Source organism: Lathyrus oleraceus, chromosome 5, assembly GCF_024323335.1.
Source record: "Lathyrus oleraceus cultivar Zhongwan6 chromosome 5, CAAS_Psat_ZW6_1.0, whole genome shotgun sequence".
NCBI lineage: Eukaryota > Viridiplantae > Streptophyta > Magnoliopsida > Fabales > Fabaceae > Lathyrus > Lathyrus oleraceus.
This window is the reverse complement of record NC_066583.1, coordinates 445,825,502-445,969,680: the sequence shown is the minus strand read 5'-3', so window position 1 is coordinate 445,969,680 and position 144,179 is coordinate 445,825,502. Positions and strand designations below refer to the sequence as shown.

General features: G+C 39.1%; 1 protein-coding gene across 1 annotated transcript; it reads left to right on the top strand.

Annotated features, from left to right (window-relative positions):
- Positions 1–57,376: 57,376 nt before the first annotated feature.
- Positions 57,377–59,416, top strand: LOC127081258 (uncharacterized). Its single transcript, XM_051021528.1, has 4 exons — positions 57,377–57,560; positions 57,672–58,011; positions 58,267–58,914; positions 59,374–59,416. Exons 1-4 carry the CDS (start codon positions 57,377–57,379, stop codon positions 59,414–59,416), a joined length of 1,215 nt encoding a protein of 404 aa, XP_050877485.1.
- Positions 59,417–144,179: the final 84,763 nt, after the last annotated feature.

The following is a 144,179-nucleotide window of genomic DNA, read 5'->3' as shown; positions in this document are numbered from 1 at the left end:
TTCCATATCCCAAAATGAATGGATGATATTAATTTGGTAAAAGTTCTCCTTTGACCAATTTGAGTTTTGGTACATTCCCCTCCCTCCTCATCTCATTCCCCTTCTTTATGCATTCATCTCATTTGGCCTATGATATCTCAATGTCCTAAGGCTAGTTGGTTGAAAAATCAACATAAGTATGAATGAGATTAGGTCACTTCTTTTGCATATTCTTTTTGTGTGTGGTATGTGTAGGTGTTTAATTGGCTGCATTATATGGTAAAACACTAATGTCTTGACTGATGTCATAACATGTATATGTGACTACATTGTAGTTACTGCAGGACTAGCTAACACAGGATTTACTGAATGTCAAACTGGATGTTGTGACACTCATACCTGTTAACAGATACTAAGGAATAAAACAGCAGGAGTTCTGTTAGAACTTAGTATTTAAGTGCAGTCTGGTTATCAAGGAAGAACCAGACCTGGCATAAGGCCTACTGACTGAATGTCAAACTGGATGTTATGACATTCATCATTGAAAGCAGCTGCTGAAGATTAGGCAGAGTGGTGTTCTGCTATACCTCAGCATGTAACTTAGTTTGTTCTTCAAAAGAATAACAGAACTAACTTAAGGCCAATTGTGTAAATGTTAAGTTGGACACTTTGACATTTATTAATGTAAGCTGTTACTGTAGTATGATCATTTTGATCACGTACAGGTCAGGAAAATTGTACAGTCTGCTTTCTGGAAAAACAGACTCAGCATATGGACCTTGATGTCAAGCTGAATGTCGTGACATTCATTCCTGACAGCATATGCTATATTGTAGGTTGTTCAGTTTTCTGTTACAGCTTTTTCTCAGGCTATTCTTCAGGGATTCAACAGCTGAGAGAAAATCCAGGAAATCAACAACCAAGCTACATTCAATGAACCTAACAAATAGCCTATTTGTTAGTAACCTAAATGTTGAATTTGAGGGAACTTGTGTGACCTAAAATTCAGGAGAATACAGGTGCAAAAGCCCAGGTGCTGCAATATAAAAAGGAAGGCGTTCCTTCATTCAGTTTCGGGGATTTTGAGGCGTGAAGAGTTTGTGTGTCCATCATACTTCACTGCTGTATTTTTGTGAGTCTAGTATTAGACGTATCTTGTAAGCCAAGCCATTATCAAGTAGATGATAGCTTTGGCATAGGGTGTTCATTGAGTTGTAAGTGTTGTGTCACTCAAAGCTTTTAAGCGTGAGTGCTGTGTATCTTGATTTAAGCTGTGAAGCATAATCAAGAGTTGTCTTTGAAGTGTGACTTCAAAGTGTCTTTAATTTTGATTAAAGGTATTTATCACTGAGGTGATTGAGGGGGAGTGAGTAGGAACTCTGATCTTAGTGTAAGATTGAAATTGCATTGGGTAGTGATTAAGTGAGAAGTTGTAAACGGGTGAGTTTAGCTTTGAATTGATACTGCTAATAGTGGATTTCCTCCCTGGCTTGGTAGCCCCCAGATGTAGGTCATGTTGGACTGAACTGGGTGAACAATTACTTGTGTTATTTACTGCACTTACTTTTAAGTTCTGCATAACTCTTGTCTGTGCAGAATTGGATGTCATAACAACCCGAGTGACATCTAAAGTCTGATAACTAGAATTTCAATTGGCATCAGAGCAGGCACCCTGCCTGTGAATTTCTGGGTGAGACCTAGGGAAGTTACTTTCTAGTACCATGGACAAGGATATAGGACACTCAAATAGACCACCCATGTTGGATGGCTCTAATTATGATGACTGGAAACCTCGTATGATAGCCTTCTTAAGATCTCTAGATAGCAAAGTCTGGAGAGCTGTCAACAAGGGATGGGAACATCTAACGAAGACAGATGAAGATGGAGTCAGTGTGCAGATTCCTGAAGAAGATTGGGACAAGGAACAAGAGGCATTAGCTCTTGGAAATTCCAAAGCCTTGAATGCATTGTTCAATGGAATCACTAAGAACATCTTCAGGCTGGTGCACCATTGTGAACTAGCTAAGGAAGTTTGGGATACCCTCAAGGTAACTCATGAAGGTACTTCCAAGGTGAAGATGTCCAAACTTCAGATGCTAACCACCAAGTTTGAAAATCTGAGGATGAAAGAGGATGAGACTATTCATGACTTTCACATGAATATTCTTGAAATTGCTAACACCTCTAGTGGACTAGGTGAGAAAATGGCTGAAGAGAAACTTGTAAGAAAGATTCTCAGGTCCTTGCCTAAGAGATTTGCTATGAAGGTCACAGCCATAGAGGAGGCGCAGGACATCTGCAACATGAAGGTGGATGAACTCATTGGTTCTCTCCAAACCTTTGAAATGGGCCTAGGTGAGTATGCTGAGAAGAAGAACAAAAGCATAACTTTTGTATCTAATGCTGAAGAGGAGTCAGAAGCAGGATATACTGGTGGTGATGAAAGTATATCAGAAGCCTTAGCCATGCTTGGGAGGCAGTTCAACAAGTTTGTGAAGAAAATTGATCAAAGAGGTAGACCTAATGTCAAGAACATCCCGTCTGACATTAAGAAAAGATCAACTTCTGATGAGAAGTTCAACCATGGCAAAGGAATCCAGTGTCATGGTTGTGAAGGGTATGGACACGTCAGAGCTGAATGCCCTACTTACCTCAAATTGCAAAATAAGGGGCTAGGTATCACTTGGTCTGAAGGAGATTCTGAAAGTGAATCTGAAGGAGAATCTGCCAAACATGTCACTGCACTAACCAGTGTTTGTGCCTCTGATGATGACTCAAGTGGAGATGAACTGTCCTTTGAAGAACTTGTTGCAGCCTATAAGAAGCTGTGTTCCACCAGTGCTGAAGTGCGTGCACAAGGAGAAAAGCAGAAGAAACTCATCACGGAACTGGAAGATGAGAGACAAAAGCAACTGTCTGTCATAGAGGGTCTAAATGGTGAAATAGCCCTGCTGACCTCCAAGCTGAACCAGATGACTAAATCCATCAGAATGATGAATAAGGGAACTGACACCTTGGAAGAGATTCTAAAGGTGGGACAGTAGTCTGGAACCAAATCTGGCCTAGGATTTGGGAAAAGATCCTCAACTGAACACAAACGCCCAAAGGCTAAAGTTCAGAAGTACCAGCGGAAGTCAAAGCCAATGTCTCAACATCGAGGAACTAGGATGAATGATCATCAGAAGAGGAAATACCAGGATTGGAAGTGTCACCATTGTGGTAGGCTTGGTCATATAAAAGCCTTCTGCTACTGGATTCATGGTTTCCCTAACCAAGCCTCGCATGTCAGACCTAAGCACAAAACACATAAGCAATGTGTTCCCATTAAGAAGCAACAATGGTATGCTAGGATAGCACACACTACTCTAAGGGCTTCTTCCAGAGAAGACTGGTACTTTGACAGTGGATGCTCAAGACATATGACTGGTATGGAAAATCTACTGGTAGATATTCAACCTCACACTACCAGCTTTGTGACCTTTGGTGATGGTGCCAAAGGAAAAATAAAAGGTGTGGGTAAACTGGACTGTTCTGGAGTGCCAAAACTGAACAATGTGCTGTTAGTAAGAGGACTAACTGCAAACCTCATCAGCATAAGTCAGCTGTGTGATCAAGGTTTTCATGTTCAGTTTACTAAGGAGCTGTGCATTGTGACAAATGGTGACAATCAGGAAGTTATGAGAGGAACCAGGTCCAAAGACAACTGCTACCTGTGGGAACCTGAACTCTCTAACTTTTCCACAACATGCTCCTCAGCCAAGGAAGAACAGGAGGTGAAGCTGTGGCATAGAAGACTTGGACATCTCCACTTACGGGGAATGAAGAAGATCATATCCAAGGAAGCAGTCAGAGGAATTCCAAAGCTTCTGATTGATGAAGGAAGAGTCTGTGGAGAATGCCAGGTGGGCAACCAAACCAAGATGCCACACCCGAAGCTAGGACATTCCACAACCTCCAGAGTTCTGGAACTGTTGCACATGGACCTTATGGGACCTATGCAGGTTGAAAGTCTTGGTGGGAAGAAGTATGCTTACGTGGTGGTTGATGACCATTCCAGATACACGTGGATAAGCTTCATCAGAGAGAAGTCAGATACATTTGATGTCTTCAAAGATCTGTACATTAGACTTCAAAGGGAAAAGGACAGTTGTGTGGTCCGGATTAGAAGTGATCATGGTACGGAGTTCAAGAATTCCAAGTTTGATGAGTTTTGCTCGTCTGAAGGAATAAGCCATGAGTTCTCCTCTCCTATAACTCCTCAGCAGAATGGAATAGTTGAAAGAAAAAATAGAACTATTCAAGAATCTGCCAGAGCAATGATTCATGCAAAGAAGCTCCCCATGCACTTTTGGGCTGAAGCAATGAATACCGCGTGCTATGTTCACAACAGAGTCACCTTGAGAAAAGGAGCCTCCTCCACTCTGTATGAAATATGGAAGGGCAGAAAACCCACTGTGAAGTACTTTCATATCTTTGGAAGTAAATGCTACATTCTCACAGATCGTGAACAGAGAAGGAAGCTAGATCCCAAAAGTGATGAAGGTATATTCCTGGGATACTCCACTAACAGCAGAGCCTACAGAGTGTTCAACTACAGGACCAATGTCCTGATGGAATCCATAAATGTTATTGTGGATGATAAAGAGGAAGGAACCGATGTCATGGAGGATGTTGAAACATTCCTTGACAGTTCAACTGACATTCCAGTCAAGTCTGAAGAAGTACAGGAACCTCCTCTTGAATGTGAAGTAGATGCAACCACCAAAGTGCCATCTATCAGAATTCAGAAAGATCACCCTAAAGATCTTATCATAGGGGATCCCACCAGTGGTGTAACTACCAGGTCAAGAGGAATAAACTCAAATTCCTGCTTTGTCTCCAAGGTTGAACCAAAGAATGTGAAAGAAGCCCTGACTGATGAATACTGGATCATTGCCATGCAAGAGGAACTCGAGCAGTTCACAAGGCATGAAGTATGGGAGCTAGTTCCAAGACCTGAAAGGTCCAACATCATTGGTACCAAGTGGATCTACAAAAACAAATCTGATGAGAAAGGAGTAATTACTAGAAATAAAGCAAGACTAGTAGCTCAAGGATGCACTCAAGTTGAAGGGGTAGACTTTGATGAGACATTTGCTCCTGTGGCTAGACTTGAGTCCATCAGATTGCTGTTGGGGGTAGCATGCATCCTGAAGTTTAAGCTATTCCAAATGGATGTGAAAAGTGCATTCTTGAATGGCTACCTGAATGAAGAAGTCTATGTGGAACAACCCAAAGGGTTCTGTGATCCTAACCAACCTGAGCATGTATACGAGTTGAAGAAAGCCTTGTATGGGTTGAAGCAAGCACCCAGAGCTTGGTATGAAAGGTTAACCGAATTTCTGACCTCAAATGGATACAGAAAGGGTGGCATAGATAAAACCTTGTTTGTGAAGGATGAAGAAGGCAAAATCATGATAGCTCAAATCTATGTTGATGATATAGTCTTTGGTGGAATGTCAGAGCAAATGGTTAAAAAATTTGTTCACCAGATGCAGTCTGAGTTTGAAATGAGTCTAGTGGGAGAACTGACCTATTTCCTTGGAATGCAAGTAAACCAAATGGAGGACTCTATGTTTCTCTCCCAAAGCAAGTATGCCAAGAACATAGTTAAGAAGTTTGGTATGGATAATGCCAGGCACAAGAGGACTCCTGCTCCTACTCATCTGAAGTTAACCAAAGATGATGGAGGGCCTAGTGTTGATCAATGCATGTACAGAAGCATGATAGGTAGTCTGCTGTATCTAACTTCAAGTAGACCTGACATTTCTTATGCAGTTGGAGTGTGTGCCAGATACCAAGCAGAGCCCAAGGTGAGCCACTTGAATCAAGTCAAAAGGATTCTCAAGTACATCAATGGGACGTGTGACTATGGGATGCTGTATTCACATGGGTCTGAGCCTGTCCTATCTGGGTACTGTGATGCTGATTGGGCTGGAAGTGCTGATGACAGAAAAAGCACATCAGGTGGATGTTTCTTCTTAGGAGAAAACCTCATATCGTGGTTCAGCAAGAAGCAGAATTGTGTCTCTCTGTCCACTGCAGAGGCTGAATACATAGTTGTTGGAAGCAGTTGCTCCCAACTGGTTTGGATGAAACAGATGCTCACTGAGTACAATGTCTCTCAAAATGTCATGACATTGTTCTGTGATAATCTCAGTGCCATCAATATCTCCAAGAATCCCATCCAACACAGCAGGACCAAACATATTGACATTAGGCACCACTTCATCAGAGATCTGGTGGAAGACAAGGTGATCACTTTGGAACATGTAGCCACGGATCTTCAACTGGCTGACATATTTACAAAGGCTCTGGATGCTACTCAGTTTGAAAACTTAAGGAGCAAACTGGGAATATGTCTCTCTGAGACCTTATAGCAACCACTGATGTTGGGAATAAATTGTTTAATATCTCTGTCTATTAAACAATTTGTACTAAGTTATGATTGGTCACCAGATCATAGCTATGCTACTTGTAACAAGGGTGGATACAAGAGGGTAAGGAGACACCCTACTGTGAGAAGGTCTATGTACCTGCAGGAGTTCAAGGATGTTGTTCATGCAGGAGTGGTTCTGGATGTCAGAAACAAAATCAGGGCATCTGATATGGTGGTACCTACTGTAAAGCAAAAGTGGGTGATCACTTGATCGAAGCTGTGAAGCAAGATCAAGTGGATGGTAACTTGGTTGAAACTGTGAAGTAAAACCAAGTCTGTAACTCTGTCGTTATTCTCTGGTAATGTTGTTGGCTTTGGCAACATTTTTGACAAAAAGGGGGAGTAACCCCTGAACAAACAGAGTGGGTGTCTCTACAACAGACACTCATGGGTCTCTACAACAGACTCTCAGGACGACAGATTCCTCCCCTGCAGCAATTGTGTGTGAAGTTTTTACTTAACTTCCATGTGTGTGAGTGTGCTGCCACTCTGAGTGTATTAGCTAGTATTATTGCCTGCTAGGTGTGTGATTCCGCTGCTATGAACTCTGTTATGGGGATCAAAGTGTTTTAGCCAAAAATTTGCCAAAGGGGGAGTTTGTAGGTGTTTAATTGGCTGCATTATATGGTAAAACACTAATGTCTTGACTGATGTCATAACATGTATATGTGACTACATTGTAGTTACTGCAGGACTAGCTAATACAGGATTTACTGAATGTCAAACTGGATGTTGTGACACTCATACCTGTTAACAGATACTAAGGAATAGAACAGCAGGAGTTCTGTTAGAACTTAGTATTTAAGTGCAGTCTGGTTATCAAGGAAGAACCAGACCTGGCATAAGGCCTACTGACTGAATGTCAAACTGGATGTTATGACATTCATCATTGAAAGAAGCTGCTGAAGATTAGGCAGAGTGGTGTTCTGCTATACCTCAGCATGTAACTTAGTTTGTTCTTCAAAAGAATAACAGAACTAACTTAAGGCCAATTGTGTAAATGTTAAGTTGGACACTTTGACATTTATTAATGTAAGCTGTTACTGTAGTATGATCATTTTGATCACGTACAGGTCAGCAAAATTGTACAGTCTGCTTTCTGGAAAAACAGACTCAGCATATGGACCTTGATGTCAAGCTGAATGTCGTGACATTCATTCCTGACAGCATATGCTATATTGTAGGTTGTTCAGTTTTCTGTTACAGCTTTTTCTCAGGCTATTCTTCAGGGATTCAACAGCTGAGAGAAAATCCAGGAAATCAACAACCAAGCTACATTCAATGAACCTAACAAATAGCCTATTTGTTAGTAACCTAAATGTTGAATTTGAGGGAACTTGTGTGACCTAAAATTCAGGAGAATACAGGTGCAAAAGCCCAGGTGCTGCAATATAAAAAGGAAGGCGTTCCTTCATTCAGTTTCGGGGATTTTGAGGCGTGAAGAGTTTGTGTGTCCATCATACTTCACTGCTGTATTTTTGTGAGTCTAGTATTAGACGTATCTTGTAAGCCAAGCCATTATCAAGTAGATGATAGCTTTGGCATAGGGTGTTCATTGAGTTGTAAGTGTTGTGTCACTCAAAGCTTTTAAGCGTGAGTGCTGTGTATCTTGATTTAAGCTGTGAAGCATAATCAAGAGTTGTCTTTGAAGTGTGACTTCAAAGTGTCTTTAATTTTGATTAAAGGTATTTATCACTGAGGTGATTGAGGGGGAGTGAGTAGGAACTCTGATCTTAGTGTAAGATTGAAATTGCATTGGGTAGTGATTAAGTGAGAAGTTGTAAACGGGTGAGTTTAGCTTTGAATTGATACTGCTAATAGTGGATTTCCTCCCTGGCTTGGTAGCCCCCAGATGTAGGTCATGTTGGACTGAACTGGGTGAACAATTACTTGTGTTATTTACTGCACTTACTTTTAAGTTCTGCATAACTCTTGTCTGTGCAGAATTGGATGTCATAACAACCCGAGTGACATCTAAAGTCTGATAACTAGAATTTCAGTATGTTTCATGAGCATAGTCCATTATACTATGTCTCTAACATGCATTAACACCAAAATTTTATTGCCCAACCTCAAATAGTTGTGGCTTCTACATAACTACAATTACGATTGCTTAACATAGTGCTAAATTTGTGACACAAAAGGCATATCATTCTAGTTAGTGAGATTGTAAGTCTCCCCTCTTTCATGGTATTGTGTCAAAACTTGGCATTTTTTCCTTCCTTTGGAAGATGTCTTGGCTCAAGGATCCATGCTTGTGATAAGTGGGTTGAGTGTTCTCCAAAGAATGACTTAAAAATGAAAAGCAAAAGCAAAACAATACTAACTTCTAACTCATTAACAACTAACTTTTAATTTCAAGCCATTTACTTTAATGTCATTTAATTTTAGTCTTTATTCATTTGCCATTATTCATACCATTCTAATTGTTTATGTTAATGCAATTTTCAATTCATCCACTTGGACCATATTGTATGATATATCTTGCTTGTGTATATTTTGTTTATTTGTGTGGTCTTTGACCATTAATGTACATAATAACAACAAAAAATCCTAAAAAACTTTTGTGTGGACTGTTGACTTGATCTTGGACAAATGGACTTAATTTAGTCAACATTCCTAGGCTAAAGGACTTGACCAATGCCAATCTTCATGTAACTAAGTGCTTGCAATCTGAAACTTTATCTGATATATCTTTGGAGATCCCTTTGAGTTCATCTGCAACATGATCATTATGAAGTTATTATTTTGAACCTGTGATTTGTGCCATATTAGAATTCATCTTATGCATGGGCTAATTTGAAGAAGATCATGGAGTGGCAAAGCTTGGATGTGGCAATCTTTATTTGATGCCTTGCTCTTTAAGATTGATATAATTGTGCATTTGTGTGTTGCTTGATTCTAAATGTCCAAGGGAATTTGGGTTTCTATTGACATACTTGTCTATTGGATTGCTTCCCATTGGTCAGATCTTTTTGTAAGACCCCAATTTTGTCCCTAAGATCCCTCACGGCATTATAGCATTGCATTGCATAGCCTCAAGGATCATTGAGCATCTTGGCTTCCTTTCCCTTTGGGTAGGGATCTCTTGTGATTGGTTTGAGATCACCTGGCATGCTTGGATTGTATATCATTGCTTTTCTTGTTTTATTCACTAACCAAAAGCACAAAAATATGTCATTAACATTTTGTTTTGTAGCTCAAGCAAGCACCAGGTCAAGAGCTTCAAGAAGATCCTTTATGCATGAGATGAGGTATTTTCTTGAGATGAGGACCACATGATCATTATATGGAGCTTACATGGGCTAGGGTTCCATTTTGGAGCAATTTCCCCAAGTGGTAAAGGCTCAAGCTTCATCCATACATGTCAAGGTCATTTGAGGACTAAAAAGTCAATTGTGCAGTCAACTGAGGGCTATGAGTTGGGGAAATGAAGTGAGACACCTAAATCATGTTCAAATAAGGCCTATTCATCATTTTAAACATCCATCTTGAAGATTCAAAAGTCATGGCAAAAGTTACTACAAATGGAAAGTGACCTGTAATTCAAAGTTTCCAAAAATGGCAAGTTTTTGGTCCACATTCAACTTGACTTTTCAACATCAAAAAAGTTTCAAATGGATTTTTGGTGAACATGAAAGTTGAAGAGCTTTGTCTCCCCTTTCCAAAAAGTCCTAATTCATGTCCATATGATGATTGGTTGAGAAGTTATGGTCATTTGATCACAAAGTGTACATGGGAATTCAAAATGACATAACTTTGGATGCAAAGCACCAATTTGGTCTATTCTTTTTGCAGAATACTCCTCATGTTCAAGACATTTCAAAACAAGCCTTGCCATGCATGAGAGAAGCTTGTATGCTCACTATTTCATTCATGTTCATTTTGGAGGGAATTTCTACAATTCAAATTTGGCTTATGATACAAGCAAAATACCAATTCCATGTTGATCCTTGGTTGATTTTAAGTGAATTCCAGCCATTACATGAGCATGTACACGTGAGATATGGCTATGCTAGCTTCATTTTCAATTTTGCAAGACACTTGAAATCTCACTAATCATGTTTAACCAAGGCAAAGTGTGATTAGCAGCATCATTAGTGCATCATATAAAAGCCAAACCCTAACCATAATTGGAGGAACCGAATTTTCAGATCTAAAATTTTCAATTTCCCTCCATTTTTCTCTCTCTTCGATTCTTGATTTTCTTCACACAAACACCAATAATTCTTGTAGATTCATGATCCTGGTGCAATTCTGAGCAAGATTCATCATCCAATTGAAGCAATTCAGTCCATATTCGAGTTGTTCAAGTGCATCTTCATGGAAATGGAAGTTTGAATTTGAGCTAGATCCAGTTGGTTTCAGTGGATTCTCTTTGCACAAAGCTTCAAGACAGTTGTAGTGGAGTAGATCTGGAGCTCTAGAGCAGTTGATAACAAAAATTCAGAAGCTTTAATTTCTAAGTGAGTCAAAATTCGATCTCTTAATTCGCTGTTTTAAGACCATAGAATGATAGATCCTGCTTAGTAGAGCTTGTACATGTGTTTAGATCTTGATTTGGTTGAGTATTATGCATGTTATGTGAACTGGAAATTTTGCTCATGAAAATGTTTTCGTTCGATTCGTGCAACCTATCATGAATTAGTTGAAATGATTATGATATTTGAGATCCTTATTGCAATACGGTTCGATTGATGTACATTTTGTGGATTTCTGGAAAATTTTCTGTTAGCTCCGCCGTCTAGTTGGTAGGAGAAGACGACCGGAGCTTAGCTCCGGCGTCTCTGCAACTTGTTAGGGTTTTGCTGATCTGTTTTCCACGTATGCGCCTACGTGTGTGTTCAATTGGTTGTGTTGCTTCTGACTGATCTACGCGAGCTTTGACTCGCTGATGCGTGCATGCTGATGTAATAAATGAAAGGATGTGTTTTGAGTTTCAAACTTGGACCGTTGATTTGCCATGCGCGCCAAGATCAACGGCTGTGGTTTATACTGGATTTGATTCAAATATTTGTTTTCCCTCCATATTTCCATATTATTCCATTTATTTTGTTCATCTTTGAAAAATCATAAAAAATTGAAAAATTATCCAAATTAACTCCAATTTTTTTTCTTAGTTCTATTTTGATGTCTAGTTTTCTTTGATATTTTTTTCATGATTTGTTTATGTTTGATTTCTAATGTGTAAATTTTTTGATTCCATGATATGCCAATTTGATATGTTGCATTCATTGCTTTGTGAAATCTTCATCTTTGATCCAATTGATCTGATTTTTTGTATGCTTGATCTTTACTCATGATATGATTTTTTGAGCACTGGTTTGAATTTTTTCTCATATGCTATCATTGTTTTTGACACATGAAGATGTAGTGTGACAATTTGTGTCACATTTTGGATATTGCATTTGTGCATTTTTATTCACCTATCATTTGAACTTTTCTGGATTTGATTTTTTGCATGTTGCTTGTTCATAACATGAGAAACTCATATAAAAAATTTCAAAGTCATTGTATACATTCCTGATTTGATTTGGATTTTCTAATTTGGATGTCCATTTTGTGCTCATTTGTTGGTCTTTGCATAGCATGAGCCACTTGATGCCTTTGCTTTTTGAATTGATGCTGGTCCTGTTGAGGACATCTTATGAAGTGTTTGAATGAGTTTTATGCAAAAGATTGACTTCTGTTTTGATCATTTGATTTGGTTTTGAACCTAGTCTTTGTACTAGTGTTTTGTACATAAACTAATTGTGCTTTGTGTTTCAGGTTTGGACATTTAGCATTGATTGTTGGTTTGGTCTCACTTTGTGAGATGCAAATGATTTTAATTCTAACTTTTCTTTGTTTTGTAGGGTTATAAGTGATAGGCTTGAGCTCATTTGAGTGTTTGAGCATTGTTCATTGAGTTGTGTACAGTTGGATGGTTTCACTGTTTGTTTTCTGATTTTATGTCTGAAGTACTAACTGGTTAGCCTTTGTAAAGGTACCTTAGTTGCTTGCTTTTAGATCTTGCTTGAGCTTTGGATTGTGGTTGATACACCACTTAGGTAGCTATTCTCTTATTTCATGTAGTCTGGAAGTCCTGTCACCTTTTTGGCAGGCATTTTGCTGGAAGTCCTCCTTAAGAGGCTCTGTTTGTGTTTGTTTACAGATTGTGCCAAAGACCTCCAAGATGAGGCATGTGTTACTTGATAAGTCCTCCTAAGTGAAGAGGCAATTGACGGATAAAAGGGATTAGTAGCCAATCCTCCGTTATTCTGTGTGTCGTTCTTTATGCTCGCACTACGTGCTGATGCTTCTGAACATGTACCCAAGATCTTTGTCTAGTGTCTGTCAAGTGGAATAGGATCCCACTTTCTGGATCCCCACACTTTCTTTATCATGAGCTCACCCAGGCCAGGGTTAAGAGCATGAGGTCTCATCCTCATTTCCATTTTGATCAGCTTCAGCCTAACTCTCAATGTTAGTGGTTAAGAGCTACAAATTACACTTGTACAGTTTGGCTTGTTTGTCGAGGTTGATATGACCCCTCTTGACTAAAGCCCACCCATTTTTTTGAGCCTCTTGTATGTATATAGTGTGTGATGATTGTTTTCTTGTGAACTTTTGATGTGTTAGCTTTTGATGTTTGTTGTTAGGAGTCGGGTGTAAGTCCAAGTATTGGCATTCTGTTTCCTTTTTGTTGTTAGGAATCGGGTGTAAGTCCATATATTGGGATTCTGTTTCCTTTTTGTTGTTAGGAGTCGGGTGTAAGTTCATGTATTGGCATTCTGTTTCCTTTTTGTTGTTAGGAGTCGGATGTAAGTCCATATATTGGCATTCTGTTTCCTTTTTGTTGTTAGGAGTCGGATATAAGTCCATGTATTGGCATTCTGTTTCCTTTTTGTTGTTAGGAGTTGGATATAAGTCCATATATTGGCATTCTATTTCCTTTTATTATGGATCTCTTATGAGACTTGTGTGATTGATTTTGCCTTGTGGTTGCTTATTCCAAAGGATAGGAACTTACTTGGATCATCTCTATGATCTCAAGAGAGGAACTCCTAAGGTGGTTTCATTTCTTAACCCTCACCTTGTGTTTCATTTCTTCATCTTTCTAACCCAAACCAAAACTTTTGTGCAAACATTTGACTTGTTTTCAACATTAGAAACCTAAGCCTTATGCTTTTGATTTTCAAACTTTCTTTTCATAATACTCATTTTGAATTGAATCTTTAAGTCAACTTTGACCATCTTTTGTATATACTTCTAATTGGTTAATATAACCCATTCAAATGTTCTTTTGTGGTTCCATGTCCACTTCTTAATCAAATTTTTCATAACCTTTAGCTATTAGGTTTGACTTATCTTTGTGATAGATATAATACTCACCTTTGTCCTTAGTGATGGACATGAGCCTTCCATGCTTATTATAGGGTTAACCCCTCACTAGCATGTTGAAGCTATCCTCACATGGTGGACTTGTGGTTTTTCAGGTTGAGTCTTCTCCCTTTGATAACAAAAGACCTTAAGGCTTTTGGACCAATCAATCCACTCATTTGTTTTGAATTTTTTTACCCGAACTACGAGGTTTTGATCCTAATCTTTTTATAAGAGGGTACGTAGGCAATGGGTTTATCCATCCAAACACAAAATGTAAATAAACTTGTACATTCTTTTCTCATCTCTTCAATCATGTTTGCACAAATAAATTTTCACAAAAACAATAACCTTTGCAACAAGCATGAAAAGGGCTCCCTAGGAGTACCTAGGATGTTTTGGGTGCCTAACACCTTCCCATTGCATAACCAACCCCCTTACCCAGATCTCTGTTTCTTTTACTAGTTTTGTTTGTAAAACTTTTTAGGTTTTTGTTCGCTTTCTAACCTTTCCTTTGGATAAATAGATGTGTGGTGGCGACTCGACTTTGTATGATTTATCTTGGATTTAGTCAATATCTCCAATGGTAATGAATACACCGCTACAGAAAAGTGGCGACTCTGCTGGGGATACACCTCCCTAGTGGGTTTTGCCAACTTTTCATGCTTGTTGTATTATATTGTTGTGACATATTTTTGTGCAATTTGGGATTACTGTATTGTTTGTAATGATTGAATTGCCTAATATATCAATTGCTTGTTTGCTTGGTGATTTTTGTGAGATGAGTTCTATACCCGAACTCGAGTGCACTTAGGATAGGAGAATGGCGTAGTCTCGTCGATTTGTGTGGATTTATTCCTTAGCAAGTTGACTTGCGAGTCCATTCACTTGGTGGAGGTCATGTTGGGATCAATAATGTCACACAAGTAAGTTGTGGTTAGACATTACTCTTTCCAATATAGACCTTAGAAGCCAAGGACCTTAGTTTACCAAGCCCATCTTGGCCTATTTTTAGGATGTAGTGCGGAGGTTGTTCAAATGTAAGATTTGATACGATTGTTACGCGATACTACACTCATAAGAGTCTCTCTTGAGAATATATTTGGAATACGAGTAGTCGTTTCTCCGATAATATCCGTAAGATGGGATGATGACTATGGGAACCTCTTGTAGAACATGTTCGGCAGGTTTAAACCCTAGTACACTCCCTTTGGGTGGTTCTTAACCGACACTCCATGCTCGTGACTTGCAACAAACCCTTGACTCATGGTTGATTCGTTCATGTATCCTTAATATCAATGGAACTTGGGTGTTGATAAGGTGAAAACCATAATCCACCAAAATGGATGATTGATATTAAGGATAATATGAGCCATCCCATGACCTTTGTTTGGTGTGCTTTGCTTGATCCTTGAGTGTGACTGTTGCATTCATGCATTCATCTGCATCCATATCATCAGATAAAAAAAGAAATTTTCAAGGAACTTAAGGGGTTTATTTGCAAAATTTTCAGTCACGGAAAGACAAAGAAGGAATACAAAGAAGTACAGCTTCAGACAGCCATATTTGAAAGAGTTAAGGAATTTGACATCCTATGCATTAAATCCCTTGGGTTTCAAGGGTCGTTTTGGGAAGCTTCTTCGTCTTCTGACTACTCAGGTGGATGAAGGGTTGATGAGTGTGTTGGTGCAGTTTTATGATCCTCTGTACAGTTGCTTCACGTTCCCGGACTTTTAGCTTTTGCCTACCCTTGAGGAGTATGCCTAACTTGTGGGTATACCTATTCTTGACCAGTTGTCGTTCAGTGGCTTGGAGAGTATTCCTACTTCTCAAGAGATAGCTGATATGTTGCACATAGATGAATCTCTGGTTGGTGCTCATATGACTACCAAAGGTGGAATTCAAGGTCTCCCTTCTGAGTTCCTCATTGCTCAAGCCACTGTTTATGGGAAGGCCATGAGTGAGGATGCCTTTGAAGCCATATTTGTACTTCTCATCTATGGGTTGGTATTGTTCCCCAATATCGACAAGTTTGTGGATGTGAACGCTATTAGGATCTTTTCTGCTCTTAATCCCGTTCCGACTCTGTTGGGTGATACTTATTTCTCTTTGCATATGAGGAATGCAAATGGTGGTGGTGCCATTGTGTGTTGTTTGCCTCTGTTGTATAAGTGGTTTATTTCTCACTTACCTCAGACGGTCGCCTTCAAGGAGAATAAGGGATGTCTACGGTGGTCCACGAGACTTATGTCTCTCACTAATGATGATATCTCTTGGTATAATCGTGCGTATGATGGTGTTGTTTCCAGCTTCTTGTCTTGTGGTCTAACTCTGTTGCTCTTCATTTATTTTGAAGACAAGCTGACTCACCGGTACTACACTAGAGCCAACTCTTCCAGATTGATGGATCATCTAGAGCAAGAGAACCGTGAACTCAAAGAGGAAGTCGCCAGACTGAGTGCTTTGATGGAATCGTTCCTGGCTGCCCAAAGCCAGTCTTCTCCACCACCTTCAACTCCTCCCTAGAGGACAGTCATCTCTGAGATTGTTTCCTCAACTGTGCCTGCTGCCATGCACACTTTGTACCGACAGCCATGCCAACCGGGTATTCGTGGGGGATGCCTCCCAGTTTTATGCCTGAGATTCCTGCTCCGACTTTTGCTTCTATGCCGACATCTAGCCCGGTCCTTGCTGTTCCTCCTCCTGTCGTGCATACCGTGCCTAGGGTAGACGATACCATCTATCATTTTGAGTCGTCTGAGGGCCCAGATGTTCATGAGAAGATGGATGCTATGAATGACCAATTTCTTGAGCTTCGCAAGGAATTGAAAACTCTTAGAGGAAAGGATTTGTTTGGCAAGTCTGCTGCCGAATTGTGTTTAGTTCCCAATGTAAAGATCCCTGTGAAATTCAAAGTCCCTGACTTTGAGAAATATAAAGGGAATACTTGTCCTCTCAGCCACCTGGTCATGTATGCCAGGAAGATGTCAACTCAGACTGAGAACGACCAGTTGCTCATCCACTATTTTCAGGACAGTCTGTCCGGTGCAGCTCTGCGTTGGTATATGGGTTTGGACAGTGCGAACATTCTATCCTTCAATGACCTTGGCGAGGCCTTCGTCAAGCAGTACAAGTATAATGTGGATATGGCTCCCGATAGAGATCAGCTAAGGGACATGTCCCAGAAGGACAAGGAAACGTTCAAAGAGTACGCCCAGAGGTGGCGAGAGTTGGCAGCTCAGATTGTGCCTCCGCTGGAAGAGAAAGAAATGACCAAGATCTTTTTGAAGACCTTGAGTTCATTCTATTACGAGCGGATGATTGCTAGCGCTCCTTCTGACTTCACCGAGATGGTGAACATGGGGATGCGTCTAGAAGAAGGGGTTAGAGAAGGACGTCTAACCAAAGAAGAAGGCTCTTCTGCCAAACGATATGGGGCGTTTGCAAAGAAGAAAGATGGAGAGGCACATGCCGTGACCTCCCATGTGAAATCTAGAAGACCCTCTGTGAGGAGGAAGACTGTGCGTCCAGCCGGTAATCAGCACCAGGTGGCTCACATAGCACCTGTTTTCAGAGATAATCAACAATATTAGCAGCGTAGCAACAATCAGCAATCACCTCAGCAATATCGGCAACAGCACCGTCTGCAACAGCAGGCCTACCAGCCTCGCAACAGTAATCAAACCAGCACGAGTTATGAGAGGAAGAAGATCACTTTTGATCCGATTCCGATGACGTACGTAAAACTGTATCCTTCTTTGATAGAGAGGAAGTTGATTACTCCGAGAGACCCGCCAGCTATACCTGCTAACCCTCAGTGGTGGTATAAGCCTGATTTGCATTGTGTTTATCACTCTGGTGCTTCCGGCCATGACGTGGAGAACTGCTTTCCGTTGAAGACCAAGGTTCAAGACCTTATGAGGTGTGGCATTTTGTGCTTTGAGGACGTAGGTCCTAATGTTAAGAAGAACCCATTGCCCGAGCATGGGAAATCTGTCAACATGGTCCAGGGCTGCCCTGGCAAGTACATGGTCAAATATGTCAGTCATATTCGACAGTCGTTGGTCGAGTTGCATCGTTTGCTGTGTGATTACAGTCACTATGAACACGATCATGATAGATGTCGGATCTGTCCTGTTAACCGATTGGGTTGTCGCCAGGTGCGCAAGGATCTTCAGGAAATGTTGGATGAAGGAGTTATTGAGATCCTCAAGAATAGGAATGTTGATGAGGATGAACCTGAGGTCAATGTGATTTCCCCAGTGTTCCGGATACCCGAGCCTGTTATCATTAAATATGATGGTAGCAAGCAGAAGGTTTCTCCTTCCTTGACCATTAAGCCTGCCGGTCCTTTGCCTTATTCTTCTGAAAAGGCATATCCCTTTCGTTACAGTGCTATTGTTGTAGAAGATGGGAAAGCGATGCCTTTGCCATCCTCTTCTGTTGTGAATATTGCTGATGTAAGTGGTTTGATCCGTAGCGGTCGTGTGTTTTCTGCACAACCAAAGCCTTAGGCTAGCGCTGATTCTGTTGAACGATCGATTGGGAATGCTGTGAGCACCCCGAATCCGGCACCTGTTGTTAAATCCTCCTCTGTACTGAAAACTCCTACTTCTGTTGGCCCGAGTGGCAATTTGAAAGAAGATTGTGATGAGGTGCTAAAGCTCATCAAAAAGAGTGAGTACAGTGTTGTAGACCAGCTTCTACAAACGCCATCCAAGATATCAGTGTTATCTTTGCTTCTGAATTCAGAACCCCATAGGGAGGCTCTGCAGAAAGTTTTGGATGTGGCATATGTAGATCATGATGTCACTATAGAACAGTTCGATAGCATTGTTGCGAACATTACTGCTTGTAACAATTTGAGTTTCTGTGACTCTGATCTCCCTGAGGAGGGAAGAGACCACAACTTGGCTTTACAATATCCATGAATTGCAAAGACGACGCCATGTCCAATGTGTTGGTGGACACTGGGTCATCCCTGAATGTATTGCCAAAATCCACTCTCTCGAGATTGTCATTTCAAGGGCCTCCCATGAGGAAGAGTGGAGTTGTTGTGAAAGCTTTCGATGGGTCGCGTAAGACTGTGATTGGGGAAGTTGATCTCCCAATCAAGATTGGATCAAGTGATTTCCAGATTACCTTCCAGGTTATGGATATTCACCCATCGTACAACTGTCTCCTAAGCAGACCATGGATTCACGAGGCTGGCGCCGTGACATCCACCCTACACCAGAAGCTGAAATTCGTGAAGAATAAGAAACCGGTAGTGGTAGGGGGAGAAAAGGCTCTCCTGGTTAGCCAATTGTCTTCCTTCTCATACATAGATGCTAAGGATGAAGTTGGAACTCCTTTCCAAGCTTTATCTATAGCTGAGCCTGTTGAGAAGAGAACTCCTTCATTTGCTTCCTATAAAGATGCAAAATTGGCCATTGAGTGTGGTGCAATTGCTGGTCTAGGAAAAATGATTAAGCTGGAAGATAATAAGTCCCGAGCTGTCCTGGCATTGGCTTTTCTTCTGGGGTCTTCAATGAGAAAGGGTTGTTCAAGAGTGGAGGTTTTATCCACACCAGTCAGATTGAGGAAGCTGCTGATGTCTTGGAAGAGGATGCAGAGGACTCTGACAATTTTGTTATCCCTGGTGGGATCTGCAACAATTGGGTCGCTGTGGATGTTCCTACAGTTGTCCACAAGTCAGCGTAATGATCACGTTGTTTAAAAACCCTTCTCCCATGCCAAAAGGAGAAGTGATGACATTGTTGGCAAACATTAATACAATGATATTTTCATTCAATAAATTCATGTTAAATGTTTATTATTCCAATTATTTTCCATTTTCGCTTTTTGCATGAAATTGGTGATCACATAAAACCCTAAAAAAGAATAAAATCAATCTTTTCATCTGCATAATGATTTGCCTTGTTTGATTTCTAAAAGCTTTTCATATCAAAAATGATTATGCAGGTTGATTTCTAAACCCATTGAACATAATGATCCAACGCCATCTCCCAATTTTGAATTCCCTGTATTTGAGGCAGAGGAAGATGATGTTGAAGAGATTCCTGATGAGATTACCCGTCTACTTGAGCATGAAGAGAAGATCATTCAGCCGCATCTTAAGAATCTGGAAACAGTCAACTTGGGGTCTGAGGATTGTGTGCGAGAGGTCAAGATTGGGGTACTCCTGGAAGAATCTGTTAAGAAGGGGTTGATCGAATTGCTACGAGAATATGCCGATATCTTTGCTTGGTCGTATGAAGACATGCCGGGTCTAGATACAGATATTGTGCAACATTTCCTGCCTCTGAAGCCTGAGTGCGTGCCTGTGAAGGAGAAGCTCAGAAGAACTCATCCTGATATGGCAGTGAAGATCAAAGAAGAAGTTCAGAAGCAAACTGATGCGGGGTTTCTGGTGACTTCTACGTATCCTCAATGGGTGGCCAATGTTGTGCCTGTGCCTAAGAAAGATGGAAAAGTCCGAATATGTGTGGACTATAGAGACTTGAATAAAGCTAGTCCGAAAGATGATTTCCCTCTACCACACATTAATATGTTGGTAGACAATACGGCTAAATTCAATGTCTTCTCATTTATGGACGGATTTTCCGGATATAATCAGATTAAAATGGCACCTGAGGATATGGAGAAGACAACATTCCTCACACATTGGGGAACATTCTGTTATCGAGTGATGCCTTTCGGTTTGAAGAACGGCGGAGCCACGTATCAACGAGCTATGACCACCTTGTTCCATGATATGATGCACAAGGAGATTGAGGTATATGTTGATGATATGATTGTTAAGTCAAGAACGGAAGTTGAACATGTAGAGCACTTGTTGAAACTTTTTCAGCATTTGAGGAAGTTCAAACTTCGTCTGAATCCCAACAAGTGTACATTTGGAGTCCGTTCTGGCAAGTTATTGGGCTTTATTATCAGCGAAAGAGGTATTGAGGTTGATCCTGCAAAGGTCAAAGCAATACAAGAGATGTCTGCGCCCAAAACTGAGAAGCAAGTCCGAGGTTTTCTTGGCCGCTTGAATTATATTTCCAGATTCATATCCCACATGACTGCCACATGTGCGCCGATATTCAAGCTCCTCCGGAAAGATCAGTCTCATGATTGGACCGAGGATTGCTATAAAGCTTTCGATAATATCAAAGAGTATCTGTCTGAACCTCCAATCCTGTCTCCGCCTGTAGAAGGAAGATCTTTGATCATGTATCTGACTGTTCTTGAAGACTCTATGGGTTGTGTCCTTGGTCAGCAAGACGAATCAGGAAAGAAAGAGTATGTTATTTACTACCTGAGTAAGAAGTTCACTAATTGTGAGTCTCGATACTCAATGCTTGAGAAGACATGCTGTGCTTTGGCTTGGTCCGCTAAACGTTTACGCCAATATATGATAAATCATACAACTTGGTGGATATCCAGAATGGATCCAATCAAGTACATCTTTGAGAAGCCTGCGTTAGCCGGGAGGATTGCCCGTTGGCAGATGTCGTTATCTGAGTATGATATTGAGTATCGAGCTCAGAAAGCAATTAAAGGTAGTATCTTGGCTGACCACTTGGCACATCAGCCGATTAAAGATCATCAGTCAGTTCAGTACGACTTCCCAGATGAGGAAATTCTGTATTTGAAGATGAGAGATTGCAATGAGCCTACACTCGATGAAGGGCCAGAGCCTGGTTCCAAATGGAGTATGGTATTTGATGGCTCTGTAAATTAGTAAGGAAATGGTATTGGGGCAGTAATTATTACTCCTCAGGGCACACATATTCCTTTTACAGCAAGGCTAACTTTCAAATGCACGAATAATATGTCTGAGTATGAGGCCTGTATTGTGGGATTGGAAGAATGCATTGATCTAAGGATCAAGCATCTCGATGTTTATGATGATTCAGCCCTCGTTGTCAATCAGATTAAGGGTGAATGGGAAACGAGTCAGCCTGGTCTCATTCCGTATAGAGATTGTGCGAGGAGGATTTCAACGTTCTTTACTGAGGTTGACTTCCATCATATTCCTCGAGAAGATAATCGGATGGCAGATGCTCTTGCTACGCTTGCTTCAATGATTGTGGTTAAGTATTGGAATGAAGTTCCTAATATCACTGTGATGCGCTTGGATAGACCAGCTCATGTATTTGCAATTGAAGAAGTGAAAGATGATAAGCCATGGTATTACGACATCAAGTGTTTCCTCCAGAACCAGGTTTACCCGCCTGGGGCATCTGTGAAAGATAGGAAAACTTTGAGAAGATTGTCAGGCAGTTTCTACCTCAATGGCGAAGTGCTTTATAAGAGAAATTTTGATATGGTTCTGCTCAGATGCGTGGATAGACACGAAGCAGACCTGTTGATGACTGAGGTCCATGAGGGTTCATTTGGTACTCATTCCAATGGACATGCCATGGCTAGAAAGATGTTGAGAGCAGGCTACTATTGGCTGACAATGGAGTCTGACTGCTGCAAATATGTGAAGAAATGCCACAAGTGTCAGATTTATGCGGATAAGATTCATATTCCTCCGACACTTCTGAATATGATTTCATCACCATGTCCTTTCTCCATGTGGGGAATTGACATGATTGGCATGATTGAGCCGAAAGAGTCCAATGGACACAGGTTTATTCTCGTAGCAATTGATTACTTCACTAAGTGGGTTGAAGTTGCGTCATATGCAAATGTGACCAGGCAGGTGGTCGTGAAGTTTATCAAGAATCAGCTTATATGCCGTTATGGTGTGCCAGATAAGATTATTACTGATAATGGATCTAATCTGAATAACAAGATGATGAAAGAGTTGTGCAGCGAGTTCAAGATTGCACACCATAATTCTTCTCCTTACAGACCCAAGATGAATGAGGCTGTTGAAGTTGCTAATAAGAATATCAAGAAGATTATCCAAAAGATGGTTGTCACGTACAAAGACTGGCATGAGATGCTTCCATTTGCTTTGCATGGATATCGTACATCTGTCTGCACTTCAACAGGGGCAACCCCGTTCTCTCTTGTTTATGGCATGGAGGCCGTACTACCTGTAGAGGTGGAGATCCCATCAATGAGAGTCTTGATGGAGGCCAAGTTGACTGATGTTGAATGGGTTCAGAGTCGCTATGACTAGCTGAATTTGATAGAAGAGAAGATATTGACTGCCATGTGTCATGGTCAGTTATATCAGCAGAGAATGAAGAAAGCTTTTGATAAGAAGGTCAAGCCTCGTGTGTTCCGAGAAGGTGACCTTGTGCTCAAGAAAGTCTTGTCTTTCGCGCCCGATTCCAAAGGCAAGTGGACTCCAAACTATGAAGGTCCATATGTTGTTAAGAGAGCCTTTTCAGGCGGTGCTTTGATGCTTACAACTATGGATGGGGAGGATTTCACTCGTCCTGTGAATTCAGATGCAGTCAAGAAATACTTCGCCTAAAAATAAAAACAGAATGGGTCGCTAAGTTGAAAACCCGAAAGGGCGGCTTAGGCAAAAATGAGCGTCTCGGTGGATTGAAGACCTGAAAGGGCGATCCAGGCAAAAGTTAGAGACATGGAAAAAATGAATATTTGCATCCCGCTAGATTGAGTACCTCATCTTGGGGCAATCTAGGCAAAAATTAGGGATTTGGCAAGTAACTACATCCTGACAAGACTATGTTCTACATCTGTCATTTATCAGAGATTCCTGTTCATTCGTCGTCAACTAAAGCATCAAATACATCAAATCCGGAATTGGTGGAGAAATGGTCATTATGTTCAATGTAGCCCTTTTCCAATATATATCACCAATTTCAAACTTGTAAAGACCTATGGAGTCTTACCATTTGCAGGCTACCATTCCATCAAATAAATTTGAGCTTTTAGCCAATTATTTGCACTCTTATTTGTTTCTATTCAACAAATGTTTTGCATGTTTTAATTGATAAAATATCATTGTTTTCAAATAAACAAATTTTTCACAAATTGTTTTTAAACAAAGTGAACATTCACAATGATAAAAAGATACTTAGGAGATCCTCAATGCTCTCCCAAGGGTGGTATGATTTCCAACAGGGTAAGACATTGGTTCATATCCCTGGCATGCGTGTATCCTCTTCCTCCGGAGCATTCTGTGATTTTTCTCCCGAGCAGAGTGCCTTTCTTGGATTCTTCCCCTAGCAGAGTGTTGGGAGGATTTATTCATCCATTTTCACTTTGTCGCATCGCGAAAAACAACCGGCGGGAAAAGACACAGAGCCTCCACCGTGCGTTATTTATCCCAAAGGAGGGAAAGGAAACGCTCGAAGTAAACCTGAAAAAGGGAAAGGAATGGTCTTACGACCAGAGATTGCAAGGTACGGGAGTCGGTTACACAAGGGGAAGGTATTAGCACCCCTCACGTCCGTCGTACTCGACGGGATCCACGCTCAAAAGAATAGAATAAGGTTGTTGATAAACTGCTCAAAGAATGCACACACACTGGAATAATGAACAAGGTGAAAGAAAATGGAGGAAGGGGAGAAAGCGGACTCGGCAGGATGTCGCATCCTGGGCCTACGTAGTTTATCAGACACAAACATTAAAGTCGACGTAGTTCGGGGAAATGGGGAACGTGCTCGCTAGGACATCGCATCCTATGCATACGTATCTTCTCTAACCAGAGTAAGAATCAGAGCACTCGTAGCTCGGCTAACGCACGCCGAAACAAAACACTGAAGAGAGACGCTGAGACGTCAAAAGAAACACACAACCGGAAACGGAATGCCAATAAATGGACTTACATCCGACTCCGAACAAACAAACGCAAACAGGAAACAGACTGCCAATAAATGGTCTTACATCTAACTCCACAAACAACAAACAAACGAGAAACCGAATGCTAATAGATGGACTTACATCAGACTCCGGACAACAAACCAACAACACGCGAAAAGAAGAAGGGTCTCGATTGCAACTAGGGCAAGAGAAAAGGAAGGTCTCGATCGCAACGAGGGCGAGAGAAAAGAATCGCAACGAGGGCGAAAACAAGCAAGGATTACATGTTAGTCGTCAGTCAAACTCGACAAGACATCGCATCTCGTGCCTACGTATCTCATCTAAACATGAGAATCAGAGTTGCCGTAGTTCGGCTAAACCATTTCTGTTTGTTTTGTGTTTTTTAGGTGAACAACGTTACTACGCAATCTACCGGATGCTCGACCTTTGGAGACGTACTCACCTGTAGTAGAAGGAGTCAACGCGTCCTTAAGAGAAGATAAAGTTTGTTTGTATTTTAGGAATGCTCATGCAAGAAAGGAAGTCCTAGACGAAGGAACCGTGCTACCTTAATTGACATGCAAACGAGAGACTATACGAAGTCTAGCAAACCTATGGGGATACGATAAGCAAGTCTCAAAAGAAAACAAAACCTGGAAATGGAATGCCAATCAATGGGCTTACATCCAACTCCAAAAACGGGAAACAGAAAGCCAATTGATGGTCTTACATCTAATTCCACAAAATAAAACAGGAAACAGATAGCCAATCAATGGTCTTACCTCTAACTCCTCAAACAAACGGACATGCATGCATGAAAAGCAAATACATGAAAGATTCATAAACAAGCAATCCAGCAATCAAGCAACACACTCTATATGCAAACAAGAGGCTCAGACAAGTTGGTTGGGCTTTAGTCAAGGGGTCATATCAACCTCGACAAACAAGCCAACACTGGAAGGGTATCTGAGGGCTCTTAACCACTGACATTGACCGTCAGGGTGAGCAGATGAAAGGTAATGAGGATAAGTCCTCATAGCTCTTATCCAGGGCCTGGGTGAGCTTGAATCAATGAAGACGTGGGGATCCAGAATGAGGGACCCTACTCCACTGGACTGACTCTATATACAAGATCTTGGGTTAGGTTCAAGAGCATCAGCATATAGTGCGAGCATAATGAACGACTCAACGAATAACAGGGGACTGACTGCTAGTCCCTTCTATCTGTCAATTGCCTCTTCACTTAGGAGGACTTAAGTAACATGCCTCGACAAGGAGGTCTTTAGCACAAAAGTAAACAAACACAGCCATTGCCTCTTAAGAAGGACTTCAGCCAAATGCCAGCCAAAAGAAACGACAGGGCTTCCAGACTACATGGAGTAAGAGAGGTTACCTAAGTGGTATACCAACCACAAGCAAAGCAAAGCTCAAGCAATGAGCTAAAAGCGACTAATGTACCTGTACAAAAGTCATACAGTTAATATTCACATTCAGAAGAACCAAACAGACAACAGTAGGACATTTCCAATATGTACACAATGCCAGTCCTATGTGTCAACAACTCAAGTGAGTTCATCACTAATGGACCTATAACACAACAAAGGTTACTGGACAAAGTAATTTGCATCTCAAGTCATGAGATCACATCAATCATTAGAGCTAATTGCTTGAACCTGAAATACAAAGCTCAAAAGGTGAGTACAAACCACTAGTGCAAAGACTAGGGTCAAAGGCAAAGCAAAAAGTCAAAACAGAAGTTAATATTCTACATGAGGCACATTTAATCAAATGAGAACATGTCCTAAAAAGGATCAAACTCAAATCATAAGGCAAAGGCTTCAAGTGAGCAAGATAAGGCAAAGGCACACAAGATGATCAACAATTGGACATACAAATGAGAAAATGCACATTAAATCGGAAACACATCCAATGATCATGAAATTTTTTATGTGCACACAACATGTTTAACACAAGCCTCATGCGAAAAATTAGAATCAGGGGAGCTCAATTGACCTAGGAATGAAAATGAACAAGATCATCATCCAAATGTGTGACACAAATTGTCACACCTAAAGTTCATGTGTACAAAACAGTGATGGAGTATGCTAAAAATGCCAAACAAAAGCCAAAAGATCATGTTACATGTATAGAATGAGCATGTCAAATTTCAAGGCAATTGGATCAAGTATGAGCATTCCACAAATCAATTGGTACAACATGTCACATTTTGCATCATGTTCAATCACTCAATCACATTTAAAAATCCAGCCACAATAAAATCAAGCAAATGTCATCAAAAAATAAAAGACATTAAAATGAACATGTGGAAAAAAGAATGGATTAATTTGGATTAGTATGCTATTTTTCATGATTTTTTCAATTTGATGAAAATAAATGGAAATAATGAAAATCATGTAAAATGTTAATGAAGTGAAGAACATCATAATGGAATCAGCAAGATTCGAACCAAAGTGCTCTAGGCTACAGGCGCTCAGCATAAAAACAAATGGAAAATCAAAGACATCACATGCCAAGAATCGAACCAAGGTCTGTACAGTCAAACAAGCGCTCAAACAAATAATTGGAAATCAGAAAGTGCTAGCGCTAAGGTTCGAACCGGCATTTCAAGAGGAATTAAATGAAAAAAAAGAGCGCAAGCAAGGGGAATCGAACTGGAGACAGGACGTATGCGAGCGTTCAAACAGTTAAACCCTAGAGAACGAACCAGATGACCGGAACAGTACTTCCGGTCATCTTCTCTGGCGGTTCTCCGGCGACGCTCATCAATTTTTTTCCAGATTTACGCATACGATATATGGATCGAATCGTCTCACTACTAGGAACACTGATCTATGATTAATTCAAGCTAAATCTCCATGAACAAGGCAAATCGAACAGAAACATAATGCACAACAAAATTTCAATTCAACATATCTCATTCAATACTTCACCAAATTAAAATCTATTGATATCAGCATCATCAGTGAGTCAAGGCCTATCTAATCATGGCAATACAATGGCAAATTATGAGATTCGAAATCCAACCTCTTTGAAGAACAGTGAACTGATTTCTTGGATTCAAGCTCCAGCAATGTCCAGATCCACTCCTAAGCTTGTGTATGGAAACTTTATGCACGAATTGATGCTTAAATCCACCTGAATGCAGCTCAAACTTCAAGTTCCATGTTCATCTTCAAGCTTGGTGTGTGCATGATTCTTGGCCAATTTCTTCAATCCACAGCTTGATCCCTATTAAATGATGGTCAATGAACACGAATATGCAATAAAATTGAGGTGTTATGTGAAGAATTTTCAAATTTGGAATGAGAGAATTTTTGGAGGGAAATGCAATTTCTTAGATCTAGAATGTTTAAACTCATCCAATTCCGTTATGATTAGCCTTTTATACTCCTCCTTAATCATGTTGTAATTAAGTTTAAGCATGGCTAATGAAAAATTAATGAAATATGGGGTGTATGACCAAAAATGCAAAATGAGGGTGCATGGAGATTTTACACGTGAACAATGCACATGCATGGTTCAAAATCACTTAAAATCATCCAAAGATCACAATGGCATTGGTATTTTTCATGTATGATCAATAGAATTTGAATTCTCCATTTTCCCTCCAAAATGTTCATGCATGGACAAATGATCATGTGAGTTAATTTCATGTAAGGCAATGATAGATTTGGAAAATATTGGTCACAACAAGCAATTTGCAAAAAGAGTGGCTTAAATTGGAGTTTTGTAGCCAAAGTTATGCCATGTTGAACTTCCATGTACACATTGTGATCCTTTGCTCATAACTTCTCAACCCTTCATCAGATGCTCATGATCTTGGACTTTTTGGAAAGGGGAGAGAAAGATCTTCAACTTTCAGGTTGACCAAAATTTCATTTGAAGCTTCTTTAATGTTGTAAAGTCAAGTTGAATGTGTCTCAAACCATTTCTCCACCTCAAAGCCCTCAGTTGACTGCATAGTTGACTTTTATGGGCCTCAGATGACTTGGAAATGCACTGATGAGTTTGGGCCTCTACCACTTGGTAAAGTTGCTTCAAAATGAACCTTGGCTCATATAAGCTCTCTAGAATAATCATGTGGCCTTCATCTCAAGGAAAAACTTGCTCTTTTGTACTGATGAATCTCTTGATGCCAATGCTAAATGCCAAGATGCAATGCAATATGAAATGATTTATGACCTAAAAAATGAAATGAATGCATGAATGGGGGGTGCAAATTTGAGGTGCTACACACTTCAGCAGAGCAGTGATTCTTTCCTCCTCAGCAGTTGTGCCCTCTTTGGAAGGTTCGGTATTTGGTGGGTGATCCCCAATATTCCTTCATTTCCTCAGATAGATCCCCAGCGGAATTGTTGGTGTGTTGGATCTTATCTATGATGATGTTATCCCCTGCAGAGATATTATTGTTTCCTGGTATCTCTGATCCCAAGTAGAGTTGTTGGTATGGTGGATCTTATCTGTGTTGACAATTTCCCCAACCAGAGTTGCTTTTGTGGCGGAGTCCACTTATGCATTAAGCTATTTTCCTCAGCTGAGACTGATGGTTCATCCTGATCTTTTCTCCTCAGCAGGTGTGGTCTCCTTGCTGGATTGATTGATGATTCATCACCCAGAGATTTTGTGATTTCCTGATATCTCTGATTCTCCGACAAGGTCTTTGCTTCCTAGCACCTCGGATCTCCAGTAGATTGGATACTCTCCATTGGAATCCTGACTTTCTCTCTTGAGATGTAGTACCGGGTGGTTGATTCCTGGACCTGTTTGTGTTAGATATGTTTGTTTGTCAGCATTCATCATACATAAATCACACATATACATGCATAATCTTAACATTCAAATATTCATGTTGCATTTTTTGCCATATATCTATTGTTTGTTATCTCCTGCTAATTGGTGATATGTATCTCCTCAAGCAGATGGGTGTGTCTGATCCTTGAATATAGAGTCTACCCCTTAATCAGAAAGTGTTTGTCTTTCCTGCCATTCCCCACTGAGTTATATCCTCGTGGACGACGGTTGTTTCCGTTTCCTCCCAACACATATATTGGGATGGGTTCCCCTATTGAGTTGTATCCTCATTAGGATGAGTCTTGATTCAGTTCGCCTTTTTGGTTTGATCCTAAATTGGCCTTTTGTGATTGTTTCTAGTGTTTCCCTGTGATAGATGAATAATTGCTCATTAATCAGCAATCCTTCACCGTATCCCCAGTAAGGTTGCCAATATTATTCACCTTATCCTCAACGGTATTTTTTGTGGTTTTCTACCCAGTAACCGGTAGTTGTAAATCCTACTTTCATCCCCTAACAGAGGTAACCTTTGTGGTTCATCCTGGTTGATGGCGGATTTTTGTGGTTTTCTACCCAGTATCCGGTAGTTGTAAATCCTATATCTATTTTTTCCCCTCCCCAACGGAGTCTGTGCCTCCTCGTGGTATAAATGAATAATTGCTCAATAATCGGCAACCATTCATCTTATCCCCATCTGAGTCTGTGGTTTTCTACCCAGTATTCGGTAGTTGTAAACCCTAGTTTTCCCCCCTTCGCAGAGTTAACCTTTGTGGTTCATCCTAGTTGATGACGGTTACTCTTCCGTGGTTTTCTACCCAGTATCCGGTAGATGTAATCCCCTCTTTGACGGTTATCATTATCCAATATTCGGTTTTGATATTCCCTCCTTCTTGTGGATAATTGCTCTGATTAAGCAATTTTATCCCCAGCGTGTCCTCTTTCATTTACCGTTTGCCGGTGATGTTTGTTGTTCCCCTCGATTGGTCATCATTATATACCTAGTTTTGGTATCCCGATGCCTTTCTTTTCGGTTGATTTATCCTTTATTAACCCAGTAACCGGTTGTGGATAATCTTCCATGCGAGTATATTATCTATGTTTTGACGACAATAGATAATATATCTCATGCACTCTTTGGTCGAAGCCTTTTGTCCTTCACCAGTCGAGTAAGATTCGTATTCCCTTTGTGGAATCGAATGTCCATCCTATAAACAAGTTTGCGTTTCTGCTCTCTTCTGGATGATAAAAGTCTTGGGAATAAACCCCAATTCACGCCTCGGTCGATTTATCCTTTATTAACCCAGTAACCGGTTGTGGATAATCTTCCTTTTGAGTATATTATCTACGTTTTGACGATAATAGATAATATATCTCATGCGCTCTTCGGTTGAAGCCTTCTGTCCTTCCCCAGTCGAGTAAGATTCATATTCCCTTTTGCAGAATCGAATGTCCATCCTGTAAGTCGAGTTTGCTTTTTCAGCCCTCCTTTTTGGATGATGAGTGTTTTAGGTTTATTCCCCAATCCACGCTTTGGTTGGTCACCTATTATATGCCCAGTAACCGGTATCCCTGGTGTTCCTTCCTTCTGCTTCCTATTATGACTTTTGTCCCCTGTGGAGTCAGATTTTCCTGAGTTGAAATATACCTTTTTTAGGTCTTCCTCGGATGATTTGGTTGATTGATATCTCTCACCCTTATACCGGTCTTAGATATTCATTCTTGCCAAGTTTGTTACCCAGTAACCGGTAACACCTCATCCCGCTGCTTTCCCTGGAGAGTCTTTTTAGACTTCCCTAGTGAAGTCGTCAGCGAAGTCCCTTAGTGGATTGTTTTTGTCCGGATTTTTATCCGAAGTATCCATTGTGGATAGTTTTGATGTGTTGGCGTATTCCCCAATACATGCATTTTCCCCGACAGGGATTTTTTGTTCAAATTTTTCCCCAGCCTGAGTCCGGATTTTTATCCGAAGTATCCATTGCGGATAGTTTTGCTGTGTTGGCGTATTCCCTAACACATGCATCTTTGAGTCAGTTCGATGTCCTTCCATTGGATTTATTCCCTTTGGAGACTCTTTTCCCCAGCTTTAAGTCATGACTTGCTCACACGGTTTCAGTTTTTTACTCCCCAGTTTCAAGTCGTGACCTGCTCACGCATTTTTTCGTTTTTCTATCCCCATGAGAGTCCCGTTAGAGTCTCTGTCCCATTAGTGAGTGTGTTACTCATATGGATTGTCCGTTTCTCCCCTTATGTCTTTTCTTCTCTGTGGACCCATATCCCCACAGAGTTTTATTTGTTTTGCATACATACATGTGCATTATGAGGTCTCTTAGGGACCAAAATTTATCTCTTTGTTTTTATTTAAGCTCATTCTATCGCATCGAGACGAAGATTTTAACCTTCACTTCTCCAGCTAGAATGACCTTAAATAGGGGCATCTGTAAGACCCCAATTTTGTCCCTAAGATCCCTCATGGCATCATAGCATTGCATTGCATAGCCTCAAGGATCATTGAGCATCTTGGCTTCCTTTCCCTTTGGGTAGGGATCTCTTGTGATTGGTTTGAGATCACCATGCATGCTTGGATTGTATATCATTGCTTTTCTTGTTTTATTCACTAACCAAAAGCACAAAAATATGTCATTAACATTTTGTTTTGTAGCTCAAGCAAGCACCAGGTCATGAACTTCAAGAAGATCCTTTGTGCATGAGATGAGGTATTTTCTTGAGATGAGGACCACATGATCATTATATGGAGCTTACATGGGCTAGGGTTCCATTTTGGAGCAATTTCCCCAAGTGGTAAAGGCTCAAGCTTCATCCATACATGTCAAGGTCATCTGAGGACCAAAAAGTCAACTGTGCAGTCAACTGAGGGCTATGAGTTGGGGAAATGAAGTGAGACACCTCAATCATGTTCAAATAAGGCCTATTCATCATTTTAAACATCCATCTTGAAGATTCAAAAGTCATGGCAAAAGTTACTAAAAATGGAAGTGACCTGTAATTCAAAGTTTCCAAAAATGGCAAGTTTTTTATCCACATTCAACTTGACTTTTCAACATTAAAGAAGTTTCAAATAGATTTTTGGTGAACATGAAAGTTGAAGATCGTTGTCTCCCCTTTCTAAAAAGTCCTAATTCATGTCCATATGATGATTGGTTGAGAAGTTATGGTCATTTGATCACAAAGTGTACATGGGAATTCAAAATGACACAACTTTGGATACAAAGCTCCAATTTGGTCCATTCTTTTTGCAGAATACTCCTCATGTTCAAGACATTTCAAAACAAGCCTTGCCATGCATGATAGAAGCTTGTATACTCACTATTTCATTCATGTTCATTTTGGAGGGAATTTCTACAATTCAAATTTGGCTTATGATACAAGCAAAATACCAATTCCATGTTGATCCTTGGTTGATTTTAAGTGAATTCCAGCCATTACATGAGCATGTACACGTGAGATATGGCCATGCTAGCTTCATTTGCAATTTTGCAAGACACTTGAAATCTCACTAATCATGTTTAACCAAGGCAAAGTGTGATTAGCAGCATCATTAGTGCATCCTATAGAAGCCAAACCCTAACCATAATTGGAGGAACAAAATTTTCAGATCTAAAATTTTCAATTTCCCTCCATTTTTCTCTCTCTTCGATTCTTGATTTTCTTCACACAAACACCAATAATTCTTGTAGATTCATGATCCTGGTGCAATTCTGAGCAAGATTCATCATCCAATTGAAGCAATTCAGTCCATATTCGAGTTGTTCAAGTGCATCTTCATGGAAATGGAAGTTTGAATTTGAGCTAGATCCAGTTGGTTTCAGTGGATTCTCTTTGCACAAAGCTTCAAGACAGTTGTAGTGGAGTAGATCTGGAGCTCTAGAGCAGTTGATAACACGAATTCAGAAGCTTTAATTTCCAAGTGAGTCAAAATTCGATCTCTTAATTCGCTGTTTTAAGACCATAGAATGATAGATCCTGCTTCGTAGAGCTTGTACATGTGTTTAGATCTTGATTTGGTTGAGTATTATGCATGTTATGTGAACTGGAATTTTTGCTCATGAAAATGTTTTCGTTCGATCCGTGCAACCTAGCATGAATTAGGTGAAATGATTATGATATTTGAGATCCTTATTGCAATACGGTTCGATTGATGTACATTTTGTGGATTTCTGGAAATTTTTCTGTTAGCTCCGCCCTCTGGTTCGTCGGAGAAGACGCCCGGAGCTTAGCTCCGGCGTCTCTGCAACTTGTTAGGGTTTTGCTGATCTGTTTTCCACGTATGCGCCTACGTGTGTGTTGAATTGGCTGTGTTGCTTCTGACTGATCCACGCGAGCTTTGACTCGCTGATGTGTGCATGCTGATGTAATAAATGAAACGGTGTGTTTTGAGTTTCAAACTTGGACCGTTGATTTGCCATGCGCGCCAAGATCAACGGCTGTGGTTTATTCTGGATTTGATTCAAATATTTGTTTTCCCTCCATATTTCCATATTATTCCATTTATTTTGTTCATCTTTGAAAAATCATAAAAAATTGAAAAATTATCCAAATTAACTCCAATTTTTTTCGTAGTTCTTTTTTGATATCTAGTTTTTTTTTATATTCTTTTCATTATTTGTTGATGTCTGATTCCTAATGTGTAAATTTTTTGATTCCATGCTATGCCAATTTGATATGTTGCATTCATTGCTTTGTGAAATCTTCATCTTTGATCCAATTGATCTGATTTTTTGTATGCTTGATCTTTACTCATGATATGATTTTTGAGCACTGGTTTGAATTTTTTCTCATATGCTATCATTGTTTTTGACACATGAAGATGTAGTGTGACAATTTGTGTCACATTTTGGACATTGCATTTGTGCATTTTTATTCACCTATCATTTGAACTTTTCTGGATTTGATTTTCTGCATGTTGCTTGTTCATAACATGAGAAACTCATATAAAAAATTTCAAAGTCATTGCATACATTCCTGATTTGATTTGAATTTTCTAATTTGGATGTCCATTTTGTGCTCATTTGTTGGTCTTTGCATAGCATGAGCCACTTGATGCCTTTGCTTTTTAAATTGATGTTGGTCCTTTTGAGGACATCTTATGAAGTGTTTGAATGAGCTTTATGCAAAAGATTGACTTCTGTTTTGATCATTTGATTTGGTTTTGAACCTAGTCTTTGTACTAGTGTTTTGTACATAAACTAATTGTGCTTTGTGTTTCAGGTTTGGACATTTAGCATTGATGGTTGGTTTGGTCTCACTTTGTGAGATGCAAATGATTTGAATTCTAACTTTTGTTTGTTTTGTAGGGTTCTAAGTGATAGGCTTGAGCTCATTTGAGTGTTTGAGCATTGTTCATTGAGTTGTGTACAGATGGATGGTTTCACTGTTTGTTTTCTGATTTTATGTCTGAAGTACTAACTGGTTAGCCTTTGTAAAGGTACCTTAGTTGCTTGCTTTTAGCTCTTGCTTGAGCTTTGGATTGTGGTTGATACACCACTTAGGTAGCTATTCTCTTATTTCATGTAGTCTGGAAGTCCTGTCACCTTTTTGGCAGGCATTTTGCTGGAAGTCCTCCTTAAGAGGCTCTGTTTGTGTTTGTTTACAGATTGTGCCAAAGACCTCCAAGATGAGGCATGTGTTACTTGATAAGTCCTCCTAAGTGAAGAGGCAATTGACGGATAAAAGGGATTAGTAGCCAATCCCCCGTTATTCAGTGTGTCGTTCTTTATGCTCGCACTACGTGCTGATGCTTCTGAACATGTACCCAAGATCTTTGCCTAGTGTCTGTCAAGTGGAATAGGATCCCACTTTCTGGATCCCCACGCTTTCTTTATCACGAGCTCACCCAGGCCAGGGTTAAGAGCATGAGGTCTCATCCTCATTTCCATTTTGATCAGCTTCACCCTAACTCTCAATGTTAGTGGTTAAGAGCTACAAATTACACTTGTACAGTTTGGCTTGTTTGTCGAGGTTGATATGACCCCTCTTGACTAAAGCCCACCCATTTGTTTGAGCCTCTTGTATGTATATAGTGTGTGATGATTGTTTGCTTGTGAACTTTTGATGTGTTTACTTTTGATGTTTGTTGTTAGGAGTCGGGTGTAAGTCCATGTATTGGCATTCTGTTTCCTTTTTGTTGTTAGGAGTCGGGTGTAAGTCCATATATTGGCATTCTGTTTCCTTTTTGTTGTTAGGAGTCGGGTGTAAGTCCATGTATTGGCATTCTGTTTCCTTTTTGTTGTTAGGAGTCGGATGTAAGTCCATATATTGGCATTCTGTTTCCTTTTTGTTGTTAGGAGTCGGATATAAGTCCATGTATTGGCATTATGTTTCCTTTTTGTTGTTAGGAGTTGGATATAAGTCCATATCTTGGCATTCTGTTTCCTTTTATTGTGGATCTCTTATGAGATTTGTGTGATTGATTTTGCCTTGTGGTTGCTTATTCCAAAGGATAGGAACTTACTTGGATCATCTCTATGATCTCAAGAGAGGAACTCCTAAGGTGGTTTCATTTCTTAACCCTCACCTTGTGTTTCCTTTCTTCATCTTTCTAACCCAAACCAAAACTTTTGTGCAAACATTTGACTTGTTTTCAACATTAGAAACCTAAGCCTTATGCTTTTGATTTTCAAACTTTCTTTTCATAATACTCATTTTGAATTGAATCTTTAAGTCAACTTTGACCATCTTTTGTATATACTTCTAATTGGTTAATATAACCCATTCAAATGTTCTTTTGTGGTTCCATGTCCACTTCTTAATCAAATTTTTCATAACCTTTAGGTATTAGGTTTGAGTTACCTTTGTGGTAGATATAATACTCACCTTTGTCCTTAGTGATGGACAATGAGCCTTCCATGCTTATTATAGGGTTAACCCCTCACTAGCATGTTGAAGCTATCCTCACATGGTGGACTTGTGGTTTTTCAGGTTAAGTCTTCTCCCTTTGATAACAAAAGACCTTAAGGCTTTTGGACCAATCAATCCACTCATTTGTTTTGAAATTTTTTACCCGAACTACGAGGTTTTGATCCTAATCTTTTTATAAGAGGGTACGTAGGCAATGGGTTTATCCATCCAAACACAAAATGTAAATAAACTTGTACATTCTTTTCTCATCTCTTCAATCATGTTTGCACAAATAAATTTTCACAAAAACAATAACCTTTGCAACAAGCGTGAAAAGGGCTCCCTAGGAGTACCTAGGATGTTTTGGGTGCCTATCACCTTTCCATTGCATAACCAACCCCCTTACCCAGATCTCTGTTTCTTTTACTAGTTTTGTTTGTAAAACATTTTAGGTTTTTGTTCGCTTTCTAACCTTTCCTTTGGATAAATAGAAGTGCGGTGGCGACTCGACTTTGTATGATTTATCTTGGATTTAGTCAATATCTCCAATGGTAACGAATACACCGCTACACTTTTCAACCCTTAACTTTTAATTTTGTGCATAGGATTAGTCTCTTCATCTCCTCCCCACTTCTTTAATTTCAAAATCCCTCCCTCTTTTTTTTAAAAAAACTTCTTTGTTTGAACTTGTTATTTTCTAAACTTTGGCCTTATGCCATTGCATTTTTAAACTTCTTTTCTTAATCAAACTTGTAAATAAACTTAATTATACTTGACTTAAACTTTCAAAAAAGCCAAAAAGAACTAACTCATTCAAACCATTTTTAGGCCTTTGTGCTTTTCAAACTTAATTTTGTTAAAAGCAATGTATCCACTTTGAAATTTATATCATGAACTACAAGGTTTTGATCCCTCATTTTTATGTTGGTACGCAGGCACAAGTCCAAAGGTCTTGTCAAATAGAAAAATATAATTAATGAATTCTTTTCTCATCCCTCCATTCTATTTGTTTGTAAACATCATTTTGTACCAAATACATATGCACATAAAAAGGGCTCCCTAGGAGTACCTAGGACACTTTGGGGGCTAACACCTTCCCTCTGTGTAACCAACCCCCTTACCTATAATCTCTTACATTTTATTAGTTTTAATTTGAAAACTTCTTACTTTTGGGTTTTGTTCATACTTTTTCCCTTTTCCCTTGGAAACAATAAAAGCGCGGTGGCGACTCTTGTTATTTGATGTCTAGCTTATCCATAGCTTGATGATCATGAATTTACCACTATAGAAATTAAGTGGCAACTCTGCTGGGGAGTAGTCTCCAGTGGGTTTAGCCTACTTTTTGTGTGTATATATTTGTATATATGTGATGTTTGTCTATATATATGTGTGATATAATCTGCTTGTTATGCTTGGTGATCTCCGAGTTATGAGATAAGTTCTAACCCGAACTTGAGTGCAATTAAGATAGGAGGATGGTATAGTCATGTTCGACTTGTGTGGAGTAGTCCTTAACAAGTTGGCTTGAGATCCATCTGCTCAGTGGAGACCATTTTGGATTTGGAAATGTCACACAAGTATTTGTGGTTAGGCATTACTATCTCTAATTTGGGTCCGAGAAGCTGAGGACCGTAGAACATTTACCCCCTCTTGGCCTATTTAGGACGTAGTGCGGAAACTGTTCAAGTGTAGACTTTATAACAGTTGTTATGCGATACTACACTCAGACGAGTTTCTCTTGAGAATATTATGGGTCGATGAGTCAGTCATCTTAACCTGTAATATTCGATAGATGGAATTAAGACTCTGGGAGCTTTTTAGAACATGATCTATAGGTTTTTATCCTTAGTTCACTCCTTTAGGATGGTTCTTACCTAGACTCCGTGCTCATGACTTACAACAAACCCTTGATTCTTGGTTGATCCAATCAAGTCTTGTCAATATCAATGGAACTTGGGTGTTGATAAGGTGTAAACCATAATCCACCAAAATGGATGATTGATCTTGACAATTACTTGATTCATCCCTTAACCTTTGTTTCTTTGCCTTGTGTGTGATCCCTTATTTGTGATTGTTGCATTCATGCATTCATGCGCATCATAACATTCATCACACGAAAATTTCAAGGAACTGAGGTATTATTTGCAAATATTTTCAGACCATGGATTATGGACGAAGGAACACTAAGAAGTACAGTTTCAGATGTCCCGACTTGAAAGAGTTAAGGAGGCTAGCATCTTTTGTATTAGATCCCTTGGACTTCAAACAACTCCATGGGAAGCTTCTGTCCATCTTGTCTGCCGATGTTGTTGAATGAATTTTGATTGTATTAATGCAGTTCTATGATCCTCTCTACCACTGTTTCACTTTCCCAGATTTTCAGCTTGTGCCTACCTTGGAGGAGTATTCATATCTTTTGGGGATACCTATTTCTAGTAGAGTACCTTTTAGTGGATTGAAGGAGATTCCCCGATCTAATCTTATTGTTGAAGCTCTTCACTTGAAGAAGTCTGAGATAAAGGCTCACTGGGTGAAGAAAGGAGGATTATTTGGGTTCCTCATCAAGAAAGCTACTGCTTTTGCATAAGCCAATAGTGTGAATGCTTTTGAAGCTATCTTTGTGTTGCTCATTTCTGGATTGGCTTTGCTCCCTAACATTGACGATTTTGTTGATGTTAACGCCATTAGAATTTTCTTGATTGGGAATCCTGTGCCTACTATGTTGGGTGATATGTATTTCTCTTTGCATCTAAGGAATTCTAAGGGTGGTGAAACTATCGTCTGTTGCATTCGTCTTTTGTACAAGTGGTTTATTTCGCACTTGCCTCAGACACCTGCTTTTATGGAGAACAAACAATGTCTACGGTGGTCTTAGAGACTTATGTCTCTCACTAATGATGGTATAGTTTGGTATGATCCTTCTTTGAGCAATTTGGTGATTATTGATCATTATGGTGAATTCTCTAATGTGCCTCTCATTGGTACACAAGGAGGAATTAACTATAACCCTGCTTTGGCTCGTCATCAACTTGGGTTCCCCTTGAGAGACAAACCTAATAACACTTTGTTAGAAGGTCTTTTCTATCAAGAGGGTAAAGATCCCCAACATTTGAAGAAGAGGATTGTGCATGCTTGGCATAATGTGCATAGGAAAGGAAGATCCGAGCTTGGTTCGCGCAATTGTGTAGTTTTGGAAGCTTACACTCTTTGGGTGAAGAAGAGAGCTTTGGAGTTGAAGATGCCCTATCCTTATGAAAGACCTATGTCTATAGTTGTGGTTGAGCCATTAACTCTCCATAACCAAGATGTAGAGGAGTTGGAAGACGCGCTCACTAAGATGAAGCAAGAAAAGGATATGTGGGAAGAGCGTTTCCGTGCTTTGAGCAAGAAGCATGAAAATTTGCAGTTAGAGTCTAAGGACAAAGCTGCACTTATTGAGCTACTTGAAGACCGAGTGACAAAGAGATAGAGAGAGCCAGAGGTTTCATCTTCTAGCATGCCTCAGCCTTCCATTGCTTGGAAGAAGATTATTGATCAGCTTGTCCTCGAGAAGACTCAGATGAAGACTTATTTTGAGACCGAGATCCGTCGCATTCGAAGGAAGTACACGCCTTCAGCTAGATCTTCTGACATTGTTGTTAGGGATCCTTAGGATGACTAGCCTCCTTTTCTCTTGTATTTTCCATTTGGTTTCTGAAATTGTACTCAGTGTAATCCTTCCAATTATATAAATGAAAAGAGATTTTTGGTCATATAAAAATTATTGCAATTGTTGATATATATGTATTTGCAAATGATATAGTAAGTTCCTTGAAAACAAAAATAAATAAACAAGCATTTCATTTCATGCATCATTTGCATAAGTAGGTTTCTCTTTTGCCAGATGTCTCATTGGTGTTTCTTTTGTGCTTTAGTCAAGCTGACTCATCGGTACAACACCCGCGCCAATTATCTGGAAATTATGGAGCATCTAGAGCAAGAGAACAGAGAGTTGAAGGACGAGATCGCCCGACTGACTGCCATGATGGAGTCAGTGTTGGCTGCTCAGAGCCAAGCTTCTCCATGCCTGCAACTCCTCCTCCTCAAAGGACTGTTATTTCAGAGGTGGCTACCTCTACCATGCCTGCTGCTACCACTCATTTTGTGCCCACTATGCCTTCCGGATTCCCATGGGAAATGCTGCCGAACATTATGCCTGAAGGCTTTGCGCCTACTTTTGCTTCCATGCAGGCATTTAACCCGGTCATGTGTGTGCCACCTCTCGTTGTGCATACCTTACCTCGTGTGGAGGACACCATTTATCACTCTGAGCCGTCTGAGGGTCCGGATGTCTATAAGAAAATGGATGAAATGAAGGATCAGTTTCTTGAGTTGCGCAAGGAATTGAAGACACTAATGGGTAAGGACTTGTTTGGAAAGAGTGCTGCTGAAACATGTTTAGAGCCCAACGTCAAGATCCCGATGAAGTTCAAAGTGCCTGACTTTGAAAAGTATAAAGGGAACACTTGTCCGCTCAGTCATCTAGTGATGTATGCTCGCAAGATGTCTACTCAGACTGACAATGAATAACTGTTGATTCACTACTTCCAAGATAGTCTGACCGGTGTTGCGCTTAGATGGTATATGGGGTTGGACAGTGCAAGTATTCACACCTTTCACGACTTGGGAGAGGCTTTTGTCAAGCAGTATAAGTACAACGTGGATTGAGGTCTATGTCTCAGAAGGATAAGGAGACATTCAAAGAGTACACGCAAAGATAGAGGGAATTGGCTGCCCAGATCACTTCTCCTTTGGAGGAAAAAGAGATGACAAAGATCTTTCTAAAAACTCTAAGTTCATTTTATTATGAACGAATGGTTGCTAGTGCCCCCAGTGACTTTACCAAAATGGTAAACATGTGGATGAGGCTTGAGGAAGGAGTCCGAGAAGGACGTTTATTGAAAGAAGAAGCATCGTCAAGTAAGAGATATGGCAGCAATTTTGGGAAGAAAAAGGACAATGAAGCGAATGCAATAAGCAATGGGAGGCAGAGGAGGCCTCAGATCAGAAGGAATCAACCATCCCGTCAACATCATCATCAAGTATCTTCAGTCATTCCAGTTTTCTCTAATAATCAATCAACACCAGTTCTATAACAACAACATCAACAACAACAACCGCAACAACGAGCAAACACCTACAACAACATTAATACCAACAACAATCAGCATCAACAAAACTTCGAAAGGAAGAAGGTCTCTTTCGACCCAATTCCTATGTCTTATGCTGAATTATACCCGTCTTTAGTTCTTAAGAACCTAATCCAACCAAGAAACCCGCCGCAAATTCTAGAACCACTTTCGTGGTGGTACAAGCCTGAGCTCCGTTGTGCTTTTCATCAAGGAGCACCTGTAATTGACATTAAAAACTTCTATCCGCTCAAGTATGAGGTTCAGAAGTTGATGAAGAGTGGAATGATGTCCTTCGAGGACCGTGCGCCGAATGTGAAAGCAAATCCACTACCCGCCCATGGAAACTCTTATGTGAATATGGTGGATGGTTGTCCTGGCGAGTTTAAGGTTTTTGATGTGCGTTTTATCCAAAGATCCTTCGTGCAGATGTATAAGGACATTTGTATAGTGAGTGATTGTGAGAATAACCACGATGGTTGTGCTGTTTGCAGTATTAATTCAAGGGGTTGCAAAGTTGTGAAAAGGGACATCCAATGACTGATGGATGAATGCATGATTCAAATTGTTCAATCCCGTCATGTAGATAACGATGTGAATGTCATAGTGCCCATATTCAAGCAGCCGGAGAGATTGGCAATTCAGTACGACAACAACAACAACAGTAACAATGTCAACAATAGATCAGTGTCGTCGTTGGTTATACGGTTAGCGGGCCCAGTCCCGTATTCATCTGATAAAGTTGTGCCGTATCAGTATAATGCTACAATGATAGAAGGTGGTCAAGAGGTCCCGTTGCCTACGACTAGCTATATGGTGAGCATTGCTGATGTTACCAAGGTGAGACGCAATGGTCGTGTGTCTGGGCCGGTGTTCCCAAAAGATAAGGAAGAATCAGTTGTTGGAAAGAAGGTGGAAGTGCCTGTTGTAGATCCAGTTGGTGCTTCAAAGGGTAAGTCTGGTGAATCCAGCGACTTGAAGGTGTAACACCCCAAAATTTGCCCTCCTCATTCATGCATTCATTTAGCATTTCATATTGCATTTCATCATGTCAATCAGAATTAGATCCAAGAAACTTTATTTAAAAAAATAAAAAATAAAAAACCAGGTTTTCAGAACCTACCAGTGAGGGGCGGGCTAAATTCAGGAAACCTTAACCTCCTTTGGTTGCGTAGGGGTGCTAATACCTTCCCATCGCATAACCGACTCCCGAACCCAAGATTTGGTTGCAAGACCCCGTCTTGTCCTTTCCTTTTTCAGGTTTACTTCGAGCGTTTCCTTTCCCTCCTTTGGGATGAATAACGCACGGTGGCGACTCTTCTGTCATTTTCTTTCGCCGGTTGTTTTTTCGCGCACTGTATTTTTCAGGTTGCTACAGCTGGCGACTCTGCTGGGGATTGAAAGAAGTTGACCTCTTGCTGGTCCATCTTCCCTAAGCGAGTCCCTCCTAGCTTGCGTGATTTCTTGTTTATTGGGTGTTCATGCTTTTGTACCTTTATTTGCTTACCTGCTTGCATGCATCTGTTGTATCTGTTGGATCTGTTTGTTTGTTTGTTGGGATGGGGTGTTCTATGAGAGATAAGCCCATTACCCAGGCTTGAGTGTACACACAGGTTTTAGAGTGGATAATCATGAGGCTTGCGTGGCGTGTTGCTACGTTAAGTCGTTCGTGAAGAACCACACCCAGACGAGGTTTCTTTTGGATATATTATGTCTAACGGGTGTTCCGTAACAGCAGGATGTTCCTCTAGAAATCGTCGACTCTGGTGACCATTTCCCGAGAACTCAATTGAGGCCTCTCCTCCGAGACGTGATTATGTTAGCTTTGGTGGGCGCATTCTCGCTGCTCAATCCGAGGATCCCGAGACTGGGAACTTGCTATTAGGATGTCCTGTTGAGGGGAGTCAATGGAGGTCTTTTGTCCCGTAATAATACCAAACCTTCAGTGGTAAACGTATTATTCGCGACTGAAGGGCTGAAGCTGACGAACTTCTGTTCTTAGAACCTACCAGTGAGGGGCGGGCTAAATTCAGGAAACCTTAACCTCCAACCAACCCGGTTTTCTGGAGCAGAGTTTTGGTCTTGTATTATATTCCTCAGTGAATTTCTCTCCAGGCAGTGCAACCTGACAGATGTTCAAGCGGATCCATCAATTCGGATTGACATGCCTTTGCATTGCATAACATCATCTGTATATTTGCATCCAACATCTCATGCTTATTCATTTGCAGGGTATTCCCTTTAAAAACGGGGGTGCTTTAAAACTGAACAAGCAGTGCATCGCATACCATGCATATTAACCCTTGTCTGTTTTGCAGGTGTCACCGCAGTGTCTAATGTTTGTTCCCTGTATCAGGCAGTTATTGGTCCCAAGCGAGTCCACAAGTACCCGACAAAGGAAAATCGTCCACAGCTAGCGATGGACCAAGTACAGAAAGAGCTGACTGATATGCGTGAAATGATGGATCAGTTCATGACATTGATGACTGGTATGGCAAAAGGCTAGGAAAAGCTGAGGGAATTGGTTGAGCAACCGAGACCCGATCCGGAGGTGGAGATACCAAATGCTGAGGGAAACCCTGGTAACCCTGGGAACGCTGATAACCCTGTGAACACTGGTAACGCGGGTAACGCAAATGCTGATGGAAACCTGGGTAATGTTGGCAACACAGGGAATGTTGGAAATGGTATTGGCGGAAGGTACAATGTGAATCAAGGAATTCGGATTAACGGGCGCCCCGTTACTGAAGATTATCAGTATGATCAATTTTCTTTGCACGACGAGGCCCTCGAGACCACTCGCCGTATGGATGAGCTTGCTGAGAAGCTCAAATCTTTGGAGTCTCAAAATTCCTTAGGCTTTGATGTCACAAATCTTGGTCTGGTTCAGGGAGTAAGGATTCCTCACAAGTTCAAACCCCCTACTTTTGAGAAATACAACGGGGCTTCTTGCCCACGCACTCATCTCCAATCTTATCTGGGAAGGTTGGGAGCTCACACGGAAGATGAAAAGCTGTGGATGTACTATTTTGAAGACAGTCTAACTGGAGCTTCTCGTGAATGGTATTCTCATTTGTCTCGTACTACCATCAAGAGCTGGAAAGACTTGGCAGAGGCTTTTGTCAAGCAATATCAATACAACTTGGACATGGCTCCAAATCGGACCTTGTTGCAAGGTATGTCTCAGACTGCCAAGTGTAACACCCCAAAATTTGCCCTCCTCATTCATGCATTCATTTAGCATTTCATATTGCATTTCATCATGTCAACCAGAATTAGATCCAAGAAACTTTATTTAAAAAAATAAAAAATAAAAAATAAAAAAAAACAAAAAAATAAATAAATAAATAAATAAATAAATAAATAAATAAACTAAAACATAAATAATAATAATAATAATAATAATAAAATAATAATAATAATAATAATAATAATAATAAAATAAATAAAATATAATAGAAAAAAAACTTGGACTTGGACCTCTCTCATTTGAGCCCACAAAGCCATGAAAATCAGGTTATAAAAGAGGGAGATCAGACAGAAAAAGGAAGAGAAGCAAAATACTCTGAGGTTTCCTTGAAACAAAACCCTTGACAAAACCTGGAGAGAAACCTGACAGAGAACTCAGAGCAACCCCCAGGCAGCTCTGAAAAATTCAATCTGACTCACACACTTTCATCTCACGCAAACCCTAACATTGCCTTGCAAACCCAGCCGTGCCATTTGATTTCAACCGGTCTCTCCCATTAGGTTTGCCTCATTGCCATGATTTTATGCTCTTAATTTGGATCATCTGAATGTATGAGGTATGATGGATGAATTTCATTATGTTTTTGCCCACGGGTTTAATTATGCATGAATGGGTGAAACCTATGCCTTGAATGTTTAATCACATGATTTCTGAAATGTATGCCACAGGGTTTGAGGTTTCTGAAACCATACTGTTATCCATGAAAAAAATGCTTATCGTGTTTCACTAACCCTTTTGTTGAGTTTTTGTGAGGGCTCACAGATTCTTGCAGAGATGGTTTGCGTGGTTTTCCCACTTTATTTGTGGGATACCCCCTGGAGGTTCATTCCGATTACCTGTACTGACTCACCTTTCTTTGATGGCATCAGCTTGGGAGATCCCTGAGTTTCTTACTCCTTTAATTGTTGTTACTTCGGATCTTTATCCGTGTGGTACTTTTACCTCTTTTCCGCATTTTATCGCTTTCTTAGCTGGAAGACCTCGATAGGAGGCATTTGTTTTCTTTTGTTTATTTACTTCTGAGCCCCTTGTTGGCACATTTACTTTATACATGTTTGTTTTGTATGTGTTCGGATCCCTGCAGGTAGCGCGGTTCCTTCGTCAAGGACTGCCTTTTTGCCCTTGAGCATCCCAAACCCTAAAACCCAAAGCAACACGTTAACTTCTTCTACTACAGGCGAGTAAGTCTCCAAAGGTCGAGCATCCGGTAGATTGCGTAGTGACGTTGTTCGTCCAAAACCCAATCCATAACCCCATAGTTAGCCGAACTACGTTTTGCTCTGATTCTCATTCCAGATGAGATACGTAGGCATAAGACGCGATATCTTAGCGAGAACAATTACCCTTAACCCCTAGGTAGCCGAGCTACGAAGACTCTGATTCTCATATTCAGATGAGATACGTATGCAGTGGATGCGACATCCGCGCGAGTCATTTTCATTTAACCCCCTTTTTTAAATAACACATTAGATAAACCCACACCCTTTAGACAAGAACTACAAAAGTGGATCCCGTAGAGTACTACGGATGCGTAGGGGTGCTAATACCTTCCCTTCGCATAACCGACTCCCGAACCCAAGATTTGGTTGCAAGACCCCGTCTTGTCCTTTCCTTTTTCAGGTTTACTTCGAGCGTTTCCTTTCCCTCATTTGGGATGAATAACGCACGGTGGCGACTCTTCTGTCATTTTCTTTCGCCGGTTGTTTTTTCGCGCACTGTATTTTTCAAGTTGCTACAGAAGGCTAACGATGATGATGAAGTACTTCGATTGATCAAGAGGAGTAAGTTCAATATGGTGGAGCAGCTGCTCCAAACCCCTTCAAAATTCTCAGTGTTGTCTCTGCTCATGAATTCTGAAGCGCACAAAGAAGCACTGTTGAGACTTTTGGAACAAGCATTTGTAGAACATGATGTTACAGTTGATCAATTCGATCATATCGTGGCTAACATCACTTCTTGCAATAATCTTAGCTTCCGTGATGAAGAACTCCCTGAGGAGGGGAGAAATCATAATCTGGATTTGCACATCTCCATGAATTTCAAAGAGGATGCTTTGTCTAATGTGCGTGTTGACACCAGGTCGTCGCTGAATGTGCTACCAAAGTCAACTCTGTCAAAGTTGTTGTACCAAGGAGCGCCTATGAGGTATAGCGGTGTAATCGTCAAAGCTTTTGACGGTTTGCGCAAAATAGTTATTGGTGAAGTGGACCTTCCGGTTAAGATAGGTCTGAGTGATTTTCAAATTATTTTTCAAGTAATGGATATCCACCCCGCCTGCAGTTGCTTGTTGGGAAGGCCATGGATCCATGAGGCAGGAGCTGTTACCTCCACTTTGCATCAGAAAGTTAAATTTGTGAAGAATGGGAAGCTTGTGATTGTTGGTGGGAAGAAGGTGTTGTTGGTTAGCCACCTGTCATCTTTCTCTTATGTTGAATCTAAGGATGAGGTTGGAACTCCGTTCCAGGCCTTATCTACTGCTCCTGAAAAGAGAGTCGGGGCACCTATGTCCTCATTGAAAGATGCCAAGAAGATTATTGAAGAAGGAAATGTTGATCAGTGGGAGCGCATGGTAGATGTCTCTGACAATAAAGGAAGAACCAGTTTGGGGTTCCAGCAAGGTTCATCAACTGCAAGGTCTGAAGATATGCAACTTAGCTTCCGTAGCGGAGGGTTCATTCATGGCAACAAACAATACTTAGCTGTTGCGCTAGAGGATAACGACGAGGAAGACTTCACCAATTTTGTGACGCATGGAAAGGCTTGCAACAATTGGACTGCTGTTGATGTTCCTGTTATTTTGCATCGATCTAAGTAATTGCTTTTATATGTTTTCAAAATACTTTTCCTATGCCTAAGGGAGAAGTGAACGTTGTTTGGTCATTTTCAAAATTGATCATCAATAAAATTACTTCTATTCATCCACATCTATGATGTTTTGTTTTTACTTTTTGCTTTATTCTGAATATGGTAATCACGAAAAAACATAAATAAATAATATAATTGTCTATCTGCATAATATTTGGTCACAAATCCACTTCTCTAAAATCAAAATATCAAATCATTATACAAGTTGGTTCCTAACCCCATTGAATACAATGATCCTTCTCCTTCTCCAAAATTTGAATTCCCTGTGTTTGAGGCCGAGGAGGAAAGTGATGAAGAAGTGAGCGATGAATTGTCTCGTCTTCTTGAGCAAGATGAAAAGATCATTCAGTTGTTCGAAGAGCAGATTGAGTTAGTCTACTTGGGTTCCGAGGATGATGTAAAGGAAGTCAAGGTTGGATCTCGACTGTGTCCAGATGTCAAGAAGGGGTTGATTGATCTTCTTCGAGAATCTTCAGATGTGTTTGCTTGGTCCTATCAAGACATGCCTCGTTTGGATTCTGAGATTGTGGAGCATAGATTGCCGTTGAAGCCAGAATGCCCACCAGTCAAGCAGAAGTTGAGAAGAACGCATCCTGATATGGCTGTGAAGATCAAAGAGGAAGTGCAAAAGCAAATCGAAGCCGATTTCCTTGTAACCGCTGAGTATCCGCAATGGGTGGCCAATATTATGCCTGTTCCGAAGAAAGATGGAAAAGTCCGTATGTGTGTCGACTATTGAGATTTCAATAAAGCCAATCCGGAGGATGATTTCCCTCTGCCACACATTGACATGTTGGTAGACAATACTACTAAATTCAAAGTCTTTTCGTTTATGGATGGATTTTACAGATATAATCATATCAAGATGGCACCCGAAGATATGGATAAGACCACATTCATTACACCTTGGGGAACATTCTGTTATAGAGTGATGCCTTTCGGTTTAAAGAATGATGGTGCAACTTACCAAAGAGCAATGACTACTCTTTTTCATGATATGATGCATAAAGAGATTGAAGTATATGTTGATGACATGATTGCTAAATCAATTGATGAAGACAAACATGTTGAGCATTTATTGAAGCTATTCCAGCGTTTGAGGAAATATAAACTCCGCTTGAATCCCAATAAGTGTACTTTTGGTGTTCGTTCTAGTAAGTTGTTGGGCTTTATTGTCAGCGGGAGAGGTATTGAAGTTGATCCCGCAAAGGTCAAAAGCAATATAAGAGATGCCTGCGCCCAAAACTGAGAAGCAACTCAGAGGTTTTCTCGACCGCTTGAATTATATCTCCAGATTCATTTCCCACATGACTGCCACATGTGCGCCTATATTCAAGCTTCTTCGTGATGATCAGTCTTGTGATTGGACCGAATACTGCCAGAAAGCTTTTGAAAGTATCAAGGAATATTTGCTTGAACCTCCAATTTTGTCTCAACCTGTTGAAGGAAGACCGTTGATCATGTATTTGACTGTGCGATGAGAGTATGAGTTGTGTTCTTGGTCAGCAAGATGAGATTGGAAAGAAAGAATTTGCAATTTACTACCTCAGTAAGAAGTTCACCGACTATGAGACTCGGTATTCTATGCTTGAGAAGACTTGTTGCGCATTGGCTTGGGCTACTAAGCGTTTGCGTAAATATATGTTGAATCATACCACTTGGTTGATATCCAAAATGGATCCGATCAAGTATATATTTGAGAAGCCTGCTTTAAATGGGTGGATTTCCCATTGGCAGATGTTGTTATCAGAGTATGATATTGAATACCGATCTCAGAAAGCGATCAAAGGTAGTATCTTGGCTGACCATTTGGCTCACCAACCGATTAAAGATTACCAGTCAATGCAGTATGAATTTCCTGATGAAGAGATTTTGTACTTGAAAATGAAAGATTGTGATGAACCATTGCTTAAAGAAGGGCCAAAACCTGGTTCCCGTTGGGGCATGGTATTTGATGGAGCTATTAATCAATATGGAAATGGCGTTGGGGAAATGATCATTACTCTTAAAGGCACGCATCTACCATTTACAGCTAGATTGACTTTTAAGTGTTCAAATAACATGGCAGAATATGAAGCTTGCATTATGGGGCTTGAAGAGGCCATGGATCTCAGAATCAAGTATTTAGATGTCTTTGGAGATTCGACTTTGGTTGTGAATCAAATCAAAGGTGATTGGGAGACGAATCAACTCGTTTTGGTACCGTATAGAGATTATGCGAGGAGGATTTCAACTTTATTTACAAAGGTTGAGTTCCATCATATTCCTCAAGATGAGAATCAGATGGAAGATGCTCTTGCAACGTTGGTGTCAATGATTGTAGTGAACTATTGGAATGAGGTTCCCAATTTGTCGGTGATGCGTCTTGATAGACCAGCTCATGTGTTCGCTGTTGAAGAAGTTAGAGATGAGAAGCCGTGGTATTACGACATCAAATATTTCCTCCAAAGTCAGTTTTACCCGTCTGGGGCATCATTGAAAGATAAGAAGACTTTGAGAAGATTAGCCGGCAATTTCTACTTGAATGTTGATATACTGTACAAGAGAAACTTCAACATGGTGCTGCTCAGATGTGTGGATAGACACGAAGCAGACTTGTTGATGACTGAAGTGCATGAAGGTTCCTTTGGTACTATTTCCAATGGACATGCAATGGCAAAGAAGATGTTGCGAGCAGGTTACTATTGGCTGACAATGGAATCTGACTGTTGCAAGTTTGTGAAGAAATGGCTCAAGTGTCAAATTTATGCTGATAAGATTCATGTTCCTCCGACACTATTGAATGTTACTTATTCCCTATGGCCCTTCTCCATGTGGGGAATTGATATGATTGGGATGATTGAGCCCAAAGCTTCAAATGGACATCATTTCATTTTAGTGGCAATTGACTACTTCACAAAATGGGTTGAAGCGACATCGTATGCAAATGTAACCAAGCAACTTGTTGTAAGGTTTATAAAGAATCAAATCATATGCCGTTATGGTGTGCCAAATAAGATCATTACTGAAAATGGATCGAACTTGAATAACAATATGGTGGAAGCTCTTTGCAAAGACTTCAAGATTGCACACCATATTTCTTCTCCCTACAGACCCAAGATGAATGGGGCTATTAAAGCTGCAAATAAGAACATTAAGAAGATTATTCAGAAGATGGTTGTCACATATAAGGATTAGCATGAGGTGCTCCCGTTTGCTTTGCATGGGTATCGAACATCCATCTGCACTTCAACAGGGGCAACCCCTTTTTATCTTGTATATGGTATGGAAGCAGTGCTCCCCGTAGAGGTTGAAATTCCTTCATTACGTGTGGTCATGGAAGCCAAGCAGTTAACCATTCGGGTATCCCTAGTTGTTTGGGTTGATCCGGTTCCCCTACGGAGTGTTTGTTTCTTAGCAGAGTTCCGACTCTTTTCCCTGGCAGAGTTTCTGTGTTCCCCAACGGAGTTTGTGTTTCCTCGGCAGGGTTGATCTTTAGCAAAGTAACATGTTTTCCCCAGTAGATCGCGTTGGTTTCCTCACCAGTCGCCATCCGACTTGCTCTCAGTCAGAGTTTCCTCCTGGTTTCTAAGCAGCTATTTATGTTTATCCTCTATATGGTTGTCTCCCATTTGATATGGTGTTGACCTAAAATGCCCTACAGACTTAATAGCATTTCCTCTCCTCAGCAGATCTCCTTTTCCCTCAGCTAGATTTGAGCCTTTGGGTTGTTGATCTCTCTGTTCTCCAGCGGTTGTCTCCCTCTTTTTGCGGATTGACTGAGGATTGTACTGATGATTCAAATTCTTTGTGACACCTTTGTATCCTTTGTGATCGTTTTGTCAGCATAATCATCATATACATATACATATACATATACATATACATATACATATACATATACATTCATATAATTTCATAATTGCATATTTGCATCATCATATCCGATTAACTTGTTGATTTGAGATTCTCATTCTCTGTTATGACAATACTTTATCCCCATACAAACTGTTGGTTCTTTGTGTTGGCATCAATTTTGGTAAAACTTAGTGTTATCACAAGTTGTCACGCGTGTTGTCTGGACATGTGATATCAACTTCCTGCAGGATGTTTAAATATGGTTGTGCAGGATTTAGCTAAGATGTCAGACCCAATGTTAAGACATGTGTATACAAAACATTCCGTCTGAATGTTATGTATCTCAATATTGCACTTTTCATGCAAAGCTGTGTGTGATTATGTGAAGATTGAATGCGCTATTCAAGGAGTAATCTGATTTAAAACCAGATTGTTCTATTTTCCAATAAGGATGATTAGCTGCTGTTTCTTAGAAGATATGCAAGGAAAATAGAATTAGGGTTTTATGCTGCCCATGCCCATTCAAAAGAATCTATTTAAAGGCCATGTAAAACCTGGTTTAAACACACAAGAGATGAACGATAAAGAGAGAGAGAGTTTTAGGTTTTTAGCCTTGTGTGAGCTTGGGTATTGTGAGTCATTCATTCATCTTATTGATGTATGAATTGGACTGACTTTTGTGTTGTAATTTGTCCATTCTAAGCTTTGAAGCACGAATGTTTGTTTACTTGGTTGAAACTTTTAAGCAAGATCAAGTATGTGTCCTTGAAGAGTGTCTCCTTTCTTTTGTATTTGTTTTTATATCACTGCTGTGATTGAGGGGGAGTGAGTAGGGTCTCATATCTAAGAGTTCTTAGATAGAAGTCACACGGGTAGAGATTAAGTGAAAATACTATAATTTGAAGTTGTTTACTAAGAGTCTTTGAACTAATTTTGTTTAGTGGATTTCCTTCCTGGCTTGGTAGCTCCCAGTCGTAGGTGAGTTTGCACCGAACTGGGTTAACAATTGCTTATGTCGCTTGTTCAATTGTTTCTTTGTTTTTATAATGTTTATGTTTTATTTGTTGTTTAGATATTAGTGTCGTGACATTACCTTCGACATCTCATATCTGATACCAGAATTTCAATTGGTATCAGAGTAGGCATCCTGCTCTAGTTCTGGGTGAGATCTTGGGACGTTACTTTCTAGTACTATGGATAGAGACGGAGGATATGTACACAGACCACCAATTCTGGATGGATCTAACTATGACTACTGGAAACCTCGAATCATAGCCTTCTTGAAATCTTTGGTTAATAAGGCTTGGAAGGTTGTTCTAACAGGCTGGGAACATCCCTTCACTACTAAGGAAGGAGAAGTTACAACTGATAAGAAGCCTGAGGAAGAATGGACCAAGGAGGAGGATGAACTAGCTCGTGGAAACTCTAAATCATTGAATGTTATATTCAATGGGGTTGATAAGAACATCTTCAGACTGGTGAACATCTGTGAGGTGGCTAAAGAAGCTTGGAATATTCTCAAAATCACTCATGAAGGTACCTCTAGAGTGAAGATGTCTAGATTGCAGTTGCTTACTACTAAGTTTGAGAATTTGAGGATGAAAGAAGATGAAAATATTCATGACTTCCATATGAATATCCTTAAAATTTCTAATGCCTTAGGAGCCCTGGGTAAGAAGATGTCAGATGAAAAGCTCGTGAGTAAAATTCTCAGGTCACTTCCTAAGAGATTTGCCATGAAAGTGACGGCCATAGAAGAATCTCAAGATATCTGCAAGATGAGAGTGGATGAGCTAATTGGATCCCTCAAAACATTCGAGTTGGGAATGAGTGATGGATCTGAAAAGAAAGCCAAAAGTATAGCCTTTATGTCAAACACTGAAGAGAAAGAGGAAGACAGTAGTCAGGATATTGATGAAGGTCTGGTAAATGATGTAGCATTACTTGGGAGACAATTCAACAAACTCCTGAAGAGGATGGATGTGAGGTCAAAGTCTAATGTCAAGAACAACTCATTTGACATCAGTAGGCCCAATGATGCTGGAAGAAGAACAAAATATGAGGAAAAATCCAAACAGGGTAAAGGAATTCAGTGCCATGAATGTGAAGGGTATGGACACATTAGAGCTGAATATATCATTCAATGCTTTAGAGTTTCCAAGATGAATATAGCATTCAATGCCTTGACTGGAAGATAGGATTCTGATGAAGACTCTAGTGATGATGAATTAACCTTTGGTGAATTAGCTACTTCCTACAGGAAGTCGTGTTCCAGAAGTGAAGAAGCGTGTCAACAAGTGGAGAATCAAAAGAAACTAATAACCCAACTAGAGGATGAGAATACAAAACACTTAGAAATCATTTCTAAGTTGAAGATCAAAGCCGTGTTTCTGAACTCCAAACTGGATGAGATGACAAAGTATGTCAGAATGCTAAACAGTGGATCTGACACCTTAGCCAAAATTCTCCAGACTGGAAAGATGGCAGGAGACATGACTGGCCTTGGGTTCAATGAATCCTCTCCTGATTGTAGTCCCACTGGTAACAAACCAAAGGTGTCACATCACGTGTCTCAACATCACAAGGAAAGACAACTTAAAGGAAAACACCAAAGATGGAGATGTCTTTACTGTGGGAAATTTGGCCACATAAAACCATTTTGCTTTAGGCTGTATGGTTATCCTAGTCCTACTCATCATCAACCTAGACCTAAACAACACATCTCTGTTAACAGAAAACAGTGGGTTCCCAGGGTTGGTGCTACTAACTTGATAGCTCACACCTCCTTCAGAGTCTCAGCTAAAGAAGATTGGTACTTCGACAGTGGATGCTCCAGACACATGACTGGAAGCAAAAACCTTCTAATTGACATCCAACCTCATGCCACTAGCTATGTAACTTTTTATGATGGAGCAAAGGGTGAAATCAAGGGGATTGGAAAGCTAAACTGTCCTGGAGTCCCTAACCTTGATAATGTGTTGCTTGTTAAAGGATTGACTGCAAACCTGATCAGTATCAGTCAACTATGTGACCAAGGTCTAAATGTGAACTTCACAAAAACTGAATGCTTGATTACTAATTCAAAAAATGAGGTGATCATGAAAGGAGTCAGGTCTAAGGACAACTGCTATATGTGTAATTCTCAAGAAACTAGCTATTCATCAATATGTGCTCTAGCTAAAGAAGAAGAAGTGAAACTGTGGCATCAAAAACTAGGTCGTCTGCATCTTAGAGGAATGAAGAGGATCATATTTGTTGAAGCTATCAGAGGAATCCCAAAATTGAAGATTGATGAAGGAAGAGTTTGTGATGATTGTCAGATTGGAAAGTAGACAAAGATGTCACATCAAAAGATCAAACATTACACCACATCTAAAGTGCTGGAACTTCTCCACGTGGACTTGATGGGACCAATACAGGTGGAATGTCTTGGTGGGAAAAGGTATGCTTATGTTGTGGTGGACGACTTCTCCAGATATACCTGGGTAAATTTTATAAGGGAAAAATCTGATGTGTTTGATGTGTTCAAAGATCTTTGCCAAAGACTTTAAAGAGAAAGAGAGAGTCATGTTATCAAAATCAGAAGTGATCATGGGAAAGCATTTGAGAACAGTAAATTTACTGAATTCTGTTCATCTGAAGTAATTGGTCATGAGTTCTCTTCTCCCATTACCCCTCAGCAAAATGGTGTGGTAGAAAGGAAAAATAGAACTCTCCAAGAATCTGCTAGAGCTATGATTCATGCTAAGAAGTTTCCTTACCACTTCTGGGCCGAGGCTATGAACACGACGTGCTATGCTCACAACAGAGTAACCTTGAGGAAAGGGACCCCAACCACTTTATATGAAGTCTGGAAGGGAAGAAGACCTACTGTCAAATACTTCCATGTGTTTGGTAGTAAATGTTATATCCTGGATGATCGTGAACAAAGAAGGAAAATGGCCCCCAAGAGTGATGAAGGAATATTTTTGGGCTACTCAACAAACATCAGAGCTTTTAGAGTTTTTAATTCTAGAACAAAAGTTATGATGGAATCTACCAATGTTGTTGTTGATGATCAAGAGACTGATGTCACAGACGATGTTGAAATATTTCTAAATGATGCCCCAACTGATCTCTTGGACAAAAGTAATGAGTGTGAGTCCACTCAAGCTGAACCTAAAGCTGATAAAGTTAATAAGGGACCCTCTATCAGAATTCAGAAGGATCATTCTAAAGATCTCATAATAGGAGACCCAAATAAAAGGGTCACCACTAGATCAAGGGAAGTGATCTCACATGCCTGTTTTGTGTCCAAGATTGAGCCTAAGAATGTCAAAGAAGCCTTAACTGATGAATTCTGGATCAATGCCATGCAGGAAGAGTTAGGCCAATTCAAGAGAAATGAAGTGTGGGAATTGGTTCCAAGACCCGAAGGAATAAATGTTATTGGAACAAAGTGGGTTTACAAGAATAAATCTGATGAAAAAGGTGTGGTTACTAAAAATAAAGCAAGATTGGTAGCACAAGGATACACTTAAGTTGAAGGAGTTGACTTTGATGAAACATTTGCTCATGTAGCTCGCCTGGAGTCCATTAGATTACAGCTAGGAGTGGCATGTATTCTGAAGTTTAAACTGTTCCAAATGGATGTGAAAAGTGCCTTCTTAAATGGATACATAAATGAGGAAGTGTATGTTGAACAACCTAAAGGGTTCACAGGCCCAAATCTTCCAAAGCATGTGTATAAGTTGAGGAAAGCCCTCTATGGGTTGAAACTAGCTCCTAGAGCTTGGTATGAGAGACTCACAGTGTTTCTCATTGACAATGGATACATGAATGGAGGCATTGATAAGACTTTATTTGTTAAAGATGAAGGAGGAAAGCTCATGGTGGCTCAGATATATGTGGATGATATTGTGTTTTGTGGGATGTCAAGTAAGATGGTTCAACATTTTGTTGAGCAAATGCAGTCTGAATTTGAAATGAGCCTTGTTAGAGAACAAACCTATTTTCTTGGCCTGCAAGTCAAGCAGATGGAAGATTCTATCTTTCTATCTCAAAGTAAATATGCCGAAAATATTGTTAAGAAGTTTGGCATGGAGAATGCAAGCCACAAGAGGATACCTGCTCCTACTCATCTGAAAGTGTCTAAAGATAAAAATGGTGTTAGTGTGGATCAAAGTCTCTACAGAAGCATGATAGGGAGTCTGATATATCTCACAGCAAGCAGACCTGACATGGTTTTTCCTGTAGGTTTATGTGCTAGATATCAAGCTGAACCAAAGGTGAGTCACATAAACCAAGTGAAAAGGATCCTGAAATATGTCAATGGCACTAGTGACTATGGGATGCTATACACTCATGGATCTGAATTTGTGCTATTTGGATATTGTGATGTTGATTGGGCTGGAAGTGCTGATGATAGGAAAAGCACATCAGGAGGATGCTTGTTCTTGGTGAATAATTTAATATCATGGTTTAATAAGAAGCAAAATTGTGTGTCTCTGTCTACTGCTGAAGCTGAATACATAGCAGCTGGAAGTAGTTGTTCTCAACTGGTGTGAATGAAACAAATGCTGACTGAATACAATGTCACGCAAGATGTCATGACATTGTACTGTGACAACCTGAGTGCTATAAACATTTCTAAGAATCCTATTCAGCACAACAGGACAAAACATATTGATATCCGTCACCATTTTATTAGAGAACTCGTGGAGGATAAGATTGTAACCTTAGAGCATGTTGCTACTGAGATGTAGTTAGCTGATATTTTTACAAAGGCATTGGATGCAAATTAGTTTGAAGTCCTGAGAGGAAAATTAGGGCTTTGCATTTATGAAGACTTGTAGAAATTAATATGGAGTGGGAAAGTTTGAAAAGTAGTGTCTATGTGGCTAAAATAAAGTGCCCCATTATGGTAGATCATCACCTAGTTTTGGAAATACCACCTATTACCTTTTCACATGCAACCTCACTACCTACTCCAACTCTTCCAACTTCCTGCTTCTTCCTCACACTTCTCTGCTAGGGCAACTACAATTTTTCCACAGAAACGTCAAGATGTCACAACATCAAACTATATCTGATTCAAAAACTACTAAGTCTACTCACAAGGTTAGCGCTCCTTCCATGGACATTCACGATGATGAGATTTTGGATGTGGTTCCTCTATCAATTATTCCCTGCGAAGCCCTTGATTTAAACCATCCCATGGATGCCTCAGCTCCTACATGCCCCAATCAAGGTAACATCTCTAGTATCCCTTCTGGATCAACTCATGCCACTAGTTCTAACAAAGATATACACCACACTGATCGTGTCATAAGGAACCTAGTCACTAAAATCCTTAATGAAGGACATTCTGTGAAGGGAGTCTCTACTCCCCTGTCTAAAATGTACTCCTCTCTTGAGGTTGCACAACATAGTGAGAAGAATAACGATTCCTCGAATTCTGAGAAGGACATGGCTGCTAAAGGTTTGTGCTCTCTAGGGCAAACTGTGTCTGGTAAAGGAAAATCTGTGGCATCTAAAACTGCCAATGCTTCCCATTCTGAGAAGCAAGATGTTGCAGACGATGTGATTGACCTAGAGGATGATATGTCTTATGAGCAAGAGGATAGCTTACTTCATCACTTAAAGCTAAGTGTGGCTAAGCGTATGAAGACCCGAAAAGGAAGATCTGTGGCTGAAATGATGTCAGCTAAAACAACTAAGAAGACTGCTGGTGTTGGTCCTTCCAAATCTTGGAGCAAGGTTGAATTGAAGAAGAGGAAGGTTAGAGAAGTCTCTGAGTCTGAAGAAGATGTTGAGGAAGATGTCCCTGACATCTCTCCTGTGAAGAAGACCACTGTGAGGAAGTCCCCTATGAAAGTTGCTGATGTGCATTTGTATAATATCTCTTTCCATCTTGAAAATGGAGCTGCCAAATGGTAATTTGTGATTCAAAGAAGGGTGGTTGTGGAAAGGGAGTTAGGAAAGGATGCTGTTGAAGTCAAGGAGGTCATAGACCTAATAAAGACTGCTGGGTTGATGAAGACTATGGTTGGGTTCTCTCAGTGCTATGAGGGTTTGGTTAAGCAATTCATTGTCAACATTCCTGAGGATATTGCTGATAAGAACAACAAGGAATTTTGCAAAGTATTTGTCAGAGGTAAGTGTATCACATTCTCTCCCACTGTCATTAACAATTTTATGGGAAAAAGATTCGAGGGTGCAGGTGAATTGGAAGCTACAGACAATGAGGTATGTAGAGAAATTACAGTAAGGCAGGTGAAAGGGTGGCCTATTAAAAAGCATCTTCCTGATGGGAAGTTAACTGTTAAGTATGCTATATTGCATAAAATAGGAGCTGCAAATTGGGTGCCTACCAACCATATTTCCACAATTGCTAATACCCTTGGAAGATTTATTTTTGCTGTTGGAACCAAAATGAATTTTTACTATGGTAGATTTATGTTTGAACAAATTATCAAGCATGCATCTACTAATACATTTAAGCTGTATATTGCCTTTCCCTCTATGATTTGTGGGATTGTCCTGAATCAACACCCTGGTGTTCTGAGTTCTAATGACTTACCAAGTAGAAGAAAACCTGCTCTGTCAGTGCACTATAAACTGTTTGAAGGCAGTCATGTCGAAGACATTGTCATGACATCTGCCATGAAAAAGCCAGCCTCAAAAGTTGGAACTATTGTTGAGCTGAATAAGACTTGTAAAGAGCTGGGCAAAGGGATAAGGTTAGCAACATCTAGGAAACAATCGTGGGAAGCCCTGATTGCAAGCTTGGAGCAAGATGAAGGTGAGAATAATGAACATGCTAAGGAAGCTGAAGCACACACCTCTAGTGAGAGGTCTGCAAGTAATGATGAGACAAGTGGCAATTCTGTTTCTGATGCTGATGAAGTTGCAAGCTCAAGCTCCTCTGATTATCTCTTTTGAATTTGGCCCCTTGATGTGATGGTTTTTATTGATGTGATGGATTTTCTTGATTTTGGCGATTCTGTTTTGCTGTTGATTTTGGAAATTCTGTTTTGCTGTTTTGTTGGTTTGTACCTCAGCTTGCTTACAACTGATTATGTACTTGGTTTTGTAACCCCTTAACTTTTAACATTTTGGTTTATGACTGAATAGACATTTATTTTGTCTCTTTGGTCTCTTTTGGATAAAAAGGGGGAGAAGTAGCTATAGCTATAGATGATGTTGGATGTTTGATAGAAAGAGGGAGAAGAGGGGGAAGTGTTCTGTCTGTATGAAGCAGAATGGTGCTTGGTGTGGGCTAGCTGAAGGGGTGGTGTGTTGTGTTCTGAGCACAAGCGCATGTGTGTTTACTAGTCATTATTTTTGCTAGCAATATGTGTATGTTTACTTTTGCTGCTGCTGAACTGATACTTTGATTGATTTCTTGTGAACATATGATCTAATGTATGTTTTAGCCAAAATTTGCCAAAGGGGGAGTTTGTTGGTTCTTTGTGTTGGCATCAACTTTGGTAAAACTTAGTGTTATCACAAGTTGTCACGCGTGTTGTCTTGACATGTGATATCAGCTTCCTGCAGGATGTTTAAATATGGTTGTGCAGGATTTAGCTAAGATGTCAGACCCGATGTTACGACATGTGTATACAGAACATTCAGTCTGAATGTTATGTATCTTAATATTGCGCTTTTCATGCAAAGCTGTGTGTGATTATGTGAAGATTGAATTCGCTATTCAAGGAGTAATTTGATTTAAAACCAGATTGTTCCATTTTCAAATAAGGGATGATTAGATGTTGTTTCTTAGAAGATATGCAAGGAAAATAGAATTAGGGTTTTATGCTGCCCAGGCCCATTCAAAAGCTTATATTTAAAGGCCATGTAAAACCTGGTTTAAACACACAAGAGACGAACGATAAAGAGATAGAGTTTTAGGGTTTTAGCCTTGTGTGAGCTTGTGTATTGTGAGCCATTCATTCATCTTATTGATGTATGAATTGGAATGAATTTTGTGTTGTAATTTGTCCACTCTAAGCTTTGAAGCACAAGTGTTTGTTTACATGGTTGAAGCTTTTAATCAAGATCAAGTATGTGTCCTTGAAGAGTGTCTTCTTTCTTTTGTATTTGTTTTTATATCACTGCTGTGATTGAGGGGGAGTGAGTAGGGTCTCATATCTAAGAGTTCTTAGATAGAAGTCACACGGGTAGAGATTAGGTGAAAAGACTGTAACTTAAAGTTGTTTACTGAGAGTCTTTGAACTAATTTTGTTTAGTGGATTTCCTTCCTGGCTTGGTAGCCCCCAGACTTAGGTGAGTTTGCACCGAACTTGGTTAATAATTGCTTGTGTCGCTTGTTCAACAGTTTCTTTGTTTTTATCCTATTTATGTTTTATTTGTTGTTCAGATATTAGTGTCGTGAGATTATCTTCGACATCTTATATCTGATACCAGAATTTCACGAACCTCGGTGTCTGTCCTCCCTCAATTGTAGAGCGGCAACCGAGTAGGCAGAAAGACTTTAACCTTTCTCCTCTTCCCCACTGATTTGTTTCCTCGTGGATGATTATTACTTCAGTTTCCTCCCAGTTGTTTATCTGGATGGAATGACTCCCCTTGAGTTATATCCTCATTGGGTTGAGTCTTGATTGACTGTTTCTTTCTAGATCATACCTAGATAGATGCTTTGAGTCTCCTAAGAGCTTATTACCCCGTAACTGGTAATATTCTTCTTAGTTTGCACTTTGTTCCTTCTTGCCCAATACCCGGCATAAGTACCCCTGTTTTCCCAGCAGTGGAGTTCCTAGTGGATTCATTTGTTTCTGATTCCCCAGGAAGTATATACTTGATATGTTCATTCTAACCGGTGACAAATATATTTCTTTCCCCTGCTTGAGTCTATCCTTGATATGTTCATCTTAACCAATGACGGATATACTCATCCTTTGTATTCTACCTAGTAAAAAGGTAGTTGTAATCCCTATTGTGTTCCCCAGAGAGTTAATCCTTGATATGTTCATTCTAACCGATGACAGGTTTCCTTCTCTTTGTGGTATTCTATCCAGTAATCGGTAGTTGTAAACCCTACTTTTTCCCGCAGAGTCTATCCTTGATATGTTCACTTTAACCGGTGACGGATACTCTCCTGTGGTATTCTATCCAGTAACTGATAGATGTAATTCCTATTTTTCTCCCCTCACAGAGTCTATCCTTGATATGTTCATCCTAACCGGTGATAGATTTTCTCTTTGATGGTCTTCTATCCAGCAATCGATAGATGTAATTCTTACCTTGTTACTCAGTTGGTATATCCTTGATATGTTCATCCTAATCAATGACGAGTATCCTCCTCGACAGTCCCAAGAAAGTCTATCCTTGATATGTTCATCTTAATCGATGACGGATCTTCTTCCCTGTTGAGTCTATCCTTGATATGTTCATCCTAACCGATGACGAATATTCTCACATTTGGTCTCCTGCCCAGTAACTGGTAGTTGTAAATCCTATTTTTTGCAGTTTTCCCCAGCAAGGCTATTCTTACCCAGTAACCGGTAATGAATACTTTCTCATGGCGATTCTCAGCGAGTCATCCTTGATATGTTCATCCTAACCGATGACGGGTATCCTCTCTGTCAGATCTTTATTATCTCCTCACCCAGTAACATGTAGTAGATAATAGATTTCTGCCCCTCCTATGTTGAAGTTTATTTCTTTCCCAGTCGAGTTGAGTGTGCATTTCCTTAGTGAAATCACTTTTCCTGCGTAATTCAAGTACTTCAGTTTTATCCTGACTTACTCGTATCCCGTACAGATGTTGTTGTTCCCCGGCTAAGTCTTTTCCATTTTTGTATGGAATTCCTCGAGTCCCCCAACAGTTTTAAGTCGTAGCCTGGCCTACACATAACTGCTTTATCCCCTAGATTCTCTGTCTCCCCAGTGAGTTTTGCTTACGAAATGCATTATACTTCTGTGGACTTTCGGTCTCTCTGATTTCTTTTCCTTTGTGGCAATATTTCCCCACAAAGAATTTACTTTTACATTCATATCATATGCATTATGAGGTCTCTTAGGGACCAAAATTTGTCTTTATATGTTATTACTTAAGCCCATTCTACTGAGTCGACATGAAGATTTAAACCTTTGCCTCCTCAGTTAGAATGTCCTTAAATAGGGGCAGCTGTAAGACCCCAATTTTGACCCTAAGTTCCCTCATGCAATTTCATCATAAGCATTAGCATTGGGATCATACCTTGGCATTCTCCTTATCCCTCTTTCATTGGGTTTATTTTGGGAGAGATCACCAAGGACTATGTGATTGTATCATACTTGTATATTATCATTTTACTAACTAAAATACCAAAAATATATCTTTGTGTTTGCCTAACTCTTTTGTAGGTAGGGATCACCATTGATCTATCAAGTTCATATCCAGGGTTTGAGACCCTCATGACAAAGAGCACAACCATGAATTGATCCAAGAATGGTTAGAAGAATCATATATGAGTTTCATTGATTCCTACATGTTATATTGATCAAGTTTTCTTCAAGAGTTTGGAGGTGATTTGCCTTGGATACCCTAGTTTGACTAGGTATATTGAGTAACTTCTCTAACAAGTTATCTCACCAATTGATCAAGTTTCTCAAGGTACACTTCAAAATTCATCATATTATGCATATATGATCTACCATGAACCAAGAAAGTCCAAATAATTGAAGGTTAGCAAGTTGGGTGATGGTGGTTGGCCAGATGAACTCATCTAATCAAAACTGGGTCTCCCTAGATCCTATCTCCTACAATTTTCACCATATGAAAGTGATAATCCAAACAAATTTCATGTTGAGACCTAGAGCTAGTTTTGCTTGGAAAGTCATTTTCTATTTTGAAACATTATAGGTCATTTTGTCTAAACCCTAATATGAAAGTCAACTTCCCAAGGCCATAACTTGCTTAATTTTTATGAGATGAAATATTTCCAAGTTACACAATCAAATTCCAGATGTCTACTTCAACTTTGATGTTTGAAGTGAAAGCAAATTCAACTTTTATGAGCATGTTATATGAGGATACATTATATGTCATTTTTGACCTATACCATTGAACTAGTGATTTTTCTCAACTTCAAAAATGCATAAATATATCATTATAAATCCAAATGACATGAAATTAGTTCCCATTTTTAATGTCTTTGAAAGAGCTACAACTTTGATGAATACACTTTTCTCATTTGAAGATCACATAAAAAGTTAAGCAAGGTGGAATATTGAGATATATGGCTTGACACTTAGAAAAATTTTCAACATGTCGAAATTTCCAAACTTCCACCTTAAAATTCTCCATGTTCCAAGATCCAAATGAAAAAGTGTTCAAGATTAAACTTGTTCCCCTTGATCCATGCTTTCCAAAGAACCCAAGTTCATCCATTTCGGAAAAAGATTGCTAGGTCTGCATATGGCTTTATTAGGGCTGCATCATTGGACCGAATCAATTGTACAAACTTCAGTTCACAATGCCTTGCCATTCAAGCTTTATTCAGACTTCAATTTGAATCATTTTTGGACCTTAATACATTGTATCATGGGCCTGTACATGCCCATGCACTCGTGCCATCGATATTGCCAATTTTGGACAGATTTTGAAGTGTGAAAATAGCATTCCCTTTGGCTATAAATAGAAGGCTTATGAGCTCATTTGAACACACTTTGCATGCTAGCTTTTCCCCCCATTACAACCCTCTCATTCTAAAGGAAAACCTGAGAAATTTCAATTTGAAATTTGAGTTTGAATCTCAACTGTTGGAGATTCAAGAACTCCAGGATCCATAGCCTTGCAACCTCTCCAATCACTTCCTATTAGCTTCTCAAGTGTGATCAAATCGTGTTTGAAGCAAGCAACATCAAGAACTGCATATCATTGAAGGTAATTTTCAGAAAAATTCATCTCTTCGATTCTCACTCAATTCCACTCAATTCTCTTAGATCTTTGGTTGTCTGAAGTCATACCAACGTAGGAAAGAAGATTGAGTTGCTTAGAGGTCAAATCGAAGCAACTCAGTTGACACACCATAAAATTCAACTCCTCATATCTTTCTATATATGTGGAGTTAGTTAAAATTGAAGTCAGATTCGTGCTCTACGCCATTTTTTCTTTCAGATCATGTCCTTCTTTTTTATTTTGGTGATGGTCGAGGGTGGACCAGTCCGATGAGGTCCACGGGAGAAGAAGACCGGAGCTACAGCTCCGACCGTGTGTTGGCACGTCGCAAACCATATGATCCTTGCAAAACGTTTTAATCTCGTGTGTTGGTTTTAAATACCATCCCTGCAGTGCATTGACTAGTGTCCAATGTGGAGCGCGCACTGAGGACCACTTGATCTGCCACCTCAATTAATGAGGGAGATCAAGTGGTCCACGTTTTTTGCTATTTCCTGATTTTCATTTTAATTAGTTTATTTTCATTAATTCATACTAATTTTAATATTGATCCAAAAAATATGAGAGTTTCACCAAAAAATTTCAAAATTTTTCCTCTTTCAAATTTTGAATTAAAATTGTTTTTTGGATCATTATTAATATTTTTCATGATTTAATTGATTTTGTATTTTTTTTTAATTATTTAAAAATACTTTTAAGTCTTTAAAAATTTTGAAATTTTTTCTCCAAGGTCCTTTGACCTTGTTTGACCTATGATAAATCTCATGGCTGTTTATTTGGTGTTTTGATGAGGTTTTAGGAATTTGACAAACAATATTTAATTTAAATGTATTATTTAGTCTTTTTAATTTGAATAATTGCCAATTAATTGTGTTGACCAATTGTGATGACTCGTTTGAGTTTGGCTCTTGTTGTTGGGCCTTGGTCAAGGTTGATTTGACTTTGTCAAGTTAATATCACTGGATTTAAAGGATTGATGGAATATACATTCCATCTTCCAAAATGAATGGATGATATTAATTTGGTAAAAGTCCTCCTTTGACCAATTTGATTTTTGATCCATTCCCCTCCCTCTTCATCTCATTCCCCTTCTTTATACATTCATCTCATTTGCCCTATGATATCTCAAAGTTCTAAGGCTAGTTGATTGAAAAATCAACAAAAGTATGGATGAGATTAGGCCACCTCTTTTGCATATTCTTTTTTAGTGTGGTATGTTTCATGAGCATAGTCCATTATACTATGTCTCTAACATGCATTAACACCAAAATTCTATTACCCGACCTCAAATAGTTATGACTTCTACATAAATCCAATTACGATTGCTTAACATAGGGCTAAATTTGTGACACAAAAGGCATAGCATTCTAGTTAGTGAGATTGTAAGTCTCCCCTCTTTCATGGTATTGTGTGGAAACTTGGCCTTTTTTCCTTCCTTTGGAAGATGTCTTGGCTCAAGGATCCATGCTTGTGATAAGTGGGTTGAGTGTTCTCCAAAGAATGACTTAAAAATGAAAAGCAAAGGCATAACAATACTAACTTCTAACTCATTAACAACTAACTTTTAATTTCAAGCCATTTACTTTAATGTCATTTAATTTTAGTCTTTATTCATTTTCCATTATTCATACCATTCTAATTGTTTATGTTAATGCAATTTTCAATTTGTCCACTTTGACCATATTGTGTGATATATCTTGCTTGTGTATATTTTGTTTGTTTGTGTGGTCTTTGACCATTAATGTACATAATAACAACAAAAAATCCTAAAAAACTTTTGTTTGGACTGTTGACTTGATCTTGGACAAATGGACTTAAAATTTAGGCAATATTCCTATGCTAAAGGACTTAGCCAATGCCAATCTTCATGTAACCAAGTTCTTGTAATCTGAAACTTCATCTGATATATCTTTGGAGATCCCTTTGAGTTCATCTGCAACATGGTCATTATGAAGTTGTTTTTTTGAACCTGTGATTTGTGCCATATTAGAATTCATCTTATGCATGGGCTAATTTGAAGAAGATCATGGAGTGGCTAATCTTAGATGTGGATATCTTTATTTGATGCCTTACTCTTCAAGATTGATATAATTGTGCATTTGTGTGTTGCTTGATTCTAAATGTCCAAGGGAATTTGGGTTTCTATTGACATTCTTGTGTATTGGATTGCTACCCATTGGTCAGATCTTTTCAACCTTAACTTTTAATTTTGTGCATAGGATTAGTCTCTTCATCTCCTCCCAACTTCTTTAATTTCAAAAACTCTCCCTCTTTTAAAAAAAAAGACTTCTTTGTTTGAACTTGTTATTTTCTAAACTTTGACTACTTTGCAAACTAGAAACTTTGGCCTTATGCCATTGCATTTTCAAACTTCTTTTCTTAATCAAACTTGTAAATAAACTTAATTATAATTGACTTAAACTTTCAAAAAAGACAAAAAGAACTAACTCATTCAAACCATTTTTAGGCCTTTGTGCTTTTCAAACTTAATTTTGTTAAAAGCGATGCATCCACTTTGAAATTTATATCACGAACTACGAGGTTTTGGTCCCTCATTTTTATGTTGGTACGTAGGCACAATTCTGAAGGTCTTGTCAAACACAAAAATATAATTACTGAATTCTTTTCTCATCCCCCATTCTATTTGTTTGTAAACATCATTTTGTACCAAATACATATGCACACAAGAGATCTCCCTAGGAGTACCTAGGACACTTTGGGTGCTAACACCTTCCCTCTGTGTAACCAACCCCCTTACCTGTAATCTCTGACATTTTATTGGTTTTGATTTGAAAACTTCTTAATTTTGGGTTTTGTTCGTACTTTTTCGCCTTTCCCTTGGAAACAATAAAAGCGCGGTGGCGACTCTTGTTATTTGATGTCTAGCTTATCCATAGCTTGATGATCATGAAAATATCGCTAGAATTACACAGCCACGAGGATTCACACTACAAATGACACAACCGTCATGGTCATGTTCACAATGGCTTACCATGCACAAACCCGTGTGGATATCCACCAAAGACCAACGAATACGATGTATATCAAATACTCTGAAAATCCATGGACATTCGTCCACCATGTTTACAGAAGCATTGCCATGAGCAGGAAACATGTTGGATTTCACATTCGGCGCTCTGTCCTCAAAGGACACCATACCACTCTTGACTAGCTTCTGAACTTCATACTTCAGGGGATAACAATTCTCAATATCATGACCAAGAGCTCTCTGGTGAAAAGCACAATGTAAGTCTAGTTTGAACCACCATGGTAGTGGCTCAGGAATTTGAGGAGGGCTCCTTGGCTGGATAAGATTCTTAACGACCAAAGACGGGTATATCTCTACGTCTGTCATAGGAATAGGGTCAAAAGAGAACTTCTTCCTTTCAAAATTTTGATGATGATTGTTGTTGTTGTTGTTGTAGTTGGTACGTTACTGCGGTTGTTGTTGATGTTGTTGTTGCTGAATAGGAACTGATTGACTGGTTGAATTGTTTGAAAAGACTAGAATTACTGATGAGACTTGATGTTAATGTTGACGTGACTGAGAATTCTTCCTCACATGAGGCCTCCTCTACCTCCCACTTGATAATGCATTAGTTTCTCCTTCCTTCTTTTTAGAGAAACTCCCACCATACTTCTTAATTGTTGATGCTTCATCTTCGGATAATCGTCCTTCACAGATTCCTTCTTCCGATCTCATCCCCATGTTCACCATTTAGGTGAAATCACGGGGGTACTCGCGATCATTCATTCATTGTAAAATGAACTCAATGTCTTTAAGGAAATTTTAGTCATCTCCTTTTCTTCCAAAGGTGGGCTAATCTGAGCGGCCAACTCCCTCCATCACTGGGCATATTCTTTAAATGTCTCTTTGTCCTTCTGAGACATAGACATCAACTGATCTCTATCCAAAATCATATCAATATTATACTTGTACTGCTTGATAAAGGCCCCACCCAAGTCGTTGAAAGTAAGTATGCAAGCATTGTCTAGGTCCATGTACCATATGAGGGAAGCTCTAGTCAGACTATCCTGAAAGTAGTGAATAAGCAGTTGGTCGTTATCAGTTTGAGTAGACATCTTTCTACCATACATGATAAGATGACTCAACGGACAAGTATTCCCCTTGTATTTTTCAAAGTCTGGGACCTTGAATTTCACCAGAATTTTGACATTGGGCACTAAATATAGCTTAACGACACTTTTCCCAAACAAATCCTTTCCTCTGAGAGTCTTCAATTCCTTGCGCAGCTCAAGAAACTGATCCTTCTTTCATCCATCTTCTCATAAACAATTAGACCTTCAGACGATTCAAAGTGGTAATGGTATCCTTGACACGAGGCAGAGTATGAATAATAGGAGGAGGCACAGTCAAGACCGGGCTAGATGCTGGCATAGAAGCAAAAGTAGGTGCATATCCTTCATGCATAAAATTAGGTGGCATTCCCCATGGGAATCCAGTTGACATGGTAGGAACAGATTGGCTAGCCGCCACAGGCACAACCGATGAAGTGATCTCTGAGATGACAGTCCTCTGAGGATGAGGAGTTGTGGGAGGTGGAGACTATTGATTCTGAGCAGCTATTATAGACTCCATCAAGGCTGTGAGTCTGGAGATCTCGTCCTTCAATTCTCTATTCTCTGGCTCAAGGTGCTCCATTCTTTTCATTCGATTAGCCCGGGTATTATAGTAATGAGTCAGCTTGGCTGATACCCAGATCAAAAACTGATAAGACACTGTGCGGAAGAAACCTGTTATGCAAATGATGCATGAAATGCAATGTTTTTTATTTTAATTTCAAGGAACCTATGAAGTCTTATTTACAAATATAACAATAATTAATAATAACAACTCAATTGAAAATAAAATCTCTTTTTATTCATAAAATTGGAAGGATTACACTGAGTATAATTTTAGAAACCAAAATATAAATACAAGAGAAAAGGAAACTATCATCCTAAGGATCCCTAGCAACTACATCACACGATCTGGCTATGGGAGCGTACTTCCTTCGGATGCGTCATATCTCAGACTCAAAGGACGTTTCCATCTGAGCCTTCTCGAGGACAAGCTGGTTAACAATCTTTTTCCAAGCAATGAAAGGCTAATGCATAGTAGAGGAAAATAAATCCTCTGGTTCTCTCTATCTCTTCACTGCACGATCCTTAAGAATCTCAATAAGCGCATCTTTGTCTTTCGACTCAAGCTACAACTCCTTATGCTTTCGGTTCAAAGCATGGAACCACTCTTCCCACAAATATCTCTCTTGCTTCATCTTGGCAAGTGCGTCTTCAAACTCGTCTACATCTTGGTTAGGGAGAGTTGATGGCTCAGCCACAACCATAAACTTAGGTATCTCACAAGCGTACAACATCTTGAGCTCCAAAGCTCTCTTCTTCACCCAAAGAGTGTAAGCTTCCAAAGCTACATAGTTGCATGGACCAAGCTCGGATCTTCCTTTCCTATGCACATTGTGCCAAGTACGCACCATTCTACTCTTCAAAAATTAGGGATCTTTACCCTCTTGATAGAATAGACCCTCAAATTGAATGTTACTAGGCTTATTTCTCAAGAGGAACCCAAGTTGACGAAGGGCCAATGTTGGGTTGTAGTTGATTCCTCCTTGCATACCAATGAGAGGCATGTTAGAGAACTTACCACAACTGACAATAATATCCAAGCTACCCAATACATAATCATACCAAACAATATCATCATTAGTAAGAGACATAAGTCTCTGAGACCACCATAGACATTGTAAGTTCTCCATGAAATCAGGCGTCTGAGGCAAGTGCAAAATAAACCACTTGTATAGAAGAGGAACACAACACACAATAGTCCCACCACCTTTAGAATTCCTTAAATACAAAGAGAAATACATGTCACCCAACAGAGTCAGAACAAGATTCCCAATCAAGAAGGTTCTAATGGCGTTAACATCAACAAAACCGTCAATGTTAAGGAATACAGCTAGACCATAGATGAGCAATACCAAGATAACTTCAAAAGCATCCATGCTACCGGCTTGAGAAAAAACAGTAGCTCTACCAATGAGAAACTCAGAAGTTAACCCAATAATTCCTCCGTTCTTCACCAAATGAGCATCAATCTCATATTTCTTCAGATGAAGAGCTTCAGCTATCACATGAGATCTCGGGATCTCCTCCAATCCACTAAAAGGTACCTTGTCAGATACGGGTAGACCCAAGTGTAGCACCTCAAATTTGCACCCCCCATTTGTACATTCATTTCATTTTTTAGGTCATTTGACATCACATTAACATTGCATTAACATTGCATAGTACCTTGCATCTTATCAGTCAAGACTGGTATTAGGAGAATTCATCTGTGCAAGAGACCAGGCATTTCCATGAGATAAATGCCCTATGGTTGTTCTAGAGAGCTTACAGGAATCAAGGTTCATTTTGAAGCCATTGTACCAAGTGCTAGAGGCTCAAAGTCCACAGTGCAGTTTTAAGTCATCTGGGCCCATAAAAGTCAACTGCAAGTCAACTGAGGGCTAGGAGGTGGAGAAATGGTTTGAGACACTTCATTCATGTCCAAAAGAGGGTTATTCATCATGTCAAACATCTACCTTGAAGATTTTGAAGCCAGATCAAAAGTTTCCCAAAATGGAAAGTGACCTGTAATTTCAAGTTTCCAAAAATGGCAAGTTTTTGGACCATGTGGGAGGACCTGGAGGGTTTACTAGGAGTGGTCGTCTGTTTGCACCACATACTTTGAGGGATAACAATGTTGAGGCTCTTGCCAAAGCAAAAGGTAAGCAAGCTGTGGTTGAAGAAGGACCTGTGCAGAAGGAAGCGCGTGAGGGCTCCTTTGAGAAAGATGTGGAGGAGTTCATGAAGATCATTAAGAAAAGTGATTATAAGATTGTGGATCAGCTGAACCAAACTCCGTCTAAAATCTCTATCCTTTCTCTGCTGTTGTGTTCTGAGGCACACCGTAATGCCTTGCTGAAAATGTTGAATCTGGCTTACGTGCCTCAAGAGATTTCTGTCAACCAGTTGGAGGGTGTTATTGCGAATGTGAGCACACGACATGGTTTGGGGTTCACAGATCCGGATTTGACGCCTGAGGGTCGCAATCATAACAAAGCCCTGCATATCACCATGGAGTGTAAAGGCGCAGTGTTGTCGCATGTGTTGGTAGATACTGGCTCGTCTTTGAATGTGTTGCCTAAAAAGATTTTAAGCAAGATTGACGTTGAAGGGGTTGTTCTCACTCCGAGTGATCTCATCGTCCGTGCTTTTGATGGATCCAAGCGATCAGTCTTCGGTGAAGTCACGTTTCCCGTGAAGATAGGCCCGGAGATATTCGATATTGTCTTCTATGTGATGGATATTCAACCAGCATATAGTTGTTTACTGGGGCGTCCATGGATACATGGGGCTGGGGCAGTTTCGTCGACTCTCCATCAGAAATTGAAGTACGTGTGGAATGGTCAGGTTGTGACTGTGTGCGGCAAGGAGGACATTCTGGTGAGTCATCTATCTTCCTTCAAGTATGTGGATATGGATGGCGAGAATCATGAAACTCTGTACCAAGTGTTCGAGACCATTGCTATTGAGAAGGTGGCTTTTGCCGAGCAGAAGAAACCAGGTGTCTCAATTGCGTCCTACAAGCAGGCTTTAGAGGTTGTTAATTCTGGCAACGCAGAAGGCTGGGGCAAGATGGTTGACCTGCCCGTGAAAGAAGATAAATTTGGTATTGGCTACCAACCTCTTCAGGCAGAGCAGGGCGTTCAGAAAGGGCCGAGTACCTTCACCAGCGCTGGGTTGATGAATCATGGAGACGTCTTTGCAGCAGGTAGGGAAGACGGAGACAATGATTGTGTTGTGGACAACTGGGTGCGCCCGTGTGCTCAGGGGAGATGGTGAATAATTGGACAGCCGAAGAAATAGTCCAAGTTACTCTTCAGACAGAGTAATTTTCTTTTGTTTTTCATTCTGCACAAAAACCCTACGCTTTGCCCGAGGCATAGTGGTTCATTGTAGGGCCACATCATGTTTAAATTTTCAATGAATATCATTAATAAAGGACGTTTTACAAACAAATTTGTGCTCACTGTCTTTCTGTTTTTATTTTCCTTTTAAAATAATAAAATGGCAATGTTTTTGTTTTTATGACTTTCTTGAACTCTTTTCTAAAACAAAGCATTAAACATGCAGAATCGATCTCGCGGACTCCACTAAAAACAGTTCTGTTATGGATCAGTATGATTTCGATAATCCCATTTACCAAGCCGAAGAGGAGAGTGAGGAAGATTGTGAACTCCCCAAAGAATTGGTCAGATTATTGAAACAGGAGGAGAGGGTCATCCAACCTCGTCAGGAAGAGTTGGAGATTATTAACCTGGGTACTGAGGACACCAGGAGAGAGATCAAGATCGGGGCTGCTTTGAAGGAAGATGTCAAGAGAGGGCTGATTGAGATGCTGAGAGAATATGTGGAGATATTCGCCTGGTCGTATCAAGATATGCCTGGGTTGGATACAGATATTGTGGTGCACAGGCTACCTCTCAAAGAAGATTGTCCTTCGGTAAAGCAGAAGCTTCGCAAAACTAGTCCTGATATGGCTGTCAAGATCAAAGAGGAAGTTCAAAAGCAGTTGGATGCAGGTTTCCTGGAAGTTACCAATTATCCCCCGTGGGTGGCCAACATCGTTCCCGTGCGGAAGAAGGATGGTAAAGTCAGGATGTGTGTCGACTACCGGGATTTAAACAGAGCCAGTCCGAAAGATGACTTCCCATTACCTCACATTGATGTACTGGTTGATAACACTGCTCAATCCTCGGTTTTCTCTTTCATGGATGGATTCTCTGGCTATAATCAGATCAAGATGGCGCCAGAAGACATGGAAAAGACGACATTCATTACACCTTGGGGCACGCTCTGCTATAAGGTGATGCCATTTGGGCTGAAGAATGTCGGTGCTACCTATCAGAGGGCTATGACGACTCTCTTTCATGACATGATGCACAAAGAAATTGAAGTGTACGTGGATGACATGATTGCGAAGTCTCAGACAGAAGAGGAGCACTTGGTAAATTTGTAGAAGTTGTTTGAAAGGTTGAGAAAATTCAAACTGAGGCTGAATCCAAACAAGTGTACGTTTGGAGTGAGATCCGGAAAGTTGTTCGGCTTCATTGTCAGTGAGAAAGGGATTGAGGTTGATCCAGCGAAAGTAAAAGCTATTCAAGAAATGCCTGAACCGAGAACTGAAAAGCAGGTTCGTGGGTTTTTAGGGAGGTTGAACTACATTGCACGGTTCGTATCTCACCTAACTGCCACGTGTGAACCGATATTCAAATTGCTAAGAAAAGATCAAGCAATCAGGTAGAACGATGATTGTCAAAAATCTTTTGATAAAATAAAAGAATATTTGCAGAAACCTCCAATCCTTATCCCTCCAGTTCCTGGGAGGCCTCTGATAATGTACCTTTCAGTGACTGAGAACTCGATGGGGTGTGTATTGAGACAGCATGATGAGTCTGGTCAAAAAGAGCATGCAATATACTACCTTAGCAAAAATTTTACCGACTGTGAAATAAGATATTCGCAGCTCGAGAAAACTTGTTGCGCTTTGGCATGGGCGGCTCGCCGACTGAGGCAGTATATGTTGAACCATACTACCTTGTTGATTTCTAAGATGGATCCAGTGAAGTATATCTTTGAGAAGCCGGCTCTCACCGGACGTGTGGCTCGTTGGCAGATGATTCTAACTGAGCATGATATCCAGTACACGTCGCAGAAGGCCATCAAGGGTAGTATTCTGTCTGACTACCTTGCCGAGCAACCGATCGATGATTATCAGCCGATGATGTTTGAATTCCCTGATGAAGACATCATGTATCTAAAGATGAAAGATTGTGAAGAGCCTCTTGTCGAGGAAGGACCGGATCCTGATGACAAGTGGACATTGATGTTTGATGGGGCAGTTAATGTGAATGGAAACAGTGTTGGGGCAGTACTCATCAATCCTAAAGGTGCACACTTACCTTTTTCTCCCAGGTTGACCTTTGAGGTAACCAACAATGAAGCGGAGTACGAGGCTTGTATCATGGGGATTGAAGAAGCCATCGATCTAAGGATCAAAACTCTTGACATCTAGGGAGATTCCGCTCTAGTGATCAACCAGGTCAATGGAGACTGGAATACTCATCAGCCGCATTTGATTCCTTACAGAGATTATACCAGAAGAATCCTGACTTTCTTCAAGACAGTGAAGTTGTATCATGTACCCCGAGATGAAAACCAGATGGCTGATGCCTTGGCTACTTTATCTTCTATGATCAAAGTTCATTGGCATAATCATGTGCCACACGTTGCTGTGAATCGACTCGAGAGGCCTGCGTATATGTTTGCAGCCGAGTCTGTTATTGATGAGAAGCCGTGGTACTTTGATATTAAGAATTTCCTTAAAAGCCAGGAGTATCCTGAAGGAGCGTCAAAGAATGATAAGAAAACCCTGAGAAGGCTAGCTGGAAGCTTTTATTTGAATCAGGATGATGTGTTGTACAAGAGGAACTTTGACATGGTTCTGCTCAGATGCGTCGATAGACACGAAGCTGACATGTTAATGCAAGAAGTACACGAGGGGTCTTTCGGTACCCATGCTGGTGGTCATGCAATGGCCAAGAAGTTGTTGAGAGCCGGTTATTACTGGATGACTATGGAATCCGATTGTTTCAAGTACGCTCGGAAATGCCATAAATGCCAGATCTATGCGGATAAGGTGCATGTGCCACCAAGCCCTCTGAATGTTATGAATTCGACTTGGCCATTCACGATGTGGGGCATCAATATGATTGGAAATCTTGAACCTACTGCTTCTAATGGACATCGCTTCATCCTGGTTGCGATTGATTACTTCACCAAGTGGGTGGAAGCAGCTTCCTATGCCAATGTTACCAAGCAAGTGGTTGCCCGATTCATCAAGAAGGAAATTATCTGTCGTTATGGGGTTCCTGAGAGAATCATTACTGATAATGGTTCGAATCTCAATAACAAAATGATGAAAGAGCTTTGTAAAGACTTCAAGATCGAACATCACAATTCTTCTCCTTACAGACCAAAGATGAATGGTGCTGTAGAGGCGGCAAACAAGAACATCAAGAAGATTGTGCAAAAGATGGTCATGACGTATAAGGATTGGCATGAGATACTGCCTTTCGCGTTGCATGGGTACCGTACCTCAGTACGTACGTCGACCGGGGCAACCCCTTACTCCCTTGTGTATGGTATGGAAGCAGTCCTACCTGTTAAAGTGGAGATTCCTTCTCTGAGAGTCTTGTTGGATGTCAAGCTAGACGAAGCCGAGTGGATTCAGACAAGGTTTAATGAGTTGAGCCTTATTGAAGAAAAGCGATTAGCAGCTGTGTGCCATGGGCAGCTGTATCAGAGAAGGATGAAGAAAGCCTTTGATCAAAAAGTGCGTCCTCGAAGCTATCAGACAGGTGATTTGGTTTTGAAGAGGATCCTTCCTCCTGGTACAGATAACAGGGGCAAATGGACTCCGAATTATGAAGGTCCATATGTTGTTAAAAAGGTTTTCTCTGGTGGAGCCTTGATGCTTACAACTATGAATGGTGAAGATTTTCCGTCCCCTGTTAACTCAGATGTAGTAAAAAAATACTTCGCATAAATTGACCCACTGGACGAAAAGAATAAAAGAGTCCAGGCAAAAGAGGGCATCCCGGCGAACCAAAAAAAAAGAAAAGAAAAAGGTTCGGGCAAAAGTTAGGGATAAAGAATGAAAAAATATGTACACCCGGTAAGTCCAAAACCCGCAAGGGCGGCTTAGGCAAAAATGGGTATCCCGGTGGATTGAAAACCTGAAAAGGCAATCCAGGAAAAAGAGGGATTAAAGCGAAGGCTACAGTCTGAGTTATCTATACTTCACCGCGCTTCAGTGTCTACCATCTCGAAGGATATGATCGGTCCAATCATTCTTCTCAGAAAGCAAGGAATTTGGGGGGAATTGAGGATATACGAGTCATAACAGAATTGGAAAATAGTGGATGTCGTGTTCACATTGCCAATAGGATAGTTTATTTCCTTTTGTGCACAATTACCTCTTCCTAGGAATTGCTTCCTGATGTATTTGCCTTTTCAGGCCCATTTTCAATCAATAAAAGTCGTTATTCAGTTAAATTGCTCTCTTGTTTTTATTTTACTGTTTTGTTTGCAAAAACGTCCAAATTTTTTATAAACATTGCATATAAAAAACATGAAGGCTTGACAATAACGTGCAGAAAGATAAAACATTTGAAAATCATTTTGAATGTTGAGTACACTTGGGTGTATCTTGTCCATACAATCCCCTGGGGCATGTATGCCTTGCTGTTTTGCAGGTTACTATCTTTGATTGCTGTCTAAAGCAGATGAGCCACCGTTTGTTCAAAGGTGTTTCAACACTGTCCAGTAGTGTGATAAGTTGGGTTGTCCAAGACAAGTTCAGAACTGGTCTCCCCAGCAAGTCCAAGATCAGTGTTGCCTCGGCAGTCAGGCCTGGAGTTGATTGTAATCCCCAGCAGGGTTGTGAATGCCTTTCCCCAGCAGGGTTGTGAATGTTTTCCCCTAGCAAGCCATTCCCCAGTAGAGGTATGCGTTGATGGTTTTCCCCAGCGAAATCCCCAAGCGGATCAGGTTCGGTGAAAATTATCCCTAGTAGAGTTTATCCTGCCCGTGGGTTGGTAGTTATCCCCAGTGGAGATAAGCATTGGTGTTGTTTCCCCCAGCGGAGTCTGTAAGACCCCAATTTTGGGCCCTAAGATCCCTCATGGCTCATATCATATCATATCATTGTCTCAAGGATCATGCATGCCTTTGCTTTCCTCTTAGTGGATAGGTTGCCTTGTGGGTTGTTTCTTGATCACCAAGCATACTTTGCATTTGTATATCTTTGCTTTCATGTGTTTATCATTCAAAAAGTACAAAAATATTGTCAGTCTAACCTTGTTGCTTGCAGTTGAAGCAATCATCAGCAATTAGGTCAAAGTCAGTCATTGATCAGTCAAAGCAATGGATGGTGGCCATTCTTGTAGAATTTGGGCACCATGATCAATAATCAAGGGTTCATATATCTTGGGACATCATTTGAAGTCAAGTTCTCAAGGAATTAGGGTTTGGAATTCATCAGAAGTGGTCCAGTCATCTAAAACCCTAGGAAAGTCAACAGACAGTCAAACTTGGTCAACTGTGGATTTAATCAGAGATTTGATGGATAGAATTGATCTGAAGGAGTTCATTCATGCTTGTATAAGCCTCATATATCATGTCAAACCTCATCATGGAAGAAAATCAAGCCAATCAGAAAATTTTCCAGAAATAGAAAGTGGACCTGTAATTTCAATTGCCAAAAATGGAAACTTCTTGATCTTAAACTTACATCATGATACAAGCTCCAAATGAATTTTTGCCCAACATGAAAGTTGAAGATCTTGTTCTCCCATTTTCAAAAAGTCCAAGAACACCCAAATCCCATGTGTGGTTGTCAAGATATGATCAAATCATTTTCACCAATTTTTGAACTTCAACAAGCCATATCTCTCAAACCATAAGGCCAAATTTGGTGGGGTTTTTTCCTACAAACCACATTTTTCATCCTCTTTCCAAAAATATAAATTTCATGACCTAAAACCTTGCCAATCAAAATGGCATTTTTGGACCTTTTCATTTAAAATCAAAGTTTGACTCACAGTTGACTTTTTGATTTATGGACTTTTTCATCATTTTGCCAATTGGGAAATGTGTTAAACCACATTTGTGACTTGTCTCAAGCCTTAAACCATCATCATATCACCATGTTACTACCATTTTGGACCAAGGTACAAAGTTGGCATTTTTATGCATTTTGGTTCAAAAAGCAAAACCAGTACAGCATTTCATATGTACAACCAAAACAGCATTTTGCATAGTCTGTACAGCCTATTTGAAGCCCACTCAAGCAGCAAACACACCCTCCATATCCACTTTGGTACATGCTTAGCAAAATACAAATCATGTCATAAAAGTTAATCAAACTTAGCATTCCTTAAACCAGCTCTAAACAGGCATATAAAAGCAATTTTGCTGACAGAATAAACCCTAGAGACAAAAAGCTACAGCCTCCATTGCACAAAAAAACTTCTTTCCTCTCATCTGTCATTCTGGCTCGATTTCCTTTTTTGCCAAAAAACTCCAAAATACTCGAGCAGCTTTTGAGTGTTCCATGACCTAGACAATATCCTGAAGCTTTTCCAAGCACAATTCATCACCTGCAGCCATCTTCTTGCTCTGTTCTCTCCATAGACATGAAATGGTGGACCTAGATTTATAAGGTTCTGAGCATCACTGAGCTGGTCTTCTTCAAATATTCAACTTTGCCAAGCATTATCTTCTTCTGTTTCAGCTCATATCATTCCAAACAACACTGTTTCCTCCATTACTTAAAAATCAAGTAAGTAACCGACCCTCACCATTTCTTAAATCATGAGATGTTTTAGATAGGTTTTGGTATGCTTGTTTCAATGCACTTTATTTCATTTAAAATGGTGCTCTCATGAGGGAGAAATCTGAGTCTTCATTTTTGCATCCAAACCTATTTCCCATCGATTTGCTCACATGGTTGTGATTTCATGAAAACCATTGCTATATAATGCTTGTACTTAGTTTGATGAAGCTATTGATATGCATATGGTTGATTTCTGGGCATGTGGAAATTTTGAACTCATGAAGGTGATGAACATCTGCTTCTGTTATAATGAACCCTATTTGTTTTTCCAGCACATTTACATGGATGGTGTTTGGTTTATTTATTTGACTGTTGTTGGGTGATTATTATTGTCTCATTGCCATGATGATTGGAATGTTGATTGTTGTTGAATCATGAGTTTGAACCATTGCCTTGCTGTTACATGAACCTACCATCCCAAAAAAAAATCCATTGAATTATGCTTGATCATTGTTGCTTCTGTTATGTTTGTTTGTTCATGACTGGTTTTATGATGATGAAATTGATGATACCCTGTAGCTGTTAAACCTTAAATTGTCCAGAATTTTTTTTCATGCTTGTGTTTGTGTATTGCTGAATAATGTGTTTGTTTGTGTGCTGGTCAAATTTGATTTTGATGCTTGAAATTCCATGATGCTGTTGTTTTCAAACTTATGCCATGCCTAGAAATCTCATGTTTGTCTTGGTTTTGTTGTATAACATGTTTGCATTGAAGAGCATTACTAATGCCATGTTGTTTGCTTGAGGTTGTTATAATGATTACATGATAATGATGAAATACTGCTTGCTGTTTATATGCTGTCGTGTGCTGTTGTTTTGTTTGATATGATGCTGATGAACACATGAGCTGCCATGCTAATTAAGCCCTAGCTGCCTTCCAGACTTTCTCCATTGTGTGTGATTTTGTTGCTTAAAGCTGTATGAAGCTACCAATACCATGCTGTTAAAACCATGCTGCAGTTTTGAACTCCTTGAACATTTGTCTTGAAAATCCATTCGATTATGTTGTATACTGTTGACCTGCCTGCTACATGAACCATTTATGCCATGCTTTTGAATGGTGCTTGTTTCGAATGTTATTTATTAAAGATGATGAACTTGCTTGAAATTCCATGATGCTGTTGTTTTCAAACTTATGCCATGAGAAATAGGTTGTATGCTGTTGTTGGTTGATGATACATGAGTTTGAATGCTGTTGTATGCTGGTCGATTTTTGAGTTGCTGTTGTGAATACCCTGCTGCTGTTTGAAACCTCCTGACCATTGCCCTGAAATTCATATGTTGATGTTTGTTATGTTTGGTCATAGGTGCTGGTTTATTGTTTGATTGTGTGTTTATGAACCTTACACAATGCCATGTTGTTGCTGCTGTTCGTTTTGGTTGGTGCTGCATGATGAAATTTTTGCTATGCTGTTGTGTGATGTGGTCGAATCATGTTTTGTTTGATATGGTTGAACAATGAACATGCCCTGCTATTAAACCGTGAACATTGTCCAAAAAATCTATGTGAATGATGAATGCTGCTGTTATGATGATGCTGTTTGAAAATGAATGCTGTTATGCTATCAACCATGCTGCAAATTGATGATGTATGCCCTGCTGTTGCGTATGAATCATAAATGTTGTTAGAGTTTTTGTGTTGCTGTTGTTGCCAATGCTATGATTTAGTTTGTTGTTGTCCATTTGATGTTACTTTGTTTGATTACATGAGAAGCAATGCCTTGCCATACTGTTAGAAAACCTAGGGTTTCTAAAACAGAAAATATGAGCTCCTTTGGCCAAAGTTACTGTTCTATTGGCTGGGAGCCAATCAGAACATTTCATTTCGCAAGGCCAAAACGCAGCACTTCAATAAGTGACTGCAGAATTACCACAATGCCACGGTTGACCCTTGTGTTGACCATTTGTCTTGCTTTTGTTCATGTTTTCACCCCAATGTTTATCCATCTTCCACAAATTAATTTCTCCTTCATTTTTCATCAAAAAATTATGAAATTTTTTACACATGTTCACAATTGAGTCTAGAATTTAATTGTGAATTTTAATTAATTTTCCATTGGTTGGTTTTTAATTGACAATTATTTTCTTGACATGTATGCCAAAATGATACATTGTGCCATTTCAATTGTGAAATACTCATGTTATATCCAATGCCTTTGAGATTTTTTGTGGTGAAAATAGACTCCTTGACCTTCATTTCCATATAAAGTTTGTGCATTTCCCATTTGTGGTTTGTGAGCTTTGAATTTTTGAAGTTATGTGTTACATTTGGTGCTATATGAATGACATGCAAATGTACAATTTTTGTTCACATGCTTCCTTACATCCAATTGACCCCAAATTTTGCATGAATCATCTATCACATGTCTAGTTTGTATATGAATTTTCTTGGAATTAATCTTGCTGTTTTCCATTTGATTGAGATTTTTCTTGCATACTTGGTCATTTGTTGACTTTTTGTGCTATACCTTGCCAAATCTTTTGTGAAATTCTCATGCCATATTGTATATCCATGAAATTTCATATGTGATAACTAGACATCTCAAGCTTTGCATTGGTGTTAATCTCATTCATTTCTCTTCTGTTTTCAAATTGATATGATTTTTTGAAGTTGACCCATGCTTGTTGACTTTCACCATGCTTACTTGAATTTGGTATGACTTCATGATTTTACTTGACTGCCTTCCTCTCATCCAAATGCCATGAAATTTTACATGTATACCATGCTAGATGTTAGGATTGAGTGTGATTTATTTCATGATTTTTGAGATTGATTGGGTTGACTTTTGGATGAGGTCTTGCTGATGACCTTTTGTATGCTTCTCTTACCATGCTTTGCATCTTTTTGCATATGAAATGACCATGATGCATGATATAATTATGAATCCAATTGAGAATGCTTTCTTGAATGTTTAGACTTGGTTTGGGTTGACTTTTCCTTGCTGCCTTGACTTTTTCTTTCATCTTTGACCCTAGGCTAGTCTTAGTGGTCCTTCAAGCTTATGTTGAGTTCATCTGTTTCAGGTTAAGCACCAATGCCTTGAGGATCATTCAAATTTGTTTGAGTTGAATTGTTTATCATGTGCTAACCTTTGTTTTGTAGGTGACTCATATGCTTGAGTCCTTGTGCCTTGCACAATTGGTCCCTCTGTGGTTGACTATTGGTTCATTTTCTTTTGATTTTGACTGTTGAACTGTTTACTAATGAGTTTGACTTTTTCAGGTACACTTTAGTTGCTTTAGTTGCTTGCTTTGCTTTTTAGCATTTGCTTTGAGGTATAAACCTTTCTTCTTCATGTAGTCTGGAGACCCGGTCTGTTATTTGACCGGGCAAACTGTCTGAAGTCCTCCTTAAGAGGCAATGCCTGTGTTTGTTTATATTTGTCCTAAGCAGGAAAAGTCCTTCAAGTAAGGCAATTGGTGGAAGGTAGGGATAAGCAATCTATCCCCCACTATTCAGTGTGTCCTCTCTTTGCTCCCATTACATGGTTGAAGCATTGAGATAAATACCCAAAGATCTAATCGAGTCAATAATGTGGAGAGAGTTCCTACTTTCTGAACTCCCACACTTTCTTATATGCTCTCTCTTATCTGAGATAGAAGCAATGAGGCACACCCCTCATTTCCTATTCATCTGCTTCACTTGAGCCCCTCAATGGCCAGGTTAAGAGCGACCTTTACCTATTACAGTGGACTGTTAAAGTCAAACCCTCTTGTGTGAACCCCCATTGTTTGGCTATAGAGTGTGCTGTCTGATATTCATTGATTGATTGATTGCTTCATGTGCACTTGCTTGCCTGTATGCTATGCATTTATCATCATCATCAATTGCCATTAATGCATGATCATCTCATTTATCTTTGTGATGCTATCATTGTTGTTTGCCCATTGAGGACAACTGTAAGTCCATTGCCTTGGCATTTGCTCCTAGGATATGGAAGGATAGAGTGTAAGACCTCATTGGTAACTCATATCTTCTGTTTATCTGTTTGTATGTGAGGATACAGTTATAAGTCCCTGTAAGTTGGCATCTGTTATCCTGTGATCATAATTTGATCTGTTTGATTTGTATGTGAGGTTGCAGTTATAAGTCCCTGTAAGTTGGCATCTGCTTTCCTGTGATCATAGTTTGTTCATCTGTTTGTGTGAGAGGTTGCAATTATAAGTCCCTGTAAGTTGGCATTTGCATTCCTGTGATCATATTGTTGCTTTTGTTCTTGTATGTGAGGATCCATTGTAAGTCCCTGTAATGTGGCGTTGGATTTCCTAGGACCATACTGTGGAGTTAACCTAAGTCCAGATAGATTGGCAGTTGACTTCCATATTTCATCTTTGTTTTCTTTTGAGGAGATTGGTGTAAGACCATTGAGTGGCTTCTGATATCCTGTTTTGTTTTAGGAGACTGGTGTAAATCCATCTATTGGTATCCGGTATCCGCTTTTATTTCTTTGCCTGTGGAGATTAGTGTAAGACCATTGAGTGGCATCTGATATCCCATTCTGTTTTAGGAGATTGGTATAAGACCAGTGATTGGCATCCGATATCCGCTTTTGCTTGCTTTGTTTGTTTGTTATTATTTATTGCTATTCCAAAGGACGCACTTGAATCATCTTCTATATGATTTCAAGAAGTGAACCTTCTAAGAAGTTTTACTATCCATCCCTCATCCATTCATCATTCATTATGTCCTAAACCTTTTCACACTTTATCTTTCAAACTTGACATAAGTATTGTGCAAACATCTTCATGCTTTTCTAACTAAAAACCTGGACCCAAGTCCTTGACTTTTTTCAAAACTTCATTTCATAATACTTCTTTGAATCAATCTTAATCATACTTTGACTCTACTTTCATAATCACAATCAATTAACTTCACTCATTCACTTGTTTTGGCTCTGTCCATTAATCTTTTCATGCATTAGCCATAGGCTTCAATTATCTTTGTGATTGATGTAAATCTTGCCTATCCTTAGTGAGTCGACAGTAAGACTTCCGTACTTCAAACAGGGCTAACCCCTCTAGTACGTCGAAGCTATCCTCGCATGGTGGATGTTGTTTTTGGTCGAGTGTTCTCCCATTGATAATGAAAAGCCTCAGTGCTTGTGTTTAAAATTGAATCCACCAACTTTTGGAAATCTTTTAGCCGAACTACGGCGTTTTGATCCTTACCTTTGATGGAAGGTACGTAGGCAACGGGTTCATCCGTTCGAACCCAATAACACAAAAATAAATAAAACCCAATAAAAAATGTATATTCTTTTCTCACCATCCCAATCATGTTTGCACAATATTTTTGTCATAACAAATAACAATTTAATACAACAAGTGTGAAAAGGGCTCCCTAGGAGTACCTAGGACGTAGTGGGTGCCTAACACCTTCCCATTGCGTAATTTACCCCTTACCCAGAATCTCTGATCTTTTTATTAGTTTTCTACGTGTAAAACTTCTTAGGCTTTTGTTCGCTTTTTAGCCAATCCTTTGGATAAATAAAAGTGCGGTGGCGACTCGAAAATTTCAATGTATCTCTTAGCTTATGATTTAATCGATAGATCATATAGCGACGAATACACCGCTACAGAAAAGTGGCGACTCTGCTGGGGAAAACATCATCTCTGGTTGTATTGCCTACTTTTCACCCTTGTTGTGATATATTATTATTTGTTATCTGACATATTTTTGTATAATTTGGGATCACTGTATTGATTGTAATGTGTGAATTGCTTGATATACATTTGCTGTTTGCTTTGGTGATCTGTGAGATGAGTTCTGTACCCGAACTCGAGTGCACTCTAGGATAGGAGAATGGCATAGTCTTGTCGACTGGTGTGGAGTAGTCCTTAGCCAGTTGACTTGCGAGCCCATTCACTTGGTGGAGGTCATGTTGAACTAATAATGTCACACAAGTTATTTGTGGTTAGGCATTATTCTTTCAATCATGTTCCGCAGAAGCCAAGGACCTTAGTTTACCAAACCCATCTTGGCCTATTTTTAGGACCGTAGTGCGGAGGTCATTCAGATGTCAGTTCTGATACGATTGTCACGCGATACTACACTCATAAGAGTTTCTCTTGAGAATATTCTTGGAATACGAGTATTCGTTCCTCCGATAATATTCGAAAGATGGAACGATGATTATGGGAACCTCTGATAGAACATGTCTGGCAGGTTTAAACCCTAGTACACTCCCTTTGGGTGGTTCTTAACCGAGACTCCATGCTCGTGACTCTCAACAAACCCTTGATTCGTGGTTGAGTCGTTCAAGCATTGTTAATATCAATGGATCCCGGATCAGGTGTAAAACCTAAAATCCATCAAAGCGGCTGGTTGATATTAAGAATGTTAGAGCCGGTTCATGTACCGTTAATATCAATGGAACTTGGGTGTCGATAAGGTGAAAACCTAAATCCATCAAAATGGATGATTGATATTAGGGATACAATGAGCTTTCCCACGACCTTTGTTTGGCGTGCCTTGCTTGATCCTTGAGTGTGTTTGTTGCATTCATGCATTCATACATTCATCCGCATTCATGTCATCAGAAAAAAGAAAATTTTCAAGGAACTCAAAGGAGTTTATTTGCAAAAAATTTCAAAACATGAAAAAACCGGGAAAATTTTTTCACCTGATATATCTGATGAGATTTTCTCATGTATGATCAAAATGCTTAAACATTTCAAAGTTTGCAAATAAAACCCTCGGGTTCCTTTGATATAAAAAACAAGCATATGCATAAACACTTCATGCATCATTTGCATAAGCAGGTGTTTTGTTCCGGTCTCCCGTCCTGTGGTCTGACCCCGCGATCTTCATTTATTTTGAAGACGCATCTCGCCGGTATTATACCAGAGCCAACTCTGCCAGATTGATGGATCATCCTGAACAAGAGAGTTGTGAATTCAGAGAGGATTTTGCCAGCCTCAGTGCTGTTGATGGATTTATTCCTGTTGATGGATTTATTCCTGTTGATGGATTTATTCCTGTTTAACCAATCCCGGGCTGGCATTGGCTACTGTTCTGGGGCATTCAATGAGCAAGGTTTGTTCGCAAGTGGAGGTTTCATCCATGACGATTGACCTGCAGAAGAGGCTGCTATCATTGAAGAAGAAGATGCAGAAGATTTGAACAATTTCATCATTCCTGGTGGTGTCTGCCACAATTGGGTCGCTGTGGATGTTCCTACGGTCATTCATAAATCAGCGTGATCTGTTCACTTTGTGCAAAACCCTTCTCCCATGCCAAAAGGAGAAGTGATGACATTGTTGGCAGCATAATACAATGATGTTTTCATTCAATTAATGCATTGCTAAACATTTGTTTTTCCTTTGTTTTCACTTTTTGCTTTTGCATGAAATCAGTGATCACAAAAAACCCTGAAAAACAAAAACAACATTTCTCATCTGCATAAATGATTTGCTTGTTTAAATATTCAGAAGTTTTTCATTATCCAGAATCATTATGCAGGGATTTCTAAACCCATTGAACATAATGATCCAACGCCATCTCCCAATCTTGAAGTCCTTGTATCTGGGGCAGAGGAAGATGATGTTGAAGGGGATTCCTGATGAGATTACCCGCCTTCTTGAGCACCAAAGGAGCTCATTCAGCTGTATCATGAGAATCAGCAAAACAGTCAAACTGGGGCATTACAAAAAAACAAAAAAAAAAAAAAAAAAAAAAAAGAAGAGGGTGAAAAAGATGAAAAAATCAAAAATCAGGGAAAATTTTTTCAAAATTTTTTCCAAAAAGAAAAAAGAAAAATTATACCCTCAAGTCCCTAGTTGACTGATGCTGAATGGATTCAGAGTCGTTATGACCAGTTAAATTTGATCGAAGAGAAGAGATTGACTGCCATGTGCCATGGTCAGTTGTATCAGCAAAGAATGAAGAAAGCATTCGACAAGAAGGTCAAGCCTCGTGTGTTCCGAGAAGGTGACCTTGTGCTCAAGAAAGTTTTGTCTTTCGCGCCCGATTCCAGGGGCAAGTGGACTCCAAACTACGAGGGTCCATATGTTGTTAAGAGAGCCTTTTCAGGCGGTGCTTTGATGCTTACAACAATGGATGGGGAGGATTTCACTCGTCCTGTGAATTCAGATGCAGTTAAAAGATACTTTGCCTAGAAAAAGTATATGCAAATGAAAAAGAATGAAAAAACAGAATAGCTCGCTAAGTTGAAAACCCGAAAGGGCGGCTTAGGCAAAAATGAGCGTCTCGGTGGAGAACCTGCAAGGGTAATCCAGGCAAAAATTAGAGACTTGAAAAAAAAGATATATTTGCATCCCGCTAGATTGAGTACCTCACCCTGGGGCAATCTAGGCAAAAATTAGGGATTTGGCAAGTAACTGCATCCCGACAAGACTTTCTGTTCCACAGTCGTCATTTCGTCAGAAGATTCTCGATTCGTCGTCAACTGAAGCTTCGGATACATCGAGATTCAAATTGGTAGAGAAAGGATCATTATGTTCAATGTAGCCTTCTTCCAATATATATCACTGATTTCAAATTTGTACGGATCTATGGAGTCTTGCCATTTGCAGACTACCATTCCATCAAATCAATTTGAGCTTTTTATCCAATTTATTTGCACTCTTATTTGTTTCAATTCGACAAATGTTTTGCATGTTTTAAATTGATAAAATGTCATTGTTTTAATCAAATTTTTCAAAATTTTTGTTTTAAACAAAAAGAACATTCACAAGATTGAAAGGATACTCAAGAATATCTCAGTGCTCTCCCGAGGGTGGCATGATTCCCAACAGGTAAGACATTGGTTCATTTTCCTGGTTTGGTGGTATCTTCTTTCTTCAGATCTTTATTGAGGTTGTTCCTCAAACAGATTTGTTGTTGGGGTTGTTCCCCAGTACAGTCGCAAACAGAGTGTTGTTGAAGACTTCGTTTTCTCCAGCAGCAGTTTCCCCAGCATGGGTGTTTTCCTTATAGAAGTTTCGGCGGTTGATGGTTTGTCATCCTGGTGCCCCGTTACTTTCCTCCAGTGGGTCGTGCCCCAGACTTTATCTGTCTCCTCAGCAGTCATGAGTATAGCCATTGATTGATACTCCCCTCGGAGTCGCGAGTAGAGCTGTTATTGATATCCCCACCAGGATTGCAAGGGGAGTTGTTACCTCTTTTCCCCATGCAGTGTTGCCAGCGGAACTGTCTGTTTCCTCAGCACGATCGTTTTCTTTCTGAAGACTCGGTAAGTCAGTGGTTTGATACCCGGTACTTTACCCTTTCCCCGGCGAAGTCGTCTGTGGAATTATGGCTATCTCTCCATCAGAGTTTATTCTCTTCAGCAGAGCAGGATTTATTTTCCTACTCAGTGATTGATTTGGGTTGACATCCCAGTATATTTCAATCATCTTTTCCTCAGCTTAGTCTGCAGAGTTTGTTATGGCAGTTTTCGCCTGTTGAATACTCCTTCAATCCCCGGTATGGTCGGATGATGGCTTCAGCCTCCAGTGAACGGATTGATTTCCTGACTGTTTGTGATCCCCAGTAGAGTGGCTTGTATTGCAGAATCTACTTGTTGTGATCAGTTTGCTATGCATATTCTCCCCAAGTGGAGTGGTTCGGTCCAGAATCTACTTGTTTGATCTGTCCTCCCTCAGTGGCTTGTTCCCAAGAGAGTAGCCGACAGTTTTCCCCAGTAGAGTTGCTCATGCAGTTAGATTCTATCTGGATGATATCATTCTCCCTCAGTGGGTATTCCCCCAGTGGAGTTATGTGGATTTGCTTCTACAGCAGTTCGTGCAATGCACCCTTTGTTTCTTAGTTGACACTGGGATCCCCTGCAGATACTTTGGGATTTTTCTTGTTCCCCGACAGATTCGTCTTGGTGGTTGTTTTGCCCGTTGTGACTTTCTGTACCCTGATTGGGTTGTTTCCTGATATCTATGATTCTCTGCTTCTTCAGCAGTACCCGCAGATCTTTGCTTCTCAGCATGCAGATCTCCGCAGATTGGCTCTCCAGCTGGTTTATTTCCCTGGAAGTATAATACCGGACGTTTTGTTCCTGAACCTGTCTGTGTTAGAATTGTCTGTTTTGTCAGCATTCATCAAACATAAATCACGCATATTCATGCATATTCATAAACATTCAGATATTCATGTTGCATTTCTTGCCATATATCTTTTGTTTGTCGTGTCTCCTGCTATGGTGATATAGATCTCTTTACAGATCTCCCCAAGCAGATGTCGGGTGTTCAAAATCTCTCCATATAGAGTCAACCCCATAAGCAGAAAATGTTGTCTTTCCTTCTGCAGTTCCCCACTGAGATATATCCTCGTGGATGACGGTTTCTTCCGTTTCCTCCTAACACATATATTAGGATGGATTTTCCTATTTGAGTTACATCCTCATTAGGACGTGTCTTTATTCAGTCTGCCTTTTCGGATCATTCCCGAATTGGCTATTTGTCAAACGTCTTGTACTTCCCAGTGGGTTGTTCCCCAGTGGAGTAGTTTTTGGGCCTCTGCCTACAAACCAGCAGTTGTAAGTCCTATCTCTCCTGGCTTTCTTAACAGAATTTGTGGTTATACACCTTTTATTCTCCAGCCAGAGTTTTTTGGTTTTCTACCTACTACCCGGTAGTTGTAAATCCTATTTTCCTGCTCTTCAGCAGTTTGTGGTTTGTTATAAACCCTATTTTGGTTTCCCGTGCGGATTTGTGATTTGTTCTATCCCCACGCGGAGTTGTTGGTCTTCTACCCCGTATTCGGTAGATGTAAACCCTAATTTTGTGGTTATCTTCATTCAATATTCTTGATGTTGATTTTCCTTTGCTTATATAAGTTGCTCAGATTAGCACTTATATCCCTAGCAAGTCTTTTGTGGATAATTGTCGTATGCTAGCAATTTTATCCCCAGTGGGTCATTTCACCGTATGCTAGTGATTTGTTCCCCGGATCATTGGTTGTTTACCAGTGCGTCCCCAGCTAGTCTTCTGTCGATAATTGCCAGATGCTTGCAATTTATCCTCAGCAGTTCGCCTTTCATTTACCCTTTTGTTGGTAATGTCTGTTGCTTCTTTGATTGGTTATCATTATATACCTAATTTGGTATCCCGATGCCTTTCTGTTCGGTTGATTTATCCTTTGTTAACCCAGTAACCGGTTGTGGATAATCTTCCATGCGAGTATATTATTCACGGTCTGCCGGTAATGAATAATATATCTCATGCACTCTTCAGTCGAAGCCTTTTGTGTTTCCCCAGTCGAGTAAGATTCGTTATTGTCCCTTTGCGGAGTCGAATAATTCTTTGTTGTTGGATAATTGCCGGATGCTTGCAATTTATCCTTTGAGTTGTCTTTCGTTTACCCGGATGCTTGGTATCGATTGTCTCTCTTTTTGGTTAGTCACCTATTATATACCCAGTAACCGGTATCTCTGGTGTCTTTTCCTTTCGAGTGTATTGTTCACGGTCTGCCGGTAATGAATAATATTTCTCATGCACTCTTTAGTTGGAATCCTTTGTTGATTTTCCCCAACTGAGCAAGATTCGTATTCTTTGTAGAATCGAATATCCATCCTTTAACCAGTTTGTGTTTCGGATGATGAGTGTTTTGGAAGTGAAATCCAATTCACGTTTTCGGTAGATCACCTATTATATGCCCAGTAACCGGTATCTCTGGTGTTTCTTACCATGCGAGTTTATTATCTACGTTCTGACGGTAATAGATAATATATCTCATGCGAGTATCTTATCCACGGTCTGCCGGTAATGGATATTATATCTCATGCACTCTTTGGGTTTGTGTCCCCAGTTGAGTAAGATTCGTTTTCCCGTTGTGGATTCGAATGCCCATCCTGTAAGTCGATTTGCTTTTTCAAGCCCTCCTTTCGGATGATGAGTGTTTTGGAAGTGAAAACCAATTCACGTCTTCGGATTTTTATCCTTAAACAACCCAGTAACCGGTTCAGGATAATCTTCCATGCGAGTTTATTATTCACGGTCTGCCGGTAATGAATAATATGTCTCATGCGCTCTTTGGTCGGAGTCCTTTGTTGATCTTCCCCAGTCGAGTAAGATTCATATTCCTTGTGGAATTGAATGTCCATCCTTTAACCAGTTTGTGTTCAGGATGATGAGTGTTTTGGAAGTGAAAACCAATTCACGTCTTCGGATTTTATCCTATAAACAACCCAGTAACCGGTTCAGGATAATTTTCCTTTTGAGTATATTATTCACGGTCTGCCGGTAATGAATAATATGTCTCGTTCACTCTTGGGTCAATCCTTTGTTGCTTTCCCCTCAGAGTAAGATTCATTTTCCTTGTGGAATTGAATGTCCATCCTATGAACAAGTTTGCTTTTCTAGCTCCCTTCAGGATGATGAGTGTTTTGGAAGTGAAATCCAATTCACGCTTTGGTCGGTCACCTATTATATACCCAGTAACCGGTATCCTTGGTGTTCCCTTCTTTCTGCTCCCTATTATGACCTCGGTCCCCCTGTGGAGTCAGATTTTTTCTGAGTTTGTTACCCTTATGCCTGGTAATATCCCATTTTGCTTGTTACTTCCCCAGTGGAGTTTTCTTTTGCTTCTCCCCAGGAGTCAGCTTGTGTCTCTCCAATGGATTTATTTTCCATTTGGAAATCTTTTCCCAGTGTGAGTCCTTCACTCCCCAGTGAGTTCTCCAGTCTGTTTTCCGTTTTTCTAATCAGAGTCGTGTTTTGATCACGTTATGTCAGTTTTGTTTTTCCCCAGTTTGGAGTTGTGTCTCGTTCACGTTGTGTCAGTTTGTTTTATCCCCATAGAGTCTTGTTAGAGTCTCTGTTCCTGGTGAGTGTACTACTCCGATGGATCGTCTTTTCTTCTGTGTGAATCATATTCCCCACAGAATTTGTGTCTTTTACATACATACATTTGCATCATGAGGTCTCTTAGGGACCAAAATTTGTCTCATTACTGTTATTTAAGCCCATTCTACCGCGTCGAGATGAAGATTTCTAAACTTCACTTCTCCGGCTAGAATGACCTTAAATAGGGGCATCTGTAAGACCCCAATTTTGGGCCCTAAGATCCCTCATGGCTCATATCATATCATATCATTGTCTCAAGGATCATGCATGCCTTTGCTTTCCTCTTAGTGGATAGGTTGCCTTGTGGGTTGTTTCTTGATCACCAAGCATACTTTGCATTTGTATATCTTTGCTTTCATGTGTTTATCATTCAAAAAGTACAAAAATATTGTCAGTCTAACCTTGTTGCTTGCAGTTGAAGCAATCATCAGCAATTAGGTCAAAGTCAGTCATTGATCAGTCAAAGCAATGGATGGTGGCCATTCTTGTAGAATTTGGGCACCATGATCAATAATCAAGGGTTCATATATCTTGGGACATCATTTGAAGTCAAGTTCTCAAGGAATTAGGGTTTGGAATTCATCAGAAGTGGTCCAGTCATCTAAAACCCTAGGAAAGTCAACAGACAGTCAAACTTGGTCAACTGTGGATTTAATCAGAGATTTGATGGATAGAATTGATCTGAAGGAGTTCATTCATGCTTGTATAAGCCTCATATATCATGTCAAACCTCATCATGGAAGAAAATCAAGCCAATCAGAAAATTTTCCAGAAATAGAAAGTGGACCTGTAATTTCAATTGCCAAAAATGGAAACTTCTTGATCTTAAACTTACATCATGATACAAGCTCCAAATGAATTTTTGCCCAACATGAAAGTTGAAGATCTTGTTCTCCCATTTTCAAAAAGTCCAAGAACACCCAAATCCCATGTGTGGTTGTCAAGATATGATCAAATCATTTTCACCAATTTTTGAACTTCAACAAGCCATATCTCTCAAACCATAAGGCCAAATTTGGTGGGGTTTTTTCCTACAAACCACATTTTTCATCCTCTTTCCAAAAATATAAATTTCATGACCTAAAACCTTGCCAATCAAAATGGCATTTTTGGACCTTTTCATTTAAAATCAAAGTTTGACTCACAGTTGACTTTTTGATTTATGGACTTTTTCATCATTTTGCCAATTGGGAAATGTGTTAAACCACATTTGTGACTTGTCTCAAGCCTTAAACCATCATCATATCACCATGTTACTACCATTTTGGACCAAGGTACAAAGTTGGCATTTTTATGCATTTTGGTTCAAAAAGCAAAACCAGTACAGCATTTCATATGTACAACCAAAACAGCATTTTGCATAGTCTGTACATCCTATTTGAAGCCCACTCAAGCAGCAAACACACCCTCCATATCCACTTTGGTACATGCTTAGCAAAATACAAATCATGTCATAAAAGTTAATCAAACTTAGCATTCCTTAAACCAGCTCTAAACAGGCATATAAAAGCAATTTTGCTGACAGAATAAACCCTAGAGACAAAAAGCTACAGCCTCCATTGCACAAAAAAACTTCTTTCCTCTCATCTGTCATTCTGGCTCGATTTCCTTTTTTGCCAAAAAACTCCAAAATACTCGAGCAGCTTTTGAGTGTTCCATGACCTAGACAATATCCTGAAGCTTTTCCAAGCACAATTCATCACCTGCAGCCATCTTCTTGCTCTGTTCTCTCCATAGACATGAAATGGTGGACCTAGATTTATAAGGTTCTGAGCATCACTGAGCTGGTCTTCTTCAAATATTCAACTTTGCCAAGCATTATCTTCTTCTGTTTCAGCTCATATCATTCCAAACAACACTGTTTCCTCCATTACTTAAAAATCAAGTAAGTAACCGACCCTCACCATTTCTTAAATCATGAGATGTTTTAGATAGGTTTTGGTATGATTGTTTCAATGCACTTTATTTCATTTAAAATGGTGCTCTCATGAGGGAGAAATCTGAGTCTTCATTTTTGCATCCAAACCTATTTCCCATCGATTTGCTCACATGGTTGTGATTTCATGAAAACCATTGCTATATAATGCTTGTACTTAGTTTGATGAAGCTATTGATATGCATATGGTTGATTTCTGGGCATGTGGAAATTTTGAACTCATGAAGGTGATGAACATCTGCTTCTGTTATAATGAACCCTATTTGTTTTTCCAGCACATTTACATGGATGGTGTTTGGTTTATTTATTTGACTGTTGTTGGGTGATTATTATTGTCTCATTGCCATGATGATTGGAATGTTGATTGTTGTTGAATCATGAGTTTGAACCATTGCCTTGCTGTTACATGAACCTACCATCCCAAAAAAAAATCCATTGAATTATGCTTGATCATTGTTGCTTCTGTTATGTTTGTTTGTTCATGACTGGTTTTATGATGATGAAATTGATGATACCCTGTAGCTGTTAAACCTTAAATTGTCCAGAATTTTTTTTCATGCTTGTGTTTGTGTATTGCTGAATAATGTGTTTGTTTGTGTGCTGGTCAAATTTGATTTTGATGCTTGAAATTCCATGATGCTGTTGTTTTCAAACTTATGCCATGCCTAGAAATCTCATGTTTGTCTTGGTTTTGTTGTATAACATGTTTGCATTGAAGAGCATTACTAATGCCATGTTGTTTGCTTGAGGTTGTTATAATGATTACATGATAATGATGAAATACTGCTTGCTGTTTATATGCTGTCGTGTGCTGTTGTTTTGTTTGATATGATGCTGATGAACACATGAGCTGCCATGCTAATTAAGCCCTAGCTGCCTTCCAGACTTTCTCCATTGTGTGTGATTTTGTTGCTTAAAGCTGTATGAAGCTACCAATACCATGCTGTTAAAACCATGCTGCAGTTTTGAACTCCTTGAACATTTGTCTTGAAAATCCATTCGATTATGTTGTATACTGTTGACCTGCCTGCTACATGAACCATTTATGCCATGCTTTTGAATGGTGCTTGTTTCGAATGTTATTTATTAAAGATGATGAACTTGCTTGAAATTCCATGATGCTGTTGTTTTCAAACTTATGCCATGAGAAATAGGTTGTATGCTGTTGTTGGTTGATGATACATGAGTTTGAATGCTGTTGTATGCTGGTCGATTTTTGAGTTGCTGTTGTGAATACCCTGCTGCTGTTTGAAACCTCCTGACCATTGCCCTGAAATTCATATGTTGATGTTTGTTATGTTTGGTCATAGGTGCTGGTTTATTGTTTGATTGTGTGTTTATGAACCTTACACAATGCCATGTTGTTGCTGCTGTTCGTTTTGGTTGGTGCTGCATGATGAAATTTTTGCTATGCTGTTGTGTGATGTGGTCGAATCATGTTTTGTTTGATATGGTTGAACAATGAACATGCCCTGCTATTAAACCGTGAACATTGTCCAAAAAATCTATGTGAATGATGAATGCTGCTGTTATGATGATGCTGTTTGAAAATGAATGCTGTTATGCTATCAACCATGCTGCAAATTGATGATGTATGCCCTGCTGTTGCGTATGAATCATAAATGTTGTTAGAGTTTTTGTGTTGCTGTTGTTGCCAATGCTATGATTTAGTTTGTTGTTGTCCATTTGATGTTACTTTGTTTGATTACATGAGAAGCAATGCCTTGCCATACTGTTAGAAAACCTAGGGTTTCTAAAACAGAAAATATGAGCTCCTTTGGCCAAAGTTACTGTTCTATTGGCTGGGAGCCAATCAGAACATTTCATTTCGCAAGGCCAAAACGCAGCACTTCAATAAGTGACTGCAGAATTACCACAATGCCACGGTTGACCCTTGTGTTGACCATTTGTCTTGCTTTTGTTCATGTTTTCACCCCAATGTTTATCCATCTTCCACAAATTAATTTCTCCTTCATTTTTCATCAAAAAATTATGAAATTTTTTACACATGTTCACAATTGAGTCTAGAATTTAATTGTGAATTTTAATTAATTTTCCATTGGTTGGTTTTTAATTGACAATTATTTTCTTGACATGTATGCCAAAATGATACATTGTGCCATTTCAATTGTGAAATACTCATGTTATATCCAATGCCTTTGAGATTTTTTGTGGTGAAAATAGACTCCTTGACCTTCATTTCCATATAAAGTTTGTGCATTTCCCATTTGTGGTTTGTGAGCTTTGAATTTTTGAAGTTATGTGTTACATTTGGTGCTATATGAATGACATGCAAATGTACAATTTTTGTTCACATGCTTCCTTACATCCAATTGACCCCAAATTTTGCATGAATCATCTATCACATGTCTAGTTTGTATATGAATTTTCTTGGAATTAATCTTGCTGTTTTCCATTTGATTGAGATTTTTCTTCCATACTTGGTCATTTGTTGACTTTTTGTGCTATACCTTGCCAAATCTTTTGTGAAATTCTCATGCCATATTGTATATCCATGAAATTTCATATGTGATAACTAGACATCTCAAGCTTTGCATTGGTGTTAATCTCATTCATTTCTCTTCTGTTTTCAAATTGATATGATTTTTTGAAGTTGACCCATGCTTGTTGACTTTCACCATGCTTACTTGAATTTGGTATGACTTCATGATTTTACTTGACTGCCTTCCTCTCATCCAAATGCCATGAAATTTTACATGTATACCATGCTAGATGTTAGGATTGAGTGTGATTTATTTCATGATTTTTGAGATTGATTGGGTTGACTTTTGGATGAGGTCTTGCTGATGACCTTTTGTATGCTTCTCTTACCATGCTTTGCATCTTTTTGCATATGAAATGACCATGATGCATGATATAATTATGAATCCAATTGAGAATGCTTTCTTGAATGTTTAGACTTGGTTTGGGTTGACTTTTCCTTGCTGCCTTGACTTTTTCTTTCATCTTTGACCCTAGGCTAGTCTTAGTGGTCCTTCAAGCTTATGTTGAGTTCATCTGTTTCAGGTTAAGCACCAATGCCTTGAGGATCATTCAAATTTGTTTGAGTTGAATTGTTTATCATGTGCTAACCTTTGTTTTGTAGGTGACTCATATGCTTGAGTCCTTGTGCCTTGCACAATTGGTCCCTCTGTGGTTGACTATTGGTTCATTTTCTTTTGATTTTGACTGTTGAACTGTTTACTAATGAGTTTGACTTTTTCAGGTACACTTTAGTTGCTTTAGTTGCTTGCTTTGCTTTTTAGCATTTGCTTTGAGGTATAAACCTTTCTTCTTCATGTAGTCTGGAGACCCGGTCTGTTATTTGACCGGGCAAACTGTCTGAAGTCCTCCTTAAGAGGCAATGCCTGTGTTTGTTTATATTTGTCCTAAGCAGGAAAAGTCCTTCAAGTAAGGCAATTGGTGGAAGGTAGGGATAAGCAATCTATCCCCCACTATTCAGTGTGTCCTCTCTTTGCTCCCATTACATGGTTGAAGCATTGAGATAAATACCCAAAGATCTAATCGAGTCAATAATGTGGAGAGAGTTCCTACTTTCTGAACTCCCACACTTTCTTATATGCTCTCTCTTATCTGAGATAGAAGCAATGAGGCACACCCCTCATTTCCTATTCATCTGCTTCACTTGAGCCCCTCAATGGCCAGGTTAAGAGCGACCTTTACCTATTACAGTGGACTGTTAAAGTCAAACCCTCTTGTGTGAACCCCCATTGTTTGGCTATAGAGTGTGCTGTCTGATATTCATTGATTGATTGATTGCTTCATGTGCACTTGCTTGCCTGTATGCTATGCATTTATCATCATCATCAATTGCCATTAATGCATGATCATCTCATTTATCTTTGTGATGCTATCATTGTTGTTTGCCCATTGAGGACAACTGTAAGTCCATTGCCTTGGCATTTGCTCCTAGGATATGGAAGGATAGAGTGTAAGACCTCATTGGTAACTCATATCTTCTGTTTATCTGTTTGTATGTGAGGATACAGTTATAAGTCCCTGTAAGTTGGCATCTGTTATCCTGTGATCATAATTTGATCTGTTTGATTTGTATGTGAGGTTGCAGTTATAAGTCCCTGTAAGTTGGCATCTGCTTTCCTGTGATCATAGTTTGTTCATCTGTTTGTGTGAGAGGTTGCAATTATAAGTCCCTGTAAGTTGGCATTTGCATTCCTGTGATCATATTGTTGCTTTTGTTCTTGTATGTGAGGATCCATTGTAAGTCCCTGTAATGTGGCGTTGGATTTCCTAGGACCATACTGTGGAGTTAACCTAAGTCCAGATAGATTGGCAGTTGACTTCCATATTTCATCTTTGTTTTCTTTTGAGGAGATTGGTGTAAGACCATTGAGTGGCTTCTGATATCCTGTTTTGTTTTAGGAGACTGGTGTAAATCCATCTATTGGTATCCGGTATCCGCTTTTATTTCTTTGCCTGTGGAGATTAGTGTAAGACCATTGAGTGGCATCTGATATCCCATTCTGTTTTAGGAGATTGGTATAAGACCAGTGATTGGCATCCGATATCCGCTTTTGCTTGCTTTGTTTGTTTGTTATTATTTATTGCTATTCCAAAGGACGCACTTGAATCATCTTCTATATGATTTCAAGAAGTGAACCTTCTAAGAAGTTTTACTATCCATCCCTCATCCATTCATCATTCATTATGTCCTAAACCTTTTCACACTTTATCTTTCAAACTTGACATAAGTATTGTGCAAACATCTTCATGCTTTTCTAACTAAAAACCTGGACCCAAGTCCTTGACTTTTTTCAAAACTTCATTTCATAATACTTCTTTGAATCAATCTTAATCATACTTTGACTCTACTTTCATAATCACAATCAATTAACTTCACTCATTCACTTGTTTTGGCTCTGTCCATTAATCTTTTCATGCATTAGCCATAGGCTTCAATTATCTTTGTGATTGATGTAAATCTTGCCTATCCTTAGTGAGTCGACAGTAAGACTTCCGTACTTCAAACAGGGCTAACCCCTCTAGTACGTCGAAGCTATCCTCGCATGGTGGATGTTGTTTTTGGTCGAGTGTTCTCCCATTGATAATGAAAAGCCTCAGTGCTTGTGTTTAAAATTGAATCCACCAACTTTTGGAAATCTTTTAGCCGAACTACGGCGTTTTGATCCTTACCTTTGATGGAAGGTACGTAGGCAACGGGTTCATCCGTTCGAACCCAATAACACAAAAATAAATAAAACCCAATAAAAAATGTATATTCTTTTCTCACCATCCCAATCATGTTTGCACAATATTTTTGTCATAACAAATAACAATTTAATACAACAAGTGTGAAAAGGGCTCCCTAGGAGTACCTAGGACGTAGTGGGTGCCTAACACCTTCCCATTGCGTAATTTACCCCTTACCCAGAATCTCTGATCTTTTTATTAGTTTTCTACGTGTAAAACTTCTTAGGCTTTTGTTCGCTTTTTAGCCAATCCTTTGGATAAATAAAAGTGCGGTGGCGACTCGAAAATTTCAATGTATCTCTTAGCTTATGATTTAATCGATAGATCATATAGCGACGAATACACCGCTACAGAGTCCCCAAGTGGATTGGATTCAGTGAAAGTTGTCCCCGGTGGGATTATTCTTTCCCAGCAGCAATGTTATTCCCCAACACGTTTGAGAAGGGTGTGTTCCCCAGCCCGAGATTCCCCAGTTGAGTTGGTTCCTCTACCACGCCCAGAGTGTCAGATCAGCAAAGCATCCACCACAGATTTGTTGTGTCTCCCCACAGAGTTGGAGGATCAAATCTGAATTGTGTGCTTAGCAGAGCGACCAGTTCTCCCCTCCAGGAGTTTTCTCCATTTGCATCTTGCATGTAGTAATCATTGCATCCTCAAATCGCATAGCATTTCCATTCAATATGGAGCATTACGCCATAGAAGCTCAAGCATACATGTGTTAAACCGGATTGGATCATATCCCCAGCAGAGGTGGACCTTTTTGCAACGTTTGTACGGCACAGTTGCTACAGTTGCTCTTGACAGACAACATGCAGAATTGACAATCCCCAAAGAGGTTTATTTCCTCGCCCGCTCGTGAAAGGAAAGCTTGACTCCCAGAGTAATCCCCGGCAGGTGTCTGGCATGGTCATTGACATGTAGATGTCATCCTTACGATACCCGTAGGTGTCATGTTGATCCCCGTGTGGGTCCTTCCTCTTTTGGTGTCAGTAGACATCATCTTTCGATGTTCGTAGCATCTGCTTTCTCCCATTCATCCATTGATGTCTGGTTGAGTCTTTCCCATTCGTCCGTTGGCGTCTGGTCGTGGTTTCTCTTCCCATACATCGTCTTTCGATGGCTGGTCGTGGTTTCTTTCTTTCCCATTCGTCCGTTGATATCTGGTCGTGGTTTCTCTTCCCATTCATCGTCTTTCGATGTCTGGTCGTGGCTTCTTTCTTTCCCATTCGTCCGTTGGCGTCTGGTCGTGGGTTCTCTTCCCATTCATCGTCTTTCGATGTCTGGTCGTGGCTTCTTTCTTTCCCATTCATCCGTTGGCGTCTGGTCGTGGTTTCTCTTCCCATTCACCGTCTTTCGATGTCTGGTCGTGGCTTCTTTCTTTCCCATTCGTCCGTTGGCGTCTGGTCGTGGTTTCTCTTCCCATTCATCCGTTGATGTCTGGTTGAGTCTTTCCCATTCGTCCGTTGGCGTCTGGTCGTGGTTTCTCTTCCCGTTCATCGTCTTTCGATGTCTGGTCATGGCTTCTCTTTCTCCCATTCATCCGTTGATGTCTGGTAGAGTTTTTCCCATTTGTCCGTTGGCATCTGGTCGTGGTTTCTCTTCCCATTCATCGTCCTTCGATGTCTGGTCGTGGTTTCTAGTCCCATTCATCTGGTGATGTATGGTAGTGGTTTCTGTTTCCGATAAATATCAAAATCCCCAGTAGAGTCGTCGGTAGACGTCTTGTCTGGTCCAGTGGTCCATATCAAATCCCCAGTGGAAGTTGCCATTGCTGAACATTCTTTTCTTTGATCATCCCCCGTAGAGTGCAAATTTCTACGGTTCTGTTGGTATTCAATCCCTGTGTACCTTGAAGGTCTGACAGCCGTTGCTCTCATCCGTTCAGGTTCCCAGCTAATTGAATAGGGGCAGCTGTAGCACCTCAAATTTGCACCCCTCATTTGTACATTCATTTCATTTTTAGGTCATTTGACATCACATTAACATTGCATTAACATTGCATAGTACCTTGCATCTTATCAGTCAAGACTGGTATCAGGAGAATTCATCTGTGCAAGAGACCAGGCATTACCATGAGATAAAGGCCCTATGGTTGTTCTAGAGAGCTTACATGAATCAAGGTTCATTTTGAAGCCATTGTACCAAGTGCTAGAGGCTCAAAGTCCACAGTGCAGTTTCAGGTCATCTATGGCCCATAAAAGTCAACTGCAAGTCAACTGAGGGCTAGGAGGTGGAGAAATGGTTTGAGACACTTCATTCATGTCCAAAAGAGGGTTATTCATCATGTCAAACATCTACCTTGAAGATTTTGAAGCCATATCAAAAGTTTCCCAAAATGGAAAATGACCTGTAATTTCAAGTTTCCAAAAATGGCAAGTTTTTGGACCAAATTCAACTTGACTTTCCGACATCAAAGAAGCTTCAAATGAAATTTTCTCCAACATGAAAGTTGAAGATCTTTCTCTCCCATTTCCAAAAAGTCTAAGATCATGAGCATCTGATGAATGGTTGAGGAGATATGGTCAAATCATTGCCAAGTGTGCATGGAACTTCAAAAGGACATAACTTTTGACTCATAACTCAAAATTGAATGCTCCTTTTTGCATAATTCTTCTCATGACATGAACTTTCCAAATCCATCAAGGCATTGCATGAAATTTCATCACATGACCATTTGTTCAATCATGTGATTTTTGGAGGGAAAATCATGAATTCAAAATTGGTGCATCACATGAGCCTTTTGATCATTCCAACATGTTCATAAGATGGTTTTAAGTGAAATTGCATGGCCATTTGCTACTGTTCACGTGGGATTGCCATGCATGAGGTGAAAAATCAATTTTGGTCATACACCTCTTTTCTTCTTAAAATTCCATTAACCAAGCCTAAGCATGATTAGCAAATGGATTAACATATCATATAAATAGTAAATCCTAACAGAATTTTCATTATTCACAATTCTAGATCTAGATCCAAACTTTCCCTCCAAAATTTCTCTCCACCATAATTCAAAAATTCTTCAAAGAACACTTGATTTTTATTGCATATTCTGTTTTCTTGATCCTCATTTGGTAGAATTCAAGCCATTGATTGAAGAAATTGGTGAAGAATCAAGCAATTCCATACATGAACATGAACATGGAGTTTTGAAGTTTAGCTAGATCCAAGCCATTCCAAGAGTTGATTTGTGCTTCAGAATTGATAACAAGGTTGATTGAAGAGATTTGGATGCTGCTAGACACCTGAATCCACTACTTCCATTGTTGGAGCTTCAAGAGGTACTCTAGCCGCTTTAACTCATTGCTTCAGTTGCATTGCTTTGCTTGTGGTTGGCATGCCACCTAGGTAACTTCCTATTCTCCATGTAGTCTGGAAGACCTGACATTTTCTTTTGGCAGGCACCTGTCTGAAGCCCTCCTTAAGAGGCAATGTTTGTGGTTGTTTATGTTTGTGCCATGTACTTCAAAGACCTCCTAAGTGAAGAGGCATTGGCAGATAGAAGGGATGTGCAATCCATCCCCTGCTATTCAGTTAAGTCTTTCATCTTGCTCGCACCACGTGCTGATGCATTTGAATAAACACCCAAGATCCTTGTATATAGAGTCAGTCAAGTGGTATAAGACCAGTGATTGGCATCCGATATCCGCTTTTGCTTGCTTTGTTTGTTTGTTATTATTTATTGCTATTCCAAAGGACGCACTTGAATCATCTTCTATATGATTTCAAGAAGTGAACCTTCTAAGAAGTTTTACTATCCATCCCTCATCCATTCATCATTCATTATGTCCTAAACCTTTTCACACTTTATCTTTCAAACTTGACATAAGTATTGTGCAAACATCTTCATGCTTTTCTAACTAAAAACCTGGACCCAAGTCCTTGACTTTTTTCAAAACTTCATTTCATAATACTTCTTTGAATCAATCTTAATCATACTTTGACTCTACTTTCATAATCACAATCAATTAACTTCACTCATTCACTTGTTTTGGCTCTGTCCATTAATCTTTTCATGCATTAGCCATAGGCTTCAATTATCTTTGTGATTGATGTAAATCTTGCCTATCCTTAGTGAGTCGACAGTAAGACTTCCGTACTTCAAACAGGGCTAACCCCTCTAGTACGTCGAAGCTATCCTCGCATGGTGGATGTTGTTTTTGGTCGAGTGTTCTCCCATTGATAATGAAAAGCCTCAGTGCTTGTGTTTAAAATTGAATCCACCAACTTTTGGAAATCTTTTAGCCGAACTACGGCGTTTTGATCCTTACCTTTGATGGAAGGTACGTAGGCAACGGGTTCATCCGTTCGAACCCAATAACACAAAAATAAATAAAACCCAATAAAAAATGTATATTCTTTTCTCACCATCCCAATCATGTTTGCACAATATTTTTGTCATAACAAATAACAATTTAATACAACAAGTGTGAAAAGGGCTCCCTAGGAGTACCTAGGACGTAGTGGGTGCCTAACACCTTCCCATTGCGTAATTTACCCCTTACCCAGAATCTCTGATCTTTTTATTAGTTTTCTACGTGTAAAACTTCTTAGGCTTTTGTTCGCTTTTTAGCCAATCCTTTGGATAAATAAAAGTGCGGTGGCGACTCGAAAATTTCAATGTATCTCTTAGCTTATGATTTAATCGATAGATCATATAGCGACGAATACACCGCTACAGAGTCCCCAAGTGGATTGGATTCAGTGAAAGTTGTCCCCGGTGGGATTATTCTTTCCCAGCAGCAATGTTATTCCCCAACACGTTTGAGAAGGGTGTGTTCCCCAGCCCGAGATTCCCCAGTTGAGTTGGTTCCTCTACCACGCCCAGAGTGTCAGATCAGCAAAGCATCCACCACAGATTTGTTGTGTCTCCCCACAGAGTTGGAGGATCAAATCTGAATTGTGTGCTTAGCAGAGCGACCAGTTCTCCCCTCCAGGAGTTTTCTCCATTTGCATCTTGCATGTAGTAATCATTGCATCCTCAAATCGCATAGCATTTCCATTCAATATGGAGCATTACGCCATAGAAGCTCAAGCATACATGTGTTAAACCGGATTGGATCATATCCCCAGCAGAGGTGGACCTTTTTGCAACGTTTGTACGGCACAGTTGCTACAGTTGCTCTTGACAGACAACATGCAGAATTGACAATCCCCAAAGAGGTTTATTTCCTCGCCCGCTCGTGAAAGGAAAGCTTGACTCCCAGAGTAATCCCCGGCAGGTGTCTGGCATGGTCATTGACATGTAGATGTCATCCTTACGATACCCGTAGGTGTCATGTTGATCCCCGTGTGGGTCCTTCCTCTTTTGGTGTCAGTAGACATCATCTTTCGATGTTCGTAGCATCTGCTTTCTCCCATTCATCCATTGATGTCTGGTTGAGTCTTTCCCATTCGTCCGTTGGCGTCTGGTCGTGGTTTCTCTTCCCATACATCGTCTTTCGATGGCTGGTCGTGGTTTCTTTCTTTCCCATTCGTCCGTTGATATCTGGTCGTGGTTTCTCTTCCCATTCATCGTCTTTCGATGTCTGGTCGTGGCTTCTTTCTTTCCCATTCGTCCGTTGGCGTCTGGTCGTGGGTTCTCTTCCCATTCATCGTCTTTCGATGTCTGGTCGTGGCTTCTTTCTTTCCCATTCATCCGTTGGCGTCTGGTCGTGGTTTCTCTTCCCATTCACCGTCTTTCGATGTCTGGTCGTGGCTTCTTTCTTTCCCATTCGTCCGTTGGCGTCTGGTCGTGGTTTCTCTTCCCATTCATCCGTTGATGTCTGGTTGAGTCTTTCCCATTCGTCCGTTGGCGTCTGGTCGTGGTTTCTCTTCCCGTTCATCGTCTTTCGATGTCTGGTCATGGCTTCTCTTTCTCCCATTCATCCGTTGATGTCTGGTAGAGTTTTTCCCATTTGTCCGTTGGCATCTGGTCGTGGTTTCTCTTCCCATTCATCGTCCTTCGATGTCTGGTCGTGGTTTCTAGTCCCATTCATCTGGTGATGTATGGTAGTGGTTTCTGTTTCCGATAAATATCAAAATCCCCAGTAGAGTCGTCGGTAGACGTCTTGTCTGGTCTAGTGGTCCATATCAAATCCCCAGTGGAAGTTGCCATTGCTGAACATTCTTTTCTTTGATCATCCCCCGTAGAGTGCAAATTTCTACGGTTCTGTTGGTATTCAATCCCTGTGTACCTTGAAGGTCTGACAGCCGTTGCTCTCATCCGTTCAGGTTCCCAGCTAATTGAATAGGGGCAGCTGTAGCACCTCAAATTTGCACCCCTCATTTGTACATTCATTTCATTTTTAGGTCATTTGACATCACATTAACATTGCATTAACATTGCATAGTACCTTGCATCTTATCAGTCAAGACTGGTATCAGGAGAATTCATCTGTGCAAGAGACCAGGCATTACCATGAGATAAAGGCCCTATGGTTGTTCTAGAGAGCTTACATGAATCAAGGTTCATTTTGAAGCCATTGTACCAAGTGCTAGAGGCTCAAAGTCCACAGTGCAGTTTCAGGTCATCTATGGCCCATAAAAGTCAACTGCAAGTCAACTGAGGGCTAGGAGGTGGAGAAATGGTTTGAGACACTTCATTCATGTCCAAAAGAGGGTTATTCATCATGTCAAACATCTACCTTGAAGATTTTGAAGCCATATCAAAAGTTTCCCAAAATGGAAAATGACCTGTAATTTCAAGTTTCCAAAAATGGCAAGTTTTTGGACCAAATTCAACTTGACTTTCCGACATCAAAGAAGCTTCAAATGAAATTTTCTCCAACATGAAAGTTGAAGATCTTTCTCTCCCATTTCCAAAAAGTCTAAGATCATGAGCATCTGATGAATGGTTGAGGAGATATGGTCAAATCATTGCCAAGTGTGCATGGAACTTCAAAAGGACATAACTTTTGACTCATAACTCAAAATTGAATGCTCCTTTTTGCATAATTCTTCTCATGACATGAACTTTCCAAATCCATCAAGGCATTGCATGAAATTTCATCACATGACCATTTGTTCAATCATGTGATTTTTGGAGGGAAAATCATGAATTCAAAATTGGTGCATCACATGAGCCTTTTGATCATTCCAACATGTTCATAAGATGGTTTTAAGTGAAATTGCATGGCCATTTGCTACTGTTCACGTGGGATTGCCATGCATGAGGTGAAAAATCAATTTTGGTCATACACCTCTTTTCTTCTTAAAATTCCATTAACCAAGCCTAAGCATGATTAGCAAATGGATTAACATATCATATAAATAGTAAATCCTAACAGAATTTTCATTATTCACAATTCTAGATCTAGATCCAAACTTTCCCTCCAAAATTTCTCTCCACCATAATTCAAAAATTCTTCAAAGAACACTTGATTTTTATTGCATATTCTGTTTTCTTGATCCTCATTTGGTAGAATTCAAGCCATTGATTGAAGAAATTGGTGAAGAATCAAGCAATTCCATACATGAACATGAACATGGAGTTTTGAAGTTTAGCTAGATCCAAGCCATTCCAAGAGTTGATTTGTGCTTCAGAATTGATAACAAGGTTGATTGAAGAGATTTGGATGCTGCTAGACACCTGAATCCACTACTTCCATTGTTGGAGCTTCAAGAGGTACTCTAGCCGCTTTAACTCATTGCTTCAGTTGCATTGCTTTGCTTGTGGTTGGCATGCCACCTAGGTAACTTCCTATTCTCCATGTAGTCTGGAAGACCTGACATTTTCTTTTGGCAGGCACCTGTCTGAAGCCCTCCTTAAGAGGCAATGTTTGTGGTTGTTTATGTTTGTGCCATGTACTTCAAAGACCTCCTAAGTGAAGAGGCATTGGCAGATAGAAGGGATGTGCAATCCATCCCCTGCTATTCAGTTAAGTCTTTCATCTTGCTCGCACCACGTGCTGATGCATTTGAATAAACACCCAAGATCCTTGTATATAGAGTCAGTCAAGTGGAGTAGTGTCCCGCATTCTGGACTCCCACGTTTTCATTGATTGAAGCTCTCTCAGGCCAGGGATAAGAGCTATGAGGACCAATCCTCATTACCTTTCATCAGCTCACCCTGACAGTCAATGTCAGTGGTTAAGAGCCCTCAGATACCCTTCCAGCCGGCTTGTTTGTCGAGGTTGATATGACCCCTTGACTAAAGCCTCACCCTCGATGTTTGAGCCCCTTGTTGGTGTGTTTACTTCATGCTGTATGTGTTTGTGTGGTGTGATTGTATCCCCATAGGATTGCTAGACTTCGCGTAGTCTCGTTTGCATGTCAATTAAGGTAGCACGGTTCCTTCGTCTAGGACTTCCTTTCTTGCGTGGGCTTTCCTAAAACACAAACAAACTTGATCCCCTCTTAAGGACACGTTAACTCCTTCTACTACAGGTGAGTAAGTCTCCAAAGGTCGAGCATCCGGTAGATTGCGTAGTGACGTTGTTCACATAAAAAACACAAAACAAAAAGAAATGGTTTAGCCGAACTACGGCAACTCTGATTCTCATGTCCAGATGAGATACGTAGGCACGAGATGCGATGTCTTGTCGAGTTTGACTAACAACTAACTTTGATCCTTTTCTCTCGCCCTCGTTGCAATTGAGACCTTCCCTTTCTCTTGCCCTAGTTGCAATCGAGACCCTCCTTCTTCTTGTGTTTGTTTGGAGTCTGACGTAAGTCCAGCGATTGGCAGTCATTTTCCTGTTTGCGTTTCTTTGTTTGGAGTTTGACGTAAGCCCAGCGATTGGCAGTCGGTTTCCTGTTTGCGTTTCTTTGTTTGGAGTCTGATGTAAGTCCAGCGATTGGCATTCAGATTCCTGTTTGCGTTTCTTTTGTGGAGTCGGATGTAAGCCCAGCGATTGGCATTCCGTTTCCAGTTTGTGTTTAGGGTGTTTGCTCTGACGTCTCAGCGTCTCGTTTCAGTGTTTTGTTTGGCGTGCGTTAGCCAAGCTACGAGTGCTCTGATTCTTCCTCTAGTTAGAGAAGATACGTATGCATAGGATGCGAGGTCCTAGCGAGCACGTTTCCCGTTTCCCCGAACTACGTCGACTCTGATGTTTGTGTCTGACAAACTACGTAGGCCCAGGATGCGACATCCTGCCGAGTCCGCTTTCTCCTTCTTTCGTCTGTGTTTCATTCCAGTGTGTGTGCATTTTTTGAGCAGTTATTCAGCAACTTTATTCTATTCTCTTGAGCGTGGATCCCATCGAGTACGACGGATGCGTAGGGGTGTTAATACCTTCCCTTTGCATAACCGACTCCCGATCCTATCAATCTCTGGTCGTGAGACCATTCCTTTCCAGGTTTACTTCGAGCATTCCCTTTCCCTCCTTTGGGATAAATAACGCACGGTGGCGGCTCTGTGTCTTTTCCTACCGGTTTTTTTCGCGTAATGCGACACCAAGAGATGGGCGTACTCCTCCAACATGGGCATAAACTGATATTCGGGAAAAGTGAAGCACCGATAAAGAGGGTCATAAAACTGAACCAAAACACTCAGAAGTCCTTCAACCATATTAATAGATAACACAAACAAGAGCTTCCCATGACGTTGCTTGAAGTCTAAAGGATATAGTTCAAAGGATGAGAACTTCTTTAGCTCTTTCAAATCAGGACATCTGAAACTGTACTTTTTAGTGTTCCTTCGTCCATAATCCATGGTCTGAAAATATTTGTAAACAAGACCTTAGTTCCTTGAAATTTATTTTCTGTGATGAATGTTATGATGCACATGTATGCATGAATGCAACAATCACACACATGCCAAACACAAACAAAGGTCAAGGGATGGATCAAGTCATCATCAAGATCAATCGTTAATTTTGGTGGATTATGGTTTTCACCTTATCGACACCCAAGTTCCATTGATATTGACAAGACTTGATCGGATCAACCAAGAATCAAAGGGTTTGTTGTGAGTCACGAGCATGGAGTCGGGTTAAGAACCATCCCACATGAGTGTACTAAGGGTAAAAAACTTGTAGATCATGTTCTACAAAAGTTCCCAAAGTCTTAATCCCATCTATGCGATACTACAAGTTAGGATGACTGACTCATCAACCTATAGTATTCTCAAGAGAAACTCGTCTGAGTGTAGTATCGTCTAACAACTGTTATCAAGTCTACACTTGAACAATCTCCTCACTACGTCTTAAATAGGCCAAGTTGGGTTAAATGTTCTATGGTCCTCAACTTTCAGACCCTAGATTTAGAGAAAGTAATGTCTATCCACGGCTTACTCGTGTGACATCAGTAACTCCAAAGAGGTCTCCACTGAGTGGGGGATCTCATGTCAACTCTTTCAGGACTACTCCTTCCAAGCCAACATGACTATACCACCCTCCTACCTTAGATTGCACTCAAGTTTGGGTTAGAACTTATCTCACCACACAGAGATCGCCAAGCACAACAGACAGAGTATCACACAATAATATATACAAACAAACATCAAATATACAAATATATACACACACAAAAAAGTAAGCTAAACCTACTGAGGACTGCTCCCTAACATAGTTGCCACTTAATTTCTGTAGCGATAAATTCATGATCATCAAGCTATGGATAAACTTGACATTAATAAAACCAAAGTCGCCACCACGCTTTTATTATTTCCAAAGAAAAAGAGAAAAAGTACGAACAAAAACCAAAGATAAGAAGTTTTCAAATCAAAACTAATAAAATAACATAGATTATAGGTAAGGGGGTTGGTTACACAGAGGGAAGGTGTTAGCACCCAAAGTGTCCTAGGTACTCCTAAGGACTCATTTTTTTGTTTGCAAATGGTTTGGTCTAAATGATGTTTGATAAAAAAAGAATGAGGGGATGAGAAAAGAATTAAATAATTATATTTTTTGTGTTTGATAAGACCTTCGGTCTTATGCCTACATACTAATATAAAAATGAGGGATTAAAACCTCGTAGTTCATGATAAAAATTTCAAAGAAGTTGGTGAGTTGATTTTAACCAAAGTTTAACAAGAAGGCACAAAAGGCCAAAGTTTTGAATGTGGTTGTTAGTTCTTTTTGTCTTTTTGAAATCAAAGTCAATATTGTTAAGTTCATTTACAAATTTTATTAAGAACAAATTTTAAAATTCATCGGCATAAGGCCAAAGTTTCTAATCACTAAAACATGTCTACGTTAGAAAACGCAAGCAAAGAAAGTTTTGAAAAGAGGGAGAGATTTTGAAATTTAAGAAGTGGGAGGAGATGAAGATACTATCCTAGACAAAAATTAAAAGTTAAGGGTTGAAAATATCTTACCAGTGGGATGTAATCCAACAGACAAGAATGTCATATAGAAACCCATTTTTCTTTGAACTTTTAGCAGGCAACAATCATAAGTAATATCCAAGCAATTATCTGAAGGCCATGGCATCAAATAAAGATATCCAGAATATCCAAGCAAAGAAATCCAATAGCTATCAGTCTTCCATTTCTTCCAATGTATCTGATGAAAATATCCCTTGGTCAACTTAGAACAAACATTAGACATCAACAATAATAACAGTATAACAGGTAAGCACAAAGTCAAACTGACAGATGAGTCAAAGTCATTTAAGACTCTTGCATCAAATGAAAGGTACATGCAAGGATAACTCAATCATAGATAGTGGCATTGGCCAAGTCTGTAAAACATAGGGAAGTTGTCTATCCTAAGTCCAACAGTCCAGCAACATATTTTTTAGGTTTTTTTTGTTGTTATTAGGTGTTTTAAGGTCCTAATACCATAAACCAAAATCAAAACAAAGCAAACAATATATACAAACACAAGATATGGATCAAGTAAGCAAAGTGAAAAGGACTAGAACATAAACAAGTTACGTGAAATGTAAATGGCAGATGAATGATAAATGAACTAAAGTTTAAATTGCCTTAAGTAAATGACTTGAAAGTAAAAGAAAAATTAATAAAGTGTTAGTCAAATGTTAGTGAAGAGTTTCAATTGTTAAGTCATTCTTTGGAGAACACTCAACCATTCATTCACAAATATGAATCCTTGAACCAAGACATCATCGATGAGAAGGGCTCCAACATGGATAATTTAAAAAGTATGTCACTAGCTCTCATGAAAGGAAAAAAAAGTCAAGTCTTCACACAATGCAATGAAGAATGGGAGACTTACAATCTCACTTACTAGAATGATATTCCTTCTTGGTCAAATTTAGCTCAATGTTAAGCAATCATAATTGGACTTATGTAGAAGTCACAACTATCTGAGGCCGGGTAATAAAAATATAGGTGTTAATGCATGTTAGGGATTTGGTACAAAGAACGAAACTTCTAAAACATACAACACGCTAAAAGAAATGGGGGAGGACCTATCTCAGTTTGGGTCATGTTGATTCAACTGACACAAGGTCATCGATGAATCAACTAGCATTAGACATGAAGAGATTTCATTTGTCAATGATGGATTGGGGAAGAATAGGGAAAAAGATGAAGAGGGAAGGGGAAATAGAAACCCAAATTGATCATATGAGGAATTTCATCTGATCAATACTATCCATTCATTTTGGGAGATGAAATGTATATTTCATCAATCCCCTAAATCTAATAGTATTGGTCAAACAAAAGCCAAATCAACCATGATCAAGGGCAAACAGAAAGTCAAAAATCAAAAGACCATAAAAATGGCTCAACATAATTTTCAAGTATTTATTCAATTAAAAATCAAATTAAAATTTAATAAAAATGCATTTTAAAATGGACAAAACCTCAAATTCCTTCAAAACACCAAATAAATGGCCAAAGGATTTATCCTAGGTCAAACAAGGTCAAAGGACCTTAGACAAAAAATTTCATGAGTTTTGGAAAGTTAGAAGTATTTTAAAAATATTAAAAACTAGTCAAACACCATTTAATTCAAGAAAAATATCAAAATTAATCCAAAAATGACTTTCATTCAAAATATGGAATAGGAAAATATTTAAAGACTTTTGGTGAAAGTCCCATATTTTTTGGATTAAAAATGAATCTAATATGAATTAAACAAAATAAAGTGATTGAATAAAAGATCAAAATTAAAATAGAAAATAGAAAAAACGAGGGCCATCAGATCTCCCTCAATAATTGAGGTGACAAATCTCCCTCAGAAGTATTTTAAAAATATTAAAAACAAGTCAAAAACCATTTAATTCATGAAAAATATCAAAATTAATCCAAAAAATGATTTTTATTCAAAATTTGGAATAGGAAAATATTTAAAGATTTTTGGTGAAAGTCCCATATTTTTTGGATTAAAAATGAAATTAATATGAATTAAACAAAATAAAGTGATTAAATGAAAGATCAAAATTTAAATAGAAAATAGAAAAAACGAGGGCCATCAGATCTCCCTCATTAATTGAGGTGACAGATCTAATGGCCAAGCGCGTATCATCCACCATAGTCCACAGTCAACGCGCATGTACAAGTGGTAATCAGAAGGAGCATTCAAGATTAAAACATTTTAAACAAATCAAATGGCTGGAGACACCCCAACACATCACCAGAGCCCTAGCTCCGGTTGTCTTCTCCGGTGGACCTCACCAGACTGGTCCACCTTCAACCACTCAGAAAATGAAAAGTAAGGATATTATTTTAAAGATAAAAAGCTCAGGAGCTCAAAATTGGCCTCAATTTTGTCCATTCCAAATATATTGAGAGATATGAGGAATTTAATTTTGAGGTGCACGATATGAGCTGCTTCGATTGGACCTCAAAGCAACTCAATCTTGTTGCCTGCATTGGTAGGACATCAGATAACCAATAATCTAAGAGAATATAGGAGAATTGAGTGAGAATCGAAGGCTTGAAGCTTTGACATCTCACCTTCGGGTAGCAACGATTTAGCTTGATCTCAATGTGAATCCACTTGGTTCTTCCTCCTTATGCTTGCAGTGACCAATTGAGATGAAAATGACAATGAATCCTTGGAGTTTGAGTCTCAAAACAGAAGGAGAAATTCAAACTCGATTTCAAAGAAATCATTAAGGAATTCTATGGAGTAAGGTTCTGAGATAGCTTGGCAAGGCTTGGGCAGGGTGTCTCTGTTATTCTTGAAGCAATGCACTTGTATTTATAGGCTATGGAATTCAGTTTTTCACCATTCCAAAAATTATCAAAAATAGAAACCTTTGTGGATGGGTGCATGGGTATTAAATTAGGCCCAACCAATGATGCAATCCACTTTCAATTCGTGCACATTTGATACTGAAGTCGTTACATGGAAGCATGCAAAAAGAATTAATCATTTGAGTGTAAAAGTGGCCAAAACAAACCCAGCAAAGGAACCATGCACAAGTCCCTCAATTTTTGTCCAAATGAAGTGATATTGGATGCTTTGGAAATGCTACATCAAGGGGAACATCTTTGATGTTGAATACTTTTCTAATTGGAGGTTGGATCATGATGAATTTTGAGGTATAAGTTTGAGAAATCAAACATGGTTGAAAATTTTCTAAGGCCCAAGTCAAATAACCACTTCTTCCACCTTGAATAAATTTTTCTATGAGCTTCAAATGAGAATGGTTTCTTCACTAAAGTTATATCTCTTTCATTCATATTCAATTTGTTCACAAAGTTTACACCATTTGGATTTGGCATGAGGGACTTATGGATTTTAGAAGTTGAGAAAAATTGCTTGTTCAATGGTAATGGCCCAAAATGAGCTATAATGTTTCCTCTTGGCACATGACCTTGCAAGTAGATTTTATCATTTGTCAAAGAATAAAATTTGGAGAAGACATCCTGAAAGTGATCATTAAACTTGGATGTCCTTCATATCGTGACAATTGAGCAAGTTATGGTCCTTGGAAGTTGACCTTCTAACGAGGGCACATACAAAATGACCTATAATCTTTCACCATAAAAACTGACTTTCCAAGAAAACTTAGATCTTGACGTAAACATGAATGTTGTTTGGAATGTCATATAGAGTATCTTTGCTCTGGGAATATTTTTCATATGACAAATATTGTAGGAGATAGGGTCTAAGGAACCCTAGTTTTGACTAGTTAACTTTCTCTGGTCAACATCTTTGAACCATCTTGCAAACTTGAAGTTATCTTGGTATTTGGGACTTATGGAGAATCATATATGCTTGATATCTTTGACCAAATGTTTAAGAAACCTGCTGAGGAAGGCACACAGGATACCTAGATGAATTAGGGCTTCCAAGGCAAACAAGCTTCAAACTCTTGATGAATTCTTGATAAAATTGGAAAATTAAGAACATGGGGATCCATATATGATGTTTTGAACCAATGTGGACCATTTTTGGATTCATCTCTTTGCATTGAGGGTCTCAAACCCTAGTTGTGAGCTTGATAGGATACAGATGGATGTATACATTACCTACAAAGGGAACAAAGACACAGAGACATATTTTTGGTATTTTGGTTAGTGAACAAAAGAAAATAAAGTATGATACAATCTAATTTGCTTTGTGATATCTCCCAATGAAAATCCAATGAATAAGGGGTAAGGAGGATGCCAAGGTTTGATCCCAAAGCCAATGCAAATGATGAGATAACATGAGGAATCTTAGGGTCAAAATTAGGGTCTTACACCTACCTAAGAAATTTGACATGAAGGTCACAACCATTGAAGAAGCACAAGACATCAGCAACATGAGAGTAGATGAACTTGTTGGGCCACTCCAAACTTTTAAATTGGGTATTAGTGATAAATCTGAAAAGAAGAACAAAAGCATATCTTTTGTATCCAATACTGAAGATGAAGAGGACCAATGTGACTTGGATACTAACGAGGTAATGTGTAATGTTATTGTACTACTTAAGAGACAATTCAACAAGGTGCTGAAGGGAATGGATATGAAGTCGAGACTAAATGTCAAGAACATCTCATCTGACATCAGCAAGAATAGTGATTTCCAATGAAAAGCAAGAACTGAAGAAAAACCCAATCAGGAAAAGGTATTTAGTGTCATGAATGTGAGGGTTCTGGTCACATTAGATTAGAATGTCCCACGTATCTCAAGAAACAAAAGAAGGGCTTGTGTGTTTCTTTGTCTAATGATTTTAGAGGGGAAACTGATGATGAAACTGATACGCATGTTACAACTTTCACTGGTAGATACGAATATGATGAAGATTCTTGTGATGAGGATGTCTCTTATGAATAATTGGTTTCTTCCTACAAAGAGCTTTGTGTCAGAAGTGAAGAGGTATGTAATTCAGGAGAAGAGCAGAAGAGAATCATAGCTCAACTATAAGCTAAAAAAGAGAAACTTTTATCTACTGTAACTGATCTTGAAAATGAGGTAACTATATTGTCTTCTAAACTTGAAAACATGACTAAATCCATAAGAGTGTTGAATAATGGGTATGATATGCTAGATGAAATTTTTCAAGTTGGAAAAGAGGCTGGAAACTTAAAAGGTATAAGTTTTTATTACCAATATCAAAATAAACAAGGAAAAACCCCTGTGACAAAATTTATTGCTATAGAGCGGAAGTATCAGCCCATGATATTCAACCAAATATTACAACATCCTACTAGACATTAGGAAACTCAAACTAAAGTCAAGTTTTTGCCTTGGAAATGCCATTATTGTGGTAAATATGGACATATAAAGCCTTTCTGCTACAAATTGCATGGTTATCCAAAACATCCAACACATCCTAGGTATAATCATGTAATGATTAAAACTAGAAAGGAGTGGAAACCTAACGTTGTTCCACATGAAACTACTTTTTCTTCCACATGCCTAATGTCCAAGGAAGATGAAGTCAAGTTGTGGTACCATAAGCTTGGACATCTAAATATCAAAGGGATATCTCTTGGTTACTCTACAAACAGTAGAACGTACAGTTTATTTAACTCCATAACCAAGGGCGTGATGAAATCCATTAATGTTGTGGTTGATGATTCAATTATTGTAAAAGAGACTGATGTCGGTGAAGATATTGGAACATCATCTCAACAGACTGATGCTTCCGAAAATATGGAAAACATTGAGTCAAACATTGAGCCAACAAGGAATGAATCATATGCTTCGGCTGACATCTGAGCTGTTTGTTTTTCTGTCTGATTTTGCATGTTTTTTGTGTAGCATTTTTCCCTGAGTATTGCAGCTTTGTGTGCCATGTTCTGTACCTTTAACTCACATGTTCTGCTACTGCTTTGCTCTATTATTTTATTGCCATTGATGAAGGTCTGCTTGGTTTGTCATATTCTGACTAAAAAAAGGGAGTTATTTATGTGTTGTTGATCATGACATTCAGGGGGAGTTTGATTTGTTTGTACCAAGGCTATTGTGTACTTGTTGTGATGTCAGATAGAATGTCTTGAAATTTTGTTTCAAAGAATTATATTTGTGCTTAGGCTGTTGTGTGCTTGCTGTGATGTCAGAAAAAATGTCCTGACATTTTGTTTCTGAAGGAGGCTTGGAGTGTGGGAGTTTATTTCTCTCTATGTCTTTTCTGTGAGGCTGGGTTTCTACTACTTATTTTTGTTGCATGTGCCTCTGACATGTCTTGGTGTTATAATATGGGTTTGGTATGTGTGCTTGTGATCATTGTTGTTTTATTTTTTCTCCAGCTATATGATGCAAAGATATCTTATTCAACATGCCTGGAAAAAGAACCTTGATAGTTATAGTCAAATAATCAAGAATCTTGTTGAAGGAAAGGTTGTTACTCTGGAGCATATGGACAACAAGGAACACATTAATGTTATGTGTAAATCAAATCAAATTGAAAACATAAACAGTGGGATTGAAACTTGCACTATTGAGGAGTTATAGAAATTACAGATGGGTAGTAAAGTGTTAGTATGTTTTTTGTTTGTCCTGGTGTTATGATACATGTATTGACATGTTGATTAACATATTGTGATAGGACTGTACCATTGCTAAGGGGAGAGTAGTTATTGTGGTTGCTTGTTGTATGCAACTATTTAGGGGGAGCATGACAGTCTGTCATGCTTGTTAGTGTTTATGTTGCTGTTGCTGCTGCTGGAGTTCTGTGTGTGCATAATTGTTTATAATGCATGTTTTTGTTGTAGTGGATGTTGTTACTACTGCTGTTGCTTGTGCATATGTCACACCAAATATTTTGACATCTTTCCTGAAGTTTTTTTGGAGAACTTTGGTTTCTCTTATTTGTGAGGCTTATTTTTCTTCTGCTGCATATGCCACTAATGTTTGAACTTGGACAACTTATATTGTTTTGGATGTTCCCTTGGGGGGGAGTCCATATTGTGTGTGACAGGGGGAGTACAAAACTTGTCTGTTATGTAAATGCATGATTATATTTGATATATTTTATGTTTGTAGTTTGTACAAAGTTTACATGTTTTCCATGTAACTTGTGCTTGTGGTTTTATTCCTCTCTCCAGATTTTATGATAGGCAATAATTTTGGTAAAACATGTTTATTTGGGAAAACATATATTATAGCCTAAAGTTGAACATGTAATGACATCTTGATCAACTGTGCAGCATGTGCTGCTTATGTTCCTTGCAGACTGATGTCCTGGTAGATGTTATGACATCTTACACCAGTACACCTGTACAGGTCTGCAAGTGTGAATCCTTGAAGATTTGATTTTAAAATGTGAGATTCTGGATGATTCTACTTCTCCTATATGTGCAGCAAATCAAGGATGTTTTAGGAACAATGCGAATTTGATTTGATTTCATAAAAAAGATCTTTTGAGACTTTTTATAAAATATTATAGATTTGTTCCTATTATTGTGGAAAAGATCTTGCAGCTGATTTATAAGAGAATATTGGATCTGATTTGAAGAGTCCAAGTCCATACTACAAGAGTCTATTTATAAGGATTACCTAAACCTAAAGTTGGAGAGGAATTCACATTGAAGAAACCGTGTGCACAAATAAGGGTTTAGAGTTTTGAGAGTTCCTTAGTTTTTAGTGTTTGTTTGTCTGTCCCTCATGGATATTTTGATGCATAGAGATTGACTTATTGTACTTGATTGCATATCAAGTTATTATTCTCACTCATGAGCTTTTAAGGAAATATTTGAGTATTCTTCTTGGCTGAAGCTCTTAAGCAAAACCAAGTATTGTTTTTGGAAGTGTAATCTTCTGTTTTGGGTTATTGTCATTGGTTTGTGACTTAGGTTATCACTATTGTGATTGGAAGTGAGAGGGGGATTCTCATATCTAGAAGGGTTCTAGGTAGAAGTTATGCATGGGTAATGATAAAGGGATAAGTTGTAAACTGGGATTTTTTAGGCTTTGAACTAATACTTGTAAGACCCTATTTTTGACCCTAAGACCCCTCATGCTATCTCATCACATTCATTGGCATTGGGTTTGCATTCGAAGAGGTCACCAAGAACATTTTATTGGGTCATAATTTGTTTTTTCATTATTTACTAACCTAAAATACCAAAAATATGTCTATGAATAGTTGTTGCTTTTGTAGGTAGTGTGTGTGTTCATCCATGCTCCATCAAGCTCATATCTAGGGTTTAAGATCCTCAATGCAAGGAGGTCAATCAAGATATGGTTTACATTGATTATATATATCATGTATGGACACCCATGATCTTCACTTATCATTTTGATCAAGAATTCATCAAGAGTTTGAAGCTTGTTTTCCTTGGAAGCCCTAATTCATCTGGGTATCTTGTGTGACTTCCTCAACAAGTTTCTTCTACATTTGATCAAAGATTTCAAGGGATACTTCATGTTACATCATATTACACATATATGATCCTCCACGAGTCCCAAATATCAAGAGAATATCAAGTTTGCAAGATGGTTCATGGTGGTTGACCAGGGAAAGTCAACTGGTCAAAACTGGGGTTCCCTAGACCCTATCTCCTATGATTTTTGTCATATAAAAATGATTCTAAGAGAAAATATATTCATAATGATATTCCAAACAACTTTCATGTTGAATTCAAGAGCTAGTTTTACTTGGAAAGACATTTTTTATGGTGAAAGATTACAGGTCATTCTGTCTGAACCCTAGTTAGGAGGTCAACTTCGAAAGACCATAACTTGCTCATTTTTATGAGATGAAAGCCATTAAAGTTTCATGATCCAATTAAATATGTCCTTTTCAACTTTTATATTTAGAATAAGTTTAAATTCAACTTTAAAATGCATGTGCCAAGAGGAAACATTATAGCTCATTTTGGGGCATTACCATTGAACAAGTGATTTTCCTCAATTTCTAAAATGCATAACTCCTTCATGCCAAATCCGAATAAGATCAAAGTGGTGACCAGATTGAAGAGGTTTTAAATAGATACAACTTTGATGAAGAAACGTTTTCCATTTGAAGTCCATAGAAAATGTTATTCAAGCTGGAAGAAGTGAACATTTGACTTGGTACTTAGAAAATTTTCAAATATGTTTGATTTTCCAAACTCCCACCTCAAAATGCATCATTATCCAAGCTTCAAATGGAAAAGTGTTCAACATGAAAGTTGTTCCCATTGATCTTATCTTTCTAAAAAGTCTAATATCATCTCATTTGGATCAAATTTGAGGGACTTGCACATGACTCCATTGTGGGGTTTGTTTTGGCAAGTTTTGGATTCAAGTGATCATTCTTCTTTGCATGCTTCATTGTAATGACTTCAACATCAATTGCACACGAATTGGAGATGGATTAAATCATTAATTAGGTACAAATCATTGTCAATGCATCAACGCATGTTGGTTTCCAATTTTGGAAAAATTTCAAGTGGTACAAAAATCAATTCCCTCGCCTATTTAAACAAGCTCATGGCTTCAGAAAATGCATCAACACCTTGCCCCAGCTTGGCCAAGAGAACTCAGACCCTCACACCATATAATTTATTGAGGATTTCATTGAAATTGAGTTTAAATTTCACCTTCTATTTTGAAGTTCAAACTCTAAGAATTCATTGCCCTTTCCATCTAAATTGATCACTACAAGCAAGAGAAGGAAGAATCAAGCAAATCCAGGTCAAGATCAAGCTCAATTGAAGCTACTCGAAGGTTAAATTTCAGAAACTTCATCTCTTCGATTCTCTCTCATTTCTTCACTATTATTTTTTATTTTTGGTTGGCTGAAGTCCTACCAATATAGGCAAGAAGATTGAGTTGCTTTGAGGTCAAATCGAAGCAACTCAGTTCATGATCCTCAAAATTAAAATCCCTGTATCTTTTTATATACTTGGAATTGGAGAAAATTGAGGCCATATTCGTGATCCTGGGCATTTTATCTTCAAAATAGCGTCCTTGTTTTTCATTTTTCATGAAGTTTAGGTTGGACCAGTCTGGTGGTCATCACCAGAGAAGATGACCGGAGTTAGGACTTCGGTGGTGAGTTGACTTCATCTCATCCATCTGATCTTGGGCCAACATTCTAATCTTGGCCCTTGGTTTTGATTACCATGTGTGTGGCGCTTTAACTCAGGTCCACCATAGATAGCGCGCGCGTGGCCATCAGATCTGCCACATCAATTAATGAGGGAGATCTGATGGCCATTGCTTTTTTGTATTTTTCTGATTTTTTATTTAATTGCTTTATTTTATTTAATTCATAATAATTTCATTTTTAATCCAAAAAATATGGGACTTTCACCAGAAATATTTAAATATTTTTATATTTCATATTTTCTATTAAAAATACTTTTTTAGATTAATTTTGATATTTTTCATGAATTAAATGTTTTTGTGCATATTTTTAATTGTTTAAAAATACTTCTGACTTTTCAAAAATCATGAAATTATTTGTCTAAGGTCCTTTGACCTTGTTTGACCTAGGATAAATCTCTTGGCCATTTATTTGGTGTTTTGAAGAGGTTTTAGGTTATGACCAAACTAAATTGAATTTTAATGGATTTTTAATTTGATTTTTAATTTATTAATTGTGTAAAAATTATGTTGAGCCATTTTTATGGTCTTCTGATGTTTGACTATTTGTTTGGGCCTTGGTCAAGGTTGATTTGACTTTTTTGGATTAAAATCATTGGATTTAGGGGATTGATGAAATGTACATTTTATCTCCCAAAATGAATGAATGATTTTAATTTGATAAAATTCCTCCCATGATCAATTTGTGTTTCTCTCATTCCCCTCCCTCTTTATCTTCATCCCTATTCTTACCCATTCCCTTCATTGACCAATGAAATCTCAAATATCCTAAGGATAATTGGTTCATCAATGACCTTGTGTCAGATGAACCAATACAAGTATGGATGAGATAGACCCACCCCATTTGATCTTTTCTTTTAGTGTGTGGTATGTTTTAGGAGTTTGGTTCATGATTCCAAATCTCTAACATGCATTAACACCTAAATTTGTATTGCCTGGTCTCAGATAGTTGTGACTTCGACATAAGTCCAATTACGATTACTTAACATAGAGCTAAATTTGACCCTAAATGCACAACATTCTAGTAAGTGAGATTGTAATTCTCCCATCTTTCATGGTATTGTATGGACACTTGGCCTTTTTTCCTTCCTATGGAAGACGTCTTGGTTTAAGGATTCATGCTTGTGAATAGATGGTTAAGTGTTCTCCAAAGAATGTCTTAATCAATTAAAAAGGAAAATACTACTAACATTCAATTAACTTTGACTAATATTTGACTAACTCTTGTTAATATTGCTTTACTTTCAAGTAATTTACTTTATGCAAATTAGTTTCTAGTCATTTATCATTCATTGCCATTTACATTTCATTTAACTTGTTTATGTTTATGCGATTTTCACTTTGCTCATTTGAGCCATATATTGTGATTGTATATATTTTGTTTGTGTATTTTGATTATGTTTCTGGTCTTATGACCTTAAAATACTTAATAAATAACAAAAATCCCTAAAAAATGTTTGATTGACTGTTGATCTTGATCTGAACTTTTGGACTTAGGATTAGGCAACATTCCCTGTGCAAAAAGGACTTGGCAAATGCCAACATTCTGTGACCAAGTTATTATGAACTGAGCCTTCATCTAATGCAAGTCTTGGGATTTATTTGAACTCATCTGCCATATTGTTTTGATGCCAACTGTTATTTTGGTCTTGTGTCTAATGTCTTATTCTGAGTTGATCAAGGAGTATTTCGTCTGATACATGAGAAGACAAAGAAGACTGCTAGCTATGGGATTTGCTTGGATGTGACCATCTTTATTTGATGCCTTGATCTTCATGATGTCTGATATTGCTAACTGCTTGCTGATTATTGCTTGATTCAAAGTCCAAAGGAAAAATGGGTTTTCTATATGACATTCTTGTCTACTAGCTTGCATCCCATTGGTCAGATCTTTTCAACTCTTTTAACTTTTAATTTTATGCTTAGGATACTTCTTCATCTTCTCCCACTTCTTAAATTTTAAAATCTCTTCCCCTTTTCAAAAACCTTCTTTGCTTGTGATTTCAAACTTGGACCTATTTTTCAAAATAGAAACTTTGGGCATTATGCCATTGAATTTTAAAATTCTTTCTTAAATCAAACTTGTAAATGAATCTAATCATATCGACTTAAAATTTCAAAAGATAAAAATAACTAATACTCATTTAAACTTTTGGGCCCTTTATGCCTCTTTTCACCCAACTTTTGATTAAAAGCAATTCACTCATTTTGAAATTGATACCACGAACTATGAGGTTTTGATCCCTCATTTTCGTGTTGGTATGTAGGCACAAGTCTGAAGGTCTTGTCAAACACAAAAATATAATTAATGAATTCTTTTCTCATTCGCGCACTCTATTTTTCTCAAACATCATTTTATAGCAAAAATACATACACACATAAAAAAGGGCTCCGTAGGAGTACCTAGGACACTTTGGGTGCTAACACCTTCCCTCTATGTAACCAACCCCCTTACCTGTAATCTTTGGAATTTTTTTAGTTTTGATTTGAAAACTTCTTATCTTTGGGTTTTGTTCGTATTTTTCCCTTTTCCTTTGGAAACAATAAAAGCGCAGTGGCGACTTTGGTTTTATCGACGTCAAGTTTATCCATAGGTTAATGGTCATGAATTTACCGCTACAAAAATTAAGTGGCGAATCTGCTGGGGAGTATCCCTCAGTGGGTTTAGCCTACTTTTTTATGTGTATATATTTGTATATTTGATGCTTGTTTATTTGTTTGTGTGATATAATCTGTCTGTTGTGCTTGGTGATCTCTGAATGGTGAGATAAGTTCTAACCCGAACTTGAGTGCAATTAAGATAGGAGGATGGTATGGTCATGTTCAACTTGTGTGGAGTAGTCCTTAAAAAGTTGGCTTGAGACCCATATACTCAGTGGAGACCCTTTTGAAGTTATTAATGTCACACAAGTTATTTGTGGTTAGGCGTTGCTTCCGCCAAATGTCTTATTGGTTATTTTTCTATGCTTCAGCTAAGCTGACTCACTGATACAACACTCGCGCTAATCAACCAAAGATCATGGAGCACTTAGAGAAAGAGAATAGAGAGCTGAATGATGAAATTGCACGGTTGACTGCTAGTATAGAGTTTTTTCTTGCTGCGTAGAATCAGTCTTTACCAACTCCTATAACTCCTCCCCAAAGGACTATTATTTCTGAGGTTGCTACCTCGACTATTCCTGTTGCTGCCAGCCAATCCAGTCCTTCTATGCCTGCTGTATTCCCTTGGGGAATGCCACCCAATTTTATGCCTGAAGGGTATGCACCCACTTTTGTTTCTCTGCCGGCATCTAGCCCGGTCATGTCAATACCTCCTCCGGTCGTTCATACTTTGCCTCGTGTTGAGGATACCATCTACCATTCTGAGTCATTTGAAGTCCCAGATATATATGAGAAAATGGACGATATGAAGGATCAGTTCCTCGAGCTGCACAAAGAGTTGAAGACTCTGAGAGGAAAGAATTTTTTGGGAAGAGTGTTGTTGAGCTCTGCCTAGTGCCTAATGTGAAAATCCCGATGAAGTTCAAGGTCCCTGACTTTGAAAAGTATAAGGGAAATACTTTTCCACTAAGACACCTTGTGATGTATGCCAAAAAAAATTCAACTCAAATGATAATGATCAGTTACTGATTCACTACTTCCAAGACAGCTTGACTGGTGCCGCTTTGAGATGGTATATGGGGTTAGACAGTGAAAGTGTCCATACTTTCAATGAATTGGGTGAAGCGTTTGTCAAGTAGTACAAAAATAACGTGGATATGGTGCCTAATGGAGACCAACTGAGGTCTATGTCTCAGAAAGATAAAGAGACATTCAAAGAGTATGCCTAGAGGTGGAGAGAGCTTGCTGCCCAGATTAGTCCATCATTGGAAGAGAAGGAGATAACGAAGATTTTCTTAAAGATGTTGAGTTTGTTTTATTATGAACGTCTGATTTCCAGTGCCCTCAATGACTTTACCGAAATGGTAAATATGGGGATGAGTGTAAGACCCCAATTTTGACCCTAAGATTCCTCATGCAATTTCATCATACGCATTAGCATTGGGATCATATATTGGCATCCTCCTTACCCCTATTTCATTGGGTTTGCTTTGGGAGAGATCACCAAGCACTTTGTGATTATATCATACTTGTAGGTTATCATTTTACTAACTAAAATACCAAAAATATGTCTTTACATTTGCCTAATTCTTTTGTAGGAACGACATGATCTCATTGATTCATTGATCACATCTAGGGTTTGAGACCCTCATGAACAAAGAGCACAAACAAGAATTGATTCAAGAATGGTTATAATAATCATATATGAGTCCCAATGATCCCTACATGTCATATTGATCAAGTTTGCTTCAAGAGTTTGAGGGTGATTTGCCTTGGAAACCCTAGTTTGATTGGGTATCTTGAGTAACTTCTCCAACAAGCTATCTCACCAATTGATCAAATTTCTCAAGGGGCACTTCAAAAATCATCATCTTATGCATATATGATCTACCATGAGCAAATAAAGTCAAGAGAATTGGAAATTAGCAAGTTGGTTGATGGTGGTTGGCCAGATGAATTCATCTGATCAAAACTGGGTCTCCCTAGACCCTATCTCTTACAATTTTCACCATATGAAAATTATTTCAAGAGAAAACTTACTCTAAATGACATTATAAACAACTTTCATGTTAAGACCTAGATCTAGTTTTGCTTGTAAAGTCATTTTCTATGTTGAAACATTATAGGTCATTTTGTCTAAACCCTAATTTGAAAGTCAACTTCCCAAGGCCATAACTTGCTCAATTTTTATGAGAGGAAAGATTTCCAAGTTGCACAATCAAATTAAATGTGTCTACTTCAACTTTTATTTTTGGAGTGGGAGCTAATTCAAATCTCAAAGTTGAAGTAGACACATTTAGGTCTCTTTTGACCTATATCATTGATCAAGTGATTTTTTTAAAATTCAGAAATGCATAACTCTATCATTTCAAATCCAAATGACATTAAATTGGATACCATTTTGAAGGTTTTTGAGATATATACAACTTTAATGAATACACTTTTCTCATTTGAAGCTCTTATAAAAAGTTAAGCAAGGTGGAATATTGAGACATATGGCTTGACACTTCCACCTCAAAATTCTCCAAGATCCAAGCTTCAAATGAAAAAGTGTTCAACATGAAACTTGTTCCTCTTGATCTCACCTTTCCAAAGAGCTCAAACTCATTCATTTTGGACTTGAAATGCATAGGCTGCTCATGGCTTAAACAGGATGATATCATTTGGCATGGATCAATCTTCAAGCAACAACGCACATGTGCCTTGCAATCTAAGCAAACTTCAAACCATTTGATATGCAATTTTGTGCCTTCACCTATCATTTCATGGGCCTATGCACGCCCATGCACCATTGCATCATCATTTGCCAATTTTGGAAAGCGGAAGTGAGTGTGCAAATATCACTTGATTCCTCTATAAATAGAGCTTCAATTGCTCAGAATTTACAACATCATTGCGCCAGCTTTGATCCCCCATTGAAAACCATTCACTCTCATAGGATAAACCTGATAAATTCATTTGAATTTGAGCTTGAATCTCCACTATTTTGGAATTCAATTCTCCAGGAATCCATTGCTTCTAAACCTTTCCATTCTCTTCCTGCAAGCAAGTAGACTGAGTCCAAGTGCAAGCAAGCTCAAGATCTATCAAATTCAAACCTCCATTGATAGTAATTTGCTTAAATTTTAAACTCTTCGATTCTCTTAATTTCTCGCTTAATTCAATTGATTCTTTGGTTGTCTGAAGTCCTACCAATGTAGGCAAGAAGATTGAGTTACTTTGAGGTTAAATCGAAGCAACTCAGTTCATGTACCTCAGATTTCAATTCCACATATGTCTTAATATATTTGGAACAGGAGTAATTGGAGGTCCGATTCAAGCTCAGTGCCTATTTCTCTTTAAGATCATGTTCTTGTTTCTTTTTTTGGTGATGGTTTATGTTGACTAGTCCGGTGAGCTCCACCGGAGAAGATGACCGGAGCTCTGGCTCCGGCGATGACTTGGACAACCTCTGAACCATAGGATCCATGTCTCATGTTCTAATCTTGATTGCCCCTTGTGATTACCTCATTTGCCACGCGGTTGACTAGAGAACATGTGGAGCGCGCATTTTGGATCATCAGATCTGCCACCTCAATTAATGAGGGAGATCTGATGGTCCACGTAATTTAGAATTTCTGAAATTTTATTTTAGTTGCATTTTCTTCAATAATTCATATTAAATTGAATATTGATACAAAAAATATGGGACTTTCACCAAAAAAATTCAAATATTTTTCTCTTTCATATTCTGAATTCAAATTATTTTTTGGATCATTATTAATATTTTTCATGAATTAATTGATTTTTCATTTGTTTTTAATTGTTCAAAAATATTTTTAAATATCCAAAAATTATGAAATTTTTCTCCAAGGTCCTTTGACCTTGTTTGACCTATGATAAATCTCATGGCCATTTCTTTGGTGTTTTGATGAGATTTTAGGATTTGGACAAAACATATTTGATTAAATGCACTATTTAATTATTTTTTAATTGAATAAATGCCAATTTAAATTGTGTTGACCATTTGTATTGACTTGGTTGAGTTTGCTTTTTGTTGTTGGGCCTTGGTTAAGGTTGATTTGACTTTGTCAAGTTAATATCATTGGATTTAGGGGATTGATGGAATGTACATTCCATCTCCCAAAATGAATGAATGATATTAATTTGGTAAAAGTCCTCCTTTGACCAATTTGTGATCTCATTCATCCCCTTTCCTCTTCATCTAATTCCCCTTCTTCATTCATTCATTTTCATTTGGCCTATGACATCTCAAAGTTCTAATGCTAGTTGATTGAAAAATTGACATGAGTATGGATGAGATTAGGCCACACCTTTTGCATATTTTTTGTGTGTGGTATGTTTCATGAGCATATTTCATAATACTATGTCTCCAACATGCATTAACACCAAAAGTATATTCCCCAGCCTTAAATACTTGTCACTTCTATATAAGTCCAATTACGATTGCTTAACATAGTGCTAAATTTTTGACATAAAAGGCATAAGCATTCTAGTTAGTGAGATTTTAAGTCTCCCCTCTTTCATGGTATTGTGTGGAAACTTGGGCTTCTTTCCTTCCTTTGGAAGATGTTTTGGTTCAAGGATCCATGCTTATGATAAGTGGGTTGAGTGTTCTCCAAAGAATATCTTGAAAGCAAAAGCAAAACAAAATTAACTCCTAACCTACTAACTACTAACTTTTAATTTCAAGCTTTTACTTTAATGCAATTTACTTTTAGCACTCTATTTCATTTTCCATTGTACATATCATTCTAATTGTTAATGTTAATGTAATTTTCACTTTGTCCATTTGGACCATATTGTGTGATATATTTTGTTTGTGTTACTTTGTTTGTTTGTGTGGTCTTTGACCATTAATGTACATAATAATCATAAACACCCTAAAAAACTTTGAGTGGACTGTTAGCTTGATCTTGGACAAATGGACTTAGAATCTATGCAACCCTCCTAAGCTAAAGGACTTGACCAATGCCAATTTGTGAAGAACTAAGTGCTTGCAGTTTGAAATTCATCTGATACATCATTCAAGATCTCTCTTAGTTCATCTGCAACATGATCATTGTGAAGCTATAATTTTGAACCTGTGACTTGTGGAATTCATCTGTTACATGGGCTATTTCTGAAGAAGATCATGGAATGGATAAGCTTGGATGAGGCCATCTTTATTTGATGCCTTGCTCTTCAAGATAATATAATTGTGCATTTGTGTGTTTCTTCATCCTAAAAGTCCAAGGGAATTCTGGGTTTCTATTGACATTTTTGTCTATTGGATTGCTACCCATTTGGTCAGATCTTTTCAACTCTAAACTTTTAAATTTTGTGCATAGGTTAGTGTCTTCATCTTCTCCCCATTTATTTAATTTCAAAATCTCCCCCTCCATTTTCAAAACCTTCTTTGTGTGAAATATTTTTCTAAACATTGACCACTTTTGCAAAAGATAGAAACTTTGGCCTTATGCCATTTCATTTTCAAACTTATTTTCTTAAATCAAACTTGTAAATAAACTTAACTATACTTGACTTAAATTTTCAAAAAGCCAAAAAGAACTAACTCATTCAAACCATTTTAGGCATTTGTGCCTTTCAAACTTAAATTTTGTTAAAAGAAATGCACTCATTTTGAAATTTGTAGCACGAACTACGAGGTTTTGATCCCTCATTTTTATGTTGGTACGTAGACACAAGTCCGAAGGTCTTGTCAAATACAAAAATATAATAAATGAATTCTTTTCTCATCCCCCCCATTCTATTTGTTTGCAAGCATCACTTTGTACAAATACATATGCACACAAAAAGGGCTCCCTAGGAGTACCTAGGACACTTTGGGTGCTAACACCTTCCATCTGTGTAACCAACCCCCTTACCTGTGATCTCTGATTTTTATTAGTTTTTATTTGAAAACTTCTAACTATTTGGGTTTTGTTCGTACTTTTTCCCTTTTCCCTTGGAAATAATAAAAGCGCGGTGGCGACTCTTGTTAATTGATCTCTAGCTTATCAATAGCTTGATGATCATGAATTTCCCGCTACAAAAATTAAGTGGCGACTCTGCTAGGGAGTAGTCTCTAGTGGTTTTAGCCTACTTTTTATGTGAATATATTTTTATACATGTGATGTTTGTATATATGCATGTGTGATATAATCTGCTTGTTATGCTTGGTGATCTCTGAGTGGTGAGATAAGTTCTAACCCGAACTTGAGTGAAATTAAGATAGGAGGATGGTATAGTCATGTTCGACCTGTGTGGAGTAGTCCTTAACAAGTTGGCTTGAGATCCATCTGCTCAATGGAGACTCCTTGGGATTTGTAAATGTCACACAAGTATTTGTGGTTAGGCATTACTATTTCTAATTGAGTCCGAGAAGCTGGGGACCTTAGAACACCTAACCCATCTTGGCCTATTTAGGGCGTAGTGCAGAATCTGTTCAAGTGTAGACTTGATAGTAGTTTTACGTGATACTACACTCAGACGAGTTTCTCTTGAGAATATTATGGGTCGATGAGTCAGTCATCTTAACCTGTAATATCCGATAGATGTAATTAAGACTCTGGGAACTTTTTAGAACATGATCTACATGTTTTATCATTGATTCATTGATCACATCTAGGGTTTGAGATCCTCAAGAACAAAGAGCGCAACCAAGAATTGATTCAAGAATGATTATAATAATAATATATGAGTTCCAATGATCCCTACATGTCATATTGATCAAGTTTGCTTCAAGAGTTTGAGGGTGATTTGCCTTGGAAACCCTAGTTTGATTGGGTATCTTTAGTAACTTCTCCAACAAGCTATCTCACCAATTGATCAAATTTCTCAAGGGGAACTTCAAATATCATCATCTTATGCATATATGATCTACCATGAGCCAATAAATTCAAGAGAATTGAAAATTAGCAAGTTGGTTGATGGTGGTTGGCCAGATGAATTCATCTGATCAAAACTGGGTCTCCCTAGACCCTATCTCCTACAATTTTCACCATATAAAAATTATTCCAAGAGAAAACTTACTCTAAATGACATTATAATCAACTTTCATGTTGAGACCTAGATCTATTTTATCTTGGAAAGTCATTTTCTATGTTGAAACATTATAGGTCATTTTGTCTAAACCCTAATTTGAAAGTCAACTTCCCAAGGTTATAACTTGCTCAATTTTTATGAGAGGAAATATTTCCAAGTTTAAAAATCAAATTAAATGTGTCTAATTCAACTTTTATTTTTGGAGTGGGAGCTAATTCAAATCTCAAAGTTGAAGTAGACACATTTAGGTCTCTTTTGACCTATATCATTGATCAAGTGATTTTTCCAAAATTCAAAAATGCATAACTCTATCATTTCAAATCTAATTGACATTAAATTGGTGACCATTTTGAAGGTTTTGGAGAGAGCTACAACTTTAATGAATAAACGTTTCTCATTTGAAGTTCCTATAAAAAGTTAAGCAAGGTGGAATATTGAGACATATGGCTTGACACTTAGAATTTTTTTTATATGTCAAATTTTTCAAAACTTCCACCTAAACAATTCTCCAAGTTCCAAGCTTCAAATGAAAAAGTGTTCAACATGAAACTTGTTCCTATTGATCTCACCTTTCCAAAGAGCTCAAACTCATTCATTTTAGACTTGAAATGCATAGGCTGCGCATGGCTTAAATAGGATGATATCATTTGGCATGGATCAATCTTCAAGCAACAATGCACATGTGCCTTGCAATCTAAGCTAACTTCAAACCATCTGATATGCAATTTTGTACCTTCATCTATCATTTCATGGGCCTATGAACGCCCATACACCATTGCATCATCATTTTCCAATTTTGGAAAGTGGAAGTGAGTGTGCAAATATCACTTGATTCCTCTATAAATAGAGCTTCAATTGCTCAGAACTCACAACATCATTGCGCCAACTTTGATCCCCCCTTGAAAACCATTCACTCTCATAGGATAAACCTGATAAATTCGTTTGAATTTGAGCTTGAATCTCCACTATTTTGGAATTCAATTCTCCAGGAATCCATTGCTTCTAAACCTTTCCATTCTCTTCCTGCAAGCAAGTAGTGTGAGTCCAAGTGCAAGCAAGCTCAAGATCTATCAAGTTCAAACCTCCATTGAAGGTAATTTGCAGAAATTTTAAACTCTTCGATTCTCTTAATTTCTTGCTCAATTCCATTGATTCTTTGGTTGTCTGAAGTCCTACCAATGTAGGCAAGAAGATTGAGTTGCTTTGAGGTCAAATCGAAGAAACTCAGTTCATGTACCTCAAATTTCAATTCCACATATCTCTTAATATATTTGGAATTGGAGTAATTGGAGGTCAAATTCAAGCTTAATGCCATTTTCTCTTTAAGATCATGTCCTTGTTTCTTTTTTTGGTGATGGTTTATGTTGACCAGTCCGGTGAGCTCCACCGGAGAAGATGACCGGAGCTCTGGCTCCGGCGATGACTTGGACAACCTCTGAACCATAAGATCATGTCTCATGTTCTAATCTTGATCGTCCCTTGGGATTACCTCATTTGCCACGCGGTTGACTAGAGAACATGTGGAACGCGCATTTTGGATCATAAGATCTGCCACCTCAATTAATGAGGGAGATCTGATGGTCCACGTAATTTAGAATTTCTGAAATTTTATTTTAGTTGCATTTTCTTCAATAATTCATATTAAATTTAATATTGATACAAAAAATATGGGACTTTCACCAAAAATTTTCAAAATTTTTTCTCTTTCATATTCTGAATTAAAATTATTTTTGGATCATTAATAATATTTTTCATGAATTAATTGATTTTGCATTTGTTTTTAATTAATTAAAAATATTTTTAAATATCCAAAAATTATAAAAAAAAATCTCTAAGGTTCTTTGACCTTGTTTGACCTATGATAAATCTCATGGCCATTTCTTTGGTGTTTGATGAGATTTTAGCATTTGGACAAAACATATTTGATTAAATGCACTATTTTATTATTTTTTTAATTGAATAAATGCTAATTTAAATTGTGTTGACCATTTGTATTGACTTGGTTGAGTTTGCTTTTTGTTGTTGGGTCATGGTCAAGGTTGATTTGACTTTGTCAAGTTAATATCATTGGATTTAGGGGATTGATGGAATGTAAATTCCATCTCCCAAAATGAATGAATGATATTAATTTGTTAAAAGTCCTCCTTTGACCAATTTGTGATCTCATTCATCCCCTTTCCTCTTCATCTAATTCCCCTTTATAGCGGGGTATTCGTTAGCATTGGAGATATTGACTAAATCCAAGGTAAATCATAAAAATCGAGTCGCCACCGCACTTCTATTTATCCAAAGGAATGGTTAGAAAGCGAACAAAAACCTAATAGTTTTAACAAAAACTAGTAAAAGAAACAGAGATCTGGGTAATGGGGTTGGTTATGCACTGGGAAGGTGTTAGGCACCCAAAACATCCTAGGTACTCCTAGGGAGCCCTTTTCATACTTGTTGCAAAGGTTATTTGTTTTTGTGAAAAATTTGTTTGTGCAAACATGATTGAAGAGATGGGAAGAGAATGTACAAGTTATTTACATTTTGTGTTTGGATGGATAAACCCATTGCCTACGTACCATCTTATAAAAAGATTAGGATCAAAATCTCGTAGTTCGGGGTAAAAATCTCAAAACAAATTGGTGAATTGATTGGTCCAAAAGCGTTAAGGTCTTTTGTTATCAAAGGGAGAAAACTCAACCTAAAACCACAAGTCCACCATGTGAGGATAACTTCAACATGCTAGTGAGGGGTTAACTCTATAATAAGCATGGAAGGCTCATTGTCCATCACTAAGGACAAAGGTGAGTATTATATCTACCACAAAGATAACCCAAACCTAATAGCTAAAGGTTATGGAAAAATTTGATTAAGAAATGGTCATTGAAACCACAAAAGAAATTTGAATGGGTTATATTTACCAATTAGAAGTATATACAATAAATGGTCAAAGTTGACTTAAAAATTCAATTCAAAATGAGTGTTATGAAAAGAAAGTTTGAAAATCAAAAGCATAAGGCTTAGGTTTCTAATGTTGAAAACAAAAGTCAAATGTTTGCACAAAAAGGGTTTTGGCTTGGGTTAGAGTGGAGAGATGAAGAAGAAGGGCTAAGTCCTTAGTGAAACAAAAAGGTGAGAGATAAGAAATGAAACCACACTAGGAGTTCCTCTCTTGAGATCATATTGATGATCCAAGTAGATCCCATCCTTTGGAATAAGCAAGCACAAGGTATAAGCAATCAAACAAGTCTCATAAGAGATCCTCAATGTATCTTGTATCTTCCACTTGGATGAACATGGTAATGATCCTCCAATTAAGCTCAAATGAAAACTCCTAGTTCAAGAGCACACACATCAAAAGTTCACAAGTAAACAAACATCACACACTATATCCATACAAGAGTCTCAAACAATGGGTGGGCTTTAGTCAAGAGGGGTCATGTCAACCTCGACAAACAAGACAAACTGTAATGGGTAATCTGTAGCTCTTAACCACTAACATTGAATGTTAGGGTGAAGCTGATCAAAATGGTAATGAGGATGAGACCTCATGCTCTTAACCCTGGACAGGGTGAGCTCATGACAAAGAAAGCGTGGGGATCCTATTCCACCTGATAGACTCTGGACAAAGATCTGGGGCACATGTTCAGAAGCATCAGCACGTAGTACGAGCATAAAGAACGACACACTGAATAACGGGGGATTGGCTACTAATCCCTTTTATCCGTCAATTGCCTCAACTCTTGGAGGTCTTATCAAATATCACATGCCTCTTCTTGGAGGTCTTTGAGCATAATTTTAAACAAACACAAACAGAGCCTCTGAAGGAGGACTTGCCAGCAAAATGCCTGCCAAAAAGGTGACAGGACTTCAGACTACGTGAAGTAAGAAGCTAACTACCTGGGTGGTGTATCAACCATAATCCAATGCTCAAGAAAGAGCTAAAGCAAGCAAGAAACTAAGGTACCTGTACAAAGACTAAACAGTTAGTATTTCAGTCATAAAACCAGCAGACAAACAGTGAAACCCTCTAACTGTTACACAATTCAGTGCATAAGTGCCCTAACACTCAAATGAGCTCATGAGTTCACCACATCAATTAAAACCCTACAAAACAACAATAAGTCAGTACTCAAATGCATTTGTATCTCACAAGATCAATGATGAGTATCCAAACCTGAAACACAAGACAAAGTTAGTTTATGTGCATTTAAACAACACAACAAAACACCAACAAACAAAGGCATAAGAGATGAATTCAAAACCTAACCAAATGACTAAAACAGAACCCATCCTTCTACACATCACACATTCAAACACTCCACTAAATATCCTCAAAAGGACCAGCATCAAATCAATAATCAAATGCCCCAAATTGCCTATGCCATGCAATGACCAAAAATATGCACAAAATGAACTTCCAACTTAGAAAATTCATATCAAATCAGAAATGCATGCAATGACCTTGAGATTTTTTGTACAAGTTTTTCATGCAATGGATGTTCAACATGCAAAAGATCAAATCCAGAATGATGCAAATGCTATGTGAACAAAAATGCACCAATTCAATGTCAAACATAGGACACAAATTGTCACATTATTCTCTATATTTCAAAAGTGATGATAACATGTGAGAAAAATTCCAAACCAGTGACCAATAATTCATATTATGTATGAATGTCATGTATGCAAAAAATTGGATCAGGTGGTTCAACAATTAAGATTTCACAATGCATTGAATGCAATAGGTCAAATTGGCACAATGTTCATTCAAAAATTCACAAATAAAAATCCAGACATCAACAATTCATGAAACCAGCATAAAAAAAAGTAGACATCGATACAAAATCATGAAAAAAAATTGGGACTCATTTGGATCATTTTTAGATTTTTAATGATTTAAACAAAACAAGCAAAATAATTGAATTATGAAATGGAAATGGAGGGAAACAATTAATTCAATTAAAACCAGAAAAATCAGGAACCATTGGATGTGGCGCGCGCTTGTGATCAATGGCTCACATTCAAAACATGAAACACACCGTTTCATTAATGAGTCAGCACGCTCAGTCACCGGTCAATGCATGCGTGGCTTGGTCAGACAAAACCTCATCCAATCGAACCTCCACGCGATGGTACACATGGAATCCACATCACCAAACCCTAAAATGATACAGACGCCGGAGCTACAGCTCCTGTCGTCTTCTCCCGCAAGCCATACGGTGGCGCCGCCGTGAAAATTTCCATAAATCCACAAGGCATATATCATTTGAACCATCTTCCAACACTGAATCCAAATATCACATCAATTTCTCCTAATTCCTTCTAGATTTTTCAGATCGAAGAGAAACATTTTTGAGATCTAAACTTCCAGTTAACCTAACTTCCTCAATTCTCAGCCAAATTCAATTCTAAACATACGTACATGCTCTACTTGGGTGTTGATAAGGTGTAAACCATAATCCACCAAAATGGATGATTGATCTTGACAAAGACTTGATTCATCCCTTGACCTTTTGTTTGCCTTGAGTGTGATCCCTTGTTTGTGATCGTTGCATTTATGCATTCATGCACATCATCACATTCATCACACAAAAATTTTAAGGAGCTAAGGTATCATTTGCAAATATTTTCAGACCATGGATTGTGGACGAAGGAACACTAAGAAGTACAGTTTCAAATGTCCCGACTTGAAAGAGTTGAGGAAGCTAGCATATTTTGTATTAGATCCCTTGGACTTCAAACAACGTCATGGGAAGCTTCTGTCCATCTTATCTGCTGATGTAGTTGAAGGATTGTTGAGTGTATTGGTGCAGTTCTATGATCCTCTCTACCATTGTTTCACTTTCCCAGATTTTCAGCTAGTGCCTACCTTGGAGGGTTATTTGGATTGTCATCTGATTTCCTCATCTAGGAAGCTACTACCTTTGCTCAAGCTGGTAGTATGGATTATTTTGAAGCTATCTTTGTGTTGCTCATCTATGGATTAGCTTTGTTCCCTAACATTGACGGTTTTGTTGATGTTAACACCATTAGACTTTTCTTGATTGGGAATCTTGTGCCTACTTTGTTGGGTGATATGTATTTCTCTTTGCATCTAAGGAATTCTAAAGGTGGTGGAACGATTGTCTGTTGCATTCCTCTTCTGTACAAGTAGTTTATTTTGCACTTGCCTCAGACACCTGCTTTTATGGAGAACAAACAATGTCTAAGGTGGTCTCAGAGACTTATATCTCTCAGTAAGGATGATATAGTTTGGTATGATCCGTCTTTGAGCAGTTTGGAGATTATTGACAGTTGCGGTGAATTCTCTAATGTGCCTCTCATTGGTACACAAGGAGGAATTAACTACAACCCTTCTTTGGCTCGTTGTCAACTTGGGTTCCCCTTGAGAGACAAACCTAATAACATGTTGTTAGAAGGTCTTTTCTATCAAGAGGGTAAAGATCCCAAACATTTGAAGCAGAAGATTGTGCATGCTTGGCATAATGTGCATAGGAAAGGAAGATCCGAGCTTGGTCCGCGCAATTGTGTAGCTTTGGAAGCTTACACTCTTTGGGTGAAGAAGAGAGCTATGGAGTTGAAGATGCGTTATCCTGTTGAAAGACCTATGTCTATGGTTGTGGTTGAGCCATTAACTCTCCCTAACCAAGATGTAGAGGAGTTGGAAGACGCACTTGTCAAGATGAAGCAAGAGAGGGATATGCGGGAAGAGCGTTTCCGTGCTTTGAGAAAGAAGCATGAAGAGTTGTAGTTGGAGTCTAAGGACAAAGATGAACTGATTGAGCTACTTGAAGACGGAGTGACGAAGAGACAGAGAGAGCCAGAGGTTTCATCTTCTAGCATGCCTCAGCCTTCCGTTGCTTGGATGAAGATTGTTGACCAGCTTGTCCTCGAGAAGACTTAGATGAAGGCTTCTTTTGAGACCGAGATCTGTCGCATTCAAAGGAAGTACGCGCCTTCAGCCAGATCTTCTGACATTGTTGTTAGGGAGCCTTAGGATGACTAGTCTCCTTTTCTCTTATGTCTTTTTATTTTTGGTTTCTGAAATTGTACTCAGTGTAATCCTTCCAATTTATATAAATAAAAAGAGATTTTTGGTCATATCAAAATATTGCAATTGCCATTTTAATATATATATTTGCAAATGATATAGTATGTTCCTTGAAAATAAAAAAATAATTAAGCATTGCATTTCATGCATCATTTGCATAAGTAGGTTTTTGCCAGGTGTCTGATTGGTGTTTCTTCTGTGCTTTAGCCAAGCTGACTGACCGGTACAACCCCAGAGCTAATCATCCGAGAATTATGGAGCACTTAGAGTAAGAGAACCGAGATTTGAAAGAGGAGATTGCCCGGCTGACTGCCATGATGGAGTCAGTTCTTGCTGCTCAAAGCCAAGCTTCTCCAACACCTGCAACTCCTCCCTCGAGGACAGTTATTTCTGAAGTGGTTACCTCTACCGTGCCCGTTGCCACCGCCCACTTCGCGCCAAACCTGCCTGCCGGATTCCTGTGGGGAATGCCGCCCAACTTTGTGCCAAAAGGCTTTGCTCCTACTTTTGCTTCCATGCCGACATCTAGCCCGGTCATGTCCGTGGCACCTCCCATTATGCACACCTTGCCTCGCGTAGAGGACACCATATATCACTCTGAGCCGTCTGAGGGTCTGGATGTCTATGAAAAGATGGATGAAATGAAAGACCAATTTCTTGAGCTGCATAAGGAATTGAAGAAGCTAAGAGGTAAAGATCTGCTTGGGAAGAGTGTTGTTGAATTGTGCTTGGTAGCCAATGTGAAAATCCCAGTGAAATTCAAAGTGCCTGACTTTGAAAAATATAAGGGGAGCTCATGTCCGCTCAGTCATCTTATGATGTATTCCCACAAGATGTCAACTCAAACAGATAATGACCAATTGCAGATTCACTACTTCCAGGATAGCTTGACTGGTGTTGCCCTTCGTTGGTATATGGGGTTAGAGAGTGCAAGCATCCTCACTTTCAATGACCTAGGTGAGGCTTTCGTGAAGCAGTATAAATACAATATGGATATGGTATCGGATAGAGACCAGTTGAGGTTTATGTCTCAGAAAGATAAGGAGACATTCAAAGAGTACGCGTAGAGATGGAGGGAGTTGGCTGCCCAGATCTCTTCTCCTTTGGAGGAGAAAGAAATGACAAAGATCTTCTTGAAAACCCTGAGTTCATTTTATTATGAACGTATGATCGCCAGTGCCCCCAGTGATTTTACCGAAATGGTAAACATGGGGATGAGACTTGAAGAGGGAGTCCGAGAAGGACGTTTGTCAAAAGATGAGGCGTCAACGAGTAAGAGGTATGGCAGTAGTTTCAGCAAGAGGAAACATAATGAAACCAATGCAATTTCCAGTGGGAGGCAGAGGAGGCCTCGAGCAAGAAGAAATCCACCACCCCCGTCAACATCATCATCATTAAGTGTCTTCCGTTATTCCAGTGTTTTCTAATAAGAAAACAACACCAATTCAACAACGTCAACAACAACATCAACGTCAACAACAACAAGCGCAACAAAGAACGAACACCTACAACAACAACAATATCAACAACCAACATCAGCAGAATTTTGAGAGGAAGAAGGTCTCTCTCGACCCAATTCCTATGTCGTACGCAGAATTATATCCATCCTTGGTCCTCAAAAACTTGATTCAACCGAGGAACCCACCACAGATCCCAGAACCACTTCCCTGGTGGTATAAACCTGAGCTTCACTGTGCTTTTCATCAGGGAACACCAGGGCATGATATTGAAAACTGTTATCCGCTGAAGTATAAGGTTCAAAAGCTCATGAAGAGTGGTATGGTGTCCTTCAAGGACCGCGCGCCAAATGTGAAAGCTAACCCTTTGCCCGCTCATGAGAACTCTTTAGTGAATATGGTGGACGGTTGTCCCGGTGAATTCAAGGTTTTTGATGTTCAGTTTATCCGAAGATCTTTGGTGCAGATGCACAAGGATATCTATATGGTGAGTGACTATGAACATGACCATGATAGTTGTGATGTTTGTAGTGTTAACCCAAGAGGGTGTGATGTGATGAAAAGGGACATCCAATGTCTCATGGATGAGGGCAAGATTCAGATTGTTCAATCCCGTCATATAGATGACGACGTCAACGTCATAGTGCATGTTTTCAAGAAACAAGAGCGGTTGGTAATCCAGTATGATAGCAGCAATAACAAGAGTGGTAGTCAAAGATCAGTATCTTCGTTTGTAATACGGTTAGCGTGCCCAGTCCTGTATGCATCTGATAAGGATATACCCTACAAGTACAATGCTACAATGTTGAAGAATGGTCAAGAGGTCGTGCTACCTACGACTAGTTCAGTGGTGAGCATTGTTGATGTTACGAAGGTGACCTGCAATGGTCGAGTATTTGGACCGTGTTCTCATCACCCCTTCGCTAGCACCCGTTTTCACATACACCCCATGCTCGGACACGCATTTCTTGAAACCCATATCGTTAAGAAAACCATCTATGCGTTTGTTCCAAGCTCTTGGAGCTTGTTTCAAACCATAGAGTGCCTTCCTCAACTTGAAGACTCTTGCCTCTTGATCTTGAACAACAAAACCCGGTGGCTGTCCCACATACACCTCTTCATCTAATAGACCGTTCAAAAATGCCGATTTGACGTCCATTTGATATAACGGCCAGTTGTTGGTATTTGCAATCGCAACAACTAACCGGATGGTTTCATGCCTTGCAACTGGTGCGAATACCTCATCAAAATCAATGCCTTTCTTTTGCATCAGTATCGTCGTTTGTAATACGGTTAGCGTGCCCAGTCCTGTATGCATCTGATAAGGATATACCCTACCAGTACAATGCTACAATGTTGAAGAATGGTCAAGAGGTCGTGTTACCTACGACTAGTTCAGTGGTGAGCATTGTTGATGTTACGAAGGTGACCTGCAATGGTCGAGTATTTGGACCGTGTTCTCGAAAAATAAAGAAGAAACCAGTGTTGGTAAGAAGGTGGAGATACCTAATGTAGAACCAGTTGGCTGTTCAAAGGATAAGTCTGGTGAATCCAGCAACTTGAAAGTCAACGATGATGATGAGGTACTCCAATTGATCAAAAGGAGTGAATTCAATGTGGTTGAGGAGTTGCTTCAAACCCCCCTCAAATATTTTTGTGTTGTCTCAGAAAGATAAGGAGACATTCAAAGAGTACGCGTAGAGATGGAGGGAGTTGGCTGCCCAGATCTCTTCTCCTTTGGAGGAGAAAGAAATGACAAAGATCTTCTTGAAAACCCTGAGTTCATTTTATTATGAACGTATGATCGCCAGTGCCCCCAGTGATTTTACCGAAATGGTAAACATGGGGATGAGACTTGAAGAGGGAGTCCGAGAAGGACGTTTGTCAAAAGATGAGGCGTCAACGAGTAAGAGGTATGGCAGTAGTTTCAGCAAGAGGAAACATAATGAAACCAATGCAATTTCCAGTGGGAGGCAGAGGAGGCCTCGAGCAAGAAGAAATCCACCACCCCCGTCAACATCATCATCATTAAGTGTCTTCCGTTATTCCAGTGTTTTCTAATAAGAAAACAACACCAATTCAACAACGTCAACAACAACATCAACGTCAACAACAACAAGCGCAACAAAGAACGAACACCTACAACAACAACAATATCAACAACCAACATCAGCAGAATTTTGAGAGGAAGAAGGTCTCTCTCGACCCAATTCCTATGTCGTACGCAGAATTATATCCATCCTTGGTCCTCAAAAACTTGATTCAACCGAGGAACCCACCACAGATCCCAGAACCACTTCCCTGGTGGTATAAACCTGAGCTTCACTGTGCTTTTCATCAGGGAACACCAGGGCATGATATTGAAAACTGTTATCCGCTGAAGTATAAGGTTCAAAAGCTCATGAAGAGTGGTATGGTGTCCTTCAAGGACCGCGCGCCAAATGTGAAAGCTAACCCTTTGCCCGCTCATGAGAACTCTTTAGTGAATATGGTGGACGGTTGTCCCGGTGAATTCAAGGTTTTTGATGTTCAGTTTATCCGAAGATCTTTGGTGCAGATGCACAAGGATATCTATATGGTGAGTGACTATGAACATGACCATGATAGTTGTGATGTTTGTAGTGTTAACCCAAGAGGGTGTGATGTGATGAAAAGGGACATCCAATGTCTCATGGATGAGGGCAAGATTCAGATTGTTCAATCCCGTCATATAGATGACGACGTCAACGTCATAGTGCATGTTTTCAAGAAACAAGAGCGGTTGGTAATCCAGTATGATAGCAGCAATAACAAGAGTGGTAGTCAAAGATCAGTATCTTCGTTTGTAATACGGTTAGCGTGCCCAGTCCTGTATGCATCTGATAAGGATATACCCTACAAGTACAATGCTACAATGTTGAAGAATGGTCAAGAGGTCGTGCTACCTACGACTAGTTCAGTGGTGAGCATTGTTGATGTTACGAAGGTGACCTGCAATGGTCGAGTATTTGGACCGTGTTCTCATCACCCCTTCGCTAGCACCCGTTTTCACATACACCCCATGCTCGGACACGCATTTCTTGAAACCCATATCGTTAAGAAAACCATCTATGCGTTTGTTCCAAGCTCTTGGAGCTTGTTTCAAACCATAGAGTGCCTTCCTCAACTTGAAGACTCTTGCCTCTTGATCTTGAACAACAAAACCCGGTGGCTGTCCCACATACACCTCTTCATCTAATAGACCGTTCAAAAATGCCGATTTGACGTCCATTTGATATAACGGCCAGTTGTTGGTATTTGCAATCGCAACAACTAACCGGATGGTTTCATGCCTTGCAACTGGTGCGAATACCTCATCAAAATCAATGCCTTTCTTTTGCATCAGTATCGTCGTTTGTAATACGGTTAGCGTGCCCAGTCCTGTATGCATCTGATAAGGATATACCCTACCAGTACAATGCTACAATGTTGAAGAATGGTCAAGAGGTCGTGTTACCTACGACTAGTTCAGTGGTGAGCATTGTTGATGTTACGAAGGTGACCTGCAATGGTCGAGTATTTGGACCGTGTTCTCGAAAAATAAAGAAGAAACCAGTGTTGGTAAGAAGGTGGAGATACCTAATGTAGAACCAGTTGGCTGTTCAAAGGATAAGTCTGGTGAATCCAGCAACTTGAAAGTCAACGATGATGATGAGGTACTCCAATTGATCAAAAGGAGTGAATTCAATGTGGTTGAGGAGTTGCTTCAAACCCCCCTCAAATATTTTTGTGTTGTCTCTGCTTTTGAATTCTGAAGCGCATAGAGAAGCACTGTATAGAGTTCTTGAACAGGCATACGTAGAGCATGATATTACTGTGGATCAGTTTGATCATATCATGGCTAACATCACTTCATGCAATAATTTGAGCTTCTGCGATGAAGAACCCCCTGAAGAGGGAAGAAATCATAACCTGGCTTTGCATATTTCAATGAACTGTAAGGAAGATGCTTTGTCAAATATGCTAGTTGACATCGGTTCGTCACCTAATGTGCTTCCAAAGTCAACATTGTCAAAGTTATCTTACCAAGGAGCGCCCATGAGGTATAGTGGGGTGATTGTTAAAGCCTTTGATGGCTCGCGCAAAACAGTTATTGGAGAAGTGGACCTTCCAGTCAAGATAGGTCCGAGTGATTTTCAGATTACTTTTCAAGTAATGGATATCCACCCGGCCTACAGTTGCTTATGGGGAAGGCCATGGATTCACGAGGCAGGGGTTGTTACCTCCATTCTGCAACCAGAAGCTCAAATTTGTCAAGAATGGCAAGATAGTGATCGTGGGGTGAGAAAAAGCGTTGTTGGTTAGCCATCTGTCATCTTTCTCATATGTGGAAGTCGAGGATGAGGTTGGAACTCCGTTCCAAGCCTTATCTATTGTTGCTGAGAAGAGAGTTGGGGCACCTATGTCCTCTCTGAAAGATGCTCAGAAGATTATTGTAAAAGGTCTTGTTGATCAGTGGGGGCACATGGTAGAGGTCTCTAACAACAAGGGCAAAACTAGTTTGGGGTTCCAGAAGGGCTCGTCAGCTGTTAGATCTGAAGATATGCAACTTAGCTTCCGTAGCGGAGGGTTCATTCATGGAAATGAGCAACACTTAGCTGTTGTGCTAGAGGATATTGAAGAGGAAGACTGCACCAACTTTGTGACGCATGGAGGGACATGCAACAATTGGATTGCCGTTGATATTCCTGTTATTTTGCATCGACCTAAGTGATTGCTTTATATTTTAAAAATCCTTCTCCTATGCCTAAGGGAGAAGTGAACATTGTTTGGGCATTTTAAATTGATCATTAATAAAATTAATTCTATTCATCCACATCTTTGATGTTTATTTTACTTTTTGCTTTATTCTGAAAATGGTAATCACAAAAAACATAAATAAACAATATAATTGTCCATTTGCATAATATTTGGTCACAAATTCACTTCTCTAAAATCAAAATATCAAATCATTATGCAGGTTGGTTCCTAACCCCATTGAATACAATGATCATTCTCCTTCTTCAAATTTTGAATGCCTTGTGTTTGAGGCCGAGGAGGAAAATGGTGAAGAAATGAGTGAGGAATTGTCTCGTCTTCTTGAGAAATATGAAAATATTATTTATCCATTTGAAGAACAGATTGAGCTAGTCAACTTGGGTTCTGAAGATGATGTGAAGGAAGTCAAGATTGGGTCTCGACTGTGTTCAGATGCTAAGAAGGGGTTGATTGATCTTCTTCGAGAATATTCTGATGTATTTGCTTGGTCCTATCAAGACATGTCTGGGTTGGTTTCTGAGATTGTGGAACATAGATTGTCGTTGAAGCCAGAATGCCCGCCAGTCAAGCAGAAGTTGAGAAGAACGCATCCTGATATGGCTGTGAAGATCAAAGAGGAAGTTCAAAAGCAGATTGATGCCGGTTTCCTTGTGACCACTGAGTATCCGTAATGGGTGGCCAATATTGTGCCTGTTCCAAAGAAAGATGGAAAAATACGCATGTGTGTCGATTATAGAGATTTGAATAAAGCCAATCCGAAAGATGATTTCCCTCTGCCACACTGTAGTTGGGTATTCGTTACCATTAGAGATATTGACTAAATCCAAGGTAAACCATACAAGTCGAGTCGCCACCGCACTTCTATTTATCCAAAGGAATGGTTAGAAAGCGAACAAAAACCTAAAATTTTTATCGAATCAAAAACTAGTAAAAATGTCAGAGATCGGGGTAAGGGGGTTGGTTATGCAATGGGAAGGTTTTAAGCACCCAAAACATCCTTGGTACTCCTAGGGAGCCCTTTTTCACACTTGTTGTATGGTTGGTATTTTGTGAAAATTTGTTTGTGCAAACATGATTGAAGAGATGAGAAGAGAATATACAAGTTATTTACATTTTGTGTTTGGATGGATAAACCCATTGCCTACGTACCATCTTAAAAAAGATTAGGATCAAAACCTCGTAGTTTGGGGTAAAAATCTCAAAACAAGTTGGTGAATTGATTGGTCCAAAAGCCTTAAGGTCCTTTGTTATCCAAGGGAGAAAACTCAACCTAAAACCAC

Coding starts and splice junctions, on each gene's coding strand:
- LOC127081258 (XM_051021528.1), top strand. CDS start 57,377: ATGTCACAACATCAAACTATATCTGATTCAAAAACTACTAAGTCTACT. Junction 58,012..58,266: donor AGATCTGTGGCTGAAATGAT/GTCAGCTAAAAC, acceptor GATTCAAAGAAG/GGTGGTTGTGGAAAGGGAGT. Junction 58,915..59,373: donor AGTAGAAGAAAACCTGCTCT/GTCAGTGCACTA, acceptor TTTGTACCTCAG/CTTGCTTACAACTGATTATG.